Here is a 131,078-nt window from a genome sequence, read left to right on the forward strand (position 1 = left end):
AATCTAGCTAACAATTCCAAAACTACTACATTATAGACACAAGTGTAAGGGGATAAAGAATATGTACATAAAGATATATGAATGAGTGATGGTACAGAGCGGCATAGGCAAGATACAGTAGATGGTATTGAGTGCAGTATATACATATGAGATGAGTATGTAAACAAAGTGGCATAGTTAAAGTGGCTAGTGATACATGTATTACATAAAGATGCAGTAGATGATATAGAGTACAGTACATACATATACATATGAGATGAATAATGTAGGGTATGTAAACATTATATTTGGTAGCATTGTTTAATGTGGCTAGTGATATATTTTACATCATTTCCCATCAATTCCCATTATTAAAGTGGCTGGAGTTGAGTCAGTGTGTTGGCAGCAGCCACTCAATGTTAGTGGTGGCTGTTTAACAGTCTGATGGCCTTGAGATAGAAGCTGTTTTTCAGTCTCTCGGTCCCAGCTTTGATGCACCTGTACTGACCTCGCCTTCTGGATGATAGCGGGGTGAACAGGCAGTGGCTCGGGTGGTTGTTGTCCTTGATGATCTTTATGGCCTTCCTGTGACATCGGGTGGTGTAGGTGTCCTGGAGGGCAGGTAGTTTGCCCCCGGTGATGCGTTGTGCAGACCTCACTACCCTCTGGAGAGCCTTACGATTGTGGGCGGAGCAGTTGCCGTACCAGGCGGTGATACAGCCCGACAGGATGCTCTCGATTGTGCATCTGTAGAAGTTTGTGAGTGCTTTTGGTGACAAGCCAAACTTCTTCAGCCTCCTGAGGTTGAAGAGGCGCTGCTGCGCCTTCTTCACGATGCTGTCTGTGTGGGTGAACCAATTCAGTTTGTCTGTGATGTGTATGCCGAGGAACTTAAAACTTGCTACCCTCTCCACTACTGTTCCATCGATGTGGATAGGGGGGTGTTCCCTCTGCTGTTTCCTGAAGTCCACAATCATCTCCTTAGTTTTGTTGACGTTGAGTGTGAGGTTATTTTCCTGACACCACACTCCGAGGGCCCTCACCTCCTCCCTGTAGGCCGTCTCGTTGTTGGTAATCAAGCCTACCACTGTCGTGTTGTCCGCAAACTTGATGATTGAGTTGGAGGCGTGCGTGGCCACGCAGTCATGGGTGAACAGGGAGTACAGGAGAGGGCTCAGAACGCACCCTTGTGGGGCCCCAGTGTTGAGGATCAGCGGGGAGGAGATGTTGTTGCCTACCCTCACCACCTGGGGGCGGCCCGTCAGGAAGTCCAGTACCCAGTTGCATAGGGCGGGGTCGAGACCCAGGGTCTCGAGCTTGATGACAAGCTTGGAGGACACTATGGTGTTAAATGCCAAGCTGTAGTCGATGAACAGCATTCTCACGTAGGTATTCCTCTTGTCCAGATGGGTTAGGGCAGTGTGCAGTGTGGTTGAGATTGCATCGTCTGTGGACCTATTTGGGCGGTAAGCAAATTGGAGTGGGTCTAGGGTGTCAACCTCAACCTCATCTCATATGCATACGTTGATACTGTACTCTATATCATCGACTGCATCCTTATGTAATACATGTATCACTAGCCACTTTAACTATGCCACTTGGTTTACATACTTATCTCATATGTATATACTGTACTCGATATCATCTACTGTATCTTGCCTATGCTGCTCTGTACCATCACTCATTCATATATCCTTATGTACATATTCTTTATCCCCTTACACTGTGTATAAGACAGTAGTTTTTTTGGAATTGTTAGTTAGATTACTTGCTCGTTATTACTGCATTGTCGGAACTAGAAGCACAAGCATTTCGCTACACTCGCATTAACATCTGCTAACCATGTGTATGTGACAAATAAAATTTGATTTGATTTGGTGCACCTCAGCCATGCTCAAGGTCCTAAACGATATCATAACCGCCATTGATAAGAGACATTACTGTGCAGCCGTATTCATTGACCTGGCTAAGGCTTTCGACTCAGTCAATCACAACATTCTTATTGGCAGACTCAACAACCTTGGTTTCTCAAATGATTGCCTCGTTTGGTTCACCAACTACTTCTACGATAGTGTGTCAGTGTGTCAAATCGGAGGGCCTGTTGTCCGGACCTCTGGCAGTCTCTATGGGGGTGCCACAGTGTTCAATTCTCGGGCCGATGCTCTTCTCTGTATACATCAATGATGTCGCTCTCGCTGCTGGTGATTCTTTGATCCACCTCTACGTGGACGACACCATTCTGTATACCTCTGGCCCTTCGTTGGACACTGTGTTAACTAACATCCAGATGAGCTTCAATGCCATACAACTCTCTTTCTGTCACTACTCTGGACGGTTCTGACTTAGAATATGTGGACAACTACAAATACCTAGGTGTCTGGTTAGACTGTAAACTCTCCTTCCAGACTCACATTAAACATCTCCAATCCAAAATTAAATCTAGAATCGGCTTCCTATTTCGCAACAAAGCATCCTTCACTCATGCTGCCAAACATACCCTCGTAAAACTGACTATCCTACCGATCCTCGACTTAGGCGATGTCATTTACAAAATAGCCTCCAACACTCTACTCAACAAATTGGATGCAGTCTATCACAGTGCCATCCGTTTTAGTCACCAAAGCCCCATATACTACCCACCACTGCGACCTGTATGCTCTCGTTGCCGGCCCTCACTTCATACTTGTCGCCAAACACACCGGCTCCAGGTCATCTACAAGTCTCTGCTAGGTAAAGCCCCGCCTATCTCAGCTCACTGGTCACCATAGCAGCACCCACCAGTGCAGGTATATCTCACTGGTCACCCCCAAAGCCAATTCTTCCTCTGGCCACCTCTCCTTCTAGTTCTCTGCTGCCAATGACTGGAACGAACTGCAAAAATCTCTGAAGCTGGAGACTTACCTCCTTCACTAGCTTTGAGCACCAGCTGCCAGAGCAGCTCACAGATCACTGCACCTGTACATAGCTAATCTGTAAATAGCCCATCCAATCTACCTCATCCCCATACTGTATTTATTTATTTAGCATGTACATATTACCTCAATTACCTTGACTAACCGGTGCCCCGCACATTGACTCTGTACCGGTACCCTCTGTATATAGCCTTGCTATTGTTATTTTACTGCTGCTCTTTAATTATGTGTTACTTTTATTTGTTACTTTTTTTAGGTATTTTTCTTAAAACTGCATTGTTGGTTAAGGGCTTGTAAGTAAGCATTTCACTGTAAGGTCTGCACCTGTATAAGTCGCATAATTGACCAATAAGATTTGATTTGATTTGATGCTCGGCCCAGGTAGATCTTGTGTTCAAAGAATTTCGGATGGAGCCATTGCATAAACAAATGAATAAATAAATGAATAATGGATAAATAAAAACAGAGGACAATGGAAGATGATTGTCAGACTAAAAAAATCACAAACGGTCCGTCTTTTTATGTACAGTGTCTTCAGAAGGTATTCATACTCATTCCACATGCTATTATGTTACAGTCTGAATTCAAAATGGATTAAATAGATTTGTTTTTCTCACCCATCTACACCCAATACTCCATAATGACAAAGTGAAAATATGTTTGTAGAATCTTTAGCAAATTTATTGAAAAATGAAATACAGCAATATCTCATATACATAAGTATTAACACCCCTTTGGTAGCAATTACAACTATGAGTCTTTGGGTAAGTGTCTAATAGCTTTGCACACCTGGATTGTACGATTGTTTTTAATCTTCAAGCTCTGTCAACTTGGTTGTTGATCATAGCTAAAAATATATTTTCAAGTCTTGTCATATATTTTCATGCTGATTTAGGCCAAAACTGTAAGTAGGCCACTCTGGAACATTCAATGTTATCTTGGTAAGCCAGTGTATATTTGGCCTTGTGTTTTATGTTATTGTCCAGCTGAAAGGGGAATTTTTCTTCCTGTGTTTGTTGGAAAGCAGACAGAACCAGGTTTTTCTCCAGGATTTTACCTGTGCTTAGCTGTAATTCCCTTAAATGTTATCTTATAAACTCCCTAGTCCTTGCCAATGACAAGCATACCCATAACATTATGCAGCCACCACCATGCTTAAAAATATGAAGAGTGATACCCAGTGATGTGTTGGATTTCCCCAAACATAACGCTTTGTATTCCGGACATAGATGTAATTTCTTTGCCACATTATTTGCAGTTTTAGAATAGTTTTATTCTGTACAGGCTTCCTTCTTTTCACTCTGTCATTTAGGTTAGTATCATGAAGTAACTAAACTAAGCAAAAAAAGAAACGTCCTCTCACTGTCCACTGCGTTTAATTTCAGCAAACTTGACGTGTAAATATTTGTATGAACATAACGAGATTCAACAAATGAGCCATAAACTTAAAAGGTTCCACAGACATGTGACTAACAGAAATGTAATGTGTCCCAGAGCAAAGGCGGGGTCAAAATCAAAAGTAACAGTCAGTATCTGGTGTGTCCACCAAGTACTGCAGTGCATCTCCTCATCATGGACTGCACCAGATTTTCCAGTTCTTGCTGTGAACTGTTACCCCACTCTTCCAACAAGGCACAAGCAAGTTCCTGGACATTTCTGGGGGGAATGCCACTAGCCCTCACCCCCCGATCCAACAGGTCCCAGACGTGCTCAATGGGATTGAGATCCGGGCTCTTTGCTGGCCATGGCAGATCACTGACATTCCTGTCTTGCAGGAAATCATGCACAGAGCGAGCAGTATGGCTGGTGGCATTGTCATGCTGAAGGGTCATGTCAGGATGAGCCTGCAGGAAGTGTACCACATGAGGGAGGAGGATGTCTTCCAAAGCATTGAGATTGCCTGCAATGACAACAAGCTCAGTCCGAGGATGCTGTGACACACCGCCCCAGACCATGACGGACCCTCCACCTCCAAATCGGTCCCGCTCCGGAATACAGGCCACAGTGTAACGCTCATTCCTTCGACAATAAACGCGAATCCGACCATCACCCCTGATGAAACAAAACCACGACTCATCAGTGAAGAGCACTTTTTGCCAGTCCTGTCTGGTCCAGTGACGGTGGGTTTGTGCCCATAGGCGACTTTGTTGCTGGTGATGTCTGGTGAGGACCTGCCTTACAACAGGCCTACAAGCCCTCAGTCCAGCCTGTCTCAGCCTATTGTGAACAGTCTGAGCACTGATGGAGGGATTGTGTGTTCCTGGTGTAACTCGGGTAGTTGTTGTTGCCATCTTGTACCTGTCCCGCAGGTGTGATGTTCGGATGTACCAATCCTGTGCAAGTGTTGTTACACGTGGTCTGCCACTGCGGGGACGATCAGCTGTCCGTCCTGTCTCCCTGTAGCGCTGTCTTAGGCGTCTCACAGTACGGACATTGCAATTTATTGCCCTGGCCACATCTGCAGTCCTCATGCCTCCTTGCAGCATGCCTAAAGAATGTTCACACAGATGAGCAGGGACCCAGGGCATCTTTCTTTTGATGTATATCAGAGTCAGTCGAAAGGCCTCTTTAGTGTCCTAAGTTTTCATAACTGTGACCTTAATTGCCTACCGTCTGTAAGCTGTTAGTGCCTTTATGACCTTTCCACAGGTGCATGTTCATTAACTGTTTATGGTTCATTGAACAAGCATGGGAAACAGTGTTTAAACCCTTTACAATGAAGATGTGTGAAGTTATTTGGATATTTACAAATTATCTTTGAAAGACAGGGTCCTGAAAAAGGTTCTTTTTTTGCTGAGTTGACAATGTTGTTGATCCATCCTCAGTTTTCTCCAACCACAGCCATTAAACTCTGTCACTGTTTTAAAGTCACCATTGGCCTCATGGTGAAATCCCTGAGCTGTTTCCATCCTCTTCGTCAACTGAGTTGGCTCGCAAATAGGTGTCCCTCTTTATGAGGCATTGGAAAACCTCTCTGCTCAACTGAGTGACCTTACAGATAATTGTATATATGGGTTAAAGATGTGGAAAAAATCATGGTAAACACTAGTATTGCACAAAGAGTGAGTCAATGCAACGTATTGTGACTTGTTAAGCACATTTTTACTTCTCAAGGGGTTGAATACTTATTGACTCAAGACATTTCAGCTTTTCATTTTTTTACTATTTGTAAACAGTTCAAAAAACGTAACTGGACTTTGTCATTAGGCCAGTGATAAAAACAAATCTCAATTTAATCAATTTTACATTTGTCTGTAACACAACAACATTTTGAAAAAGTCTCTGTACAGGCTCTGTACACCCTTAAAATTGTAATACTTGGTTGCATTGTCAACCAAACTTAATTAAATATTTATTTTGTAATACAGTAAATAGACTAAAGTTCGGGCTATCTTAAAAACGAATGTAGGTTAACAGTATTTATTTAACCTTAAAATGAGTACACATCCATGGCCACAGTTTGAGGTTACTGTAACTATAGTTGTCTTCTTATGTAATCATAGAAAGCATGCATGTTCAAGATAGCATGTAAAGTCACAGATCTGTGGAGCTCTTTACAATTGCTATAATAATCTATGCAGAATCTCGAAAGGCATTAATCACTTGCACTATGTACTTTGAATGTAATCTCAACTGCTATCCAAGTCATTTGGTTGTGCTATTAGACGAAGCACAGTGATAAAACTTAGTTGCTATTATGTTTTTTCATCAGAAATGATTGTTTATAGGTACCTTCATGTGTGTCTAAACTATTACTGTGTTCAGATTTTTAATCTGAACATGTTATTTTTTGCAAAACGCTATATATCCATTGTTTAGCTGGAATGGAATGTTCGTATCCTGTATATTTGACTGTGATATGTGGTTGTCTCAACTAGCTATTTTACTGTAAGTCGCAAATTTAGCATTTGCTAAATTACTAAAATGTCAAATGTAAACATTTTACATACAGATCTCATATTACTGTATTGACTTTGTTTTTGATATATTCATGTCACAAATGTATCATTTGTACAGTTCTTTATTAAATGTTTTGTTATTTGTTACATTTGACTGTAAAACATAGCAGAACTCCTTATTTCTCTGAGACTGAGTCAGATATATAGCATTTAGCAAAAAAACAACATTATTTGTCTTTGAAATTAAATCATCAAGTGATTTTAAACAGAAACATTTCTGTCATTGAACGTTTTAATCATTTAGCAGACACTCTTATCCAGAGCAATTATGGTTAAGTGCCTTGCTCAAGGGCACATTGACCAATTTTTCACCTTGTCGGCTCTGAACCAGCAACCAGCAACTCAAAGCGCTAGGCTACCTGCCACCTACACATTGGGAATTCAACAAACTTTTGGCTGTCTTCTTGAGGGGCTGAGTATAGGTGGCAATCTCAATTATCACGACTCATCCAAATATGACTAAATTGTCCACATTGAAATGACGGGGTGTGCCCAGTGGGATCCATGTTCATGTGTTTGAGTGTGGCCGTAGCCAATGCAATGGATCTCTCCCTTCTTGTTTTTATATCTACTATGTGTCTCTGCGTATGCCCCTCTAATATGATGATGAACCTACTAGGCATGTAAACATTTAGCATGCAAAATGTCATACCCAAATCATCTCAAACTAAAAGTTCGTTCAAGCCACTGAGCTACACAATCCCTTTGCATATGTTAAAGGATATTGACATTAGTTTTTGCTTAGAAAATGCTGACATTATGCTGAAGTAACTAGATTAACAAAACCGAAGTGTGGGTTAAACAGTTTACCCTTGTCCATAGACTGCTTTCAAGGTAAGAAAACAAAATATATATTTGTAATTTACCTGAAATGTCCCTTTAAAGTGGCAATCAGCAGTTGCTACATCCATTTTAAATTCAATGAATGATGTACCCAGTGATTATTGTAGAATATAACTGATAAATGCCTCATGGGCTTAGTTCAACTTTCGTACCCCATCATAACCCAAAATGTAAGCTTATGTTTCTCCAATGTTTGTAAACAAAGTAAATGTAAACAGGTACTATATAGCCTCAAAACATGGTTAAAACTATACTTTTATAACATGGATGGTCAGTTCTTGCATCCATAGCTCTTTCTATACATTTGAGAGCGGTTACATTTCTCCAGCCACATCCCTCAAGCTTTTTACCACGTTGTTATTGTTTCTACTGCTGATTGCCGCTTTAAGGATATTATCAATGATTTGATTTGGTGGGAAACTTGTCTATCATCCCTGAGCTATTATCCGTGAGCTGTCACCTAAGAAAAGTGCCTATTGCTTTGTATAAATAATGTTTTGTTGTTGCATTTAACTGCCGAAAATGCTGTTAAATGCAACAACAAAACATTATTTACACAAAGCAATCTGTTATATGGTTTTTGCATGAAAGTTGTACTTTTAGTTTATGGTTGACAACAGCTTGTTTGCTGTTAACCAATCAGCGTTTTGTAGCGTTTTGTAGAGTTCAAAGCATGTGAATGCATCCAACTCGTATTTACGACTTCACAAATGATAAATAACACCTTCCCATTTGGTTGAACGCAGCATTAGCAAGACTTGAGTAGATTTTAAGGCAAGTAATTTGACAATCTTGTGGCTAGCCTTAACTGCAGGTAAACAACTATCAAAGGAGTGTGTTGGCATGGTGTCATGTTTTGATGAGATTACTCTTGGTTGACCAGACACAAATATTTGGTATCTGCTTTTTGGCTATTCCTCTCTCTCTCCTTTAGAAACATCTACTTAAAACAGAAAAACATTAGAAGAGACCAGCTAGCTACTTCCTTTAAAGAGTCCCTTTGTGTGCTTATATAATGTTTTAAATATTCATGCTCTCCCGTTAGTTCCCGGACACAGTTTTAATAATGGGCTCCAAGTCTGATTTATGACTCAAATTAATGAATCTGCTAGCAGTGGGGAAAACATAAACGCTAATGCCTGGTGTCCCTTTAAGGAAAAGGAACAGAAAATCTATGTGCTGTGACCCAGAGAAGGTTACTGCAGTACCTTGTAATTGGCCCACAGAGAATTGCCCTTTTCTAGTCAGGATGGAGGGACAGTTTTCAAGGCACAATCTGGGATATGTGGGATATATTTTTTTTAATGGTCATTTCCATTAATATCCATTGCTTCTTGAAGAATATAGGTTAATGCCTCATGAGTTTAGAACGGTCTCTTACCCTATCATACACCAAAATACAAGGTACTTCATCAATAGTTCCATTACTCCATTGATTAGCTCCATCTATGAATTTGAGAGTGGTTACAATTCCCCAACCCAATTCCTCAGCTTTATCCCAAACCAAGTGGTGGGGCTGTCATGTCTGGGCTGAAACACAAACTAAGAACTGTGTCTTTAAAACTACTGTGTTTGTTGATTCTGTGTCTTATCTCTCTGAATTAAGATTTATGCATGCATATTGTTGGCAGCTATTTTCATTGGTAGACACCCTACTGCTAAGTCTGCTGTATGACACATAGGAAATGTTCATCAGATCAATTTAACACTTGCAAGTATAAAGCATTACATTCATCTCCTGTGGTTGTTATCAAGGTTGAGCATTTCAGCTGACATCTGATGTAAGTTTCAGTCCAAGAAGGCAGGAAAATCATTGAGACACAGCTGAGAATGCCTATCAATGACAACAGTCACCCATGCGCTACGCTCAGTACAAGTGACTCTATAGTTACATCATCAATCTTCATCACAATTATCTCGAGTGTATTTCTGCAGCATCTATTAGACATGGTTGTGGTTACACACAATCATATACAGTTGCTGGAGAATGAAAATAAATCCCCATTAATCCATTTACAAGGCTGATTCAGCAGGACCACTGCCCATTTCCTACCTGGACAAGCCTCCTCTGCATCGTGATATTTCATTATGGGAAAAATGATTGGCTCACCTATTCCTCTCACACTGTCACCTTGTTTCAATAGTGTGATTGTGAACACTTGTAGTGTGACAAATCCCCCTGGCTTGGGTACATCAAAACTATGATGAATATCAAACACATGACCAGACAGATAGTTTCAGGACCGTTTTCCCTCCACAATTGATTGGACAGCTTTGAGCCAGGAATGCTCGTTGAGGTGGGTGATGGGAGCAATCTAATGTAGTCATACAGAGGATGACATATACAGGAGTCGCCATGTCATCTCATTTGTATCACATGCGATGGACAGAAATGAAATCCTCCCAGAGTAGTAGTTGTGGTGTAGCAAATCAAAGTTTATTGGTTGAGTGCACAGTTCAGCAGATGTTATTAGCGGGTGCAGCGAAATGCTTATGTTACTAGCTCCTAACAATGCAGTAAAATGTCAAACAGGTGCAAAAATAATCCATTTAAAAAATGAAAAACAAGAACGTATCCAATTAACAAGCCAAATAGCATTGTAACAGTAATCCAAATGCAATGTCATGTCATGATTAAATTATATGACATGCTATTTTGTCAAAACGATTACCTAACGTTTAATTGATTATGTTATTGAATTAAAACAGGCAACAATTAAACCATTAAGAACATGGGGCACCAAGCAAGCAATAATTGATATAGAGCGTTTATCTCCCGAACCCACTCTCTTAAAGATCTGAAGATCTTTTATATCAATAGCAGTCAATTGATTAATCGTCACCTCGATCAGTCACATTCTGATTGTCGTAGGTACTTGGTTATCTGCACAGACCCTAGCTAATAAGTTTAATCAGCAAAACACACATTGGCTTCATTATTTATTTACTAAATGCCTAAATAATCACACAGAATTACATATATAAAAACACACACCGGATAGATCACACATTGATTACTAATCATGTCATGAAAAGACCCCAGTGGGCTAACGCGATATGACGGCTGGTTACACAAAGGGGGTTGGGCTTGAATGAAAGAGCGGGAAGACTGAGGGACAAAGGGATTGGGTCTATCAGACCTTGAGAAGCTACTCTGCCATAAATACAGAATCTTATGCATTCTACTAACTGCCCAATCGGAAAAGGAAAATGCAAGATATATATATATTTACTCTGAGTTGCGCTTCGATAGATGGATGAGAGCTGGAAGACTGGTTTACCCAGCAGAGAACACCATTGTCCTTTGAAGAATCTTTCTGGTCGTAGTGTTGTAGATCGGATACGTTAAAGTACCCTGTCGTTCTTCTGAGATTGTCTGTCCTTTTCTAGGCCACGTACGTTTACAGCTGTAGCTGATAACTCGACGTCTAGGAGGTATCACTTCTTTAGTGAATAATTGTTCAAAGTTCATACCAAGTTGCTATAATCAACTCACACTTTATTCTGGATGGTCTAGTCGAAATTCATCTCAAAGTTGAAATTAGCCCTTTATGTTTCAAATAATTTTTATTAAACACACACAAGAATGGTGTATAGGTATACAAGACAGGTATACAATTCTTATCTAAAGAGCATAGAGGAAAACAAGACCCAGAGTTCTGGGTGCAAAACAAATAATACAAAACATGACATACAAAACAAGGACATGTAGAAAGAAAGAGGGTAGATGTCCCCCCCAACTGCTCGGGTGGCAGGGCCAGCACATGCTGCCCAAAGGTAGATGAAAATATTACAATTGAGAGTGCGTTAATAAGTACAAATTCACAGCGCCGACTCGTCCAAGTAGGAGAGGAAAGGCTGCCAGATTTGATCAAATGTTGATAATTTATTGTTCAGAATATATCTAATTCTTTCTAAGTGTACAGTGTTTGCCAATTCACTGAGCCATAATTTGGTAGAGGGCGCTTCCCTCCTTTTCCAAAACAACAAGATTAGTTTTTTTGCCGAAATGAGACTGTAAGAGATTAGTTGTTTTTGGGGGTTGGTTAATCCGTTTAGGGACTCAGATACTCCCAGGATTATCAGAAGCGGGTCTGGATCTATTGAAGTCTCCAAAACTTCAGAGAGGATCCCAAAAATTCCACACCAATAACCATGCAAGCTAGAGCATAGGGCAAAGCAGTGGAGTAGTGTACGCAGCCTGACATTTATCACATGTAGGGGATGTATCAGGAAATATCCTATGCAGTTTAGTTTTGGAATAGTGTAATCTGTGTAATACCTTGAATTGTATGAGACGATGTCTGGAATTAATGGAGCATGTGTGGATATACTCCAAGCTCTCTTCCCAGTCTGCCACCGAGATGTCAGTCCCTAGTTCTTCCTCCCATGTTGCCTTGATGGCATCTGTAGAAGCTGTGCTAACAGATTGAAAAGCATCATATAGACAGGATATCAGTTTATCTGAGGTGGGGCATATTTGTATGCATCCGTCAAACATGGAAGGTTTAGCATTCCCAAATGTCGGGAGGTGTTTTCTAACGTAGTCTCTAATTTGTAGGTATCTGAAAAAATTACTTCTGGGAAGATTATAAGTTTCCCTCAGCAACTCAAAGGAAGCAAAGGTCCCTTCTATGTATAAATCCCCTATGGTACTTATCCCCAACTCTCCCCATCGCTCAAAGGTGTTATCAAGGTTAGAGGGGGAAAAGGAGGGATTCCTGGCGACAGGGAGCATGAATGACATTGGTCTAAGCTCAAAGTGGACTTTGACTGGGCTTCCAGATTCGGACTGTGCTATGTATAATAGGATTGTTACAATAAAGTGACATCTCCAGATTGACAGGCGACAAAATTACAGCGCCAATGGAGAAGGGGTGACACTCCTCACGCTCCATATTAAGCCAGCTGGATGACGGAAGTGCGTCATCCAGCAGAAACGTAACAACGTGGAGGTTAGCAGCCCAGTAATAAAATATCAAATTTGGGAGAGACAATCCTCCTTCCATCTTGGATTTACAGAGGTGTTTTTTACCTATCCTGTGTGTTTTATAATCCCAGATGAAAGGATTGATAATTGAGTCCAGTTGTTTATGAAAGGATTTAGGTATGAATACTGGGATGTTCTGATATAGGTAGAGCAGTTGTGGGAGGAAGACCATTTTAATGGCATTAATTCTTCCGAGCAGAGAAATTGGGAGAGTTCTCCAAAATAGTATGTTTGCCTTGAGTTTTTGTATCAGAAGGGGAAATTCTCTTTAAATAGTAAGGAGTATTGTTTGGTAACTACAATTCCTAGGTAGATACATTTTTCTGAAGATGGAGATGTTCTAGCCAGGAGGTGTTTTGCGACCGTATGGGCATTAATTCACTCTTGTTCCAATTTATTCTGTATCCCGAGAAGGTACCAAACAAATTGATCACATCAAGAATAGCTGGGATACTAGCCTGGGGATCTGTTACATAGAGGAGGATGTCATCTGCGTATATAGGGAAATCTTATTTAGAGTATAATTAGTATTATAGCCGTGTATTGCTGCATGAGATCTAATTGTCTGAGCGAGCGGTTCGATAATTAGGGCGAAGAGCATAGGCGACAGCGCACAACCCTGCCTTGTCCCCATGTAAAGGTTAAATCGGGGCGACAATGATTGGTTAGTGAGTATTCTGGCACAGGGGTTCCTATATAAAAGCTGGATCCAATTTATGAACCCATCTCCAATATTACATTTCTGTAGGACCTTGAATAGATAGGGCCACTCAACTTGGTCAAAGGCCTTTTCGGCGTCAAGAGATATGACGGCAAGGTCCACGTTGGGTAACCTCTGAGAATACATAATATTGAAGAGGCGCCTGAGATTGAAGAATGAGTTTCTGTTAGGGATAAAGCCGGTCTGATCCGAATGGACCAATTTGCAAATTAAAGTGCTAAGCCTGTTAGCCAGAGTTTTTGCTAAAATCTTTTGGTCTGTATTAAGGAGAGATATTGGTCTGTATGACCCTACCTCTTCTGGATCTTTACCCTTCTTATGTTTAACTGTAATGAACGCTTCGTCCAACGTAGAAGGGAGAGCTCCATCCTCATTGGCCTGAACCAACATTTTGTGGAGGTAGGGAGAGAGCATGTTGCTGAATGTTTTATAGAATTCACCAGGGTATCCATCTGGGCCCGAGGTCTTGCCACTCTTTAGAGATTTAATTGTTTCTCGAATTTCATCAAGAGATATTTCCTTATTCAGGAAGTTAGAATCTTCCTGGTTCAGGGCAGGAAGATTACAGTCCTCCAAAAATGTTTGCATAATTAAGGGGTTAGGATCCGCTTTAGATGTATATAGAGTCTCATAAAACTGCCGGAATCTATCATTGATGTCTTTGGGGGAAGAGAGTAATTCCCCAGATGCAGATTTAACTTTGTGAATCATTTGGTCACTCACATTTTTTCGAATTTGTGTGGTTTGTCACCAAACTCAAAATATTTTTGCTTGGCATAGAGAAAAGATTTAGCAATGTTAGCTGAGAGAATCTGATTATATTCAAATTTTAAAGAGGTAATTGTTTTATGTTTCTCCATAGATGGATGGCTAGCATTCTCCCTATCCAGTAAGTGAATTTGTCCCTCCAGTTCTTCCAGTTTTCCTCTGTTTTGCCTACTCCTGGCAGCCTGAAAGGAGAACATACAGCCTCTCAGATAAGCCTTCAGTGTTTCCCACAATAATGCTGGGGAAGTCTCTGTGTTGTCGTTGGTATCAAAGAAAAATTTAATTTGGTCTTTAAGACATTCACAGAATGTTGGTTCTGTGAGGAGCTGAGGATTCAACCTCCAGACCCTCTCGTTTGGTACAATGTCACCCTATCTCAGGGAGAAGGTGAGTGGACTGTGGTCCGAGATTATAATATCATGATACCTCACATTACAGGTATAGGGGAGTAGTCTAGCATCCAACAAAAAGTAGTCAATTCGAGTGTAAACATTGTGAACATGAGAGTAAAAGGAGTATTCCCTACCCATAGGGTTAGCGATCCTCCATATATCAAATAAGTTAGAATTTCTTATGTAGGTATTCAAGAATTCGCTTGAATAGGAGGTAGGGGTTCGCCGGGTAGAGGATCTATCCAAATATTGGTCTAGCACACAGTTAAGGTCCCCTCCAATGACCAGGTTAGTATGGGAGATATCTGGAATCAGGGCAAGGACTTTTTTGAAAAAAGAGGGGTTATCAATGTTTGGCCCATAGATATTTAGTAGAGTTACTGAGGTAGAGTGGATTTCTCCTATTACGATCACATACCGACCCTCTTTATCCCCAATAGTGGTTTTATGTAGAAAGGGAATTCCTTTCCGTACCAGAATCGCTGTGCCTCTCGTTTTGGCAGAGAAGTTAGAGTGATACACTTGCCCCACCCACCTATACTTAAGTCTGTTATGAGAGTTATTCTTCAGATGGGTTTCTTGCAAAAATATAATATCAGACGAGAGTGCTTTCAAGTGGGCTAGGACCTTGCCTCTCTTAATTGGTTCGTTTAAACCCTTGACATTCCAGGAAGTGAATGTAAGCCCCGCACTCCTCTCGTTTGTAGTTCCTATGGTGGCCTGCATAACACGTAACTTGATAAAAAGGTAAGAAAGCGCACCAAGCCATCACGATCTGCATATGTAGCACCTACACCCGAGCAGTATCCAACCCACTCCTCCCCCCTGCAAGCACCTTTACTTCCCACCCTGTTCCCCTAATTTCCCCAACACTCACCCCCCCATCAACCCACATTTAACAGGTATGCACAAACAGGAGAGAAAATAATAATTTCTAATAATAAACACATTGTCTGGCCGATGCCAAAGAAGCACGGCGCGACCTCGAACAAGAGGTAAAATAAAATCCCAACTACACGTTCACCTCTCACTATCCTAGAACTTCTACTAACATATGAACTGAGGAGGCTCCCGCGAATAAAGTGTTCAGTTAACATCTAATAAACCTAAACAGAATAAGTTGCAACTTAAACATATTGCGCATTTAAGCGTCATCCTGGGTCTCAATCCCAGAGATAAGCAAGATATAGCCTCAAGATTATATTGCTAAGCACTGCCGGTCAAAAAATAAACCATCCGCAACCGACATAGTCAGATGTACCTTTACATACTGTGGGTCAGGAGATTGAAACAAGGATTTGCTAAATTAAACGTTCCCCCCAATAAAAATATATATATATTAAAAAATATATATATGTATATATATATATATAAATATATATATATATATACATATACACATACATACACATAAATATATACATACACATATACACATACATACATACATACATACATACATACATACCCACACAAACAAATCCTATATATATATATTTAAAAAATATGTATATACATCCATATGCACATATACACATACAAACATTCATACCCCAGAATAACAATCTACACTGATTTAAAATATACACATACATAATACTAAAATGCTAAGAGAAAATAGTAATAAAGTACAAATAGTAATTATATGTACCTACACAGACATAAGCACTACAGAGGGCTGGTGGGACTCTAGTCGGGAGAGCGGCATACGGCTAGACAAAGGCAGAACGGCACAAAACATCAACTTGCTAACCAGGTGTCTGCGTCTGCGTCTGCCCAACCACCACTCTCAGTCCCATGCAAGCAATAAATAAATGGTATGGTAGTAAGAATAATGTAAGGATTGTAAAATAAATAACGATACAAAACAAAAATGGGGGAATATAAGTACATCCATCCGAAGGTGTCAGTGATCAAACCTGGAAGTAAAAATATGCATCGCTCTGAGCACAGCCGGGATGAAAGTGAATTTAACGTTAAATGAGAGCTCTGACCGCCATCCATTGGTCGGCTCAGCGTCTTACATGTTCGGTAGCCCTTGTTGAGCCCATTTAATACGGTTTCACCCAATATGGTATAGTATGGATTCGAGTCCATGAGCAGACCCTAACACGCAATGACAAGGCACTCTAACCTGTACGGGGGTAGGTGTATATCCCCGGATAAACTTCTCTGCGTCCAAAACCGAGGAGAGACAAATCTTCTCACCGGAGGGCGGGGTAATTCTTAGTCTTGAAGGGAAGAGCAAGGCTGGGCGAAGATGGAGTTTGTAGAGTTTGGTCATGACATCTCTGTAGTCGGCGCGATGCTTTGCCACATCGGGCGCATAATCCTCATAGATACGGAATGGGTGCCCTTTATGTGACAGGTTGCCCCTCATTCGAGCTTCACGCAGGATAAGATCCTTGGTCTTGAAACTGTGACAACAAATGATTACTGGGCGAGGACGTTGGCCCGGTCCAGGCACTGGGACAAGGGAGCGATGTGCACGGTCCAGCTGGGGATCCGAATCCAAAACATTCGATCCCATTGCATCCTTCAATAGCTTGGCGAAGAAGTCGGTGGGGCGAGAGCCCGCCTCTACCCCCTCTGCCAGACCAACAACGCGAAGGTTATTACGTCTGGATCGGCCCTCCAGGTCCACCACTTTCACAGAAAGCCTCTGCACACTATCCTGCAATGACGTGCATAGCTTCTCTAACTCGTCGATCCTACCAGCGTTGAATTCAGAAGCTTTCTCAAGGTCCACAATACTCTGGCCATGCGAAGCGACCGTTCGAATGATGCTCTCGATTTTGGTGTCCAGTTCAGCAATAGTGGCCTTAAGATCCTCAGCTATTGCAACACGTAGCTCCCCCAAAGCCCGGGTAAGTTCTGTAAGTGTCACGTTGTTGCATGTGCCTCCCGCCATGTCTGTCTCGTTGTTTAGTGGGGAGAAGGCCTTCGCTGTGGATTTATTGTCCTTTGATCGCTTATTACTCGGCATTTTCATATAAAAAGTTACAATCTTGTATTAGAAAGAAACGTTTGTTGTAAAAAGTGCCATAAAGTAAGTTAAATTGGATTATTTCGCAAAAAAGTTGCAGGAGCCTCTCACGCACAGCCGTTCACTCCAACATGCTAGCTCCGCCCCGAAATTAGCTGTTTTAAACATATGGACACCAGTCCTCACGTCATCGGGAACTGAGTTTGACTTCCGTCAACGGGCTTTTGTACTGGGAGAGAAGGGTGTGATTCATAGTTCTCAACCAATGTCTGTTCACTTGGGCGTGGCCACTGAGTGGGCCCACATTTTACTATGAAACAATTATCTTATTTAGGAGATAATTTAATCTTTTCACAAATAGTTTCATAGTTAAACATTTAAATTTCACAACAATTCCATGTGAATCTGATAACTAGAATGTGTAGACTTTCCAACAAACAATTTATGGCCGGGGTAGGCCGTGATTGTAAAATAAGAATTTATTCTTAACTGACTTGGCTAGTTAAATAAAGGTTAAATAAAATTAAAAGGTATTGGGGCAATGACACATTTTTTTGTTGTTGTGGCTCTGTATTCCAGATTATAAATGATACAATAAATCAAATCAAGGCCTCCCGGGTGGCGCAGTGGTCTAAGGCACTGCATTGCAGTGCTAGCTGTGCCACCAGAGATTCTGTGCTCGAGCCCAGGCTCTGTCGCAGCCGTGGTGGTATCATGGTAGCATCCGTTATCATGGTAATATCCACATTAATGGAGAAGTAAATAAAAGTGACTCCGAAATGACACAATACATTACTTACCATACATTTCTATTGAGCACAAAATGATCAGAAACACAGCCAAAACAAACAGCAAATGCATCCATCAAATGTGTAGTCACAAGCTTGATGTAATCATTGCTTGCTATGAATATGGGTCCAAATACTTAACATTTTACTACTTTAAAACACATTTAGCTTGCAGAGAACACCGGAAAAAGAATTTTAATTTAATTACCACAGTGAATTATTGTAATGTTTGTTTAAATGTAAGGAATTTGTTGGGGATGAGTAAGGGATGTGTTGCCAATTGGCGATTTGACACGAAAATAACATTTCCTTCCTTCCTTCCTATTGTCCCAATAATTTTGGGTCCCTAAATGGAGAGACTATGTACAAAAAGTGCTGTAATTTCTAAACAGTTTACCCGATATGGATGAAAATACCCTCAAATTAAAGCTGACTGTCTGCACCTCATAGTCATTGTATACTTTTTAATCTTTAAGTGCTAGAGTACAGAGCCAAAACAACAACAAATGTCACTGTCCCAGTACATTTGGAGCTTGCTGTATAAGTAAATATGTGGTATGTATAAACAGTGTAACTAAAATGCAATGTTAAGTAGTAGAAATATTAGAAAGAGCTGTGTCGAGAATGTTATTGTAATGGTGAGAGGTTATTATGTCTTGGGGGTATGATATTTGTGGGTCTGTAACTTTCTCAATCATCATTATTCAAGTGCTGAAATGCTTTCTCTCTCCTTCCTTCACACTTTTATCTTTCCCTTCCCTTCCCCAGATAGGGTGCCATTTAATATGCAACCTATTCCATATATAGTGCATTACTTGACCATAGGGCTCTGGTCAAAAGTAATGCACTATGTAAGGAATAGGGTGCCATTTGGGAGGCATAAATAGGCTTTCAGCTTTGATAGGAATGTACATCTCTGCAGTGTCACCCTCAGGTCCATTTCGGGGTTAATTGGATGCGCTTGCTCCAAATCCGTAGCTTTAGTGTTTCAGTCAGAGGAAGTATTTGTTCTGCAGGTGCTGCTGTGCTTATGTCCTTCCCCCAGGCAGGGAGGCAGATATTCAGGCAGACAGGCTGTTCCCATGACCCCTCCCCTGGTCCCAGGGCTCCAGACAGAGCTAGGAGGATTCACCGTGCTGACCTCCTTCACACCACAGCCTGGCTCACTGGAAATCTCAGACACAGCACTCATCAGACCCAGAAGTGTTCTGTTCCTTTTTCATTTGGCTGTGTTTGAGAAGTGGATCATCTATTTGTCAACTAATTGTCACTTCCTCGATTGCTTCACCGATTGCTTTCAAAATAGAAACGGACAATATTCCATATAATTACCTGAGCTAACCACTTCCTCTCCTGGAATTTACTATTTGGAAAACGTGTGACACGATGTATCAAAAGGATGGGGGTGTCGTCGGGAAATCATAGACACTGGACAAAAAACATTTCACCCATATGTTTATGTGTTTTGGTACAAACCAACATTTGTGTTTAATATTCTAGAAAACGTCAATCATGAATAAGTAATGTCACCCATATTTTGGTAAAAGCCATGCTGGAAGTTGATAGGAGATTGTAAGGGGGGCAGTACAGTTTTTTTTATATTTGACATTCAATTAATTACATGAAGTCCCACCAAAACATTTGGATTCCATGGACTTTTGGTCTCTCATTATACAATTGTTTATGTGCCATAATACAGTCAATATTTGATGGATAGAATCAACACATGAAATGAGACTGAAATGCCGGGAAGTCTTTTGGATCCTTGTCAAGATTTATAACCAGGTCATCCAGGTTGTTTTTGAAGATGTTCATTATGGTAGATATTAGAAGAGTGGCACGTGTGTGCGCGTCCGTACATTACTTGTGAAAGAGACAAGGACAGAGATGGAGGGAGGGAGAGGAATGATATGTAGTGCAGATGAAAATACTCACCTTATGACTGTGTATATGCAGTTCTGCTGTGAGTTTGTTGGAATAGATTGGGAGATTTAGACTTACAGAGACGACCAAATCCAATTCCTCAACTTTTCAATGACGTTTGCTTGGCAGCAATATCTCCATGAATGTGAGGAGAACATGATGAACTTTTGATCAATTGACTCAGCTGTGATACCCTCAAGGTAAACTCATCTTGTGTGAGGGAAGTTATCAGTTTCAGAAATCTGAGTCACACCCCAGCTATCAGATAACGTTCTGAGAACCATATGCTTCTTTAAGCTTGGTTGTCCTATGGTTATTTGGCATACAACCTTCCCAAAACTTTCTGGGAATGGTGCAGGATAGTTGCTTGGCTTTGGAATGTTCTCAGCACATTTAAAGAACTTGACCAACATTTTTCTATTTTATTACAGAAAATTTCCAGGAAGTTCAAACACGATTACATTTAACTTCAATTTTGTTCATGTCCTAGGAATGTTCCCCCGACTGGTTTGACATTGGGAATATTCTCAAATAGTTCAGAGAAAGTTAAGAAACAACATGCTTCTCTCTGAATTTCAGTACTTCAGCATACAATGAGTGTACAAAGGTCACATGTTCTTTCCATGACGTAGACTAACCAGGTGAAAGCTATGATCTCTTATTGATGTCGCTTGTTAAATCCACTTCAATCAGTGTAGATGGCAGTGAGGAGATGACGGGGATGGCCAAGACAAAATATTTAAGTGCCTTTGAACGGTGTGTGATAGTAGGTGCCAGGCGCACCGGGTTGTGTCAAGAACTGCAACTCAATATTAGGATGGTGTCCTTAATGTTTTGAAAACTCAGTGTAGTTTCCTACAGGTTTCCTCATGGTTCTATTTAAAGTCATGTTCTCAAATTGCTCTGAGAATATTAAGAAAACTTTCCATAAAAACCCCAAGAAAACTTTAACTTCAGAGAATGTTGTTTAAAAACACAGTTTTCCGCATCAACCAGACTTGCTTTATCCTCTATCTTTTAAAGTGTGTTCAGGTGTGTTGGCCACGCCCACTAATTGGCCACACCTACTAATTGGCCACACCTGATCTTAATAATTGCTTGTTTCCTTTGAAATGGGCTCTGTTTGAATAGACTAAAATGAACAGCTTTGAATGCATAAAAAAACATGGGATGCTAGCGCCATGTTGATGGAGGCTGAAATGACATTTGAGATTTTTTGTACTTTTGTACTATTCGTTTTTTTTTTTTACTTGATGAAAATGTATATTTTCTTTAGTTTATCATACTACTATCTTCAACATTTTAATGAATTGTAATCACTTTAAAATTGACACATCAATAACTTCAAAGCTCACTACATTACACAATTCCAAAGCCCATTTCAAAGAGAATGTTACAAACTGGACTATATTTAGTAACTTACTTTGAAGAGATGGTGTTTGGGTCTAAATAGGTGTTTGGTAGTCTAAGTTCTGTGTATTTGCCTTTAACTGCCATTTCCCGAAAGTCAGACTCTTCCCACATGCCAACTATTTTTTCTCAGCTTCAGAAGCATCTGCATTCACCAAATGTTGTGTGGTTATCCTTAGATATATTTTCCAGACTTGCCCAGAGGGAATTGTTTATATGTTCTCCATTTTTTAAATTCTAGATAACATATTCTCTCTGTAAAAATTGGGCAAAAATGCATTTTACATACATGTCTTTGTGGTTTACAGATAGGAAGATGAAAAAAGTATTTATCCAGTATTTATTTTGGAGCTGCAGGTAGCCTAATAGTTATAGCTGACAAGGAACAACACTGTCGTTCTGCACCTGAACAAGGCAGTTAATCCACTGTTCGCTTTTAGGCTGTCATTGTAAATAAGAATTTGTTCTTGCCAAGTTAAATCAATAAAAAATACACTATCTAGTCTGGTCCTGGAATGTCTTAATTAAATGAAACCAAAATATTTTGACTGACTTCATCCAGGGTCCAGAAAAATGCATTTGCAAGATATGGAAATATGTACATGTTTTAATGAGATATTAAAGATCAGTCGAGCAGTGAATTTCAACCACAAAGACAGGAGGAAGGAAGATGTTTAATGACTCGCAAAGAAGGGCACCTATTGGTAGATGGGTAAAAAAAAAAATATCCCTTTGAGCATGGTGAAGTAATTAATTACACTTTGGATGGTGTATCAATTCACCCAGTCACTAAATGGATACATGCATCCTTCCGAACTCACTTGCTGTAGAGGAAGCAAACTGCTCAGGGATTTCACCATGAGGCCAACGGTGTCTTTAAAACAGTTAGAGTTTAAGGACAAAATTGAGAATGGATCAACTACATTGTAGTTAGGCCACAATACTAACCTAAATGACAGAGTAAAAATAAGGAAGCCTGAACACAATACAAATACTCTAAAACATGTATACAGTTTGCAAAAAGGCACTAATGTAAAACTGCAAAAAGAAAATGTAGCAAAGAAATATACTTTACATCCTGAATACAAAGCGTCATGTTTTGGGCAAATCTAATTTAACATCACTGAGTACCACTCTTCATATTTTCAAGCATAGTGGTGGCTGCATCATGTTATGGGTATTTTTTAACCTTTATTTAACTAGGCAAGTGAGTTAAGAACAAATTCATATTTTCAGTGACGGCCTAGGAACAGTGGGTTAACTGCCTTGTTCAGGGGCAGAACAACAGATTTTTACCTTGTCAGCTCGGGGATTCAATTTTGCAACCTTTCAGTTACTAGTCCAACACTCTAACCACCTCCCGCCCTGTATGCTTGGCATCGCGAAAGACTAGGGAGTGTTTTTTAGGATAAAAATAAATGGAATAAGCACAGGCAAAATCCTAGAGGATTGAAAATATATATCATAAATTATCAACCCTGCAAGCGATAAAAGACTATTATTATGGTGGGAGATTGTCACTTATAGCTCAAAAGCCCGAAAAGGACAGCATGTCACGGCTGTGCTTTATAACAGACTTCAATCATCGTTCAAACGAAATCAAAAGTGCAATCCTGAAATACTGGACTTTCACAAACAGTATCGAGGCTCTAGCCTCTGGTGGAAAATTCCGCTCTGTTTTCATACAGACAGGCGCACACAATCAGGGACACGCTGGTTCATTCTTTCCAAAAGCCTGACTGTTCGTTCAAACTGGTTATCATTACTAGGGAACTGTAAGTGTGGAAGAAGTGTTCAATATAACAACACTGGGAGCAGCCCTCCTACTACTGTAGGGTTTGAGCATTGCATGAAGGTAGGGAGCGGCAGTTCCTCTTGCTGCTCCTTAGGCAAGTACCAAGGTCTTGTAGTGGGTGCAAGCTTAGATATCATCTCGTTAACACAGGATAAACATACACACTTAATACATTAGAAAAAGGTCCCTAGTGGACTGACAACATACGGCAGCTTATTACAAAGGAGATTGAGAGGGAGATAGGGAGACACTTATCATTGATACATTTTAGGAACAACTCTCACAGTAAATCATATACTTTGCACACAAACAGCCGTCCGTTTGGAGTAAGAAATCATTCATTTATTTACGTTTTAATGCCTTTGTTCGCCGTTTAACACTGTTGGAACCAGGCCTTCTTAGGAAGGGTGTTGGGTCTTTCCGCGGCATGCTCGAAAGGCTCTGATTGTCCAAAAATGCCCGTCCCCGTCTCCTACTGTTGTCACTCTGGAAGATGCTCCTTGGAAGATGGGCTAAGCAGAGAGTAGTAGAATATGGTGACTTGAGAAGAGAAGTGGAATAGGATGGTTTGAAGAGTAGTAGAATAGTCCCACTTAAATTTGCTTTTCTAGATACTTTACTTAGGACCGCTAATCAGCCGTACCAGTGATTGTCCGGGAGGTGACGTTCTTGTCTCTACCTCGTGTTGAGATTCCAGAGTTCAAACTACTTTGTACGTGAGCTGCAGCTATACGCCTCTCTGGTCTAAATGTTAATTTCTTTACCAATCCTTTTATGCACTGTGGTCAAAAGGGACGGTTCCGTCAGGCTAACACGCTCTCTGTCCTCACTCGGGGCGTGGCTACTTACTGTGCAAAGTTTATAGAAAACAAATGATCTCTGATGGCTCCTAAAATCACATCCCTATCTTAACAAAAATATTTGCATCATTTTCCATATTTCATGCACAATGTAGAGGATGGCGATTTCATACATGTAGTGTATATACTTTTAATGTTACAATATTTATAACATTTTTAATGACATCTCAAAATAACAACCAATATGACAATATTATTCTCTAGATCGCCTCTAGACCATTTCCCACATTCTTATGTTAGAAATCTTGTTCCAGTATTCGATTTAGAACGTGTTAAGAGCTTCGGTGAACAAAGACACATTCCTGTGTGAATTTGGAGAGGGAGACCCTGGATCTCCTCTCCTTTAATTTACAACAGAGCATGAGGTGTCAACCCCCCACCAGCTCCCTCTGGTTACTGTCATCTATTGCCAAGCTGATCTGACCCATTCGGCTCCTCACAGGACAGTCATGACACCACCAGGGTGTCAGAAGGCGGGAAGGACAAAAGTAGTTGAGGGTCAGAACAACAGAACATTAATTTTACTGTGGTCCCTTGTTATTCGATCCGTGTCCTCTTCTTGAACTCATGCACAAACTCAAGCAACTGGTGAGCGAATTTCTCCCTGAGTTTTGGCAATAGTTCATCCATGAAATCAGCTATAAGGGGCAGGGCCCCATGGAGATGATGTGAATAAGTTCCATATTCTACATGTCAGACACTTGTTCTATAATATATTTAAATCTGAATGTTTTGTTCACATTATGCGTTACATCCTTATTCTAAAATAGATTAAACTGTTTTTAACTAAGAAAAAAGTTGTTTTTTATTTGGGAAATTTATTACAAATAAAGAACGTAAATATCACATTTACATAAGTATTTAGACCCTTTACTCAGTACTTTGTTGAAGCACCTTTGGCAGCGATTACAGCCTCGAGACTTCTTAGGTATGAAGCTACAAGCTTGGCACACCTATATTTGGGGAGTTTCTCCCATTCTTCCCTGCAGATACTCTTAAGCTCTGTCAGGTTGGATGTGGAGCGTCGCTGCAAAGCTATTTTCAGAGATGTTGGATTGGGTTCAAGTCCGGGCTCTGGCTGGGCCACTCAAGGGCATTCAGAGACTTGTCCCGAAGCCACTCCTGCGTTGGCTTGGCTGTGTGCTTAGGGTCGTTGTCCTGTTGGAAGGTGAACCTTCGCCCCGGTCTGAGGTCCTAAGCGCTCTGGAGCAGGTTTTCATCAAGGACCTCTCTGTACTTTGCTCTGTTCATCTTTCCCTCAATCCTGACTAGTCTCCCAGTCCCTGCCACTGAAAAACATCCCCACGGCATGAAGCTGCCACCACCATGCTTCACCGTAGAGATGGTGCCAGGTTTCTTACAAATGTGATGCTTGGCATTCAGGCCAAATAGTTCAATCTTGGATTCTTCAGACCAGAGAATCTTCTTTCTCAGAGTCCTTTAGGTGCCGCCTCTTGGCAAAATCCAAGCGGGCTGTCATGTGCCTTTTACTGAGGAGTGGTTTCCGTCTGGCCACTCTACCATAAAGGACTGATTGGTGGAGTGCTGCAAAGATGGTTGTCCTTCTGGAAGGTTCTCCCATATCCACAGAGGAACTCTGGAGCTCCACAGAGGAACTCCAAGGCCCTTCTCCGATTGCTCAGTTTGGCCGGGCGGCCAGCTCCAGGAAGAGTCTTGGTGGTTCCAATCTTCTTCAATTTAAGAATGATGGAAATCTTTGGATACCCTTCCCCAGTTCTGTGCCTCGACACAATCCTGTCTCGGAGCTCTATGGATAATTCCTGCTCTAACATGCACTGTCAACTGTGGGACCTTATATAGACAGGTGTGCCTTTCCAAATCATGTCCAATTAATTGAATTTACCACAGGTGGACTCCAATGAAGTTGTAGAAAAATCTCAAGGATGATCGATGGAAACAGGATGCACCTGAGCTCAATTTCGAGTCTCATAGCAAAGGGTCTGAATACTTATGTAAATAAGCTATGCTTTTTATTTTTAGTAAATTTGTTCAAATTTAAAAAAGAGAACTGTTAAACTGTCACTTTATTATTATGGGTTATTGTGTGTGGATTGATGAGGAACATTTATTATTTTAGAATAAGGCTAAAGTAACAAAATGTGGAAAAAGTCAAGCGGTCTGAATACTTTTTGAATGCACGGTATATGAGCACCAATATGGTTTTATTATGTATGCAAATCGGAGTGGGTCTAGGGTTTCTACGATAATAATGGTGTTGATGTGAGCCATGACCAGCCTATTCAAAGCATTTCATGGCTACAGATGTGAGTGCTATGGGTCGGTAGTATTTTAGGCTGGTTACCTTAGTGTTCTTGGGCACAGGGACTATGGTCGTCTGCTTGAAACATGTTGGTATTACAGACTCAGACAGGGAGAGGTTAAAGAAGTGAAGACACTTGTCGGTTGGTCAGCGCATGCTCGGAGTACACGTCCTGAATAATCCGTCTGGCCCAATGGCCTTGTGAACGCTGACCTGTTTAAAGGTTTTACTAACATCGGCTGTGAAGAGCGTGATCACAGTCGTCCGGAACAGCTGATGCTCTCATGCTTACTCACAATATTTCTTATTCTTAACAGTGATTACAATGAAGGTGAATATTTTTTTTTACATTTAAAGTTAACTTGTTTATCTGAACCATTCCGAACATTTTGCCATGCCTGAGTTGGCTTCATTGATTAGTGAATTGAAATTATTGTGTGATAAAACAAGTTGGTATCATCAGCAAAATGTATAGGAAGTACAGTAGAGGACACATCAGCAAGGTCATCCGTATAGATTTCGATTAACAAAGGTTCAAGAATTGTAATGTAAACATATTGTATGATTACTTAAGGAAAATAGTTAATTTCCAAGTTTTTTTACATTAGCTAGCATGCCCAATTTGAAAACGCTAGCTCGAACATCCCTGACCTAAGTATCGTAGCTGACTTGGCCTATTCAACATGCTACAGATCACTGAAATCAGGTTGGTTTAGACACCGAATAATTACCTAGCTAGTTAGTAATGTTGTCACACCCTGATCTCCTTCACCTGTCCTTGTTATTGTCTCCACCCCCTCCAGGTGTCGCTTGTTATCCCCAGTGTATTTATCCCTGTGTTTCCTGTCTCTTTGTGCCAGTTCGTCTTGTATGTTCCAAGTCAACCAGCCTTTTTTCCCGTACCTCTGCCTTTGCCATTCTCCTTTTTCTAGTCCTCCCAGTTTTGACCCTTGCCTGTTCTCGACTCTGTACCCGCCTGCCTGACCATTCTGCCTGCCTTGACCTCAAGCCTGTCTGCCACTCTGTACCTCCTGGACTTTGAACTGGTTTTGACCTTTTTTCCTGTCCACGACCATTCTCTTGCCTACTTCTTTTGGATTATTAAACAACTCCAACCATCTGCTTCCTGTGTCTGCATCTGGGTCTCGTCTTGTGCCATGATAAATGTCGTAGTATAAAGTTGTAATTTACAATCTACAAGTAGCCGTACACCAGAGCTAACGTTCATAAGAGGTTCACACTTTTCTTCCGATGTTGTTTGGATCAGTGAGTAAGCCTATCATCTGGCCAAAATGACATGAAAAGTGATCAAAATATATTAACAGTATTGCAGTAATTTCAGCAGTTAAGAATTATTTTGATTTTAGATAGCAAAGCAATCGACATCCCATCCTAAACTTGTTGGAAGCAAGAGGCATCCTGCTGTCATTCGTTAGCCATGTCATTTTGAGCTGCATCCCATTTATTGCTAGCTCTGGCCACTCACCTTAACTCATCTGAAAGATGTAAAAGAATTGGGTAGATGTATATTAATTGTCTACCAATACAGTTACAACAATCCACTACTTTTAATCTTTGAGGGGGGTGAACGAGTGCACAGGTGAGAAGGGGTGCATGCACATGCCCACTGTCTTCCCATTTTCTAATTAGTCAACAATCATTGAAGCTGACAGCTGACTGTCACTATATTGATTATTTTAAAATAATTTCATGCCTTTAATGCAAACAATACCAACAGATTCTACTCTAAAAAAAATATTCAATTTGGTGACAATCTTTTTTTTTTAAACAATCAAGCCGAGTGTTGTTTTTTTATTTTTTTTAATCTCATGCCCAAATGGAATTAGACAATTTACTCATCTAAAATACATTTGCAAGGCTAGCCATCCCCTCTAATTACTTGGCTCCATCTGCCCCTCTGTTTAAGAAACTCAATATCCAATTATGCACCTTCATTTACAAATACACATACCTCCCAGACATCCTACCCAAACCCTTCAATCGATTCTTCCAAATCCATGCATACAACACAAGACACTCCGATAACCTTCACCCTCCCCACTGCCGCACCACACATTATCACCTCTCTATCAGATACAGAGGTTCCATACTCTGGAATTGATATCTTCACATTACCAAAACATCCTCATCGTTGTACATCGTTTTTGGGGGGTGTGATTTTCATATAAAAACTCTTTTGGGTTTCCAAACTCACCTGCACACTGTTTTTATCTGTACTGTTTTGTCTTTCACTTATCTTCTTTGGTGCGAATAAATAAAAACTATAAAACAGGTGTAGACGATTAAAAGAGTCATTGTGATCTGATTGTGATCTTCGTGACCACCTCGGGAGGTAGTCAGGCACGCATTGTGTCTGGATATCTTACAAGTATAGACGGATCTGGACAGTGAAACCATTTCTATCGTTATCTCGCCTTCTAAAGTGATTGAGAGGTGGCACCATTGACTTACGGCATCAATATGCATCTTAAAATATTCTTTAAGAACACCTATCAAATTATTTGCATATAGGAAACCTGGTCACAATGCGAACACAGTGGATGGATATGAGACACATTTTAATCCCATGTGTAGACATATTTCTGAGAAGGTGGGCAAAATCAGAATGTGGACAAGATCAGGGCAAATGACGCATGTTAACGGCAGGTATAAACAAGTATTTTTTTTGTGCTCATTGGGTCAATTCAAAGTAGGCAACAATGTCACCTCGATGAACACTGTGATAGTAACCAATGGTGTAACCTTTACTAGGTACAGTACATGGAGGACCTGTCCCCCCCAAAATGTTTGAAAGACATTTGTCTATTGATATATTATCATGGAAAGACATGATTTTAGTACAACTATGTACGTGCATGATTATATTGGATAAAACAGCCATTGAAAAGCAATCACCACTGATATCAGTATTCATCCCTTATACTGTACATAAAACACATTTCACAAAGTGTGTGAAAATGTGTCTTAAAAATGTGCCTTCACACGACAGCTGGTCTCTGTAGTCTGCTCTCTCTCCCTCCCTCCCTCTATCTCAATCTCTCCTTCTGCCCCTCCCACCTCTCCCCCCATCTCACACCATTGTAGGTAAAGAAGTACCCTTGGGTCTCAGATCTAAACGTTCTCTCTTTCCTTCTCCATCTCTCTTCCCGTCTGTCTCTCTCTCCCTCCCCTTTTCTCTATCCCCCTTCTCTCTCCCCAGGCAGGTAAATAAATGCCATTGAGTCTTAGATCTAAACTACCATCACTGTCAGCGCACAGGCCTTGATGTTTGTTTCCCCGATGACTCTTCTTCTTCCCTCGCTCTTACAAGATTCCCATGGCTACAATTAAGGCTTGAATTTGCATATTGAAGTGGCACGCGAGCAGCAAGCGCCGCCCTCATAAGCAGAGATGGGGTTGTTGTTTTTTTAAATCTATGAGACCACAACGACTGAGATTACGTGAAGGGATCGTTTGCTGTGGCTCAGGAGACCACCACTTGAAGAGGCGTTGACACCTCAGCGGTGAAAGACATCAGCTGAAGACATTAGCAACTTTTTAATGTGACTGTAAGCTCCCCGATAGTCCACTACCTTATGTGTCCCCTGCTGTTTCCCGGCATGTACGCATTTTAGCGGCACTTCATTAAGGACCTGTCCTTTTAAAAAAAAGTCTGTTTCTTTGTGAAGATGATGTTTCTGGAATGAGATGAGTGGTGCTGATGAGACGTGTTTTGATTCATTCTTTATTAACTAATTAAAGGAAAATATAAAAATATAAAAGAGTGTGAAGGAAGCAGAGTGAAGCGGAATAGATCCAAATCTTGACAAAAAAACATTGGATTACTTTCCCCAATATTATTTTATGCTGATTTTCACTGATCTTCTTCCTTTGAGTGAATTCATACTTAGATGTTCTAGCATTGGCAGAGGCAGCTGTGGAGAGCCAATGAGGTGGAGTATGTGGGCTATTGCTGCAAATCAAAGAACAGCTATGTATCTTGTTCTCGGCACAGTTCTAAATCTCCCTTGGGAGGCTCACTGATGTTGGGTGTGTTGTTGTGTGAATCTCAAATGGTGGGTGTGTAATAGGACAAAAAAAAATGAAAACACCATAACACAAGATAATTATTTGGTGTTCTAGATAATGAATTACAGAGGATGCTATTGGTCCTAGGAAGGATGCAACATTTTCCCGATTGTATTTGTCGATGAGTGATGACATATCACAAGCCATTGCCAAGGACTGCTTCTGTCACCTAGAATTCCAATTTGCAACTTCATATACAGTCTGTGTTTGGACAGTTGTGATTTTATCACACCAACTAAGCTGTACATTACTGTCTAATAAATGTGAGTCCTACTTTAGATACCTCTCCCGAGGGCATTGTAAAGCTGTCAGTCTGCCATCTCCCTCCCTCAGGGATTTTCTACTGTCTTCCTCTGAGCTCTTAAGCCTAATGCCACACACACACACACACAAACTTTAACCAAACACACACACAAGTGTGCCTGCACATGCACAGATAGACACGTGTGCTCTCTCTCTCACATCCACCACCCACCCACTCCAATACAGAGAGCTTGATCTACAGTACTCCATGCCTTTGGCACCGCCCACATCACAGACCCAGGAGATACCGGAGTCCAAAAAAAACACTCCTCACCTGCAGACTAGAATAACTAAAAGACAGTATATATATATATATATATATATATATATATATTTATTCACAGAAAATGAGTTGTTTCTATGGCCACTCTGTAGGCCTACTTTTGAATACTATTATGCTATTATGGCTTCCGTCATCGTGTTGAGTAATGTGCACTGTCCCTGTCAACAACAAAAAAATATATATATTTAATGCAAAGCGTGGTGCACTATACAGCCGATAATGCGCCTTTTAAAGGCATTATCCCCGCATTTCCCCCATCGTACTATTGCATTCATGGTAAACACTGTGCATTTTGGCTCAACCATAATTTCCTTTAAAAGTATGTTAGTGCGCCGTGCACCAACATGCCTGGCATTAAATCCCAGTCTAAATAAACGTAAAAGCTAATGAAGGAAAGAGTTCCCCACAAGTTCAGAAATCTATTTGCATTCAAAGTGTGCAAAGATAATGAGAGTAAACATTCCATTATTTATGACAGTCAATATGAATGACAACAAACATTCAACAGATGAGTATAGTACAATGCATGATTCACATGACTATACAAATGAGTAAATAAACAGTAAATATGATATCATGAGGTATAGAGAGCAATAGTAATAGAGCAATGTGGCGTCTTTTTGTAGGCACTAACTCCGCCATGGCTCGTTGGGGAAATTAATGTTTTTTTTTTTAATTGATAAACTGCTAAAATAACATTGGTGGTAAACAGAGATCTTATAAGTTTTGTTCTGGAACACAATGTATATAAGATCTCCTAAGCCTGTGTTAACCTCAGACTTGTTTTCCCACTGTTTATCCCGAAACCCCATTCTTTCCCCATTCATTTCCGCCATAGCAATGGTTGAATGAACCAGAGGTTACTCATTTCAGTTTTTTTAGGACTACAAGCTGGCGAGCTCTATACTGTAAACTATGAGGACAGATTTTTGCATAGCAACCCAAACAGTTCAGTCACCACCCCTCAAACAAATACCACAATTTACATTTGAGTAATTTAGCAGATGCTCTTATCCAGAGCGACATACAGCTAGTGCATTCATCTTAAGCTAGATATATGTGATTTTCCCACCTCTCAGTCATACTAAGTACATTCTTTCTCAATAAAGTAGCTATCAGCAAAGTCAGTGCTATTTGGATGGAGGGGGGGGGAATCAAGTGTGAGGGTTATTTCATGAAAGGCAACCAATATTTGGGGTGAGGGGTGAGGTGGGGGTGTGAATGCTGTGGGATTATACCATACTAAAATACTATTTGAGGAGGTAGGGTTTCAGACATATTTGGAAGATGAGCAGAGAGTCTGCTCTCCTAGAAGAGTTTTGACCATGGAGTGTCTTTAAATCATTGAGTTCCTAAACTGAGTTTATCCTCTGGAAAGGCCACATTGTGAAAGAGAGAGATACAGTTTAAGACACACGTACATCTATGTTAATTAAAAAGTAGATAAAGTATGGGGATGATACATTCCAATATTATATTGATTTGCAACACCCCATGCTCTGCGCAATGCAATTTGAATTGTAGCACATAACATAATTATGGCATTAAAGGGATGGTTCACTTTGTTGAGGTTTTAGCTCATTTTCGATGTTGTCATTTCATCCTAACCGTTTTACATTAGTTGGTTATTTAGCTAGTTTTATTATTATTATTATTTTCTAATTTAACATCCAGAATCTCCCAGCAGGGATGTAGCAGTGCAAAAAAAATGAATTATCCCTTTAACCACCCAATACTACTGTAAAGGCAGGTTGTGTGTAGGTATGGATCAAAAAGAAGACTCTGTCTTGCTGTGCTCACCAAGACAGGTGTTGCTTCCCAGACTCTCCCTGCTGTCACCAGCCTTAGGGACATACCCCACGGGATCTGAACGGATGATATACCTGTAAAATAGGATGGAGAATTCCTCTCACTCGGAGTGGTTTGATATTTCCAAACATTTGTTTATCCACAAAATAAGACAGAAATGGGAGTAATATCGAGTAGGAGACATTCTTGATTTTTTTCGACCTGGTTTAAGCTCTGACACACCATTTGAACATTGAACTGAGTGTCGGCAGTCAAACTCCTTGCAAGACCTTGGAAGTCGTCAGCCACTCAGCCTTGTTAAAATAAACCAGAAGGTGGCAGTAGCATTGTTTAGCAATGCATATCCGTGCGTATTGCTTAATAATGTCTAGCTTCCAGGCTATCTGCGCTAATGTTTCTATTTTGTAGAAAGCCCTTATTCATACTAGCCAGATGGCCACAGCTAGATAGCAAGATGACAAAGAAACAATTTCATTCACTCTCTATGATCCCATACTGCCAGTACCAGCCCATAGCCAAATGTTCAGCTAGCACATCCATTGCTAGCTAGCTAAGGACACTGCACTAACTCGGCAGCTAACATTGGCAGCTATTTCATGGAAGTAGCTTATCCATTGTGATTGAATTATTATGTCAATACTAGCTACAGTGGTTAGCTAGCTTGGAGGAAGTATTTAGTGTTGTGCTACCATCGCATAGCCTACATTGCATATAAAGTGTGACTGGCTCATCCGTGGATGTACGGAGAAAATGCCCTCTTTTTCTTAATTGGTAGGTTCGTTACGCAGCAGGTACAACTTTTGTTCTAGCAAGAGAAGGAATTGCCTTCCACTGTGATTAAGTACCTATTGGCAGTGAGATTCTCTGTGTTTCATGCTTTCGTCCGCACATCGTCAACTGTTTGGGTGTGTCTTTAGCCCATACTTAACTACTTACTGCCATACTTACACTATGTCATTCAGTTCCAGTTTGGTGTCAGGAGGTGGGTTGATCAACACATATGTGTGGGAATGAGTGCTCTGGTTCTCGCTCATGTCATCTAGAATAGGAAAAAACAGCAATCATAGGTCCTGTTCATACTTGTGAACTCTTGATAAGGTTTAAACGTAAACTTTTTATCCATCTCAAAATTTGCATCAGCCAATTAGAATTGTCGACGTGGTTGAACATGATAGAACGCTACATGTTCGCTTTTCCCATGAGCTAGCCTGGCACACATAGCTATGCTATGCTACGTCCTATGCTAGCACGTCCAGCTGGTAGCCTAGTCAACAAAGGTAAACCTTGAATTTTGAGGTTTAAAATATCCATCTGTTGGCCAAGTTGACCTATTGTAAGCAGTGGTGTAAAGTATTTAAAGTACTACTTACTAAGTAGTCTGTACTTTACTATTTATATTTTTGACAACTTTTACTTCACGACATTCCTAAATAAAATAATGTACGTTTTACTCCATACGTTTTCCCTGACACTCAAAAGTACTTGTTACATTTCGAATACCTAGCAGGACAGGAAAAGGGTCCAATTCACACACTTCTCAAGAGAATATCCCTGGTCATCCCTACTGCCTCGGATCTTAAGGACTCACCAAACACAAATGCTTTGTTTGTCAATTATGTCTGAGTGATGGAGTGTGCCTCTGGCTATCTTCAAAACATTTTTTTTTAAATGGTGCCCTCTGGTTTGCTTATTATAAGGAATTTGAAATGATTTATACTTTTAATAATTAAGTATATTTTAGCAATGACATTTAATTTTGATACTTCAGTATATTTAAAATCAAATACTTGTAGACTTTTACTCAAATAGTATTTTACTGGATGACTTTCACTTGTCATTTTCTTTTACAGTATCTTTACTTTACTCAAATATGACAATTGAGTACTTTTTCCACCACATGCCATTGTTTGATGGATATAAAGTTTAAGATCTTTGATTGACTGATACGGAATTTGATACAGGAAATAATCGTGGCCAGCTGATATTGTGTTAGCATAGGGCTAAGTGTGCCAGGTAATGTTGTTATACACTGAACAAAAATATAAAAGCAACATGCAACAATTTCAAAGATTTTACTGAGCAACAGTTCATATAATGAAATCTGTCAATTTAAATACATGTATCTATGGATTTCACATGACTGGGAATACAGATATGTATCTGTTGGTCACAGACACCTTTAAAAAAAGGGCTGTGGATCAGGAGCATGGATCAGAATACCAGTCAGTATCTGGTGTGACCACCATTTGCCTCATGCAGCTCGACAATGGGCCTCGGGATCTCATCATGGTATCTCTGTGCATTCAAATTGCCATCAATAAAATGCAATTGTGTTCATTGTCTGTAGCTTATGCCTGCCCATACCTTAACCCCACAGCCACAATGGGGTACTCTGTTCACAATGTTCACTTAAGTAAACTGCTTGCCAACATGACGCCATACACGCTACGCTGTCTGCCATCTACAGTTAAAACAGAGATTATCTGTGAAGAGCACACTTCTCCAGCCTGCCAATAAGGTCAAGACCCTGGTGAGAATGACGAGCACACAGTGGACTTTCCTGCAGTCAGCATGCTAATTGCACATCTGTTGCATTGTGTTTTAGAGTGACCTTTTATTTTCCCCAGCACAAGGTGCACCTGTGTAATGATCATGCTGTTTAATCAGTTTATCGATACAGTATGCCACACCTGTCAGGTGGATGAATTATTTTGGCAAAGGAGAAATTGTCACTAACAGGGATGTAAAACTAATTTGTGCACAAAATGTGGGAGAAATATGTTTTTGTGCGTATGGAAAATTTCTGCTATCTTTTATTTCAGCTCATGAAACACAGGACAAACACTTTACATGTTGCATTTATATTTTTGTTCAGTGTATTTTGTGTTTTTATGTGCAATTACTGGGAGACTATTCAGCCTGAAGAACACCACGGGAGATTACTCGGGCTGGTTCAGAGCAGGGACTGGCGACTGAGGAGCTGCAGGGAGGTGACTTGACTCAGCGAGGATGGCGAAGCAGTGGAAATATTTGCAAGGCAAGGTGGAACCAGTCTACTTGCAAGTCGTCGCAGCCAACGTGGTTTGGACAGTGATGGTCGCTGGATGATTAGTTCTGAGAGCTATTCCCAAGGAGTGCAACCACTGCCATCTGGTGGACTATTTAAATCTGTTATTGTTTTGGTCTTTGCACAGTTGTTGAATTCTTTTGACCACGTGATGTTTACTACAGATCAGCATTTAACTATGAATGTGTAAAATGTTCAATGTGCTGAAGAGGACCACAATGTAAATATATTTTTTAAAACTTTTGTAGTGTTATGCTCAACACATTTTATTATGCATTTCTGGCTGCATTGTGTTTTGAAATGGTCAATTAAATCAATCAATCTCATGGGAAAAGCTCAAATGTAGCGTTCTATCACGTCATCGATTCTAATTGGCTGATTTTGAGAAGTTTAAATATGGACACCCAGTGATGGATGATGGACGGACGATGGACAATGGAGATGATTGTTCTTTCAAACCTCATAATGTCTGCCTTTCCCGCAAATGCAAATAGTTAACTAGAATGTAACTTTTGACAGACAAAAACGGACAATGATGAATGCGGCAAAACTGAGACGTGTGAATATGTGTTCAATTATATGCATTCATCATTGTCCGTTTTTGTCTGTGTGTTGACTGACAATCATCTCTGTCGTCCATCCATCCATTAATCAACTAAGCCTGAGTCTCATGTTTCAAACACATAACGTATTTTGCCTTCTTATTCCAGGTCTTGGAAATCCAACTAGCAATCCCCCAAAAACATCCCTCCCCAGGTGTGGTCTCTCACCGTAAGCCGTGGCAGAGAGTCCCAGGCTCTTCATTCGGTTGTTGACCAGCTCAGCCAGCTCCTGTCTCTCCGAGCGTCTGGCCCTCAGACCCTGTTGGGCCACCCTCTGAGCCCCCCTCTGGTTTCCCCGTGGGCCTCTCCAGCTCAGCTTTCGTGCCCACTGCATGCTCTTCCTCCTCAGCAGGGGGGCCTTCCCGTCCGATGGGTCGCTGGAGGTGGAGCTGCGGTGGAGCCCTCCGGCCACAGGGGGGAGCTCTATGTCGGTCTGCTCCTTGGCGTCGTCAAAGTCCTCGACACATATCGAGAGCTGTGACTGAGTACAATCGAAACACAATGCCATATCAATTAATGAAGTCCATAGTATGTCCATGGTGAAACAAGGTAGAATGAAATGACCAGAACAAAGCCAACTAAAACACACAGAAATATGGAGTTAAATTGATGCCCAAAAAGTTTCACAAATGATCAACAGCGAGGCCAGAGAATTTATAAGTGTTTTTGACGATGATTTGTTACTGACATTACCACCAGTGGCAAGTCTCACCGCGTTTGTCAAGCACAATTTAACCAAGACGTATTACAGCAGAGGAAATCCAACTTCATCTGCACTAAAATGAGATTTAGGGCTCTATTTTTGGCTGATGCTAAAGAGGCGCAAGAGTCAAATGCACGCAAGATTGCAATTTCTTCATGTAAGAACTGGCACGCTAGAATTTTACACCCCTTATACCAGGTTAGTCAATTGACCTGTCTAACATCAACTGCTCGCTTGCACTGAGGTGGGAGGGGTGGTTAATATTTGAGGTGTGTCCTTAAAATCAAGCGCAAAAGTTACAACTTCATGCAACACTAAAGGAAAATGTCAAGAGCAATGTCAAGAGCAAGACCCCCCAAAAGCAGGTCTTAACTGATTTTTTAGAGCGGCAGCACAGCCTATCCAGCCGGGATGCCCATGGAACGAGATGATTATTTGCTTCCTCCCATTTAATTTCATTAGACTAAAAAACAAGAACAACCTACCCTCCCCTTAATCAAGGGTGCTTTAGCAGCTTCACAGAAGTGCATATTTGTATCCTGGACAAATATTAGCCAAGTAGCCTATGAATAAAGGGGTTTTAAATTATCTACTCAGAGTGTCTTGAAATATTTGAGTCTTTTTTTTTTTTTTTGAAGAGTGGGACAAAATTCCTTCAAGAGCGTGGTGAGAATGATCAACAACTACAGGAAGTGTTTGGTTTGAGCAAGTGTAGCTAAAGGTGGCTCAACCAGTTATTGAGTGTACTTTTTCACACGGGGGCATTTGTTTATGAGTATGTAAATAAATGTCATTGTTGTGCTATTTGTTCACTCAGGTTCCCGTTATCTAATATTAGGTTTTGGTTAAACATCTGATAACATTCAGTATAAAACATGTGCAAAAGTAGAGAAAATTAAAAAGGGGGCAAATACTTTTTCACAGCACTGTATATGTTTTTTTTTTGCATGGGCTGTGTCTCAGTCCACCGCATCCACTGCTGTGCCGGCCTTCCGCATCTGCAGTGTGAGGTGCCCGTGCTGCAGCACTGTTTATCAGACCATGAGACATCCCGAAAATTGGTCTTCTCATGAAAACGGTTTGGCCTAAAAACAAATTTGACTACTCTATGGAAAGATGAGTCCCGTTTGTGAGAGTCGTCTGAAGATAACCGGTACCAGTTTAAAAAAAATAAATGGAAGTATAGAGGTTAGTTTTGTACCTACCAAAAACATTGGGTTAAAAATGTGTAAAAAAAAAAAAAAAACTATAACATTTCCTGAGCTTTCTTATACAGCTTAGCCAAATACATTTAAAATCGTTTTTTTTCACAATTCCTGAAATTTTATCCTAGTAAAAATTCCCTGTTTTAGGTGAGTTAGGATCACCACTTTATTTTAAGAATGTGAAATGTCAGAATTATAGTAGAGAGAATGATTTATTTCAGCTTTTATTTCTTTCATCACATTCCCAGTGGGTCAGAAGTTTACATACACTCAATTAGTATTTGGTAGCATTGCCTTTAAATTGTTTAACTTGGGTCAAACTTTTCGGGTAGTTGTCCACAAGTTGGGTGAACGAACTGTGGCCCATTCCTCCTGACAGAGCTGGTGTAACTGAGAGGTTTGTAAGGCCTCCCTGCTCACACACGCTTTTTCAGTTCTGCCCACAAATTTTCTAGAGGGTTGAGGTCAGGGCTTTGTGATGGCCACTCCAATACCCTGACTTTGTTGCATTAAGCCATTTTGCCACAACTTTGGAAGTATGCTTGGGGTCATTGTCCATTTGGAAGAGCCATTTGCGACCAAGCTTTAATTTCCTTGAGATGCTGCTTCAATATATCCACATAATTTTCCTGCCTCATGATGCCATCTATTTTGTGAAGTGCACCAGTCCCTCCTGCAGCAAAGCACCCCCACAACATGACGTTGCCACCTCCGTGCTTCACGGTTGGGGTGGTTTTCTTCGGCTTGCAAGTCTCCCCCTTTTTCCTCCAAACAAAACGATGGTCATTATGGCCAAACAGTTACATTTTTGTTTCATCAGACCAGAGTAAATTTCTTTCATTTCGATCTTTGTCCCCATGTGCAGTTGCAAGCCGTAGTCTGGCTTTTTTATGGCGGCTTTGGAGAAGTGGCTTCTTCCTTGCTGAGCGGCCTTTCAAGTTATGCCGACATAGGACTCGTTTTTACTGTGGATGTAGATACTTTTGTACCTGTTTCCTCCAGCATCTTCACATGGTCCTTTGCTGTTGTTCTAGGATTGATTTTCACACCAAAGTACGTTCATCTCTAGGAGACAGAAAGTGTCTCCTTCCTGAGCGGTATGACGGCTGCATGGTCCCATGGTGTTTATACTTCCGTACTATTGTTTGTACAGATGAACGTGGTACCTTCAGGCATTTGGAAATTGCTCCCAAGGATGATCCAGACTTGTGGAGGTCGACAATTTATTTTCTGAGTTCTTGGCTGATTTCTTTGGATTTTCCCATGATGTTAATCAAAGAGTCACTAAGTTTGAAGGTAGGCCTTGAAATACATAATTTTCTGGAATTTCCCAAGCTCTGTGAAAGGCACAGTCAACTTAGTGTATGTAAACTTCTGACCCACTGGAATTGTAATAGAGTGAATTATAAGTTAAATAATGTGTCTGCAAACAATTGTTGGAAAAATTACTTGTGTCATGCACAAGGTAGATGTTCTAACCGACTTGCCAAAAATATAGTTTGTTAACAAGACATTTGTGGAGCGGTTGAAAAATGAGTTTTAATGACTCCAACCTAAGTGTATGTAAACTTCCGACTTCAACTGTATCTCCTAGAGATATTTTTGCCATTTATGAATGTGTTATTCAATACGTTGCCATGGGATTTGGAACTAAAGGCCAAATTTAATATTTTTATCAAATACATTTATTTAAAAAAAAAAATGTAATCCCTGAAGGGGAACTAAAATAAACATCAAATACTTAAATGATCCATGGTATGACCATCTTAAAACAATTCCATATGTCAGCTTGAATATTAATTGGTTTTCACGGAACTTACTTGGGAGTATGGCTCGCATTGCTTATGGGGAAATAAAAAAAGGAAAGAGGAATAATATCAATGACTCTTACTGTGTTGTAATGTGCTTAAATAATCATGAAACCATGCAAACACTAAACATGTCACGTAACAAATGAAGAAAAACACACACTTCAATGAACCATAATGACACTATAACCAATGTCACTGTAATATGTCATTAACATTCAACCTAAACTGGCATTTTACGGGCCAAACAAATTATATAACATTATTAGAACATCTAGAGGGCACCTCGGAGGAATCAGCCATCTGGGATTCTGTCCTGTAGATGCCGATGGGAATGTCACCGACGGTGGAACACAGTTTCTGATAGAGCCTTCCATACGTCTGGATCCAAAGGTCATCCTCGGAGATCTGCATCTAAAAGGTGAGGAGGAGGTCATTTCTAATGCCATTTCTCTATACAGGAAAAACACATTCCTTGCAGCAGCAACATATTTGATCTAGATTCCAGAAACACTGTGCATTACACTATAACCATGAGAAGTACACCGACTGGAGTCACTTACCTGCCAATATAAGGATGCGGACAGACAAAGGAAGCATGCACTTAGGCAGTTTGCTGAGTATATTCTCAGATCTTAGCTGCTGTACTGTCACACATAGGACTACTGTACAACGGGTGCATCTTAAAATAGTCTACAGAAGCCTCCTTACTTCTTTCCTTTCATCTGACATAAGGAGAGGAAGTCGCATTATACTATTGGGATGAACCAAGAAAATCCTTGCCTTTTTGCCAATCATCTGGAATGAGAAGGAAGATACTTTAGACTATTGAGGTGCACCCCGACAGAGAGTAACTCACAGAGCAGAGGAAGCCAGAGCCCGGGGTGGTGTCCAGGCCAAGCAGCAGCCTGGTGATGGAGATAATATAGTCTTTGACAAACGACTGGAAAGCAGACCAGGACAAACAGAAGAAAAGTTAAGGAAATTATATCAAAGAGTGTTTTTGTGCACAGTCATTTAATAAACAGGGACATTTATGATCAATTCAACTAGCATTATAGCCTATGAACACTGGGATACATATGAACACATTGTATGTTCCATTAAGGGTTTTAAAAGTAAATATCTGGTTGGTACATTTTTGGACAATAAATAACTATAATCGCTCCAGTACATGCCCTTCAGCAAAACCAGTCTCTGCCACAGAGATAACCTTGTTTTAATTAGCCTCTGTAGGCTAATTAAAGAGATTAGCCTCTGTATACAGTACCATAAACCTCTAATTAGGTAGCTACCTCAACAGCGAGTATACATCCAATAGCATTCCTATGCTCTCTGCTGCAGTACAGTACAGGTTATTACCGCCTGGTTACCTGGTAGAGGAGAGTGTCCAGCATGCCGATACTGAAGACCCTCCCGGCAGCAAATGGCAGGCGGAACATGAAAGCCAGGTTGGAGCCTTTCTCCCGCTCTTTCTGATAAGTAATAAGTCATATTAATACATATTTGTAGAGTGATTTTCAATACATGATGGAATCACAAAGCTCTTTCTGCTCCCATAGACATACTGTATACCAGTCAGGGACACAGAAGACCAACAAACTAATGTTAGGACAGCATCACAGGGTGAAAAATCTGTAGCATCCATTCAGAACTTCTTCTCACCACCAAATATGGTGATGAGAGGAAGTCTAGTGGTGGGAAGTGGGAGAAGATGGAGCTAGATTAAACACACGGCCAACATTTTCTCATCAATGAAAATTTCGATCTCAATACAGTTTTTTGTTACCAAAACAAGAGTATATTATGAACAGAGTGCACTAAGCTTTGTAGACTTGACCCATTCAAAAAGTTTCCAAAAATGCCATTGTTTAGAAGCAGTGCAAGGGCAGATTGTTATCGCACATGCACACTTCACAGATTAGGCATTCCCTAATGGAAATATGGAAATACATGCCAATAGGATCTCATTAACTTGAATCTCGTTAGCCTATGCTTGGCTCTGCTCACATCTTTGTTTGTTCTGCCCACTATGCTTAATTTGCTCCCATTGGAAACGACACCGATCATAGTCATCTTCAAAATGATTGCCACCATTGATAAAGACAAAGACAGTATAAAAGAAACAATACAAATACTGAGCTATATTATATGTTCAAAAAAACTTTGAACATTAGATTATTTTATACTAATACAATTGCTCAGAGAAAAATATTTAGTTTAACAAGTAATTTCAAAATCAAATCAAATCAAATCAAATTGTATTTGTCACATACACATGGTTAGAAGATGTTAATGCGAGTGTAGCGAAATGCTTGTGCTTCTAGTTCCGACAATGCAGTAATAACGAACAAGTAATCTAACTAACAATTCCAAAAAACTACTGTCTTGTACACAGTGTAAGGGGATAAAGAATATGTACATAAGGATATGAATGAGTGATGGTACAGAGCAGCATAGGCAAGATACAGTAGATGGTATCGAGTACAGTATATACATATGAGATGAGTATGTAAACAAAGTGGCATAGTTAAAGTGGCTAGTGATACATGTATTACATAAGGATGCAGTCGATGATATAGAGTACAGTATATACGTATGCATATGAGATGAATAATGTAGGGTAAGTAACATTATATAAGGTAGCATTGTTTAAAGTGGCTAGTGATATATTTACATCATTTCCCATCAATTCCCATTATTAAAGTGGCTGGAGTTGAGTCAGTGTCATTGACAGTGTGTTGGCAGCAGCCACTCAATGTTAGTGGTGGCTGTTTAACAGTCTGATGGCCTTGAGACAGAAGCTGTTTTTCAGTCTCTCGGTCCCAGCTTTGATGCACCTGTACTGACCTCGCCTTCTGGATGACAGCGGGGTGAACAGGCAGTGGCTCGGGTGGTTGATGTCCTTGATGATCTTTATGGCCTTCCTGTAGCATCGGGTGGTGTAGGTGTCCTGGAGGGCAGGTAGTTTGCCCCCGGTGATGCGTTGTGCAGACCTCACTACCCTCTGGAGAGCCTTACGGTAGAGGGCGGAGCAGTTGCCATACCAGGCGGTGATACAGCCCGCCAGGATGCTCTCGATTGTGCATCTGTAGAAGTTTGTGAGTGCTTTTGGTGACAAGACGAATTTCTTCAGCCTCCTGAGGTTGAAGAGGCGCTGCTGCGCCTTCTTCACGATGCTGTCTGTGTGAGTGGACCAATTCAGTTTGTCTGTGATGTGTATGCCGAGGAACTTAAAACTTGCTACCCTCTCCACTACTGTTCCATCGATGTGGATAGGGGGGTGTTCCCTCTGCTGTTTCCTGAAGTCCACAATCATCTCCTTAGTTTTGTTGACGTTGAGTGTGAGGTTATTTTCCTGACACCACACTCCAAGGGCCCTCACCTCCTCCCTGTAGGCCGTCTCATCGTTGTTGGTAATCAAGCCTACCACTGTTGTGTCGTCCGCAAACTTGATGATTGAGTTGGAGGCGTGCGTGGCCACGCAGTCGTGGGTGAACAGGGAGTACAGGAGAGGGCTCAGAACGCACCCTTGTGGGGCCCCAGTGTTGAGGATCAGCGGGGAGGAGATGTTGTTGCCTATCCTCACCACCTGGGGGCGTCCCGTCAGGAAGTCCAGTACCCAGTTGCACAGGGCGGGGTCGAGACCCAGAGTCTCGAGCTTGATGACGAGCTTGGAGGGTACTAAGGTGTTGAATGCCGAGCTGTAGTCGATGAACAGCATTCTCACATAGGTATTCCTCTTGTCCAGATGGGTTAGGGCAGTGTGCAGTGTGGTTGAGATTGCATCGTCTGTGGACCTATTTGGGCGGTAAGCAAATTGGAGTGGGTCTAGGGTGTCAGGTAGGGTGGAGGTGATATGGTCCTTGACTAGTCTCTCAAAGCACTTCATGATGACGGATGTGAGTGCTACGGGGCGGTAGTTGTTTAGCTCAGTTACCTTAGCTTTCTTGGGAACAGGAACAATGGTGGCCCTCTTGAAGCATGTGGGAACAGCAGACTGGTATAGGGATTGATTGAATATGTCCGTAAACACACCGGCCAGCTGGTCTGCGCATGCTCTGAGGGCGCGGCTGGGGATGCCGTCTGGGCCTGCAGCCTTGCGAGGGTTAACACGTTTAAATGTCTTACTCACCTCGTCTGCAGTGAAGGAGAGACCGCATGTTTCCGTTGCAGGCCGTGTCAGTGGCACTGTATTGTCCTCAAAGCGGGCAAAAAGTTATTTAGTCTGCCTGGGAGCAAAACATCCTGGTCCGTGACTGGGCTGGATTTCTTCCTGTAGTCTGTGATTGACTGTAGACCCTGCCACATGCCTCTTGTGTCTGAGTTGTTGAATTGAGATTCTACTTTGTCTCTGTACTGGCGCTTAGCTTGTTTGATAGCCTTGCGGAGGGAATAGCTGCACTGTTTGTATTCGGTCATGTTACCAGACACCTTGCCCTGATTAAAAGCAGTGGTTCGCGCTTTCAGTTTCACACGAATGCTGCCATCAATCCACGGTTTCTGGTTAGGGAATGTTTTAATCGTTGCTATGGGAACGACATCTTCAACGCACGTTCTAATGAACTCGCACACCGAATCAGCGTATTCGTCAATGTTGTTATCTGACGCAATACGAAACATCTCCCAGTCCACGTGATGGAAGCAGTCTTGGAGTGTGGAGTCAGCTTGGTCAGACCAGCGTTGGACAGACCTCAGCGTGGGAGCTTCTTGTTTTAGTTTCTGTCTGTAGGCAGGGATCAACAAAATGGAGTCGTGGTCAGCTTTTCCGAAAGGGGGCGGGGCAGGGCCTTATATGCGTCGCGGAAGTTAGAGTAACAATGATCCAAGGTCTTTCCACCCCTGGTTGCGCAATCGATATGCTGATAAAATTTAGGGAGTCTTGTTTTCAGATTAGCCTTGTTAAAATCCCCAGCTACAATGAATGCAGCCTCCGGATAAATCGTTTCCAGTTTGCAGAGAGTTAAATAAAGTTCGTTCAGAGCCATCGATGTGTCTGCTTGGGGGGAATATATACGGCTGTGATTATAATCAAAGAGAATTCTCTTGGTAGATAATGCGGTCTACATTTGATTGTGAGGAATTCTAAATCAGGTGAACAGAAGGATTTGAGTTCCTGTATGTTTCTTTCATCACACCATAATTTAAAGCCAACAGAGAATTTTTGTCAGCTGGTAACTGTCTTGCAAATAACTGCCGGTGCCGCGGTAATTGACCATTAATTAATATAAACATGTGTAGGTAATTTACGTTAATTAACATAAACACATTTAGCATCTCTGGGCTTCCATGCATAGCCTGCAACCTACTGATGCAGACATTTGGAACATGTAGCCTATAAAAGTCACCTTGTCATTGAGAGATTTACATGGTTATCAAAACGTCACGCCGGGGTAAGCCTACATGAAACAGCCTTTAAGTGTTTCTAAAAACCCTCATGGGAAAAATGAATGGTGAAAAAACCCGATTAGAACCATTTCTCTGTTTGACCGCTAGGTTTTATGGGTATTATAACTCATACCCTGGTACTCTTTGACCATCAGCGGCATCAGAGCTCCGTTTTGGATAAGCATAGTTACTGTGACACGTGACTGCAGTCAGGACTCGTGACTTCTGGTGTGTTGGTAATATGGTCACTGTAACAGCTCTAGGTAAGACATATGTTGAATCCATTTGTCATCCATCACTATAGGAAAAAGGTGCAGAACTCACAAAGAAAATAAAAATGTTGTTGATCTTCATAATTCAGGCATTGGGTACAAAACTGCTAAAAAAACCACATACGAAATCAAATCAAATTTTTATTTGTCACATACACATGGTTAGCAGATGTTAATGCGAGTGTAGCGAAATGCTTGTGCTTCTAGTTCTGACAATGCAGTAATAACCAACAAGTAATCTAACTAACAATTCCAAAACTACTGTCTTATACACAGTGTAAGGGGATAAAGAATATGTACATAAGGATATATGAATGAGTGATGGTACAGAGCAGCATAGGCAAGATACAGTAGATGGTATCGAGTACAGTATATACATATGAGATGAGTATGTAAACAAAGTGGCATAGTTAAAGTGGCTAGTGATACATGTATTACATAAGGATGCAGTCGATGATATAGAGTACAGTATATACGTATGCATATGAGATGAATAATGTAGGGTAAGTAACATTATATAAGGTAGCATTGTTTAAAGTGGCTAGTGATATATTTACATCATTTCCCATCAATTCCCATTATTAAAGTGGCTGGAGTTGAGTCAGTGTCAGTGTGTTGGGCAGCAGCCACTCAATGTTAGTGGTGGCTGTTTAACAGTCTGATGGCCTTGAGATAGAAGCTGTTTTTCAGTCTCTCGGTCCCAGCTTTGATGCACCTGTACTGACCTCGCCTTCTGGATGATAGCGGGGTGAACAGGCAGTGGCTCGGGTGGTTGATGTCCTTGATGATCTTTATGGCCTTCCTGTAGCATCGGGCGGTGTAGGTGTCCTGGAGGGCAGGTAGTTGGCCCCGGTGATGCGTTGTGCAGACCTCACTACCCTCTGGAGAGCCTTACGGTTGTGGGCGGAGCAGTTGCCATACCAGGCGGTGATACAGCCCGCCAGGATGCTCTCGATTGTGCATCTGTAGAAGTTTGTGAGTGCTTTTGGTGACAAGCCGAATTTCTTCAGCCTCCTGAGGTTGAAGAGGCGCTGCTGCGCCTTCCTCACGATGCTGTCTGTGTGAGTGGACCAATTCAGTTTGTCTGTGATGTGTATGCCGAGGAACTTAAAACTTGCTACCCTCTCCACTACTGTTCCATCGATGTGGATAGGGGGTGTTCCCTCTGCTGTTTCCTGAAGTCCACAATCATCTCCTTAGTTTTGTTGACGTTGAGTGTGAGGTTATTTTCCTGACACCACACTCCGAGGGCCCTCACCTCTCCTCCCTGTAGGCCGTCTCGTCGTTGTTGGTAATCAAGCCTACCACTGTTGTGTCGTCCGCAAACTTGATGATTGAGTTGGAGGCGTGCGTCGTGGGTGAACAGGGAGTACAGGAGAGGGCTCAGAACGCACCCTTGTGGGGCCCCAGTGTTGAGGATCAGCGGGGTGGAGATGTTGTTGCCTACCCTCACCACCTGGGGGCGGCCCGTCAGGAAGTCCAGTACCCAGTTGCACAGGGCGGGGTCGAGACCCAGAGTCTCGAGCTTGATGACGAGCTTGGAGGGTACTATGGTGTTGAATGCCGAGCTGTAGTCGATGAACAGCATTCTCACATAGGTATTCCTCTTGTCCAGATGGGTTAGGGCAGTGTGCAGTGTGGTTGAGATTGCATCGTCTGTGGACCTATTTGGGCGGTAAGCAAATTGGAGTGGGTCTAGGGTGTCAGGTAGGGTGGAGGTGATATGGTCCTTGACTAGTCTCTCAAAGCACTTCATGATGACGGAAGTGAGTGCTACGGGGTAGTCGTTTAGCTCAGTTACCTTAGCTTTCTTGGGAACAGGAACAATGGTGGCCCTCTTGAAGCATGTGGGAACAGCAGACTGGTATAGGGATTGATTGAATATGTCCGTAAACACACCGGCCAGCTGGTCTGCGCATGCTCTGAGGGCGCGGCTGGGGATGCCGTCTGGGCCTGCAGCCTTGCGAGGGTTAACACGTTTAAATGTCTTACTCACCTCGGCTGCAGTGAAGGAGAGTCCGCATGTTTTCATTGCAGGCCGTGTCAGTGGCACTGTATTGTCCTCAAAGCGGGCAAAAAAGTTATTTAGTCTGCCTGGGAGCAAGACATCCTGGTCTGTGACTGGGCTGGATTTCTTCTTGTAGTCCGTGATTGACTGTAGACCCTGCCACATGCCTCTTGTGTCTGAGCCGTTGAACTTAATTGTTGCTCTATTAATTAGAGCAACAATTAAGACATGTATAACCACTGGAACATTGGTAAACTTGCCTGGTATTGGACACGAGTGTTTTTTGTCCCCACGCACAGTAAGGAAGATGGTTTGGGAGGCAAAGAAAAATCAATTAGACACCACCTCCATGCCAATAGGCTCATTGGAAGGGTTGCCAGAAAAAGCCTTTATTGAGAGCAACCAACCAGCCTGGAGTAGGCTAAATTACATTTGCACTTGGATTGTACCCGGTGCTATGGTCAGATGACACAATGTTTAACTCTTTGTCCATGCACACCAGTGAAGGATGGATATGCAGACAATAACCTCATACTGTAAAATATGGTCGCGAATCTTATGTTATGGGGCTGTTTTGCTTCCACTGGTCACGTGTAACTTGGCCGCAAGTGGATCTTCCAGAAAGACAATAACCCTAAGCACACATCAAAATAAAAAAATAAATGGTTATTGACCACAAAATCAATCTTTTGCAATGGCAATCTCAAACCCCATTGAAAACATGTGGTTTGAATTGAAGTGGAATCCATAAGCTCAGATGAAAGGATATCTAGGATATGGAAAGATTCTGTATCGGGGAATGGCCTAAGATCCCTCCCAATGTCTTTTCCAATCACATCAATTATTTTAGAAAAAGGCAGTTGTATTAGAATAAAATAATATAATTAACCAATTTTTTAGAATACAATATAGCTGAGTATTTGTATTATTTATTTTATACAGTATTTTTTGCTCATCTTTATCAATGGTGACAATAATTGGGAGGTGGCTGTATCTTGGGTTTATTACCAGTATCTTTGGAAATGGAAACGCAATATGTTTGTACTGTATGTAGGCTATTGTCCAATCTTTGCATAATTATGTATAACCATCTGTTCCTTTGCTTTGAAGACGACTCAATGTGAGTAGCCTTTGCTGCTGGAGACAACAAGACATTGGTGTAAACGTTGAATTTATAGAGCTATACACATCTGCACACAATAGTTTGAAGAAATAATTAGTAAAAATATCTATACAATCCAATGCGTGATATAGAGCAGCACACCGAACAGACGACAACGAGCTTCTACTTTACGGTTGGGCTGACATCTGCAGCATGAATGCGATCTCCACCAATGTCCAGAACATATCTTGTGTTCTAAACAACTGGGAAATGGGAACTTGAAAATATCTGAATTCAAACTTCAGTGCGCTCGAGACAACGAGCTCAGACTGGAAATTTTTTTTTTTGAACGGTCATCCAGCTCGGAATTCCAAGTAGGGAACTCTGGCCTCTTTCTAGTGTTCCGGCTTTCCGACCTGAAGATCACTGACGTCATTATTTCATCGTATGAAGGTAACCAAGTACAGGCCCGTAAAAATTGCAAAAAGTGCATAGGTGGTAAAATGTACAAAAAATAACGTGACCAAAAATGTGTCTACATTTTTTTTTTGACACTCCAAAACCTTGTTCCTTATAATACATTTTTGGCTGTCTGTTTTGCCATTAAAGAATGTGTTATTTAATGCGTTTATATGGATTAGCCTATAGCAGTAAAGGCCAAAATTCAATGTTTCATCAAATATTTTTTTTTTTTTAAATATATGCCTACAGGGGTTCTAAAATTCAAAATCAAATGGCTAAATTATACACTTTATTACCATCTTTAAACAATTTCAGGCAAAAGTTCAGTCACACCTACTCATTCAAGGGTTCTTCTTTATTTTTACTCTTTTCTATATTGTAGAATAATAATGAAGATGTCAAAACTATGAAATAACACATATGGAATCATGTAGTACCCCAAAAAGTGTTAAACAAATCAAAAAATATTTTATATTTGAGATTCTTCAAAGTAGCCACCCTTTGCCTTGATGATAGCTTTGCACACTCTTGACATTCTCTCCATTTAATGCATTTGAGCCAATCAGTTGTGTTGTGACAAGATATTGGTGGTATAGAGTAGATAGCCCTATTTGGTAAAAGACCAAGAAAATAAACGATAGTTTCTCTGTCCTTTGGTCTGATGAGTCCAAATTTGAGATTTTTGGTTCCAACCGCCGTGTCTTTGTGAGACTCAGAGTAGGTGAACGGATAATTTCCACATGTGTGGTTCCCACCATGAGGCATGGAGGAGGTGTGATGGTGCTTCGCTGGTGACACTGTCTGCGATTTATTTAGAATTCAAGGCCCACACAGAATTCTGCAGCGATACACCATCCCATCTGGTTTGCGCTTTGTGGGACTATCATTTGTTTTTCAACAGGACAATGACCCAACACACCTCCAGGCTGAGTAAGGGCTATTTGACCAAATAGGAGAGTGATGGAGTGCTGCATCAGATGACCTTGCCTCCAACAATCACCCGACCTCAACCCAATTGAGATGGTTTGTGACGAGTTGGACCACAGAATGAATGAAAAGCAGCCAACAAGTGCTCAACATACTGTATGTGGGATCTGTTCAAGACTGTTGGAAAAGCATTCCAGGTGAAGCTGGTTGAGAGACAGCCAAGAGTTTGCAAAGCTGTCATCAAGGCAAAGGATCGGTACTTTGAAGAATCTCAAATATAAAATAGAATTTAATTTGTTTAACACTTTTGGTTACTATATGATTCCATATATGTTATTACATAGTTTTGATGTCTTCACTATTATTCTACAATGTAGAAAATAGTGAAAATAAAGAAAAACCCTTAAATGAGTAGGTGTGTCCAAACATTTGACTGGTACTGTATGTTAGCATAGTATATATGGCAATCTAAGGGCTAAGACCTATAGGGGTTTTAAAATGTGCTTTGTCCAGTGTGTTGCTCTATATCCCGACCTTGAAGTACAGTTTGTGTACATTCAGTGACAATTTTACCTTCTCCAGTTTAGAGAGAGCCAGAGAGTACCAGTCCTTAGCTCTGAATTGCATAAACCTCATGTTGGCTGGGTGGGTTAGCTCCGTGATGATACTGAGACTAGAAAACAACCTGTGTGAGAAGAAACACAATATACAGTGCATTCGGAATGTATTCTGACCCCTTCCATTTTCCACATTTTACGTCACAACCTTATTTTAAAATGTATTAAATTAATGTTTTTCTTCATAAATCTACACACAACACCCAATAATGACAGAGAAAACAGGTTGTTAGACTCGAAATTGAGCTCAGCTGCATCCTGTTTCCATTAATCATCCTTGAGATATTTCTACAACTTCAATGGAGTCCATCTGTGGTAAATTCAACTGATTGGACATGATATGGAACACAGTTGACAGTGCATGTCAGAGCAAAACACATTGGCCTCCATTCTAAAATGGAAAAAGTTTGGAACCACCAGGACTTTTCCTAGAGCTGGTCATCTGGCCAAACTGAGCAATCGGGGGAGATGTTTTGTATTTATGTTTTGTATTTGTAATAAATCTTCACTTTGTCAGTATGGGGTATTGTGTGAAGATTGATGAGGGGAAAAAACTATTGAATCAATTTTAGAATAAGAATGTAACATAACAAAATGTCAAAAAAGGGAAGGGGTCTGAATACTTTCTGAATACACTGTATATTAATGACGTGATATAGTTTATATCATATCGCTAGAAAATAACAGTGGGTGCAATTCATGAAACATTAACCCCAATGTTTTTCAAAACATGTTTGTGCAAGTTTCTATGTTGTCTGGTGAAAATACTAAGGTGAGTTGAAATGTTTTGATTAACCTTTTGACAACATGAAACATGAGAACTACAATAGATCAGAAAACAAATTAATTCACTGATGCATTGTGGTAAGGTTGCCAAGGAAACTAGCTCTGCAGTGGGTACCTTTTCCTGTCTTTCATCTACAATCCCTCTCATCAAAATTGAATCTTGAAACACACCTCTAAAATGTTAAACTGTGTTTAAAGGTTTATCAAAATATTAGCCTGTATATGACACTTTTGATATCATATAAACGCCTGCATAAAATGCCTGAACATGTGGTCCGGTGTATTGGACTATAAAACAGTTTGACCAAAGATTAAAAACATAACAGTGATTTTGGTAACCCTGTCTGCATATTGATAATGGTTTTCTTTCAAATACTTGTTTCGATGTCTCACAATAGGGATACGCTGATAGGCGGATCACTACAAGAAGAACCAATCACACAGTGTCTGTCAGAGACAGACAGGTCGAGTGGCAAATGAGGTGAGCACATCCGTCCTTATAAGGCGCCACTTGCACCACCCTCTGGTTATTCTCAATCTCATCACTCTCATCACTCTGAAGCTCTCCTCAGCATGACTTGATCCACGGCTTCCTGCTTAACTGTTCTCAGGTCAACAGGTTAACGCTGCCAAACGTCGGACCTCAGCTCCTGTCGATAGTGTTATGTAGTGATAAAAAGGAAAGTTTTTGCTTCAAGTAGAATTTGTTTTGTACTTCTTAGTAGCTAGCGTCACACGGCTAGCTATCTAGACCTCGTTAGCTCATGCTGCAAAGCATAAGCTAACTTGTCTAGCTCGCTGGAAAGCAAGCTAACCACACTAGCATAGACGGCATACAGTAGGGCAAAAAAGTATTTAGTCAGTCACCAATTGTGCAAGTTCTCCCACTTAAAAAGATGAGAGAGGCCTGTAATTTTCATCATAGGTACACTTGAACTATGACAGACAAAATGAGAAAAATAAATCCAGAAAATCACATTGTAGGATTTTTAATGAATTTATTTGCAAATTATGGTGGAAAATAAGTATTTGGTCATCTACAAACAAGCAAGATTTCTGGCTCTCACAGACCTGTAACTTCTTCTTTAAGAGGTTTCTCTGTCCTCCACTCGTTACCTGTATTAATGGCACCTGTTTGAACTTGTTATCAGTATAAAAGACACCTGTCCACAACCTCAAACAGTCACACTCCACTATGGCCAAGACCAAAGAGCTGTCAAAGGACACCAGAAACAAAATTGTAGACCTGCAACAAGCTGGGAAGACTGAATCTGCAATAGGTAAGCAGCTTGGAAGAAATCAACTGTGGGAGCAATTATTAGGAAATGGAAGACATACAAGACCACTGATAATCTCCCTCGATCTGGGGCTCCACGCAAGATCTCACCCCGTGGGTTCAAAATGATCACAAGAACGGTGCAAAAATCCCAGAACCACACGGGGGGACCTAGTGAATGACCTGCAGAGAGCTGGGACCAAAGTAACAAAGCCTACCATCAGTAACACACTACGCCGCCACTTACTCAAATCCTGCAGTGCCAGACGTGTCCCCCTGCTTAAGCCAGTACATGTCCAGGCCCGTCTGAAGTTTGCTAGAGAGCACTTGGATGATCCAGAAGAAGATTGGGAGAATGTCATATGGTCAGATGAAACCAAAATATAACTTTTTGGTAAAAACTCAACTCGTCGTGTTTGGAGGACAAAGAATGCTGAGTTGCATCCAAAGAACACCATACCTACTGTGAAGCATGGGGGTGGAAACATCATGCTTTGGGGCTGTTTTTCTGCAAAGGGACCAGGACGACTGATCCGTGTAAAGGAAAGAATGAATGGGGCCATGTATCGTGAGATTTTGAGTGAAAACCTCCTTCCATCAGCAAGGGCATTGAAGATGAAACGTGGCTGGGTCTTTCAGCATGACAATGATCCCAAACACACCGCCCGGGCAACGAAGGAGTGGCTTCGTAAGAAGCATTTCAAGGTCCTGGAGTGGCCTAGCCAGTCTCCAGATCTCAACCCCATAGAAAATCTTTGGAGGGAGTTGAAAGTCCGTGTTGCCCAGCAACAGCCCCAAAACATCACTGCTCTAGAGGAGATCTGCATGGAGGAATGGGCCAAAATACCAGCAACAGTGTGTGAAAACCTTGTGAAGACCTACAGAAAACGTTTGACCTCTGTCATTGTCAACAAAGGGTATATAACAAAGTATTGAGATAAACTTTTGTTATTGACCAAATACTTGTTTTCCACCATAATTTGCAAATAAATTCATTAAAAATCCTACAATGTGATTTTCTGAATTTTTTTCTTCTCATTTTGTCTGTCATAGTTGAAGTGTACCTATAATGAAAATTACAGGCCTCTCTCATCTTTTTAAGTGGGAGAACTTGCACAATTGGTGGTTGACTAAATATTTTTTTTCTTCACTGTATCTCCCTTCTCTCGTTTTGTTTAATATACGTTCACTCGTTTGTGTCAACTAGACCGGCCGTTTTTAGCCTCACGGTTCTAAGGTCATAGGAGAATATCGGACCGAAGTTAAACACTGTGGTTCCCTTCGGCTAGCACTGTGCTAGCTACAGCACATCTTAACCACGCATGGTAGATGCTAGCTAACTAAACCCTTACTAGTCTCATGGCTATAGCGTTAATACTGTGCTTACCCTAGCTAGCCATTAGCCGGAAGGCTTTTAACAAGCTAGCTTACTCCTATTCAAAGCCTCCTTGCTGACACATTGTTTTTACAACAGGAGCCTTGGTATGAGCAAGCCTTGTTCTATACAATGTCCACTGCTACCCCATCCCAGAATAAGTCAAGCACTCAAACCACCACGTTCTTGCGCTTGGGGATCCATGATTCCAGGGAAAGATTTTCACCTTCTATTCATCAATTGCCTGGGAAGGGAACTTGCTCAAGCAGCACTTGACGACCCCGAATCCTTCGGTCACTACAAAGCACTGACTAGGGCGGGTTTGAGAAGGTGGCTAAAACAAACTTCTCTCTCTGCCGCCCCTCTAACATCAAAGCCACCGGCCGAGGCTGAGATTCAGCTCTCCGTGACCGGGCCCAGCTGGGGCGAAGTCACAGATAGCCTAGATTCCCTCCCCTCACTGTCTGACGACTTGGTGTTAGGGGAACGCCAGCTAGGGGATGACGAGGATGATGACGGGATTAATCTCGTGGTTCTCCTCGACTTTGCAACCGAAAGACCCTGTTCTTCCCCCTTCTTAAGTCCCAATGTCACCCTGCTACCGAAATGGGGGGGCTGCCCTCCCCAGCTTGGAGTTCGACATTTGCGAGCGAGCCGCGGCCAGACTTCGGGATCAAGTGGCCCACTCCCTTGGTGTCAGGATTCTGAAAGGGACCCGTACAATGGGAAAATACTCTGCTTTCCACGGTCCCAGCTTGCCTCAGGGAGGCAAGGGCTCATGGCCAAAAACCCTTACCAGAAAGCTCTCCTAGCCTGGACATGCAAAATGTTCCCCCGCTGGCTGACCACCTCGACCCCACTTGCCAGACAGAGCGCTTTTCTGCCTCCATTTTTCAGAAGACGTACAAAGCCCAGTCAATCAGAGCACACAACGTGATCTCTTTATTGATGGCTTATCAGGCTGAGATACTGAAGGACATCGTAAATCAAATCTAATTTGATTTGGCACATGCGCCGAATACAACAAACAGTAGAGCTTAGAGTGAAATGCTAACTTACAAGCCCTTAACCAACAATGCAGTTCTTCACTAGGGTAGAGGGCAGCATTCGGAATTTTGGATGAAAAGCGTGCCCAAATTAAACTGCCTGCTACTCAGTCCCAGAAGATAGGATATACATATAATTAGTAGATTTGGATAGAAAACACTCTAAAGTTTCCAAAACTGTTAAAATAATGTCTGTGTATAACATGGCAGGCGAAAATCAGAGGAAAGTCCAACCCGGAAGTACTATTATTTTGAAAGGCTGTTTTTCCATTGAAAGCCTATCCACCATACAAAGATTTAGGACCCAGTTCACAAGCTCTATGGCTTCCTCAACATGTGACCAGTCTTTAGGCATTGTTTCAGGCTTTTACTCTGAAAAATGAGGGAGATACAGCATTTTCAATCAGTGGTCAGTGGAAATTTCCATTCAACAGCCATGCGCCCTGATCGTGAACGTGCCTTTCTTGTTTCTCCTTTCCTATTGACGAAGCTTTTGTAGGTTGAAATATTATTGATTATTTATGACAAAAACAACCGAAGGCTTGATTTTAAACATCGTTTGGCATGTTTCTACTAACTTTTATTGTACTTTTTAAAAACTTTTCTTCTGGAATTAGTGCACGCACCTTCTGCATTCGGATTACTGAACAAAACGTGCAAACAAAAAATGAGATTTTTGCTCATAAAGAGGGACATTATCGAACAAAACAAACATTTATTGTCTAACATGGAGACCTGGGAGTGCCACCAGATGAAGATCAAAGGTAAGTGATTAATTTTAATGCTATTTCTGACTTTTGTGACACCTCTGCTTGTTTGGAAAATGGCTGTATGGGTTTCTGTGGCTAGGAGCTAACCTAACAATCGCAAAGTGTGCTTTCGCCGTAAAGCATTTTTGAAATCTGACTCAGCGGTTGAATTAAGAAGTTAATCTATATTTCCATGCTTAACACTTGTATCGAGTATTTCTGTTATTTATGTGGCTCTCTGCACTTTCACCGGATGTTTGTTTGAGACAATGCATTTCTGACCATAACGCACCAATGTAAACTGAGATTTTGGGATATAAATATGAACTTTATCGAACAAAACATACATGTATTGTGTAACATGATGTCCTATGAGTGCCAACTGATGAAGATCATCAATGGTTAGTGATTCATTTTATCTCTATATTTCTGCTTTTTATGACTCCTCGCTTTGGCTGGAAAAAATTGCTGTTTTTCTGTGACTAGGTACTGACCTAACATAATCATTTGGTGTGCTTTCGCAGTAAATTGGACACTGTGGTTGGATTTACAAGAAGTTTATCTTTAAAATGGTGGATAATACTTATATGTTTGAGGAATTTTAATTATAGGATTTCTGTTGTTTTGAATTTGGCGCCCTGCAATGTCACTGGTTGTTGTCGAGATGGGACGCTAGCACCTGTACCAGAGAGGTTAAGAAAAATAAGTGTTAGGTAAGTAAAAAATGTAAAATAAAAGTAACAAATAATTAAACAGCAGCAGTAAAATAACTATAGCGAGGCTATATACAGGGGTACTGGTACAGAGTCGATGTGCGGGGCCACTGGTTAGTCGAGGTAATTGAGGTTATATGTACAGGTAGGTAGAGTTAAAGTGACTATGCATAGATAATAAACAGAGTAGCAGCAGCGTAAAAGGGAGGGGGACAATGCAAATAGTCCGGGTAGCCCTTTGATTAGCTGTTCAGGAGTCTTATGGCTTAGGGGTAGAAGCTGTTCTTCAGGCTAGGGTCCTTTTTTCTCAATTTCCGCCTCATTGACATGCCCAAAGTAAAATGTATCTTGCTAGGATATGCATATAATTAGTACCATTGGAAAGAAGACACTTTGAAGTTTGTAGAAATGTTAACATAATGTAGGAGACTATAACACAATAGATATGGTAGGAGAAAATCCAAAGAAAAACCAACCAGATATTTTTTTTTGAGAGAGAGAGCCCATGATCTTACATTGGAAAGTATAGGGAAATAATTCAATCTTGCTCCCAGTATGCATTTCCTATGGCTTCCACTGGGAGTCAGCACTCAATGTTCAAGGTTTCAGGCTTGTTTCTTTCAAAACAAGTAAGAATAATGAGTTTAACTACAGGAACACAGACTTGGAAATGTGTGTATGCGCAAGCAATGAAGAGGACACGCACCTGCTAATATCATTTTCCTATTGAACATACTTCTTTTTGTATGAAATATTATGGTTTAAATACATTTTAGTGTATCTGAGGATTAAATAGAGACATATTTTGACTTGTTGAAAGAAAGTTTATGGGCAGATTTTTGGATTCCTATCTTGCCATGTTGAACGAGTGGATAACTCAAATCGATGGTGCCAACTAAACTGACTTTTTGGGATATAAAGAAGGATTTTATCTAACAAAACTACGCCTCATGTTATAGCTGGGACCCTTGGGATGACAAATCAGAGGAAGATATTGAAAAAGTGAATATTTTATCGCTATTTGTGAATTTATGAAATCTATGCCGGTGGAAAAGTATTTTGATGTGGGGCGCCGTCCTCAAACAATCGCATGTCATGCTTTCGCTGTAAAGCCTACTGGAAATCGGACAGTGCAGTTAGATAAACAATCATTTAAGCTTTCAACCGATTTAAGACACTTGTATGTACCTAAATGTTTAATATCTATCATTTTTATGATTATTTATTTGAATTGCGCGCCTTCCAGTTTCACCGGAAGATGTCCCGCTAGCGGGACACCTAGCGAAGCCTTTTGGACCTAAACTTTGCACTCCGGTAACGCTTGCCATGCGGTAGCAGAGAAAACAGTCTATGACTAGGGTGGCTTGAGTCTTTGACAATTTTTAGGGCCTTCCACTGACACTGCCTGGTATATAGGTCCTGGATGGCAGGAAGCTTAGCCCCAGTGATGCACTGGGCTGTACACACTACCCTTGCGTCACTGGGCAGCTCATGTCTGGGTTTCCCTTTGTATTCCGTATGTCCAAAGCTGACTCTCTCCTCTGTTCTCATCCTCCTAGATATCGGCTGCCTTCGACACAGTGAACCATCCGATCCTACTCTCCACCCCCTCAGGGCTGGGCGTCTCAGGCTCTGCACACTCTTGGATTGCATCCTACATGGCTGGTCGCTCCTACTAGGTGATGAAGAGAGGATCTACAGTGCATTCAGAAATTTCTACATTTTGTTACGTTGTAGCCTTATTCTAAAAAGGATTTTCCTCAATCTACAAACTATGCCCTATATTGAAAAGCTAAAATGTATTTAGAAATGTTTTCAAATGTATAAAACATGTTAATCAGATATCTTTTTACAAAAGTATTCATCCTGTTTCCATTAATCATCCTTGAGATGTTTCTACAAATTGATTGGAGTCCACCTGTAGTAAATTAGATTGATTGGACATGATTTGGAAAGGCACACACCTGTCTATATAAAGTCCCACATTTGACAGTGCATGTCAGAGCAAAAACCAGGTCATGATGTCGACGGAATTGTCCATAGAGGTCCGAGACGGGATTGTGTCTGGCACTCCACCAATCAGGCCTTAATGATCCTCAGTAAAAGGCACATGACAGCCCACTTGGAGTTTGCCAAAGGCACCTAAAGGACTCTGACCCTGAGAAACAAGATTCTCTGGTCTGATGAAACCAAGATTGAACTCTTTGGCCTGAAAGCCAAGATTCACGTCTGGAGGAAACCTGGCACCATCCCTATGGTGAAGCATGGTGGCAGCATCATGCTGTGTGGATGTTTATTAGGGGTAGGGACTGGGAGACTAGTCTGGATCGAGGGGAAAGATGAACGGAGCAAAGTACAGAGAGATCCTTGATGAAAACCTGCTCCAGAGCGCTCCGGACCTCAGACTGGGGTGAAGGTCCACCTTCCAACAGGACAACGACCTTAAGCACACAGTCAACACAATGCAGTGACTTCGGGACAAGTCTCTGAATGTCCTTGAGTGGCCCAGCCAGAGCCCGGACTTGAACCCGATCCAACATCTCTGGAGAGACCTGAAAATAGCTGTGCAGCAACACTCCCCATCCAACCTGACAGACCTTCAGAGGATCTGCAGAGAAGAATGGGAGAAACTCTCCAAATATAGGTGTGCCAAGCTTGTAGTGTCATACCCAAGAAGACTCAAGGCTGTAACTTCTGCCAAAGGTGCTTCAACAAAGTACTGAGTAAAGGCTCTGAATACTTATTTAAATCTGAAATTCCCGTTTTCTTTTTTATTCATTGATATACATTTGCAAAAACTTCTAAACCTGTTTTTGCTTCGTCATTTAAAAAAAATATATATTTTTTAATTTTATTTATTTATTTATATGATTTTTTTTACCTTTATTTAACTAGGCAAGTCAGTTAAGAACAAATTCTTATTTTCAATGATGGCCTAGGAACAGAGGGTTAACTGCCTGTTCAGGGGCAGAACAACAGATTTGTACCTTGTCAGCTCGGGGGTTTGAACTTGCAATCTTCTGGTTACTAGTCCATCACTCTAACCACTAGGCTACCCTGCCACCCCATTATGGAGTATTGTGTGTAGGTTGAGAAAAAAACAAACAATTTAATCAATTTTATAATAAGGCTGTAACGTAACAAAATGTGTAAAAAGTCAAGGGGTCTGAATACTTTCCCAACGCACTGTATGTCTGCACTACATACGCTCACTACTGCTGTCCCCAGGGCTTGGATCTTGGCCCTCTCTATACACCAAGTTCCTTGGCTCCGTCATATCCTCACATGGTCTCTCCTATCATTGCTTTGCGGATGACACTCAACCACTTTTCTCTTTCCCCCATTCTGACAGCCTGCGTGCCTGGCAGATATCGTATCGTTCTGCCCATTTGAGATATGTCTATGTCCTGGGAAATGTTCTTGTCACTTACAACCTCATGCTAATCGCATTAGTCTACATTAGCTCAAACATCCCACGGACGGGACACCGATCCCAAATAAGTTTTAAGATGGCTAGGTGGGACAACCACGTATCGCAGGTTTAGTAAGGGAGGGTCAAGCGCAATTTTGTTGGTTCAGGATTTCTTTTTGGGGGGTGGGGTGTCAAGGTGAGGAATGCTCTCCCTCCGGTCTCAGACTAACAGAGCAGGATGACGGATTGCCAGTTGCCATCTGTCATGGTCCTCCTCTTAAGCCCTGCACGTTCTGCCTAAAATCTGTCTTGTGTGTGCAAGCGAACACAGTTGAATAGGATCACGAATGCACCTCTTCAGAACGCCACAAGGGGGAACCATCACTCTAGGTAAGCGAGGCAGGGAATAAAACCTGGTAACACCTACCCATTCTCTCTGTGGATTCCTGTCATCCAGTTCATCTCTGGGTTTAATTTGTTTGGTTTCGCAGGGGAAGTCAGGGAAGTCCGGAACCAATACACGCAGTCAGTCAGGAAAGCTAAGGCCAGCTTCTTCAGGCAGAAGTTTGCATCATGTAGCTCCAACTCCAAAAAGTTCTGCGGGCGATTCCCTGATCCACCTCTACGCAGACGACACCATTCTATATACTTTCGGCCCGTCATTGGACACTGTGCTATCTAACCTCCAAACAAGCTTCAATGCCATACAACACTCCTTCCGTGGCCTCCAACTGCTCTTAAACGCTAGTAAAACCAAATGCATGCTTTTCAACCGATCGCTGCCTGCACCCGCATGCCCGACTAGCATCACCACCCTGGATGGTTCCGACCTTGAATATGTGGACATCTATAAGTACCTAGGTGTCTGGCTAGACTGCAAACTCTCCTTCCAGACTCATATCAAACATCTCCAATCGAAAATCAAATCAAGAGTCGGCTTTCTATTCCGCAACAAAGCCTCCTTCACTCACGCCGCCAAGCTTACCCTAGTAAAACTGACTATCCTTCCGATCCTCGACTTCGGCGATGTCATCTACAAAATGGCTTCCAACACTCTACTCAGCAAACTGGATGCAGTCTATCACAGTGCCATCCGTTTTGTCACTAAAGCACCTTATAGCACCCACCACTGCGACCTGTATGCTCTAGTCGGCTGGCCCTCATTACATATTCGTCGAAAGACCCACTGGCTCCAGGTCATCTACAAGTCCATGCTAGGTAAAGCTCCGCCTTATCTCAGTTCACTGGTCACGATGGCAACACCCATCCGTAGCACGCGCTCCAGCAGGTGTATCTCACTGATCATCCCTAAAGCCAACACCTCATTTGGCCGCCTTTCGTTCCAGTACTCTGCTGCCTGTGACTGGAACGAATTGCAAAAATCGCTGAAGTTGGAGACTTTTATCTCCCTCACCAACTTCAAACATCAGCTATCTGAGCAGCTAACCGATCGCTGCTGCTGTACATAGTCTATTGGTAAATAGCCCACCCATTTTCACCTACCTCATCCCCATACTGTTTTTATTTATTTACTTGCTCTTTTGCACACCAATATCTCTACCTGTACATGACCATCTGATCAGTTATCACTCCAGTGTTAATCTGCAAAATTGTAATTATTCGCCTACCTCCTCATGCCTTTTGCACACATTGTATATAGACTCCCCCCTTTGTTTTCTACTGTGTTATTGACTTGTTAATTGTTTATTCCATGTGTAACTCTGTGTTGTCTGCTCACACTGCTATGCTTTATCTTGGCCAGGTCGCAGTTGCAAATGAGAACTTGTTCTCAACTGGCCTACCTGGTTAAATAAAGGTGAAATAAAAATAAAATAAAATAAACAGGTTCTCTTGGCTCACCACAAAACTCCCTTAGCCCACTCCCTTAGGGCACCCTTATCAGGCGACAGAGCCCCATACAGCTATCTGTACCTCCCTTTACAGGAGTGAGCGGCTGAGTATACTTTTGCTGTTGTTAATCTTCATCTTCGGAGTAGGGACAAGAAAGACCAGACACATAGCTGCTCTACTGCTCAGGATTAGGACGTCTGGGTAACCAATATGTTTCCTTCTTCCTTTTAAGCTACACTGTTTGACGGCTTATGTTATTCCGTCGGCTGCTCTGTCTTGCTGATATCCCCGCTTGGTGACACCGTATAGCCAAACCTGTAGCTGCAAACATGTCATTGCTCACTAGGGGCACAGTCCAAGAGGGGAGAGCGCCAGCACACCCCCCTGGCAAGGGTGATGCCTTGTGCTTGTGCTTTCCTTCTCTATGCCTGACACTCCCCATTCTGGTAAACATAGTGAGGAAACAGGGCTCTTCCCTCATCTTAGAGTCCCTCTACAGCCAGGGAAGCTCTGGTTTACAGAGCTCACTCTCCTACTTTACAACCAGCCCTGGCAGCTACCATTTATGCAGGGATGTTTTGACCCAAGTGAACAAGGAGATTTTCTACTCTCACCCAGGAGCCATGGCCCTCTGGGCCTGGCCCGTGAGTGGATACATTTGAATGCGACAGGATTGCAACTCAAGGCCATTGAGACTATCCAGAGTGCTATCCAAAATGAAAGTTGGATGTGGGAATGTCAGAACACTGTTTCAAATGGGGCGCCGTGCTCCAGCGATACAACAGATGCACAAATACAAACTCTGTTAAGAGGTACAGAAGAAATATGGCCAGCTGAAGGAAAAAGGAGACTGGCAAGTGGGGAGTCTATTCTTAATTTGTCAAGCACAATTAGAAGTACCCAAGCATGATGTCCTACTCATAATAGGAGTTGGAGAAGACAATCATGCAAGAGAAAAGGACAATGGGGAAACATGGCATCGGTGCAGGAAATGAAAATGGTGAACATCTGTGCAGTTTGTGTGAAGAAAACCACTTGGTCATAGGTGGCATCCTGTTCGAGCATAAAAGGATACACAAGCTTGCATGTAAATCACCAGATGGCAAGACAGAAAGTCAGATCGACCACATTCTGATAAACAGCAAGTGAAGATCTCTGCAGGGTGTAGGAGTCAAAAGAATGGCAGACATCAGCAGCGACCACAATATGCTGATTGGAAAAATATTAATGAAGCTGAGGAGGGCAAAACTGGAAACATTGTTTTGATCTATCCAAGTTGGAACACCCAGATGTGAAAAAGGATTTCAACGTCAGCCTAAAAAACAGGTTTGCTGTCCTAGAAGATGATACTGAGTTAACCATAGAAAGCTTCAACAAAGCTATGGTGAAGGAGGGGAGAAAGTGCTTGGTCGCAAGAAAAAAAGAATGGAAACACATACGAAAAACGTCTGCTTGATGCCATATCTACTCTACTGAAGGAAAGGATAGAGAAATAATACTCAGCAAATGACAGAGGTCAAGAAAGGAGCAAGGAAAGAAGAGAATATAGCTGCGAGCAGCAATGAACAGGGTTCACGGGAAGACAGAAGGGTCACAAGGTCAGTTGGATAACAAAGCAAGCACTATCTTCCTTTATGTGCAATGATGAGTCTAAACACAAAATCTGGAGGGAATTTGGCGTATGGTTTATGTGGAGAAGATGACTTGCAGATCTTGAGCACAAACCGCAGCAGTTAAGATAAGCTCCTGCTAGAAATGTCTAGGCTAACAGAATGCATTCTTAATGTACTATATATTTTTTTAAATGTCCTTTTCAAAAGCTACGAATTTATATGTTTTCTTCAAAGGAAGTGCACTTTTTCCAGCAACAGGACCAAATACAGGATTTATCAGCTTCAGGAAAAGCTAGCAAACCACTGAAATCTTCCGAGAACAACTATATCGGAAAAACATATTTCAAGGTCCTCAGGACTAAAGTATTGACATACAAGTGCACAAAGAAATTACAAGAGTATTACATATCTGGAGCATAATAAAATAATCAGTCAATCTGTGAGGGAACTTGAGACACTTGAAGGGGAGGTAGGCCTACTCCTTTAATGATACTGAACTGAGCATAATTGTATCTTACTATAAGTCAGTATTAGTACTATTATATTTCAGAATATTTTATTATTTCAGTAATTGTATAAACCACAATTGAAATATTTCAAAAACAAACAAAACAACAAAAATCATCATCCCAGCACAGTTCAAGAGAAACATTGTCCAAGACGTTGTCATGGAGATTGTTTGTTTACCCAGAATAATTACAAAGCACAGATGCCAAGAATCACAAAGTATCTGTGCTTTAGGAGATTTGGTTTTTGATGATTTCATACCTCAAGTGCTGAATTTGGCTTGCCTCATATGTGCACTACAATTTGTTATTTGTATTGGGCAAAGTAAAGCTGAAAGTTAGATGCATTAAATGTCTCTTCAAATTGTTCCTTGTTGTGATCATCCTTGGCAGAAAATAGGACTCTTTTTCAACTTCAGCTTTCAATGTAGTAAAGAATTCCTTAAATGACTTAAGGTAATCCTCATTACTGTGGGACAGTTCCACTGTCATAAATGTCCATGGTTATTTTGGGAATATCAAGTTCTGCGTCCTTATTTATAATAATAATTATTAACCTGTTCTCTGATCTATCATTGTCGACAATAATATATTAGCCCATTTTGTTTTTTGTCTTGGTAAAATCTCCATAAATGGACACAAAGTGGTTTTAAGGATCTACGGTCTCAGATGAATGAATTACAACCAGACAATCTGTCTCTAAAAATACAAATTAAAAGAGACCCAGGACAATATGGTGCAGTGGAAGACTCTTTCTAGTGAGCTACAATTTGTAAGTCAGGCAATGGCCAGCCCAATGAACTCAGTCCTAAAGCAGCCAGTTACACAAAGCTGAAATAAGCCATGTCACTCTACATGATCACCAGAACTTATTGCAGAGCAAAAAAACGAAACCACTGTTGGACAAATCTGAAACCCTGTACTAACATGCTGACCACACCAATCGGGTCGTGTGTGCTGCAAAATAAATGTACACATACATGTTATTCAGTCATAGCACCCACACTGCTTGCAGGCATCAGCAAGCGTCTGCGTGGCCAGGGGCTAAAATATGAATTGGTTCTATTTGTGACACTCGACGCGCTGCAAGTCCGGCCTCTCCCATCTCCTCATTGGTTTTTAGGAGCATATACCCACGTGCCATCTCCTCATTAGTTTTACTAATGAGATTAACTTAGGTCCACACTTCAGTAGGTTGTAGTAAGGCTGTAAAGTTGGTTACCAACCACCATATGAAGTCCAATGAAGAAATAGAAGCCTTAAGGAAGGAGGAGAGATGGCCCGAAATGATTTCGGTTTATTGTTTTATCTATGCATTAATTGTCGGAGTTGAAGACCTTGTACATTTCAGGTAAAATAACAACTCAATGTTTATATACCAGGACAAATTAGCTAGCAGCAAGCTTTCTAGCTAAATTGCCATGAATGTTTAATGCTTTTTGATCTGTCCCCAAATTAATATAATTGGCTCAGAGTTTGTTTTGATATTTCAACCTACGTGTCCTGATTGCTTCTAGTGTGGATGAACAAAATCAATGTGCGCGTGTCCGGTTTGGTCAGCATGTAAGAGTCTATAGAAACAGGAAAGAAACCACTAAAACACCATCCTGATATCTAGCCCTCAGCTTCCATGCAGACAGGAGGTGGTGACAAAATACCTCTAATGGACCCCAATAGAAACTACAGAAGAAGATCAGTTCAAACCTTCCACACTCAGGTGTCACATCGACCCTTCCCCCATCATCTAGAGGAGCCACGTCGACCCTTCCCCCATCATCCAGAGTAGCCACGTCGACCCTTCCCCCATCATCCAGAGTAGCCACGTCGACCCTTCCCCCATCATCCAGAGTAGCCACGTCGACCCTTCCCCCATCATCCAGAGTAGCCACGTCGACCCTTCCCCCATCATCACTAGAGTAGCCACGTCGACCCTTCCCCCATCAACTAGAGTAGCCACGTCGACCCTTCCCCATCATCCAGAGTAGCCACGTCAACCCTTCCCCATCATCCAGAGTAGCCACGTCAACCCTTCCCCCATCATCCAGAGTAGCCACGTTCCCCCATCCCTTCCCCCCCCCATCAACCAGAGTAGCCACATCGACCCTTCCCCCATCATCCAGAGTAGCCACATCGACCCTTCCCCCATCATCCAGAGTAGCCACGTCAGCCCTTCCCCCATCATCCAGAGTAGCCACGTCAGCCCTTCCCCCATCATCCAGAGTAGCCACGTCAGCCCTTCCCCCATCATCCAGAGTAGCCACGTCGACCCTTCCCCCATCATCCAGAGTAGCCACGTCAGCCCTTCCCCCATCCCTTCCCCCCATCATCCAGAGTAGCCACGTCAACCCTTCCCCCATCATCCAGAGTAGCCACGTCAACCCTTCCCCCATCATCCAGAGTAGCCACGTCGACCCTTCCCCCATCATCCAGAGTAGCCACGTCAACCCTTCCCCCATCATCCAGAGTAGCCACGTCAAACCTTCCCCCATCATCCAGAGTAGCCACGTCAAACCTTCCCCCATCAACCAGAGTAGCCACGTCAACCCTTCCCCCCATCATCCAGAGTAGCCACGTCAACCCTTCCCCCATCATCCAGAGTAGCCACGTCAACCCTTCCCCCATCATCCAGAGTAGCCACGTCGACCCTTCCCCCATCATCCAGAGTAGCCACGTCGACCCTTCCCCAATCATCCAGAGCAGCCACGTCGACCCTTCCCCAATCATCCAGAGTAGCCACGTCGACCCTTCCCCAATCATCCAGAGTAGCCACGTCGACCCTTCCCCCGTCAACCAGAGGATCTACGAAAGGCAACTGAAAGACAGAACAAGGAAACTAGCTAACCCAACTGATTGAAGGCCGAATAGGATAACAAAATCCACAAAGACACAACTGGACTTCATAAGCCTGAATGAATTTTTTAAAAATCATACAACTTAATTTCTGGTTTATCTAACCACAATCTTACTTTGGTTGCAAGAAAACTCACCAAACAGAGGTTCAGATAGGACGACAGTAAGAGGACCAAAAGTAACATCAGTCGCATTCCTAAAAGAGATTTGGATCTTTAAGATGAAATAAGGGAAATCAAATGGTCTGAAATCATTTATGGTGTATAATGCCTTCAGAAAGTATTCCTACCCCTTGACTTATTCCACATTTTGTTGTTACAGTCTGAATTCAAAATGGATTAAATTGACTTGTTTCACCCATCTACACACTATACCCCATAATGACAAAGTGAAAACATGTTTTTAGAAAGTATTGCAAAAATATTTGGGAAAGATTCAGAAATATCTCATTTGCATACAGTACACTTCAAAAGTTGACATTTCTTTCCAGAGTTTCTTTTATTTATACAATTTTAGTGAAGACAGCAAAACTATGAAATAACACATATGGAATAGTGTAAAGGGTTAAAAAAAAAAGAAATATATTTACATTGATGACAGCTTTGCAAACTCTTGGAATTCGCTCAACCAGCTTCATGAGGTAGTCACCTGGAATGCATTAGAATTAACAGCCTTGTTAAAAGTTCATGTGTGGAATTTCCTTCCTTCTTAATGCATTTGAGCGAATCAGTTATGTTGTGACAAGGTAGGGGTTGGTATACAGAAGCCAGCCCTATTTGGTAAAATACCAAGTCCATATTAGGGCAGGAAAGGCTCAAATAATCAAAGAGAAACGACATCAAGTGCTATGATGAAACTGGCTCTCATGAGGACCGCCAAAGAAAAGGAAGACCCAGCGTAACCAATGGTGCAGAGGATTAGTTCATTAGAGTTAACAGCCTCAGAAATTGCAGCCCAAATAAATGCTTCACAGAGTTCAAGTAACAGACACATCTCAACATCAACTGTTCAGAGGAGACTGCGTGAATCAGGCCTTCATGGTTGAATTGCTGCAAAGAAACCACTACTAAAGGACACCAATAATAAGAAGAGACTTGCTTGGGCAAGAAATCCAAGCAAAGGACATTACACCGGTGGAAATCTGTTCTTTGGTTTGATGAGTCCAAATTTGATTTTTTTGGTTCCAATCGCCGTGTCTTTGAGACTCAGATTAGGTGAACGGATGATCTCCGTATGTGTGGTTCCCACTGTGAAGCATGGAGGAGGAGGTGTGATGGTGTGGGGATGCTTTGCTGGTGACACTGTTGGTGATTTATTTAGAATTCAAGGCACAGTTAACCTGCATGGCTACCACAGCATTCTGCAGTGATACACCATCCCATCTGGTTTGCGCTTAGTGGGACTATCATTTATTTTTCCACAGGACAATGACCCAACACACCTCCAGGCTGTGTAAGGGCTATTTGACTAAGTCATAGAATGATGGAGTGCTGTGTATCAGATGACCTGGCCTCCACAATCACCCGACCTCAACACAATTGAGATGGTTTGGGATGAGTTGGACCACAGAGTGAATGAAAAGCAGCCAAAGAGTGCTCAGCATATGTGGGAAGTCCTTCAATATTGTTTGAAAATCATTCCAGGTGAAGCTGGTTGAGAGAATGCCATGAGTGTGCAAAGCTGTCATCAAGGCAAAGGGTGGCTACTTTGAAGAATCTAAATATATTTTGATTTGTTTAACACATTTTTGTTTACTACATGATTCCATATGTGTAATTTCATAGTTTTGATGTCTTCACTATTATTGTACAATGTAGAAAATAGTTACAAAAATAAAATAAAAAACCTTGAATGAGTAGGTGTGTCCAAACTTTTGACTGGTACTGTAAGTATTCACACCCCTGAGTCAATACATGTTCAAATCCCTGTGAGTCTTTCTGTGTAAATCTCTATGAGCTTTGCACACCTGGATTGTACAATATTTGCCCATTATTATTTTCAAAATTCTTCAAGCTCTGCCAAATTGGTTGTTGATTATTGATAGATAACCATGTTCAAGCCTTGCCATACATTTTCAAGCATATTTAAGTCAAAACGAACTTACTGCGAAAAGCGTAGCAACTTTAGTGCCTTGTTGCAAAGCATGTTTTGGAATATTTTTTATTCTGTACAGGCTTCCTTCTTTTCACTCTGTCAATTAGGTTAGTATTGTGGAGTAACTACAATGTTGTTGATCCATCCTCAGTTTTCTCCTATCACAGCCATTAAACTCTGTATCTGTTTTAAAGTCACCATTGGACTCATGGTGAAATCCCTGAGCAGTTTCCTACCTCTCCGGCAACTGAGTTAGAAAGGACACCTGTATTTATGTAGTGACTGGGTGTATTGATACACCATCCAAAGTGTAATTAATAACTTTACCATGCTCAAAGGGATATTCAATTTATGCATTTGTTTTACCCATCAACCAATAGGTGTCCTTCTTTGCGAGGCATTGGAAAACCTGCAATGACTGCAATGAAATGGCAACAACAATTAATCAAATCCAAAGCAAATTCTCAAGGAAAGTCCCTCACAAAAAAAAAAAAAAACAGAACCTACCTTGGCTCAATGACATTCTTTGGCACCTGACTAATAAGAGAGATGCTGCTCTGAAGAAATCCCTCAAATCTGGCTTAGAGGTTGAACGCCTAGTTTACAAGGGACTGAGAAATTAAGTGACTAGGAGCTTCAGGAAAGCCAAAGCTGATTTCTTTCTTAAAATAAAACATGAGGCACAAAACACGAGGCTATCACAATAATTAAAACGAAATGTCAAACTGTAGGCTATTACATCACTATTTATCATTAGGCTACCGCATGTCAGAGGCTTGAAAAATGAGCAAGACTGGTAGTGTAGGCCTCCCGGGTGGCACAGTGGTTAAGGGCGCTGTACTGCAGCGCCAGCTGTGCCTCCAGAGACTCTGGGTTCGGGCCTAGGCTCTGTCGTAACCGGCCGCGACCTGGAGGTCTGTGGGGCGATGCACAATTGGTTGTCCGGGGACTCCGGTGGCAGGCCGGCAGCTTGGTTGGGTTGTGTATCGGAGGACGCATGACTTTCAACCTTCGAAACTCCCGAGCCCGTAAGGGAGTTGTAGCGATGAGACAAGATAGTAGTTACTAAACAATTGGATACCACGAAATTGGGGAGAAAATGGGGTAAAAATCTATTTAAAAAAACAAAGACTGGTGGTGTAGCCTACACTCCAAAATGCGATGTGGTTAGATTAGAAAACAGAAATTTTGCTAAGGCAGAGATGATTGGCAAACACCAAGACGTGTGTGGACAGCAGTGGATGCAGAAATTCTGGTCTAATGACAAATCGCCAAAATGACATTACAATTTGTGGTGTTTTGCGTAACAGATGTCTCTTTCCGTTCACCACTGTTTGGAGGCTGGAAATGTGTTGCGAGTGGATGAACGTAAGTGAGTAGCCTAGTAAAAGAGCCCTTCAAAGTTATTGACAAATCAGATGAAAACATCAAGACTGGTTTGGTTTATGCCACAATAAAAGGTAATACATTTAAAAAGTGAAATGACAAATCTTTACTATTGAATTAATAGGGGTTCTATATGTAAGCGTGTGCACAAATAGGAGGTCCCATAGCTGGAAGAAATTAAATCTACTTTCACAACTGGTATAAGGTCAACCACTCTACAGAAACAGCATGTTGCTATCTCCCAGATATGACCAAGGCCAAGCTTGACAAAGGGGGTGTTGTCGGTGCAGTTATCCTCGACCTCAGAAAAGCCTTCGACACGGTTAACCGCAATGTCATCACCAAGGGATTGCACTATGGCGAGTGACACAGGAGTCAAATCTGGGCCCTTTGTTATTCAGCCTCGACATTAATGACCGTCCATGTTTGCCAGAGCATGGAGATTTAAATGTATGCGGATGATACAGCTTTTTTTATACACATGGCAAAAATGAAGTGGCAAGCAAACTAACAGCAGCATTGGCAAAAGTGGCTGAATGGCCCAAATGTGGGAAAAACGGTAGCTATGTACTACTCCACAAAACTAAACAACTATGCTTACCTGGACATACTCATCCACGGACAAAAAATGTAAACAGTCCCTGAGTTTAAATACCTGGGCATTGTCCTAGACCCTACACTGAAGTTTAAAAAAATTGAAAAGATGTCCAGCAAAATCACATATAGTCTTTCGAATTTTTCAAAACATCAGGAACTCACTCTCTACAGTGGCAGCCAATATGTACTTTATTTACATGTAATGATCTTCTCTCACCTGTCCTGTTCCATTGCCGGCTGTTCTCAAACCAATGAAACCCCTTCGATCACTATATAAACAAGGACTGAAGACCGTGGACAGGAAATCACATCATTATCATCACTGTAATACTCTCCACAAGTACAGTCTGTTCAATGTGGACAACTTTTTTTTTTCTCAGATGACTGTCTAGTTTATAAGATTATCAACAATGTGGCACCGCCACCTCTGAAAGATTTTTTCATATTAACCTAACAGCAGAGTCACCTGGATCTCCACAAGAGGAGGCCGTGTCATTCCTAAAAGCAAAACCACCTTTGGGTAGTCAACATTCTCCAACTCAGGCACCAGGAAATAGAATTCCTTCACCTCTACCTTAAGAAGCACTAGCGACTTCAAATCCTCCATCCTCCATTAATTATGTGAAATGTATGTTTCTAACTGCACATGGTCCCTTTAAATGAACTAATATTACAACTACGACTACTACTACGATGTATGCAAATAATGAGTTAATCATTTCCTTGTTTTTTTATATATCAATACCAAATTCAGTGTAGTTCACCTTAGGGACATCCATGAAAGTGATGACCAGTTGATAGGCCACTGTGGAGTGGAAAGTCAAATCAGATTTTTGATTAGTCAATAACTCAATCTTCTTTTCACCAATCCCTTAGTTTTTCTCAAACTAAGTAAAGACATGTACCTTGGGCCAAAGTTGGTGTCCTTTGGTCCTATGGTTCATGAAAATAAAATGTTTGCATATTAACGTACGTGGTAATATGCATCTGCTGGTGTAGTGTGGCCATCTTTGAATGCATTATTTTCTCAAACTAAAGACCAAATCTGGAGTGAATCTGTCTTTTGGTCCATGAGACAAATATATTTGCATGATTATTATAAGCATTAGTGTTACAAAGTCAAAACAGTTCGTTGGTAATAGTTCCTTATTTTTTAAGATATAAATGCAAAACTCAGCCTCCGCACCTGGTTTCCTGCAACCCACCCGAGCTTCCCCTGGCCTGCACTCCATCTTCCCCCTGTGTTTCAATAAATAACTTGGTTACTTCATCCCAGTCCCCTCGTTGGAGTCTGCTCTTGGGTTCCTCTGTTCCACTCTGCCTGATACCATTGTGAAGTGGATTTACAAAGCATTTAAATGGACACTTACAATCTGATTTCCTGATTAATCAAGAACTCAGCCATCTCTTAACTTAGCTTGAGAAAAGGTATTGGTTAACAGATGTACGGTTGAAGTCGGAAGTTTACATACACCTTAGACAAATACATTTACACTCAGTTTTCACAATTCCTGACATTTAATCCTCGTAGAAAATTCCCTGTTTTAGGTCTGTTAGGATCACCACTATATTTTAAGAATGTGAAATGCCAGAATAATAGTAGAGAGAATTATTTATTTCAGCATTTATTTCTTTCATCACATTCCTAGTGGGTCAGAAGTTTACATAATCTCAATTAGTATTTGGTAGCATTGCCGTTAAATTGTTTAACTTGGGTCAAACGTTTTGGGTAGCCTTCCACAAGCTTCCCACAATAGGTTTTGTGAATTTTGGCCCATTCCTCCTTACAGAGCTGGTGTAACTGAGTCAGGTTTGTAGGCCTCCTTGCTCGCACACGCTTTTTCAGTTCTGCTCAAAAATGTTCTATAGGATTGAGGTCAGGGCTTTGTGATCGCCACTCCAATACCTTGACTTTGTTGTCCTTAAGCCATTTTGCCACATCTTTGGAAGTATGCGTGGGGTCATTGTCCATTTGGAAGACCCATTTGCAACCAAGCTTTAACTTCCTGACTGATGTCTTGAGATGTTGCTTCAATATATCCACATAATGCACCAGTCCCTCCTGCAGCAAAGCACCCCCACAACATGATGCTGCCACCCCTGTGCTTCACGGTTGGGATGGTGTTCTTCGGCTTGAATGCCTCCCCCTTTTTCCTCCAAACATAACAATGTTTATTATGGCCAAATAGCTCTATTTATGTTTCATCAGACCAGAGGACTTTTCTCAAAAAAGTAAGATCTTTGTCCCCATGTACAGTTGCAAACCATTGTCTGGCTTTTTTATGGCGGTTTTGGAGCAGTGGCTTCTTCCTTGCTGAGTGGCCTTTCAGGTTATGTCGATATAGGACTTGTTTTTACTGTGGATATAGATACTTTGTACCTGTTTCCTCCAGCATCTTCACAAGGTCCTTTGCTGTTGTTCTGGGATCAATTTGCACTTTTCGCACCAAAGTACATTGATCTCTAGGAGACCAAACGAGTCTCCTTCTTGAGCGGTATGACGGTTGCATGGCCCCATGGTGTTTTTACTTGTGTACGATTGTTTGTACAGATGGAAGTGGTACCTTCAGGAGTTTGGAAATTGCTCCTATGGATGAACCAGACTTGTGGAGGTCTACAATTGATGGAGTTCTTGGCTGATTTCTTTTGATTTTCCCATGATGTCAAGCAAAGAGGCACTGAGTTTGAAGGTAGGCCTTGTTATACTTCCAGAGGTACACCTCCAATTGACTCAAATGATGTCAATTAGCCCATTAGAAGCTTCTAAAGCCATGACATCCTTTTCTGGAATTTTCCAAGCTGTTTAAAGGCACAGTCAACTTAGTGTATGTAAACTTCTGACCCACTGGAATTGTGAAACAGTGAATTATAAGTGAAATAATCTGTCTGTAAACAATTGTTTGAAAAATTACTTGTGTCATGCACAAAGTAGATGTCCTAACCGACTTGCCAAAACTATAGTTTGCTTGCAAGAAATTTGTGGAGTGGTTGTAAAACGAGTTTTAATGACTCCAACCTAAGTGTATGTAAACTTCTGACTTCAACTGTACCATGGGCCTACATACAGAATTTCCAACATATGGTTTATGAGAGTACTGTACGATTTTTAAAGGTTGTTCAAAATATTCAAGATGGATAAAAATCTATCCTTATGGGTCCTTGAGGCAAATTTGTTCAGCATGAGGAACGACACGTACATATACTGAACAAAAGTATTAACGCAACAATTTCAAAGATTGTGCTGAATTACAGTTCATGTAAGGAAATCAGGCAATTGAAATAAATTCATTAGGCTCTAATCTATGGATTTCACGACTGGGCAGGAGCCCATCCATGCCCGGAAGGGCATTAGCCCACCCACTTGGGAGCCAGGCCGGCCCACTGGGGAGCCAGAATTCATTTTTCCCCACAAAAGGGCTTTATTACAGACAGAAATAGTCCTTTGCTGTGAACACCTAAATATGTAGAAAGACTTGCCTCTGAAGCAGAGATGGCAGTTAGAAGGAATGCCATGAGGTAAGTGTACAAAATCACAAAGAAGGGTATCGCTACCTAAACACTAACAATTGTTGCGGTACCGGAACAATGTTTACACATTGACAATGGTTGCGATACCCGAACAGTGTCTGCACAATGACGATGGTTCCGGTACCTGAACAGTGTCTGCACATTGACGATGTTTCCGGTACCTGAACAGTTTCTTCACATTGACGATGTTTACGGTACCTGAACAGTGTCTGCACATTGACGATGGTTTTGGCGTCAGCCATGTAGTCCTCCTCTGCACTCATGGTGCTCTCCTTGTCCACCACCACCATGTTGGCCGCAAAGGACACACCGCAGCGCAGGAGGTCATCCAGGCTATGCGAGACACACACACATTTGAATTGAATTTGACTTCTTGACATGAAAATGTCAGGAAAAATTCAAGACCGTAGTTATAGACTGTCAGGAAAACCTCTGGGCCCTGCACATGAGCTAGCTATATTCAGAAACATTCGCTGTGGAGAGAGAATCGTAACTAGTAGTTTCTCAGGGGCTGTCTAGAAAGGTGACTTTGGACACAGGACATATTTGAGAAATTGATATTTCGGTTCACTCAGTCCATTTCCTTTTAGATGTATTCTTGATAGGGAGACTAATAGCATACAAATGCAGTACATGCACTAAATTAGATGATTGATAAGGTCATGTTGTGCGTCACGTACTTATCAATGGAGCCGACCATGTAGAACACCATCGGGAACCAACAGATAGCCTCCAGGAACTGTGTGTCAGGCCTGGTGAAACAACATAACACATCACAACATAGAAAATAATAGAATAGAATGGAATATAATTCAATTGAATGGATCCTCATTGTCCATTCAAACAGCTATTGTTATTTTTGTTGTCACAGTACCCGACCCGACATATCCAAAAGAGACAGTCACTTTTATAAAATAGAGAAAATATGGTAGGAAGTGCTGATTTGCTTGCGGTTAAAGTACCAAAAAGGGCGCTCATTGGTATCTTGCTGAATTCAAGATAAACTACAGCCATTCAATCTCATTTGACATTCACTTTCCAGCTAGCACATAACGTCTTGAGAAACATATGTTACTTAGAGCTTGGTGAGCGCGTGGTTGTCCTATGGTTATTTTTTAATACAACCTTCCCACAACTTTCTGGGAATGGTGCCGGATAGTTGCTTGCCTTTGGAACATTCTCAGCACATTTAAGGAACTTGACAAAAAAATTACATTTTCTTGGTATTTCATTACTGTGTGTGTGTGTGTGGGGGGGGTTGGATGGTTGAGGAGCAGCTCTCGGGGGAACAGTTGGGGGATCTTGGATCGTTGGTGTCCTGGAAGTTGGGAACTTGGGTGGGTCCCCGATTTGGCTTGGTGGGAAATCTGTCAATGTGCCCTTGGGCGAGGCGCTTGTCCCTGGTTGCTCTTGTGTGTCACTCTGGATTGGAGTGTCTGTTAGACGACTGAATGTAATGTAAATGTTGAGCGGCTTCAGTGCAGTTAGAGTCGTTCAAGTTCAGCATAGCTAGCTAGCAAAGTGATTCACATTTCTTGCTAGCTAACCAAATGACACTTGCATCTCTAGCAGTAGCCACCGAAAAACAATATGAGGGGAAAAACTCAGTCACTCATCCACTCCTCCAATGACATGACATCCTCATAGTAGCTAGCCAGCTAACGTTAGGCTCTGTGTTTTTAGCTTACGAAATAAATAATGAATGCAGCATGGGTGTATGGTGCACTCAAAATGTTTTGTAGTAGAGTAGCAAGTCTAGGCTATGCCCCTCATCACCACAAACGACTAAAGTATGTCGCGAACAACAGAGCACCGGAATAATTTAGTGAGAGTCAACAGGCTAGACTAAAATAACACTGACATCATCTTTTAGGGAGCGTTAATGAGGTGACCAATAATGGTTGCAATTGAGATCAGCTGTGCGCGTATTGACGGTCTAACGAGATATCAACTGGCGATAATCTAGTGCCATCGATGGTCGCAATATGCCCTTTGTTATTTGATTATATTCCAATATATTATATTCCAATCCACTATCACATAATAAAAGGTGTGAAACCCGATAATAGCCTACTGTTTGTGTTTCTGTGGATGAGTTGATTTGCAATAGTGTAAAGTATGTAAGTAAAAATACTTTAAAGTAGTACTTAAGTAGTTAAGTTGTATTTATATTTTTGACAACTTTTACTTTACTACATTCCTTAAGAAAATATTGTACTTTTTACCTCATAATTTTCCATGAAACCAAAAGTACAAATTCCCACACTTATCAACAGAACATCCCTGGTAATCCCTACTGCCTCTGATCTGGCAGACTCACTAAACACATGCTTCGTTTGAAAATAATGTCTAAATGTTGTAATGTGCCCCTGGCTTTCCGTAAAAAAAAGGCATTGTTACTTTTACTCAAGTATGACAGTTTGGTACTTTTTCCATCACTGCTGATTTTGGCCATCAGTTGATTGGCAGATATAGGCTTACTGTAGAACAATACACTTACCTTCAGTGTGGATGCTCGCCCACGTTTTTATAGCTAGGCTATGTATAATTTGTCAGTATACAGTAGTTATGGTCTTTGGCGTGGATGGCCCTAACATTGCTAAACTGTTATACGCAGGCTACAGTAGCACAGGCCTACTGTATCCACTGGACCACACTGACGCCACCAATAATTTATTCTGCTTATTGCTTTCCTTGAACATGTAATAAAACTACATAGGCTACTAGAACTGGCGCCCAGTGGACCTGCAGTCGAAGGTACAACGTAGGTAGCTATGGTTCTGCATTGTATACAAACACTGCTTCCAGCTGCACCCTGGCGGCGATTCTAAACATTCCTTCAGATGTTCAAATCTTCCTGCTGCAGGATTGTCTTCATCCTGCGCCGAAAATCTGTAACGCTTTTACATTGGAGATCCGACCAAGAGGGCAGCACAATAAAAAGGGTAAGAAGATCAAATAAAACGCTGTTCTTACTGATTATCCAGGAGCAGCACAATCGGGTTCAGCTCTTTCTTTAGTCTGTAGGAAGCTCTAAGTGGGACGATGAAGTTGTATAGTCCATTCCCCGCCGTCTCAGCCGACACAATGATCAGCTTGTTCTTAAAGCTATACACTTTGGCGTCCTCAAAGTTGTTATGCTGACAACCCTATGGGGAAAATAACATACATTTTTATGTTGTTGTTTTTTATGTATTAATTCAAATACACAAACAAATATGTATTTGAATTAAAATACCATAAGCTATATTTTGTGGTCCGGTTTCCCTGGACACAGATTAAGCCTAGTCTTGGACTAAAAAGCAGATTCCCCATTGTGCATGCATTTTAGTTCAGGACTAGACTTAATCTGTGTCTGGAAACCAGCATCAATAGTGCCAATGGCTAACATGACTTAATACTACCTATATTGCTTGAACTGAATAAGTGACTTGCATCATTTACCCCTTCCAGTCTGAGGCAACAGTATGGTACTTTCTCCTTCAGTAGATGGCAAAGTGTTGGAGAACTCCCGATGTAAGGCAGGTTGGGAGAATAGCCTTTCACATAGCTTCAAATAAACAGACACACAATTCATATTTTATGAGTATGGATCTGCCATTCAAATTCATAGCCAAACAAATGTCATTACTGTATCACAAATCATCATCTACTGCTGTTGTTCTCCAATTCCAGTCTCGGCAAGAGCTAAATCAATCAGTCTCGGCGAGAGCTACCTGAATCAATCAACTATGCATGGTCTTCAGTCTAGAACATACAGGTGTAGGGTCGTAATTTGATCACTCTTTTGTTGCTGAGAATTTTCTTGCACCACAGGAAATGCAGATGAGCTTTCTGATTTACATAAATTCACTGAAAACCCACACTAACACACATTTATATTAACATTATTGGACATGTAACTTACTTTTGGCCAGCTAATAGCCTAACCACTGATCAAGAGACATTATGGACTAAACCAGTGGAGGCTGGTGAGGGGAGGATGGCTCATAGTAATGGCTGGAAGGGAGTAGATGTTATGGAATTAAACACCGTACATTCCATAAAGTCCATTCCAGCCATTACTATGAGCCGTTCTCCCCTCACCAGCCTCCACTGGACTAAACGTTCAAATCGTCTTGCTGCAGGATTGTTTTGCTGTGACAAAATAGGTCAAATTAAGATCCTATATCTGTAGTTAATTGAATCAAGTGCACATAGTATCACTCCAGGACCAAAGTTGGAGACCCCTAACTGAAATAACCAAAAGGCTTACATACTCTTTTTTTTTATCCCATTTTTTTTTTAAATTGGAGAATAAAAAGTAAGACATATTGCATGGTATCAATGTTTCCCAAAATATATTTTTTATTTTTTTGTGGAAAGCTTGGCTTACATCCTCTTATAGAAATGATATAAAACATACTCCTCAGTTGATACGTCCTCGTCGGAGGGCAGGTTCTCGTCCTCTGATTGGTCGCTATAGAGGTCACCTGTGTGCAGAGAGGAAGTGTCTGGCACCTCTAGCACGGGGCTGATGCTGGGCCTCCTGCTGTTACCCTTAAAGTCCTCTGGGGGGAGACAGAGAGTGGGCCCACAGTGGGGCTTGCAGCCTGCGTCCTGGAGGTCTATGGCCACAGTGCCTGAACAAGGATACAAGTAGAACAACATTTACAACATACTATTAACTGTTGGCATTTTTCTTACAAGTGAATTCATTCACAATATTTCAGAAAAATACCAATTGTAGTTCAATAATGCAGAATAATCCATGTTAATATATACCAATATCCACACTAGCACACTATACTTGTCCAATACATTACTCACTTGTTAGTGTACATCACTTCATACTACGTAGTACATACATTTTGATATTGAAATAGAGCTCATATTACTGACCCATGCTAGCAATGACACTGGGTACTGGCAGGCGAGGCCGGCTGACCATCCTCTCTCTCTGGGTCTTAAAGGTAGAATACTCCTCCTTGGTGATGTTGATGTAGAAGCAGGTATCATTGGGGCTCATTCGGAACTGGGGCCCGGGGTTCAGCAGGATGCTCTTACTGTCCTCCCGGCACACCCCGATCAGACACACACCATACCTGAGGACAGAGATGGAGATATAGGGCAAGTGTTAGATTATGCAGAGTGGAGATACAGAGGAAAACAACAGAGGGAGAGAAAGCCTATTCAAAGCCCATTTGACTGGGCGCCCGAGGTTTTCCTGATCACATGACGAGACCAGAGTGTTTGCTAAGGCCCTAGGTTTTTCCAGGTATGGTTATGAGGAGTCGCTTGAAGCGTAAGAGGAGTTGGAGATGGAGGAATACACTGCAGAGGCAGAGGGCTCGTAGAGAGGATGAAAAGCTACTATTCTGAACATTGTGGTGAGCTTTCTATTGCCCAGAGCTGCCGACGCATCACCCAAATGGGTGCTTCACAGAGTGGACGAGGAGAAGTCCAGTGGCTATAAGATTAATGCTGGTTCCCAGACTTGCCCTCTATAAGATCATCAGCAGACTCCATCACCATCCTTTACCATCCTCTGAACAGCCATGAACAGCTCAAGCCATGAACTGACTCTCTCCTTCTTCGTAGGATGCAGCTTTCAAAGACTTGGCATCTATTGGTTGACCTGTCATGATATATTGCTTGTTTGTTTGTTTTGTGCTTATGAACTGCTTTGAGATTTCTGTTATGAAAAGTTCTATAGAAGTTTAATCCATTATTATTATTAATTATTATTATTATTGTGGTCAAGGCCCTACTCTTGTTCTTTGACCTACATTTTGTCACCTGTATTAGAATACTCATAAATAGGGCTGGTTTTAAGTATGTAGGATCAGTCCTAATTTCAGTTTAGAAAAACTTGCTGATGTTTATTTATCTGCATTCACCCTTTTTGCGCAAACCTTTTGACTCATCACCTACGCCACTGCTACTGTTTATTATCTATCCTGTTGCCCAGTCATTTTACTCCTGGTTATAAACTCAGCAAAAAAAGAAACGTTCTCTCACTGTCAACTGCGTTCACTTAACATGTGCAAATATTTGTATGAACATAACAAGATTCAACAACTGAGACATAAACTGAACAAGTTCCAGACATGTGACTAACCAAAATTTAATAATGTGGCCATGAACAAAGGCGGGGGGGGGGAGTCAAAATCAAAAGTAACAGTCAGTATCTGGTGTCACCACCAGCTGCATTAAGTACTGCAGTGCATCTCCTCCTCATGGACTGAACCAGATTTGACAGTTCTTGCTGTGAGATGTTACTCCACTCTTCCACCAAGGCTCCTGCAAGTTCCCGGACATTTCTAGAGGAATGACCCTAGCCCTCACCCTCCGATCACACAGGTCCCAGACGTGCTCAAACCCTCAGTCCAGTCTCCCTCGGCCTATTGCAGACAGTCTGAGCACTGATGGGAGGGATTGTGCGTTCCTGGTGTAACTCGGGCAGTAGTTGTTGCTATCCTGTACCAGTCCCACAGGTGTGATGTTAGGATGTACCGATCCTGTGCAGGTGTTGTTACACATGGTCTGCCACTGCGAGGACGATCAGCTGTCCATCCTGTTTCCCTGTAACCCTGTCTTAGGTGTCTCACAGTACGGACATTGCAAATTATTGCCCTGGCCACATCTGCCGTCCTTATGCCTCCTTGCAGCATGCAGCATGCCTAAGGCACGTTCACGCAGATGAGCAGGGACCCTGGGCATCTCTATTTTGGTGTTTTTCAGAGTCAGTAGAAAGCCTCTTTAGTGTCCTAAGTTTTCATAACTGTGACCTTAATTGCCTACCGTCTGGAAGCTGTTAGTGTCTTAACGACCATTCCACATGTGCATGTTCATAAATTGTTTATGGTTCGTTGAACAAGCATGGGAAACAGTGTTTAAAGCCTTTATAATTAAGATCTGTGAAGATATTTGGATTTTTATGAATTATATTTGAAAGACAGGGTCCTGAAAAAGGGAAGTTAATTTTTTTGCTGAGTTTATATGTACATAAAGTTGAAATCGGAAGTTTAAATGCACTTAGGTTGGAGTCATTAAAACTCATTTTTCAACCACTCCACATATTTATTGTTAATTAACAAACTATAGTTTTGGCAAGTCAGTTCGAACATCTAAGTTAACTGCGCCTTTAAACAGCTTGGAAAATTCCAGAAAATGATGGCTTTACAAGCTTCTGATAGGTTAATTGAAATAATTTGAGTCAATTGGAGGTGTACCTGAATATGTGGACAACTACAAATACCTAGGTGTCTGGTTAGACTGTAAACACTCCTTCCAGACTCACATTAAACATCTCCGATCCAAAATTAAATCTAAAATTGGCTTCCTATTTCGCAACAAAGCATCCTTCACTTATGCTGCCAAACATACCCTCGTAAAACTGACCATCCTACCGAACCTCGACCTCGGTCATTTACAAAATAGCCTCCAACACTCCACCCCACAAATTGGATGCAGTCTATCACAGTGCCATCCGTTTTGTCACCAAAGCCCCATATAACTACTCACCACTGCGACCTGTTCACTCTTATTGGCTGGCCCTCGCTTCATACTCGTTGCCAAACCCATTGGCTCCAGGTCATCTACAAGTCTCTGCTAGGTAAAGCCCCACCTTATCTCAGCTCACTGGTCACCATAGCAGCACCCACCCGTAGCACGCGCTCCAGCAGGTATATCTCACTGGTCACCCCCAAAGCCAATTCCTCCTTTGGCCGCCTTTCCTTCCAGTTCTCTGCTGCCAATGACTGGAAAGAACTGCAAACCTCACTGAAGCTGGAGACACATATCTCCCTCACTAGCTTTAAGCACCAGCTGTCAGAGCAGTTCACAGATCACTGCACCTGTATATAGCCCATCTGTAAATAGCCCATCCAACTACCTCATCCCCATACTGTATTTATTTATCTTGCTCCTTTGCACCCCAGTATCTCTACTTGCACGTTCATCTTCTGCACATCTACCATTCCATTGTTTAATTGCTACATTGTAATTACTTCACCACCATGGCCTATTTATTGCCTTACCTCCTTTACACACAATGTATATATACTTTTTTCCTACTGTATTATTGACTATGTTTGTTTATTATGTGTAACTCTGTGTTGTTGTATGTGTCGAACTGCTTTGCTTTATCAGTTGTAAATGAGAACTTGTTCTCAGCTGGCCTACCTGGTTAAATAAAGGTGAAATAAAATTTTTAAATAAAATAAACCTGTGGATGTATTTCAAGGCTTATACCTTCAAACTCAGTATCTCTTTGCTTGACACCATCGGAAAATCAGAAGAAATCAGCCAAGACCTCAGAAATCAAATTGTAGACTTCCACAAGTCTGATTCATCCTTGGGAGCATACGCCTGAAGGTACTATGCTCATCTGTACAAACAATAGTACGCAAGTATAAACACCATGGGACCATGCAGACGTCATACAGCTCAGGAAGGAGATGCGTTCTGTCTCCTTGAGATGAACGTACATTGGTGCGAAAAGTGCAAATCAATCCCAGAACAACAGCAAAGGCCCTTGTGAAAATGCTGGAGGAAACAGGTACAAAAGTATCTATATCCACAGTAAAACGAGTCCTATATCAACATAACCTTAAAGGCCGCTCAGCAAGGAATAAGCCACTGCTCCAAAACCGCCATAAAAAAGTCAGACTACGGTTTGCAACTGCACATGGGGACAAAGATCATACTTTTGGGAGAAATGTCCTCTGGTCTGATGAAACAAAAATAGAACTGTTTGGCCATAATGACCATCGTTATGTTTGGAGGAAAAAGGGGGAGGCTTGCAAGCTGAAGAACACTGTCCCAACAGTGAAGCCCGGGGGTGGCCGCATCATGTTGTGGGGATGCTTTGCTGCAGGAGGGACTGGTGCACTTCACAAAATAGATGGCACCATGAGGAAGTAGAATTATGTGGATATATTGAAGCAACATCCCAAGTCATCAGTCAGTCAGTTAAAGCTTGGTTGCAAATGGTTCTTCCAAATGGACAATGACCCCAAGCATACTTCCAAAGTTGTGGCAAAATGGCTTAAGGACAACAAAGTCAAGGTGTTGGAGTGGCCATCACAAAGCCCTGACCTCAATCCCATAGAACATTTGTGGGAAGAACTGAAAAAGCGTGTGCGAGCAAGGAGGCCTACAAACCTGACTCAGTTACACCAGCTCTGTCAGGAGGAATGGGCCAAAATTCACCCAACTTATTGTGGGATGCTTGTGGAAGGCTACCCATAACGTTTGACCCAAGTTAAACTATTTAAAGGCAATGCTACCAAATACTAATTGAATGTATGTAAACTTCTGACCCACTGGGAATGTGATGAAAGAAATAAAAGCTGAAAAAAAAAATTCTCTCTACTATTATTCTGACATTTCACATTCTTAAAATAAAGTGGTGACCTTAACTGACCTAAGACAGGAAAACTTTACTAGGATTAAATTTCAGGAATTGTGTATGTAAACTTCCGACTTCAACTGTATCTACCTTAATTACCTCGTTCCCCTGCACATCGATTCGGTATTGGTACCCCATGTATATAGCCAAGTTATCATTACTCATTATGTATTTATTATTACTTTTATTATTGCGTGTTATTACTTTTCTATTATTTATCTATTTTCTTTCTCTCTGCATTGTTGGGAAGGGCCCATAAGTAAGCATTTCACTGTTAGTCTACACCTTGTTGTTTAAGAAGCATGTGATAAATAAAATAACATGTGTTGGTGAAAAGTGTGTCTTGAGCATTTAAAACTTGTTAGGGACTAGGTCCCTGTGGCGGGATCAAATCATCAGAAATTTTAGAGCGCCACCTATAGTTTTCGATAAAACTCAAACTTTCATTAAAACACACATACAAGGTACTGAATTAAAGCTACACTCGTTGTGAATCTAGCCACCAAGTCAGATTTGTAAAATGCTTTTCGGCGAAAGCATGAGAAGCTATTATCTGATAGCATGCACCCCCAGAATACCAGACCGTCAACAAAACAACAGATTTTGCGGTAGCCGGCGCGACCCAAAACGCAGAAATAAAATATAAAACATTCATTACCTTTGACGAGGCAACCGAGTGGAGGAGCATGAGAGAGAAGAAAGCGAGGGAGGAGTGGTGGAGAAGGAGACGGTGGAAGAGCAAGTGGAGTGGGGGAAAAGTGCCCTGGTGGAAGAGATGAGGGGTATGGTGGAGGAGCTGGCGGGGGGGTGGTATCTCTCCACTGCCGCCATCACCAAAGAAGAGAATGAAGAGGAGGGTGCGATTGGCCGACAGTGAGAGGGAGGGGATGGTCAAGAGAGTGATGGGGGTGGGAGAAACCTCTGGGTTGCTGCTGGTTTCCCCAGGCCCTCAACTTCTGTTGGGTGGGGACACACCTAACAAGACTCAGGACTGGGTACAGGAGGAGGTGGGGGTAGACCCAGGGTGCAGGGCACCCCGGAGCCAAACACTATTCCTGCATCCTGGGTTGGTGAGATGGAGGAAGAGGGGGGGATGTCGGGAGTACGGATGGTGTTTTCACTGGTAGATATGGAGCAGGGGAGCATCGGGTGAGTCTCCTGTTTTTTTTTTCTGTCTGGGTTTAGAATTTGAGTGTATTACATGTTTTTATTTTATTCTTTCATGGGGTCTAATTTTACTTTTGTTAGTTTAAATGTAAGGGGTTTAAGGGATTTTGTTAAGAGGAGGGCGGTTTTTAGTTATTTGGAGGGTGTGGGGTTTGATTTTTGTTTTTTACAGGAGGTTCACCTGAGGGATGGAGGGGATGTTAGTAGGTTTAAGAGGGAGTGGGACAAGGGGAGTCGGTTTGGGGTATTGGGGGGGTGCACTCATCGGGGGTAGGGATTTTGTGTGGGCACAGGGAGGTAAAAGTGGAGGATTCTTTTGTGGTAATGCAGGGGAGGGTTATAGGGGTGGATGTCACGATAAGGGATTGTAAATTTAGATTAGTGGTGGTGTATGGGACACAGGTGGTGGCAGACAGGAGGGAGATGGTGGACTGTCTGACGCCCCTGTGTGTCACAAATAGGAAATTAGTGATAGGGGGGGATTTTAATTACCGGGCTAATGGCTTGCCATGGTCTGGTTGATTGTGGTCTGCACACTACTCCGAAAATGGCCGGTCCTACATGGCGCAACTCAAGGGGGGTTGAGCGGAGGCTCGACTATATTTTTGTACCCAGGTCTTTGGGTAAGTTGTCTTGGCGGCTGTTGCCTGTTTTCTTTTCGGATCACGACGGGGTGCTCCTGCAGGTGGGGTCGCCAGTCTGCCTCTTTGGTAGGGGGTACTGGAAGTTAGATCGGGATGTGCTGGAGGAGCAGGCTTTTGTTGACGGGTTTTATGGTTTCTTTTGGAGGCTTGAAGGCCTCTGGTCCATGTGCGAGGGGGTGTTAGAGTGGTGGGAATTAGTTAAGGTGAGGATTAGGGCTTTTATAATAGGGTATTGCAAGAGGGAAAAAAGGGAGGAGAGGAGGGAGGTGGATCGTATCCAAAGGTTAATTGAACTCGAGTACGAGGCAGGCAACCTCGGCGGGTCGTTTGACTGGGAGAGATCCGCAACCCTAAAGGCGCAGCTCAGGGAGTTGCAGGAGCGGAAGGCTCGAGCTTTCCTGGAGCGTGCGCATAGTGGCTTTCTAGAACACAATGAGACTTGTTCTGCTATGTTCTTTAAGTCGGTTAGGAACAGACAGAGTAGGAAGGTAATGCATGGCGTTAGGGAAGAAAATGGTAGTATAGTTAGAGAACCAGAGGATATGGTCAGGGTGACAACTGATCATTTCCAAGGTTTATTTAAGGAAAGGGAAATAGATGTAGAGCAGGGAAATGTGTTTTTAGAACACTTGTCCAGGCGGTTGCCGGAGGACATTAGAGAAGTGATGGAGGCCCAGATTTCACTAGAAGAGGTTGAGAGCGCTCTTAGGAGGATGGGAAAAGGGAAGGTGCCTGGGATGGATGGGCTGCCGGCTGAGTTTTATCTCAAGTTTTGGGGTATACTTGGACCAGTGGTCCTCGAAGTCTTGAAGGCCATTCTTGAGACGGGGGTCCCGGGGGGATCAATGGCTGTTGGTGTGCTGTCACTTTTATATAAGAAGGGGGAAGTAACAGACCTTGGCAACTGGCGGCCGTTGACCATGCTGTGTGTAGATTACAAGCTACTTGCAAAGGTTTTAGCAGACCGGTTGCGCACAGCCCTTCCCTACGTCGTCCATGAGGATCAGACGTGCGGGGTAGAGGGCCGCTCTATTAGATGGAACCTACAGTTAATCAGGGACTTCATCGCTTGGGTTGAAGATAGAGGACTGCCTTTAATGGTAGCAGCGCTAGATCAGGCGAAAGCCTTTGATCGCATGAATAGATCCTTTTTATTCAGAGTGTTAGGTCGATTAGGATTTGGAGAGAAGTTCATAGGATGGATTCGTACATTATATGTCGGAGCGGGGTGCCGAGTTAGTGTAAATAGTCACTTGGGTGACGTTTTTGACCTCTCGTCTGGGGTCAGGCAGGGTGCCCACTCTCGGCTCTCCTCTTCGTTCTGTACATGGAGCCTCTGGGGGCTGCCATTAGGGCAGACACAGGGGTGGAAGGCTTGTTGATCCCTGGAAGTGGTGGGCTGCGTGTTAAGATGACGCAGTACGCCGACGACACTTCCTTGCTGCTGTGCAAGGACTCGTGCCTGACAAGGTCCCTTGCCATCTTTGGGGATTTCACCCGAGCGTCGGGAGCGGTTCTGAACCATGCAAAGTCTTCCGTCAAGTTTTTCGGAAGATGGCGCGGTAGAACGGATGTGCCCGGGGGGTTATCTCTCTGTGAGGGGGCCCTGAGGATTCTCGCGGTCCATTTTGAGACCTCCGGCTCAGCGACGCTAAACTGGAACATGCGTATCGCAGTGGTACAGAGGAAGCTAGCAATGTGGAAGGCTAGGTATTTGTCTTTTATGGGCAAAGTCCTGGTCCTAAAGGTGGATGTGTTGCCGTCTCTTTTGTATTTGGCGTACATCTACCCATTGCCGGCTTGTCTGAGGAGGCCTCTAGTGAGTCTTGTGTTTCAGTTCATGTGGAGTGGCAGGTGCGAGTGGGTCGCCAGGGCACGCATGCTCTGTCCCATCGGGGAGGGAGGTAGGGGGGGGTACCACATTTCCCCCTCAAGCTGGACGCAATTTTTGTTTCTTTCTTGTTAACGGAGCTTGCTCATCCAGTGATACACCCGTCCGGTTACCTCCTGCGGGTGTTCTTCTCGTATCAGGCGAGAAGCGTAATGGTGTGGTCTAACACGGGTCCTCGGGCGGAACAGCTGCCGTGGCACTTTGGTCATGCGGCCAAGTGGCTGCGTGTGCACCCTGAGGTTGAAGTTGCCCGAGTAGGTTTAGATCACAGGCACCTGTACGAGGAGGTCAGAAAGGCAGGGAGTCCGGCGCCTGTAGTGGGCATCTCGGAAGTGGTCTGGGAGGGAGTGCAGGTGCGGGGTCTGGACAACAGGCTCAAGGACCTGAATTGGTTGAGCCTCCATAACTGCTTGCCGGTACGTTCCATCATGTACCGGTATAGTTTGGTGCAATCCCCCACCTGTCCAAGATCCTCTTGTGGCAGGGAGGAGACTGTGCGCCATGTCTTTTGGGACTGTGCCTTTGCCGGAGTAGTATGGGCTAGGGCACGGGTGTTGTTAGGTTTGGTAAGGGGGGATTTTGTATTGATGTGGGCCAGGTTAGAGAGAGTTGTAGGGAGAGCGAGAGGGACGGATAGGGACAGGTTTCTGCTCTGGCTTCTTATGAGTCTCTTTAAACGGGGGCTGTGGGAAGCCAGGCAGAACATGGTGAAGACAGGGAGAGATTGGGGGTGGAAGGGATAGTGAGGAGGGTGGAAGGAGATTTGAGGGGAGGATGAAGAGGGAGGAGAGGAAGTGGGGGCAGCATGCTGCTCGGGAGAGGTGGAAGGGGGGTTTAGGGCTGGGTGTCATTTAGATTTGTAAGGGGATGGATTAGGGACGGGGAGATAGGGATAGGTAGTTTGTAGGGTGACGGGGAGGGAAGATGCTCCCCTGAGGTTTTGTTTGGGGTTTTTGTTTAGTTAAATTAGTTAAATTAAAATACCATTATTTGAGTATGTATGAAAATTATGAGTTGTAAAGAGTGAATGGTATTGAAGATAATAAATTATTTTTTATTTAAAAAAAAGATAGGCTGTATAGGTTTTTCACGTTCCGTTTGTTGTTTTTGTATTGTTAATTTTTCCTTCATTGAAGATGTATCGTATTAACCACGCTGCATTTCAGTCCGACTCTCTTTCGACGGAAGAAAACCGTAACAGAATCACCCACCACACCAGGACCAAGCGGCGTGGTGACAGGCAGCGGCAGCAGGAGCTACGAAGTTTGGAATATACGACTTGGGAGGAAATAGACAGGTGGGCGGTCGACCCAAAGAGAGTGCCGGAGCCCGCCTGGGATTCGCTGGAGCAGTGCGAAGAGGGTTATAGAAGAATGGAGTTGAAGAGACAAGCACGGCGGTGCAGAAGGAAGCCCGAGAGTCAGCCCCAAAAATTATTGGGGGGGGCTCAGGGAGAGTGTGGCAGAGTCAGGGTTCAGACCTGAGACAACTCCCCCTGTTTATCGTGAGGAGCAGCGATCACAGGACTTCTGGACTTGGGAGGAGATATTGGACGGAAAAGGACCCTGGGCACAGCCTGGAGAATATCGCCGCCCCAAAGAAGAACTGGAGGTGGCGAAAGCGGAGAGGCGCTGGTATGAAGAGGCAGCACGGCGACGTGGATGGAAGCCCGAGAGTCAGCCCCAAAAATGTATTGGGGGGGGGGGCTCACAGGGAGTATGGCTACGCCAGGTAGGAGACCTGCGCAAACTTCTTGTGCTTACCGGGGGGCTAAAAAGACCGACCGTGTTATGCTGTGGAGCGCACGGTGTCTCCAGTGCGGGTGCATAGCCCGGTGCGGTACTTACCAGCTCCTCCTATTGGCCGGGCTAGAGTGGGCATCGAGCCAGGTAAGGTTGGGCAGGCTCGGTGCTCAAGAGCTCCAGTGCGCCTGCACGGTCCGGTCTATCCAGTGCCACCTCCACACACCAGTCCTCCGGTGGCAGGTCCCCGCACCAAGCTTCCTGTGCGTGTTCTCGGCCCAGTACCACCAGTGCCAGCACCACGCATCCTGTCTAGCGCTGTCAAAGCCTTCCTCCTCTCCAGCGCTGCCGGAGTCTCCCGCCTGTTTAGCGCTGTCAGAGCCTTCCTCCTCTCCAGCGCTGCCGGAGTCTCCCGCCTGTTTAGCGCTGCCAGAGCCTTCCTGCTCTCCAGCGCTGCCGGAGTCTCCTGCCTGTTCAGCGCAGCCAGAACTGCCAGTCTGCATGGAGCAGCCAGAGCTGCCAGTCTGCATGGAGCAGCCAGAGCTGCCAGTCTGCATGGAGCAGCCAGAGCTGCCAGTCTGCATGGTGCAGCTAGAGCCGCCAGTCAGCCAGGATCTTCCAGATCCGCCAGTCAGTCCGCCAGTCAGCAGGATCTTCCAGATCCGCCAGTCAGCCAGGATCTTCTTCAGATCCGCCAGTCAGCCAGGATCCGCCAGTCAGCCAGGATCTGCCAGAACCACCAGCTAGCCAGGATCTGCCAGAGCCAACTACCTGCCTGAGCTTCCTCTCAGTACTGGGCTTCCTCTCAGTACTGGGCTTCCTCTCAGGGCTGAGCTTCCCCTCAGGGCTGAGCTTCCCCTCAGTGCTGAGCTTCTACCTCAGTCCCGAGCTGCCCCTCAGTCCCGAGCGGTCCATCAGTCCAGTGGGGTCCTTGGTGAGGTTTATTAGGACAAGGTCGGCGGCGAGGGTCGCCAATCTAAGGACGCGTTACAGGGGGACTAAGACTTGGTTGGAGTGGGGTCCATGTCCCGAGCCGCCACCATGGACAGACGCCCACCCGGACCCTCCCCTATGGGTTCAGGTGTGTGGCCGGGAGTCCGCACCATGGGGGGGGGGTTCTGTCACGCCCTGGTCTTATTTTTGTGTTTTCTTTATTTATTTGGTCAGGCCAGGGTGTGACATGGGTTTATTTTTCGTAGGTTTTGGGATTGTGGCTTAGTGGGGTTTTCTAGCATAGTCTATGGTTGCCTGAGGTGGTTCTCAATCAGAGGCAGGTGATTCTCGTTGTCTCTGATTGGGAACCATATTTAGGCAGCCATATTCTTTGAGTGTTTCGTGGGTGATTGTTCCTGTCTCAGTGTTTGTTTTCACCAGATAGGCTGTATAGGTTTTTCACGTTCCGTTTGTTGTTTTTGTATTGTTCATTTTTCCTTCATTAAAGATGTATCGTATTAACCACGCTGCATTTTGGTCCGACTCTCTTTCGACGGAAGAAAACCGTAACAACAGTAAATCTAACCATTAGAACTGGGATCACAAGAAAATATGTTCATTGGTCAGTAGGTTTGTTTATTGGCAAGTCTGTGACCCTTGACCCTAGCCCCCCCCCCAAAACGTATTGGTGTTTTCTACCTACTTCTTATGGGATTTGAAGGAGGTGTAGGTGAAGCTTTTCCCCATGTATTCCGAGAAGAAGACGCTGTCTCTCATGGCGATGTTGTAAACCTCGTTCCCGGAACACTTGCCATAGGTCCTGTGCCAATGCTCTGGAGACTGCTGCCCCTCCCTGAAGCACATAGAGTCATGAAGAGGGTATTCATATGAAGTGTAACCATTTAGCTGGGTTTAGTTTAGGCTTTCGCTGCAGACAATTGAACAGGTATCACATGAGGGTCTGTAGCATTTGTTCCTTTTCGACAACTTGATGGGTAGTGTAAAGAATTGGGTAGAGACTCGTGGGTTGGCACGTTGCCTACTGTACTTTTCAGATCTTATGGAGTGTACACCATTGAAGTGTTGACTAGATATGAGGGTGGAGGGTGGTTGTGTACTTACAGGCCCTGTGAAGTGTGGACCAGTAGGGTTATGAGGGTGGAGGTCGCTGGACAGATGCAGTTCAGGGCCAACATGGCATACTTGAATTCTTCCTCACACACAACATGATCTAAGGCAAAGGAGAATAATAACATTTGACTACATTTTAAAAAGAGTATTACTGAGATGAGACTCAATGAGAGGAACCGGAATACATAGAGAAAATATAAATGCTAAACTAGAGAAGGAAGGGTTAACCCATTATTGGGGCCACAATTCAGGATATTCCCAAAGAATCTATGCCAAGGTCCCACATCATCTAAACAAATGTTTCTTAACAGTACATTCATCTGTCTTTACCTGCAAATTTCACATGGAATTTATTCTCTGGCTTCAGAATCTGGACATAAATGGGGCACTTTGGAGCAAAATCCTTCACAGCCCAAGCTCGCAGAATTGTCTGATGGTCCTTAGAGGCAAACAAGACAACAGAGACACATCAGAGGTACATTTGTTAGAGCTGTTTAAAGCGACATTGCTTTATGCACTGCAGTGTGGTTATAACATTGGCGCCTAAAAACAATGGGTGACCGAGCACTCTGGGGTCTCGGGCCCTTGCTCTGGAACAAGCTCACGCTCCACCTCCGCAAGCCCCAGACCACCACTCCCTTTAAGTCTGAGCTCGTATATGAGCTCGCTAGTATTATAGCTAATCTCATTCGATTTTACACATTTTGACAGGCTGAGAGGAAATGTTGCTTTTCACAAGCGGGATCGTCTGAGACCAGCCACCTGGACGGCTGATGAAACTGTGGGTTTGCTCAACTGAAGAACTGAAGAACTGAAGAATTTCTGCACAAACTGTCAGAAACTGTCTCAGGGAAGCTCATCTGCCTGCTCATTGTCCTCACCAGGGTCTTGACCTGAATGCAGTTCGGCGTCGTAACCAAATTCAGTGGTGAAATGCTCCCTTTCGATGGCCACTGACACGCTGGAGAAGTGTGCTCTTCACATATGAATCCTGGTTTCAACTGTACGGTGCAGATGGCAGACAGCGTGTATGGCGTTGTGTGGGAGAGTGGTTTGCTGATGTCAACATTGTGAACAGAGTGCCCCATGATGACAGTGGGGTTATGGTACGGGCAGGCATAAGCTACGGACAATGAACATAATTGCATTTTGAATGCACAGACATACCGTGACAAGATCCTGAGGCCCATTGTCATGCCATTCATTCGCTGCCATCACCTCTTGTTTCAGCACGTTTCAACTTGTAGACTTGTTTACGTGCTGCTGTGCAGTTTGTTGCTAACCTTACTTTGCCACCTGCCAACTTTACATTTTTAATTTTTTAATTACCGTTTTATTTTATTTTATTTATTCCCTCGCTCGACTTCTTTCATTCAACTTTTTCACCCCGGGATGCTTTATCTGGACGTGGTTCGTCAGGACCTCCACCAGCCAAAGCTAAGCAGTAACAAACATTACGTCTTCTAATTGCAGTCGATGTAAATACTAATTTACAGGGGAACGATTGCCTTATGGCGAGGATAGCTGTGCTGCAAGCCCAGATTCAGACGCAATCGTGAGGGGGTAATTTAAGTGTAGGAAAGGATGAAACCGTGTCTGTGCCACCAATAAGTACAGATAGTAGTATAAATCCCCACGCACAGTCCCCGGACAATTTTCTCATGACTTCTGGTAGGAATGCTCAACCAGTGTTGCTCATTCAGCCGACAGAAACTTTCCACAACATACAGTGATCGCTACATAAATAGTCATATTAAGCAACGGGTCGGAGTCAGAGGGCGAGCCTTCTCTGGTCTCTCCTCCTCCCGTTATGGGGTCTGAGACACCGAAGCCTCCCACCATTAGCTCTGACAAAGTGAAAACCCTGGTCATTAGCGACTCCATTACACGCAGTATTAGACTTAAAATGAATCATCCAGCAATTATACACTGTTTACCAGAGGGCAGGGCTACCGACGTTAAGGCTAATCTAAAGATGGTGCTGGCTAAGGCTAAAACTGGTGAGTGTAGAGAGTATAGGGATATTGTTATCCACGTCGGCATCAACGATGTTAAGATGAAACAGCCAGAGGTCACCAAGCTCAACATAGCTTCAGCGTGTAAATCAGCTACAAATATGTGTCGGCATTGAGTAATTGTCTCTGGCCCCCTCCCAGTTAGGGGGAGTGATGAGCAGAGTCTCACAACTCAATCGCTGGTTGAAAACTGTTTTCTACCCCTCCCAAAAGAGAAAATCTACAGATAATTGGCCCTCTTTCTGGGACTCACCAACAAACAGGACCAAGCCTGGCCTGCTGAGGAGTGACAGACTCCATCCTAGCTGGAGGGGTGCTCTCATCTTTTCCACAAACATAGACAGGGCTCTAACTCCTCAAGCTCCACAATGAGATAGGGTGCAGGCCAGGCAGCAGGCTGTTAGCCAGCCTGTCAGCTTAGTGGAGTCTGCCACGAGCACAGTCAGTGTAGTCAGCTCAGCTATTCCCATTGAGACCGTGTCCGTGCCTCGACCTAGGTTGGGTAAAACTAAACATGGCAGTGTTCGCCTTAGCAATCTCACTGGAATAAAGACCTCCTCTGTTCCTGTCATTATTGAAAGAGATTGTGATATCTCACATCTCAAAATAGGGATACTTAATAATATTAGATCCCTCACTTCCAAGGCAGCCATAGTCAATGAACTAATCACTGATCCTAATCTTGATGTGATTGGCCTGACTGAAACATTGAACACATGAATTTATTGTGTTAAATGAGGCCTCACCTCCTGGTTACACTAGTGACCATATCCCCTGCACATCCCGCAAAGCCGGAGGTGTTGCTAACATTTATGATAGCAAATTTCAATTTACAAAAAAAAGACTGCATTTTCGTGTTTTGAGCTTCTAGTCATGAAATCTATGCAGCCTACTCAATCACTTTTTATAGCTACTGTGTACAGGCCTCCTGGGCCATAAACAGCATTCCTCACTGAGTTTCCTGAATTCCTATCAGACCTTGTAGTCATGGCAGATCATTTAAAAAAAAATTTAAACTTTAATATTCACATGGAAGAGAATGTGTAGATATTACTATGCTAACTAGTAGTAACCTTTAGCATATGGTTTGCTAGTGCCCATTCAGGTCTGTATTGACCTAATGACCACATGTTGTTTATTCACATTATGCTAATGCTCCCGAGTGGTGCAGGGGTCTAAGGCACTACATCTTTGAGCTAGAGGAGTCACTACAGACCTTGGTTTGAGCCCGGGCTGTATCACAACCGGCCGTGATCGGGAGTCCCATAGGGCGGCGCACAATTGACCCAGCGCCTTCCAGGTTAGTGGAGGGTTTGGCTGGGGTAGGCCGTCATTGTAAATTAAGAATTTGTTCATAACTGACTTGCCTCGTTAAATAAAGGTTAAATAAATTTTAAAAATGCAAATGCTACATAAGCCACTAATGTTAGTGTGCTTAGTATGCTTAGGACACCCCCTGAATGTCACAGTATAATTTGACCTATGACTTTGTCTTTACTTTCAGTAGTACAATACAACTCCACTCTAGCCTGGTCTTACAAGCCACTTCATGTATTTCTTTCAGTTTATATACCCTACACTCACTAGAAGTACAGTTCAGACTGAACTCTGCCAGAGATAACAACAGACAAATGGTGTACTGGTGAGGGCAAATAGAGGAAAAATCTGTACATTTAATAATCAGACTAGCTGAAACTAAAATGATCTAATAATATTACTGTTCACTGGCTAAAATGCCTTGGGTATCAGCAAGTTTTTTTAACGAATATTCAGCAATGAACAAAATATGAATTTAACCTCAATCTAACACAAAAAGTCTGTGTCACACCCTGATCTGTGTCATCTGTCTTTGTGCTTGTCTCCAACCCCCTCCAGGTGTCACCCATCTTCCTCATTATTCCCGGTGTATTTATACCTGTGTTCTCTGTCTGTTGCCAGTTCATCTTGTCAGGGCCTACCAGTATGTTTTCCCATCTCCCTGCTTGCTCAGGTTCTGTTCCCAAGTTTCCACAGTTCTGACCATTCTGCCTGCCCTGACCCCGAGCCTACCTGCCATTCTGTACCTGCCTGACTCTGACCTGTTTATGAACCTTTGCCTGTCCTCACCCCGAGCCTGCCTGCTGTTCTGTACCTTATTGACTCTGCCCTGGATTACGGACCTCTTTGACCTGTCTTTTGCCTGCCCCCTGTTTTAGGTCAATAGACATCTGTGACTCTAGCTGTTGTATCTGGGTCTTATCCTGAGTTCTGATAGTTTGGACAAATGCCTTGTGGGCTGGTCTCTCCTTAGGCCAGTGGGCTGGTCTCTTGGTCCCAGTCTGCCACTGATTTAACACTTGTTGTAGCGGTAATAGTAGCAAATGTACGTACTGCGGCAGTGCGGTCCACCTCACAACGACTGCTTAGGATGAAACAAGCCTCGGCATTGTCCAGTCTGGAAAAGAAGGACAGCCATTCAATACCAAGTGGTAACATCTCAATACTCTACAGTGGCTTCCTCTCATCTCCTCTCCAACTGTATAACTACCCACACTCATCTTAAACATAGGAGAGGTGAAAGGAAAGCAATATGGTGGATGCCTATTGCCTATTCACTATTGTTTTTTTTTACCAGTCCAGCTCTTCCACATCAGTGCAGTTGAAGGAAAGGAGACCAAAGATCCAAAGAGAGGAAACTATTTTAGCGGAATGAGACACAGTCCTTAGTGTTGGTGACTCACTTGGCCCGTATGAGGTCCTGGTCTTTGAGGGCTGACCCCTGGAGGTAGATGACACGCTGGGACCACAGGGGGATCTGGAGGACCCGACGAACCTGGGGGTCCATCTCTGTCGGACACAGGATGATGACGTAGTAGTCCTGAATGGGGAGGAACACAGAGGAACAGCCTGGGTCGTGTTCATTCGACACTAAATAGACGAAAACGGACTTAAACAGGGAGGGACTACCTGGAATTGTCCAATAAGTAATGCACATTTCTGTTGCCAAGTGTTTTAAACCCTTTCCTATTACGTGCATGAATGAACAAACCCAAGCATACACGCACGCACACACAAACTCAATCACCCACCCACACGCATGCATGCACGCACATACAAATACACACACCTGCAGCCCGGGGTGGGCATAGAACTCATTGAGGAAGTCCATCAGGAGGTCTATCTTGAGGGAGCTGACACACAGCACCACATGTTTCTCCGTCTGGGCCCGGTGACGGCTGTAGTTCCCCCCTGACTTCTGTCTCTCCATCCACAGGTAGGCCAGCTGCTCAAACTGACCAATAGCGCCCAGCACAGGCACACCTTACTAATACTGCTCATGTTGTGCAAAACAAATGCTCAAGTCAACCAAATAGGCTAAATGCATGGCTAAATGCATACAGTTCACCCAATCCGACACATTTCGTAATATAGATTAAAGCGTTTATCTTTTATCGCTGTGTTCTTCCATCCTGGTCCTATTGAGCTATTATTTTCTCCAACCCAGTACCAACACGCCTGATTCATACAGTCAACTAATCATCCAGTCAGGTGTGTTATTACAGCTAGACGGTACAAAAGCCTGCATATCCTTCAGGTCTCCAGGACTAGTACTAGAAAAAAGCTGCTTCAACAGAACATTGAAATTGTGTCCATAAAAAAGGCCACAGTAAATTGCCTGTTTTTGTCTTCATTTTATGGCAATATGTTTACAGGGAGAATGGCAGAACAGCAGCAGTAGGGATACTTTTGGCCTACCAATGCCTCTACAATGCCTCGAGCATGATTATGCACCGTCTAGTTCAGCTGGCTCCCTACTTGCATGTGTTCTATCGATTTGGCATTTCCTAGATGTCCAAACATTAGCCCAATTGATTTCCCTTTAGCAAACAGTGTGGTCATTTTGTGTGTGTCTGTCTGTATGTGCGGTGCAATGTGTGTGTGTGTGTTTGTGTGTGTGTGTGTGTGTGTGTGTGTGTGTGTTTTTGGCCAACTCTCACCTGAATGGGCAGCACCACAAGGGCCACTGAGATCATGATGATCACTAGCAGTTTGGAGGGCCACACGTTGGGCGTGACGTCGCCGTAACCCACTGTGGAGAACGTGACAACACAGAAGTACCAGGAGTCGAACAACGTCAGGTTCTTGCCCGCCCGCTCCAGGTGCTGGATTCCACAGATACTACCAGGGATACAGGAAGCAGTAACACAGAGGTTGTGAAGGGAGTGGTGTCATTGCATCATTTGGGGACAGTTTACCAGACACAGATTAAGCAAAGTCTTTGATTTTTAAGGATTTTCATTTGAGGTTCTACATTGAGTTTGTGTTTTAGTCCAGGACTAGACTTAGTCTGTGTTGGGGAAATTGGCCCTTGGTGTCTACACTGAAACATATAAAGTAGGGCCAAGACTTTTTCCAGACCACATGACCAAACCAGGAAAAACACTGTGTACTTTAACCTTTAACTCAGGCAGATGGTCAAGAAAAACTATTGGTACTGCACATAGGGACAGTTTTCTGGACAGTTGTTACTGTTACTCCTTGAATGTTACTCCTTGACTAAAAAGCACTTTCAACTGAAATTCTCAGTGAGCATTTTGGACCGGGACTAAACTTAATCCGTCTCCGGGAAACCGGCCCATAAGGTTTTAGCAGAGAAGAAACATCAACCTACAAGACTTTCAACTGAACTCCCCAAAGCCAGGCATATATCCTGAAATCTCTTTGTAACATATATCGCTCATCGATATATTTTTATATGTACATATTCTTATGTATGTACGTATCATTTACTAGATTGGTGTGTATTAGGGAGTTGTTGTGGAATTGTTAAGATTACTTGTTAGATATTACTGCACTGTTGGAACTAGAAGCACAAGCATTTCGCTACACTCGCATTAACATCTGCTAACCATGTGTACGTTAATGATGATCGATATACTGTATACTGTATACGATATACTGTATGCCCTCAAATATATCTGAGGATGTATTTATTAACAAAAATGCTCTGCATATTATGGAAACTTATTTTTCTCAATTCTTGAATGAATACATAGTATCCATCCCATCAGTTTTTTGTTGTTGAATGTTGTGGTCAGTCATGTACTGACATTGGAAGTAGCTTAACCTGTGATCCCACTGGTCCAATACATTGATTAGTAAAACTTGGCCAACTGAAAGAGTGTGTTCTATTCTTATTTTTTAGAGGAACGTTTACATGGAGCAATGTCGTCATTCCAGTAAACCTAAATTTACCAGCCAGGACAAACAGACCTTAAGAGGAATATTTTGTCTACACAGACATAAGTGTGTCTCAACATGATTTAATTTAATATCCATTTTTACATATTGTTTTTACATCGTATACATCTAAATATCATCTATAACGTATATGTTGTTTTGAGAACTGATAACTGACAGGCTACCAGACAAGGGTGTGTACGCACGTGCGTGTGTGTGTGACCATCATCATGAGTATCACTTTATGACCATACAGGGACAGAGAAAAAAACACTACCTTCGCACACGCACACACGTACGCGCACACACACACACATACATTATGGGCAGGGCGGCAAAAGGCAGAACTGAGATCACTTAGCGGCCATTACCCCAAGGCCATTACCTACTCATTCCAGGGATTTTCTTTATTTTACTATTTTCTACATTGTAGAATAATAGTGAAGACATCAAAACTATGAAATAACACATATGGAATCTTATAGTAACCTAAAAAGTGTTTAACAAATCAACATATATTTTTAGATTCTTCAAAGTAGCCACCCTTTGCCTTGATGACAACTTTGCACACTCTTGGCATTCTCTCAACCAGCTTCACCTGGAATGCTTTTCCAATAGTCTTGAAGAAGTTCCCAAGTATGCTGAGCACTTGTTGGCTGCTTTTCCTTCACTCTACGGTCCAACTCATCCCAAACCATCTCAATTAGGTTGAGGTCGAGTGATTATGGAGGCCAGGTCATCTGATTCAGCACTCCATCACTCTCCTTGGTGAACTAGCCCTTACACAGCCTGGAGGTGATAGTCCCACTAAGCACAAACCAGATGGGATGGCATATCACTGCAGAATGCTGTGGTAGCCATGCTGGTTAAGTGTGCCTTGAATTCTAAATAAATCAGCGAGTGTCACCAGTAAAGCACCCCCACACCATCACACCATCACACCACCTCCTCCATGCTTCACGGTGGGAACCACACATGCGGAGAACATCCGTTCACCTACTCTGTGTCTCACAAAGACAAAGTGCTTGGAACTAAACATGTAAAATTTGGACTCATCAGACCAAAGGACAGATTTCCACCGGTCTAATGTCCTTTGCTTATGTTTCTGAGCACAAGCAAGTCTCTTATTATTAGTGTCCTTTAGTAGTGGTTTCTTTGCAGCAATTCAACCATGAAGGCCAGATTCACAGTTTCCTCTGAACAGTTGATGTTGAAATGTGTCTGTTACTTGAACTCTGTGATGTATTTATTTGGTAGGCAACCTGAGGTGCAGTTAAATATAGGTTTTTAAAAAGTTAATTAGCGTTAACTAGGCAAGTCAGTTAAGAACAAATTCTTATTTACAATGACAGCCTAGGAACAGTGGGTTAACTGCCTTGTTCAGGGGCAGAACGACAGATATTTATTTACATTGTCACCTCGGGGATTCAATCCATCAACCTTTCGGTTACTGGCCCAACACTCTAATCACTAGGCTACCTGTCTCCCCTTATCCTCTGCAGCAGAGGTAACTCTGGGTCTTCCTTTCCTGTGGCCAGATTCAGCCAGATTCAACATAGCCCTTGATGGTTTTTGCGACGGCACTTGATGAAACTTGAGATTTTCCGAATTGACTGAACTTCACGTCTTAAAGTAATGATGGACTGTCGTTTCTCTTTGATTATTTGAGCTGATCTTGCATTAATATGGACTTGGCCTTTTACCAAATAGGGCTATCATCTGTATACTTCCCCTACCATGTCACGACATAACTGATTTCTTCAAACACATTAAAAATGAAAGAAATTCCTCAAATTAACTTTAACATGGCACACCTGTTAATTGAAATGCATTCCAGGTGACTACCTCATGCTGATTGAGAGAACGCCATGAGTGTGAAAAGTTGTCATCAAGGCAAAGCGTGGCTCCTTTGAAGAATCTTAAATATAACATATATTTTGATTTGTTTAACACTTTTTTGGTTACTACATGATATAATAGATTTTGATTTGATCATTTTGATCCCTTCACTATTATTCTACAATGTAGAAAATAGAAAAAATAAAGAAAAACCATTCAATGAGAAGGTGTCCAAACTTTTGACAGGTACTGTATATTTAATAGATTTGAAATACTTTCCGAAATATATTATGGAATATATTTAAAGCATATATATATATATACAGTGCATTCGGAAAGTATTTATACCCCTTGACTTTCCCCACGTTGTTACGTTACAGACTTATATTAAAATTGATAATACATTTTTTTACTCATCAAACTACACACAATACCCCATAATGACAAAGCGAAAACAGGGTTTTAGACATTTTTGCAAAAGGTATTACAAATAAAAAACACATACCTTATTTACATAACTATTCAGATGCTTTGCAATGAGACTCGAAATTGAGCCAGGTGAATCCTGTTTCCATTGATCATCCTTGAGCTGTTTCTACAACTTGATTAGAGTCCATCTGTGGTAGATTCAATTGATTGGACATGATTTGGAAAGGCACAGACCTGTTTATATAAGGTCCCACAGTTGACAGTTGTGGTAGAAACAGTACGTACAGTTGAAGTCGGAAGTTTACATACACCTTAGCCAAATACATTTAAACTCAGTTTTTCACAATTCCTGACATTTAATCCTAATGCAAAGTCCCTGTTTAGGTCAGTTAGGATCCCCACTTTATTTTAAGAATGTGAAATGTCAGAATAATAGTAGAGAGAATGATTTATTTCAGCTTTTATTTCTTTCATCACATACCCTGTGGGTCAGAAGTTTACATGCACTCAATTAGTATTTGGAAGCATTGGCTTTAAATTGTTTAACTTTAACTTCCCTACGGCCCTACAGACTGTGGAGGCTCTGTTTACACACGTTTTCCGGCACGGGGTGCCTGAGAATATAGTGTCTGATCGGGGTCCCCAGTTCACATCGAGGGTCTGGAGGGCATTCATGGAATGTCTGGGGGTCTCGGTCAGCCTTACCTCAGGTTTTCACCCCAAGAGTAATGGGCAGGTGGAGAGAGTTAACCAGGATGTGGTTAGGTTTCTGAGGTCTTACTGCCAGGACCGGCCAGGGGAGTGGGCAGCGTTCATGCCCTGGGCAGAGATGGCCGAGAACTCGCACCGCCACTCCTCCACTAACCTCTCTCCCTTCCAGTGTGTATTTGGGTATCAGCCGGTTCTGGCTCCTTGGCATCAGAGTCAGACCGAGGCTCCTGTGGTGGACGACTGGTTCCGGCGCGAGGAGGAAACATGGGACGCCGCCCATGTCCATCTTCAGCACGCCGTGCTGCGCCAGAAAGTTGGCGCAGACCGTCATTGCAGTGAAGCCCCGGTGTTCGCACCGGAGAACCGGGTCTGGCTCTCGACCTGCACCTCCACCTGCCCTGTCGGAAGCTGGGTCCGCGGTTTGTGGGGCAATAAACCCTTCGTTCCATGTGTCTCTCCTCAGGCCGGTGGTGGTTGGCCCGCTCCAGGAGTCTGAGGTGGGGGAGGTTCCTCCAGGTTCCTTATATCCACATAATTTTACCTCCTCGTGATGCCATCTATTTTGTGAAGTGCACCAGTCCCTCCTGCAGCAAACCACCCCTACAACATGATGGTGCCACCCCCTTGCTTCACAGTTGGGATGGTGTTCTTCGGCTTGCAAGCCTCCCACTTTTTCCTCCAAACATAACAATGGTCATTATGGCCAAACAGTTCTATTTCTGTTTCATCAGACCAGAGGACATTTCTACAGTTACAAACTGTAGTCTGGCTTTTTTATGGCGGTTTTGGAGCAGTGGCTTCTTCCTTGCTGAGCGGCCTTTCAGTTTATTTCGATATAGGACTCGTTTTACTATGGATATAGATACTTTTGTACCTGTTTCCTCCAGCATCTTCACAAGGACCTTTGCTGTTGTTCTGGGATTGATTTGCACTTTTCACACCAAAGTACGTTCATCTCTCAGAGACAGAACGCATCTCCTTCCTGAGCGGTATGATGGCTGCGTGGTCCCATGGTGTTTATACTTGCGTACGATTGTTTGTACAGATGAACGAGGTGCCTTCAGGCATTTGGAAATTGCTCCCAAGGATGAACTAGACTTGTGGAGGTCTACAATTTTTTTCTGAGGTCTTGGCTGATTTCTTTTGATTTTCCCATGATGTCAAGCAAAGAATCACTGAGTTTGAAGGTAGGCCTTGAAATACATCCACAGATACACCCCCAATTGACTAAAAGTATGTAAATTAGCCTATTAGAAGCTTCTAACGCCATGACATAATTTTCTGGAATTTTCCAAGCTGTTTAAAGGCACAGTCAACTTAATGTATGTAAACTTCTGACCCACTGGAATTGTGGTACAGTGAATTTTAAGTGAAATAATCTGTCTGTAAACAATCGTTGGAAAAATTACTTCTGTCATGCACAAAGTAGATGTGCTAACCGACTTGCCAAAACTATAGTTTGTTAACAAAAAATGTGTGGAGTGGTTGAAAAACAAGTTTTAATGACTCCAACCTAAGTGTATGTAAACTTCCGACTTCAACTGTATTTAACTGATCCATTTGATATTAATGGTTAACAATTCGTATTTAACTAATAGTAAGAGATTTCTGTCCTACTAGTGTCTGTGTTTTCATGGGCTCCACTCTCGTTCCCTGCAGCTAATTTTGGTGTACAGTATGGTCCCTGGAGAAGACTTATCCCGAAGCCACTCCAGCATTGTCTTGGCTGTGGTCTTAGGGTCATTGTCCTGTTGGACTTTTTCCATTTAAGAATGATGGAGGCCACTGTGTTCTTGGGGACCTTCAATGCTGCAGACATTTTTTGGTACCCTTCCTCAGATCTGTATCTCGACACAATCCTGCCTCAGAGATTCAAGGACAATTCCTTTGACCTCGTGGCTTCGTTTTTGCTCTGACATGCACTGTCAACTGTGGGACCTTATATAGACAGGTGTGTGCCTTTCCAAATCATGTCCAATCATTTGAATTTACCACAGGTGGACTCCGATCAAGTTGTAGAACCATCTCAAGGATGAGCAATGGAAACAGAATGCACTTGAGCTCAATTTCAAGTCTCATAGCAAAGGGTCTGAATACTTATGTAAATAAGGTATTTCTGTTTATTTTTAATAAATGTGCAAACATGTCTGAACCTGTTTTCACTTCGTCATTGTGGGGTATTGTGTATAGATTGCTGAGGAATTGTTTTTTATTGAATCCATTTTAGTATAAGGCTGTAATGTAACAAAATGTGGAAAAAGTCGAGGGGTCTGAAAACTTTCCGAAGGTACTGTAAATACAAAATGCAAGCAGAAAAAAAACACGTCCATCATAAACAGACACATTCATGACTAATAAAGCCCTCGGAATACGGCATTACATGCATTTGACCAAAGATGCAAATGTGCTACATATGACAGTTTTTTTTCATATGGGATGACATTGGAAAGATCAAATCATAGTGACAGATTCACACATTGTATAAGATTACTTCCCAAGCAAAGTCCAATTTGTTTGACATCTCAACTTTAGGTTGTAGCTCAGCTTCTGAATGCCATAGAGACAAACCAAAGATATTCCCATGTGCGTCAGAGTCGAGTCGTCCTCGGGCATTTTACCACTTGTTTCTAGCCTAAAGCATAGCAGATGAGTGTTTTAGGTATAAACATTTGCAAATTGTAAAAAATATATATCCCTCAAATCAAGGAAGGTCCCACCACGCCCCTACACAAAATGTTGCCCCTAGATTGGGGACCCCTACCTTAGATAACATAGCTAATCACGGTCGTTCCATTTCACTTCCATCTGGTCATTCGACTAACTGTCTACTGACTAGCTGTCTATTGACCAATAACAAACCAATTCAGTATTGTGACATTCTATTACCATCACGAAAAGCAACGGCAACATCGTGCTAGCATTTTACCTTAAAAACAAGGCACACTAGTTCAGCCAACGTTTTTTAACGTAATTTCAGCAAAATTACGCTGAACCAATGTGGATAGACGTTGAATTGACATCTGTGCCCAGTGGAATATTTAATGTTCTAGGCAATGTGAATAAACACAGTGAAATACTGTCTGTTGAGTGCAGGGTTGGTTCTTTGGAATATGTGCCTTCAACCTTCCTTAAAAATACATTTTCCAGGATCTAGTAGTAATTGCTGCCACTACCTTGCTTTTGTGGCATCGCACACATTACATTAATGGTCTTGTGGCAGTCAACAGGAAGCCAGATATTGAGGGAATTGTTCCGAGGTAATTGACCTTGTAATGCCATTTACACAGAGTGCACTGGAGAAAATAGGTCCCAGAGCTGTACACTTGGTAACCCAGAAATATGATGTCAGACGTGGTGCATTAGTGGCAAATGACTGTAAGTGCTTGAAGCTCTGAGGTGGAAAACCACAGATAATGGCCAGCAATTCAATCTGGGCTGACCCTGTAAAATCCTATTGGATGTGGGAGAGGGAAAGATGGTCCAAAGCAGGGTGCTTTGCCTCCTCCATCCACTTATTGAGTTAGCAATTTAGCATGTCCTCTCAGTCTAAGTGCCAACATCTTTTTTGTTGTTGTTTATCGTTGTTTCTGAAACTAATTGTTTGCTTAATTTAAAATTGGTTTTCGAAGTGCCCATGTTTGGGATGCAGACTGCAATCTACCAGTGCACACACATTCACGCACGCACGCACCCACACACTCACCAAGTGAATATGAGGCAGAAGAGGGTGGAGATGAGGATGAGCACCTGGTTGAAGATGGCAGACTGTGTTCGCTGTATGGCACGATGCAGGTCATTCTAGGGGAGAGAGGATACGGATGGTTGGTAAACCTCTTACCTCTATTTTTGTAAAGGATGTTTTTTAATATTTCATTGCTAAATAAGGTAGGTACACATAGTTGAGATGGGGAGACAGAACAGAGGGATAGAGCAGTGGCAGGACCAGGGATCGAACCACTGCCTCCAGATGTAATGTGTGGTCCAGAGGCAGCAGCACTATCGCGACATGCTGATTCAGCCGTATCGGAGTTGATGCAGGTTAACACTCACAATCATATTCTCCAAGGCATGCTTGGCCAACCAGCAGTTCAGGAACACTGGGATGAAAAGGTTCCGCAGAGGGAGCCACATGACCTGAAAGAGCACAGAGATTGTTGTAGGCTATCCCATCTATAGAAGCCCAAAACATTCCTGACAATGTTGCCAGATACAAAGAGTTAGGTTATCACAATGTTTCAGCAATGTAGCTGTGTTACCTGGGAAGACTCTGGTCATGATACTCTCTGAGACAAAATATACTACTAGGAGTTTGTAGGTACATACAGTATATGATGTAACTTAAAACATCTTAAAATCCCAGTTAAAACCACATACAATTTAGAATTCAGCCGTGTTCATCATTAGCTGTGACTATGGGATGAGACCATAATAGCCCTGCCATAGCATTGTGTTTTGCTAGAGTCCAGGGCCCATATTCACGTCTCAGAGTGGGAGTGCTGATCTAGGATCAGGTCACCCCCCTCTTAATTATTATTTAAATGGAAAATCTGATCCTAGGCCCTGTTAGAGTGTGTTAACTCTTACGGTGAGCAGGAAAGGCACTGTGTTCACCATCTCCAGGATAAACGTCAACCGAATTATCTGCTCCCAAATGTTGCCCTGAGGACAAAGTAGAGAGCAGTCATGTTTCTTCTTTCTTTGTATCTCTTTTAGCCCTTTTGGGGGTTTATCTTCTGCTTCCTTTTGGGCCTAATGGTTAGAGTGTTGGGCCAGTAACCAAAAGGTTGCCGGATCGAATCCCCGAGCTGACAAGGTAAAAATCTGTCGTTCTGCCCCTGAACAAGGCACTGTTCCCCAGTAGGCTGTCATTGTAAATAAGAATTTGTTCTTAACTGACTTGCCTAGTTAAATAAAGGTTACTTTTTTTTTTTTTTAAATCACAGTTAATCTGTTTCACAATCTATTGACTTTGTATATAGATATACATATTGACATGACTGTAGAGTGGACATTACAATGAACGTTTTCTTAGACTGAGTGACACCCTATGGAGTGGGATGGTACTTACCTTGTAACTCAGGTAAGTCAATAGAACAGTTTCAAAAAGACAGATAACTGCCACAGACACCTGTTGAAGAAATAGAAGACTCTTTGTTTTCATCGAGGCTCATAAAGAATGACTGAGAAGCAGGTTAACTGAGAAAATAAACGACAAACAACAGTAACTGCATAGTGCCCATGTATACAGTAGTTAGCAAACAACTACAATTGAATAAATTATGATGAAAATTTGTTGGCAGAAATTTCACCTGTAACGGCCATATTAGAAGACTTCGTTCGACCCACATTATGGGAGACCTGGCGGGGGGAAAAGCTGTGTGTTAGTTTACACCTGGAGATTGAGATGAAGAGAGAGATTTGAATCATGTCCAGAGAATAACTAGCCATCAGTGGTGTGTAGAGAATAACTCATTGGTTGTGCTTGATGTTGGATTAAAGAGTCCCTGAAAACAATACATTGTCCAGGAGTTTTCCCAAACTTAGACTAAGTAGGACAATGTTTCTGTTCAGGATGGTACCCTAGTATGAGAGTGGATTTAGGGACACTGGTGTAGGGTTGAGACATGAAACCACTACAAACATCTGACAAGGCTTTAGAAAAGGCGAACAGCTTAAAGCAGTGGATGGCTGTCCTATTGCTTGCAGTCATCGTGGTGTGTTCTAGCGACCACCTGTTTGTGCCAATTCAACATGTAGAATTGTTGGGAAAATGGCGGCCGATATTTTGGTCAGAACCACGTTGTTCTGCTATGTTTCCTCTCTAAGTGAGTGTGTGTCTCGATGCATTGTTACCGGGTAATATTGATATTATTAGGTCTGGATATGCTTCTGTTTTATTTAACACTATTAGATAAGAGTAGAGAGAGTAAACACTCACCAGTCAATCTTTAAAAAGATGTATGTTTGATTAGGGCATCCCCAGCTGTAGAGAAAAAATGTCAAAATATTTAACATGCACCATGTACAATAATATTGAAGAAAATGAAATTCTACAGTCATTTCAAAACAAGGACAACGGCAAGGAAACTGACTGTATTGCTATTTTGATACATGAGACTTATTTGATCTAATAGAAGTTTCTTAATGCTTAGGTTGTTACGAGTGTACTGATATACGGTGCACTTGGAAAGTATTCAGACCCCTTCCCCTTTCCCACGTTTTGTTGCGTAAACAACCTTGTTGTAAAATTGATTCAATTCTATTTTTTCTTAATCAATCTACACACAAAACCCAATAATGAAGTGAAAACAGGTTTTTAGACATTTTTACAAATGTATTAAAAAAATTAAACTGAAACACATTTTTGTTGTAGTCCCAGACATGAATCACAAAAATGTGTTTCAGTTTTTTACATTTTTACTGCTGTTTTGACTGGAGTTGTGAAACACTGAGCTAGTGTCTAGAAAGAATGATAGACAGTGAATTGAATGATTCCGTACATGTTCAGTGCATTCACTTCCTCTGTTTCCAGGCATAGAAATGAAAGTATTAAAATCATTGTCGTTAGCTAGGTTTCCCTACAATTGGCGACAGATTTTCATGTGAATATTAATCAAATCTGCATAAAACAATACGGACATTTCCCCACCAGAAATGCGTTTCCATCAAACTGACTTATTGCGGATAAAAGGCTGTGCATGATGACATAGTGCACATAAAAATAACTGTGGTTAAATTCCCATGTACCGAATAAAAAGTACAAGTTAAATGGGTTTCCATAGAATCTTCAACTCTACTGATCCCATTGGGCACAAACTGGTTGAATCAACGTTGGTTCAACATCATTTGTCAACATATTGTGGCGTGGAATCTAAGTGGAGAATACATTGGATTTGAAAAAAGTAATCAATGTAAACTGTTGTTTTGATGGTGACATTTCAGCCACAGGATTACATCATCATGATAACCAAATTTCAACATAGACAAACCTTGTATGAAATATGTTGACTTTGTACCTTTAAAACAATGTCAGATTTTCAACATTATATCCACTATCAGAAAAAAAATACACCAGACAGAACGTCCTACTGGAGAGTTGATCTACTGTATCTACACCTACCATTTGGTCTCCTATCCAGGGTTTTAACCAAGTTCAGCCCTTCTTAGCTATGTATGATATTTGTCACTGACTATTACCGGTGAGCTACTGTGAGAATGATTGTTGAGAGATCGCAATGTAAAAACTAAATAGATTCCCTGTTGCTATTGAAATCATTCCGAAGGGTAGATTTAAGAGCAAATGAAATGTAACCATACTTTATCCCTCATAAATCAATGATGCTATTTAGGCCTATATAGCATTTGCAAAGTCATCAACGGCTATTGTTTAATTTCATCCCAGAATTCATCAGAAAATATACAATACAATAGGCCTTGGGTTTCCAACATGAATCCAGCATATCAATTATTCATTTGTAGAAAAAATGGAATTAAAGCCAAGTCAGTGGCACAGATGGAACTATCCAAGCAGAATATAAATCCCCTTTAAATGTTTATATTTGGTTGCATTGACAGCTAAACACAATTAAATATCTCTTTTGAAATACAATACATAGCCTATTAACTTGGCAACAAGTTAACAAATGATATGCTGAATTCACCACTTAAACTCAAAAAATAAAAGTTAAAGAATGGGATTATGCCAGTGGCTCAGATGGAACAATTCAAGCTGTGGATACAACACCTTTAAATGTTGATATTTGGTTGCATTGCGTTGCCAACCGAACACAATTCAATATGACCTTTGTAATACAGCAAATAGCCTAAAGTTAAGGTTATCTTACAAACTAATGTAACATTTACCCTTAAAAATGTTTAACACATACATGGCCACATTGAGGTTACTGTAACTATTAATTTGTTTTTATGTAATCATGTTCAAGATAGCATGCGTAGGTTGTCACAGATCTGTGGAGATTTCCACAATTGCTATAATAATCTGAGCAGAACCTCGAACGGCATTGATCACTTGCACCATGTATTTTAATGTAATCTCAACTGCAATCCAGGTCATTTGGTTCTGCTAGTCGATGATGCACAGTGATAACACATTCAGTTGTATAAATAAACAAAATACCTGACATTGTATTCCTACTGTATTTGAACTTTGCATAATTAATTATACCGACACAAACAGATCCCACCATGCCGAATGAACTAATTCTCTGTCGACATTATAAAGGTGAACTGGCATTTTCTGTTTCCATCAGCCCGATTGCGATTTTTTTTCATGCAACAGGTAATTCATCCGCATGAAATGGCTGGATGGAAACCTGGTTAGGAAGACTTTTTCCACGGCATGAAAATAGCTAATAGTCCACATTCTCTACTAATTATCCCTGGTTTCTTCTCTGAGAATTACTATACCTTGAGGGCCATCGTTAGAGGCTGTTGTCAAATTGTAGTCATAAAAATGCAACATTTCTGTGACAATTCAGTGAAGACCAGGTGGTATCTACATGTACCTACGAGACATTAAATTACGATCCTTACCAGCCATGTCCTTTGGATGGGTCATCTGTCAATACGCGACACATGTATAAGATACAGCTCAGGACCTTTAGGGAGAAGTCAAACACTTGTATTCTCAGGCCTGGGAGACAAAGACAGAGGTTATATGTCATACTTAGGGTCAGTACTTCCTCACCATGTGACCTGACCAGGAACATCTCCGGGCCCCTTTGATATAACTGGTTCAACAGTTTGCTATTTGTTACCGATGCAACGGGTGTATTTTTACTATGTCTTTAAAACAAAGTACAAATAAGATTTATTAGATGGATAGTAACAGCATATAGTGTAGTTCAACTGTGACTACACAGTTAAAAAACATGACTTACTTGATCTTTGGTTTTTGATGAAGAACAGTTTAAGTGTCTCTTTGAAAGTACTTTCATTGGCATAAAATTCGACTTGCACCCTTAAAAAAAGAGTAATATTAGTTTCTATAAATAAAATGAATAATGTCATATTTACTAAGCATTTTCACATGGGTAAGGCTGGATGTTAAACAAGTGCAAGGATTCCACAGGTGCAAACCCTTAAATAATATACAACAATGTTAAACCACATGATTTAAACCACTTTTCTTTTTAAATTGAAGCTAACATGTCAAACAAACTCAACCTACCTGTCATCATTTAGTAAATTCTGGTCCCCGAGGAGTAAGTCCCTGAATCTATAACTCGGGGGAAGACGGGGTACTTCGCTCTCCAAATCAACCATAGTTCTCCTTAGCTGTAGCTACATCAGTTGAAACAAAAGCTCAATCCAGATCTCAAAATGTACACTTTTATAACAATGTTTCAAATCAATTGTTGCACTCAGTCGTGCATCCTTATTCCAAGCGCCCGAAAAGACTGCATCCATCACAAAAATATGGTTTAATTATTTGGAAAACAAGGAAGCAGCTATATAGGCTAATTATTCAAAGTCATCCCATTGTTGAGCATCCTTGAGTGCATGTGTGCGACTAGACACCCAAGAGCATCATTATGCTCTTGAGACATTGTGCATGTGTCATCTCACTGCAAGCATCATCCAAAGCGCACATCTCAGTCATTGGAGTCGTCGGTTTATTGGTGATAATGATTAAGCTAATAATGATGATGTGAATATACACTATATATAAAAAAGTATGTGGATATCCCTTCAAAGTAGTAGATTTGGCTATTTCAGCCACACCCGTTGCTGACAGGTGTATAAAATTGAGCACACAGCCATGCAATCGCCATAGACAAATATTGGCAGGACAATGGCCTTACTGAAGAGCTCAGTGACTTTCAACGTGGCACCATCATAGGATACCACTTTTCTAACAAGTGAGTTCGTCAAATTTTGGCCATGCTAGAGCTGCCCGGTCAACTGTAAGGGCTGTTATTGTGAAGTGTAAACGTCCAGGAGCAACAATGGCTCAGCCGCGAAGTGGTAGGCCATACAAACCCACAGAACCGTCGAGTGCTGAAGCGCGTAGCTCGTTACACTCGCCTGTCCTCATCTTGCAAAACTCACTGAGTTCCAAACTGCCTCTGAAAGCAACATCAGCACAAGAACTGTTCCATGGCCGAGCAGCCGCACACATGTCTTAGATCACCAAGCGCAATGCCAAGTGTCGGCTGGACTAGTGTAAAGCTCGCCGCCATTGGACTCTGAAGTGGTGGAAACGCATTTTCTGGAGTGATGAATCACGATTGAAGTTAGCTACATCCTTTACTACTCAAAACAATACTGTTTTGTTTGAAATACATTCATATGCTCAAAAATGTAGGCTACATAGCCAGAGAAGAAGAGATGAAGCAAGAGGATTTACTAATCTGTCTGTGTGAGATAAGCACTTTTCACTCCGAGTACAACAGTCTGATTCATAATATCCATTAAACCTAGCGGTCAAACAGGGAAATAGTTCCAATCATTTTTCCACCGTAATTTTTTTTTCCCATAGGGATTTTGGAAATAATTCAAATAAGGGCTGTGTTTCGTGTAGGCTTACCTTGGTGTGACATTTTGATAACTGTGTAAATCTCTCTAGGACAATGTGACTTTTATGCAAAAATCACCCAATTATCCAAGTTGAAATGACATGGTGTGCCCAGTGGATAATGACCCATGTCCCAACAGGTTCATTTTCACATATCTACTGTAACTTTCTCCAACAAGAGATGAGGCCCCACTGCCAGACCACAACCTAGTGGCTTTGGTCTATTTTTACCTGGTAATGCAAAACTTTTTGTTTCCCACTTTTCACCAGACTATTTTATCATATTTAGTGACTCAAATAGAAGCTAGTCCAGTAACACTTACACAGTAACACATCCAAATATAATGATGACATGATTACAAGGCATATAAAAGGTTATGTTATACCTCGATTCTCAAAGTTACGTGTTACTGTCAAACAGTCGAGGCTAGAATCTAGCCGTACTACACCACTAAGTGTGATATGAGCCCTAGGAACTCAATTGAATAACTTTAAAGTAACAGGCTCTTGGTTTGGAGAGGGAGCAGTGTAACAGTGACCCAGAACCAAACCAATAACCTATTACATTCAGTTTCTTGGGCTCATATCACACCTAGGTGGCGAAGTATGGCTACATTCCACCCTTGGCTGTCTGACATTTGGCATAGTCATCAGATTTGGGTTTTTGGGAGCAGTGTGCAGTTGACCAATGGACAGCTTTAAGCTAAACAAACATGATGCTAATATACCCCAGTGCACCCTGGGTACCCATATTTTTATTTTACCTTCATTTAACTAGGCAAGTAAGTTAAGAACAAATTCTTATTTTCAATGACAGCCTAGGAACAGTGGGCTAACTGCCTTGCTCAGGGGCAGAACAACAGATTTGTATCTTGTTAGCTCAGGGATTTGAACTTGCAACCTTTCTGTTACTAGTCTAACACTTTAACCACTAGACCACCCCATCATTTGAGTCAATTGGAGGTGTACCTGTGGATGTATTTCAAGGCCTACCTTCAAACTCAGTGCCTCTTTGCTTGACATCATGGGAAAATCAAAAGAAATCAGGCAAGACCTCAGAAAAGAAATTGTAGACCTCCACAAGTCTGGTTCATCCTTGGGAGCAATTTCCAAATACGTGAAGGTACCACATTCATCTGTACAAACAATAGTACGCAAGTATAAACACCATGGGACCAAGCAGACGTCATACCGCTCAGGAAGGAGACGTGCTCTGTCTCCTAGAGATGAACGTACTTTGGTGCAAATCAATCCCAGAACAGCAGCAAAGGACCTTGTGAAGATGCTGGAGGAAACAGGTACAAAAGGATCTATATCCACCGTAAAACGAGTCCTATACCAACATAACCTGAAAGGCCGCTCAGCAAGGGAGAAGCCACTGCTACAAAACTGCCGTAAAAAAGCCAGACTACGGTTTGCAACTGCACATGGGGACAAAGATTGTACTTTTTGGAGAAATGTCCTCTGGTCTGATGAAACAGTAATAGAACTGTTTGGCCATAATGACCATCATTGTGTTTGGAGGAAAGAGGGGGAGGCTTGCAAGCCGAAGAACACCATCCCAACCGTGAAGCACGGGGGGAAATTATGTGGATATATTGAAGCAACATCTCAAAACATCAGTCAGGAAGTTAAAGCTTGGTCACAAATGGTTCTTCCAAATGGACAATGACCCCAAGCAAACTCCCAAAGTTGTGGCAAAATGGCTTAAGGACAACAAAGTCAAGGTATTGGAGTGGCCATCACAAAGCCCTGACCTCAATCCTATAGAAAATGTGTGGGCAGAACTGAAAAAGTGTGTGCGAGCAAGGAGGCCTACAAACCTGACTCAGTTACACCAGCTTTGTTCTCCCAACTTATTGTGGGAAACTTGTGGAAGGCTACCTGAAACTTTTGACCCAAGATAAACAATTTACAGTGCCTTGCGAAAGTATTCGGCCCCCTTGAACTTTGCGACCTTTTGCCACATTTCAGGCTTCAAACATAAAGATATAAAACTGTATTTTTTTGTGAAGAATCAACCACAAGTGGGACACAATCATGAAGTGGAACGACATTTATTGGATATTTCAAACTTTTTTAACAAATCAAAAACTGAAAAATTGGGCGTGCAAAATTATTCAGCCCCCTTAAGTTAATACTTTGTAGCGCCACCTTTTGCTGCGATTACAGCTGTAAGTCACTTGGGGTATGTCTCTATCAGTTTTGCACATTGAGAGACTGAAATTTTTTCCCAATCCTCCTTGCAAAACAGCTCGAGCTCAGTGAGGTTGGATAGAGAGCATTTGTGAACAGCAGTTTTCAGTTCTTTCCACAGATTCTCGATTGGATTCAGGTCTGGACTTTGACTTGGCCATTCTAACACCTGGATATGTTTATTTTTGAACCATTCCATTGTAGATTTTGCTTTATGTTTTGGATCATTGTCTTGTTGGAAGACAAATCTCCGTCCCAGTCTCAGGTCTTTTGCAGACTCCATCAGGTTTTCTTCCAGAATGGTCCTGTATTTGGCTCCATCCATCTTCCCATCAATTTTAACCATCTTCCCTGTCCCTGCTGAAGAAAAGCAGGCCCAAACCATGATGCTGCCACCACCATGTTTGACAGTGGGGATGGTGTGTTCAGGGTGATGAGCTGTGTTGCTTTTACGCCAAACATAACGTTTTGCATTGTTGCCAAAAAGTTCAATTTTGGTTTCATCTGACCAGAGCACCTTCTTCCACATGTTTGGTGTGTCTCCCAGGTGGCTTGTGGCAAACTTTAAACAACACTTTTTATGGATATCTTTAAGAAATGGCTTTCTTCTTGCCACTCTTCCATAAAGGCCAGATTTGTGCAATATACGACTGATTGTTGTCCTATGGACAGAGTCTCCCACCTCAGCTGTAGATCTCTGCAGTTCATCCAGAGTGATCATGCGCCTCTTGGCTGCATCTCTGATCAGTCTTCTCCTTGTATGAGCTGAAAGTTTAGAGGGACGGCCAGGTCTTGGTAGATTTGCAGTGGTCTGATACTCCTTCCATTTCAATATTATCGCTTGCACAGTGCTCCTTGGAATGTTTAAAGCTTGGGAAATCTTTTTGTATCCAAATCCGGCTTTAAACTTCTTCACAACAGTATCTCGGACCTGCCTGGTGTGTTCCTTGTTCTTCATGATGCTCTCTACGCTTTTAACGGACCTCTGAGACCATCACAGTGCAGGTGCATTTATACGGAGACTTGATTACACACAGGTGGATTGTATTTATCGTCATTAGTAATTTAGGTCAACATTGGATCATTCAGAGATCCTCACTGAACTTCTGGAGAGAGTTTGCTGCACTGAAAGTAAAGGGGCTGAATAATTTTGCACGCCCAATTTTTCAGTTTTTGATTTGTTAAAAAAGTTTGAAATATCCAATAAATGTCGTTCCACTTCATGATTGTGTCCCACTTGTTGTTGATTCTTCACAAAAAAATACAGTTTTATATCTTTATGTTTGAAGCCTGAAATGTGGCAAAAGGTCGCAAAGTTCAAGGGGGCCGAATACTTTCGCAAGGCACTGTAAATGCAATGCTACCAAATACTAATTGAGTGTATGTAAACTTCTGACCCACTGGGAATATGATGAAAGAAATAAAAGCTGAAATAAATAATTCTCTACTATTAATCTGACATTTCACATTCTTAAAATAAAGTGGTGATCCAAACTGACCTAAGACAGGGAATTTTTACAAGGATTAAATGAAAACCGAGTTTAAATGTATTTGGCTAAGGTGTATGTAAACTTCTGACTTCAACTGTATATATGTTCTCCTCTAATTGGCAATTGGCACCATATCAATCAAGTCAAAGCATCAGCAATTTTTTGGTTTACAGTAATATCATATGGCGTAAAGTAAACAACATTACACTTACAGCCTTGCTTTCTAACTAGTTGTTTCATGGGTGGAATCCTCAGTGCTTGGGGCTAGAAACAAGTGGGAAAATGGTTGCAATAGTGGGCTCAGTCCCTAGGCAGTTCCTGTAGGTCTGAAAGGATCACTAAATGTATGTGTAAATGTACAGTATGTGTTTGTTTGCCATATTGCTTACACCCTTAAAATACTTTGCAATGTTGTTGCTATATATTTATAAATCAGAGCTTATTCATATTTATTTTTTAAATATATATTTTCAGGGTGTAGATCACTTTAATATGGCAGAGAGATTGTGGCGTCTTTCAATGTAATTGTCTGCATCTTTTCCAACACCCCATATATATATTTTTTGTAAATTGTTTGGACACTCATTCCAGGGTTGTTCTTTATATGTACTATTTTCTACTTTGTAGAATAATAGTGAAGACATAAAACTATAAAATAACACATATGGAATCATGTCGTAACCAAAAAAAGTTATAGAATTCTGTCCTTTACACGGAAATGTCTGACTCGCTCCTTCCTTCACAAACATATATTTTGTAAGATCCAGGAGGTCAAAAGTCCTTTGGTAGACTGTACAGGGATCTGGTATATAGGAAGTTGATATAAAAGACAATGATAGTTGATATATCATGAGACAAGATTATCATCATTTTAGCTAGTGATTCATTTAATTACCTATACAAGTGGATTTGCTTGACCATTTGTGACCAACCGGCTCGATTCGGTCTTATGTAGCAAAATTTGAGTGTTCTTTACAATTAATAAAAGTAGAGACTCAGAGCTTAGAAAATGGTATATCATACACTTACAGTTGAGGAACAATGGGAAAGTAATTATGCTTTGAATGTTGATAATCTTGTAACCTCAATTTTGAGAAAATGGTCTTTGAATGTTTTGTTACACCTACTGGAGAGCTCTTCTTTGTCTGCACCCATTCAGCATTGTTCACACCCTCTTAATCTTTGGCCCCACCCATATATTTAAGGATTCGCATGTGAGGCCATATACTAAACAACCAAAGAATTCAAGATTTAATGTAAGGATCGACGCAGGAGATGAGAAACAGGTACAGGGTGTGAAGGTTTAATAGCTGACGGACATGAAACAGAACAGCAACACATAACAATTAATGTGGACACAGGGAACACCACCGAGGAATAGACAGATATACAGGGGGTAATTATCAACGTGAAGGAGTCCAGGTGAGTCCAATCAGCGCTGCTGTGCGTAATGATGGTGACAGGTACGTGTAGAAAAGGGTAGCCTGGCGCCCTTGAGCGACAGGGAGGGGGAGCAGGGGTAGACGTGACACTTAAGGCTGGTTTATACTACGGGTGGGTTCGTAAATTTAACCTATGGTGCCAGAGTGTCCTCTGGGCGTTCATAAACTCAGCGTTATCAGATTGTCAGAATGTAAATTCAGAGCGTTTCGTTCTCGGAGCTTTCAGAGCGCACACTAGAAGCTCTGGCCAAGGAGTAGGGTTGATTTGAGCGTTCTGTCCTAACAACAGCAGTAAGCACCCAAGCTAACTGGCTAGCGTTGACTAGCTACTTCCAGACACAAATGAGAGAACAGCTCACTCTGGTTAGGCTGTTTACATGTTATATACAGTAGATCGTTGGTGACTGTAACTGTGCTGCTTGCAACAATTTAATGAAGCTTTTTTATTGACACCGGCCATATTCAATGTTGTTGAGCGTTTGTAAATTCATCAACTAGATAGCCAGAGCGAATTGACCAAATACGTCTATCAACAGTTGTCGCAGTGACATCATTAACATTCTATTGAAATGGTTAATTGCATAGTGGAGTCTTTTGTTAAGACATGTAGCTAGCTAGCTAAACAATGAACCATAATCCCAACTCATGACGTTACTACCCTGCATGAATCTGCAGGTAGCTAACCAACCAGGGTCAATTTATTTATTTAAATTTTATTTGACCTTTATTTAACCAGGTAGGCTAGTTGAGAACATGTTCTCATTTACAACTGCGATCTGGCCAAGATAAAGTAAAGCAGTGTGACACAAACAGCAACACAGAGTTACACATGGAATAAACAAGCGTACAGTCAATAACACAATAGAAAAAAAGAAAGTCTATATACAGTGTGTGCAAATGGCGTGAGGTGGTAAGGCAATAAATAGGCCATAGTAGCGAAGTAATTACAATTTAGCAAATTAACACTAGAGTGATAGATGTACAGATTATAATGTGCAAGTAGAAATACTGGTGTGCAAAAGAGCAGAAAAGTAAATAAAAAACAATATGGGGATATTAGCTAGCTAACATTAGGCTATAACTAGTGAAGCAAATGGCTCTGAGATATGAATAATATTACTACACAGATCAATGTTAGCTAGCTAGATAACAGTACACTTTTACTTGAAATGAAAACAACTTTCTGACAACTTTAGAGACGTGTAATATCTGACAATGCATCTTACCAGTCAGTATACATGGATGGACACTTCTCCCTCTGACACGGATGCCATGGTTGCCCTTAGTTTGAAGTTGTAATCTGGAGACAGGTGTTTTCTCCATCCCTTAGCTATCATACTCTAATTCCACTGATTTCATAACACAGTCCTCCGGAAAGTGGAGAGCAACATTTATGCACTTCTACTATGTGATATCTTTAAAAAAAAAGCTTTGCTAGAAAGGATTACCTACACATACTGACCAGCTCAAATAGACAGAAGCGTGCTACATGGCAGACCAAACCAAAATCATCTCTCGGCAAGTCCAGCCTGTTCATTATTTCAGCCAATCGTGTGTAGTGGCAAGGTTGCTGTCTTTTTCTGTGGCTAAACCAATTTAACAATTTTATGGGTATTTACAAATGGCTTACAAGTTTGTTATCAAGGCACAAGAAAGTTCACATGTTCCAGAAGGCACTTCTGCCAAAAAACGCAGTTTACGTTTGAATGGCTCTCCTGTGAAGAAGTGATGCGAAACTAGTCACATTTTCCATCACTATGACACATCACATCCCTCAAGTTTATAAAAGTTACTACATGTGTAAGTCAATGCATTTTGATTGTTGTTACTGATAAAATCCCCATTAAACAACTGTTGGCTTCTCTCCACATCTAGCAACTGAAAAACAAGTACAACTCTTAAGGATAATAAGGATATGCACATATTGTTCTGAGACATTTCAGCTCATCAAGCAGGCCACTGCCAGATGAAAGGAATCGGGGTAATGTCAGGCAGCCGAGGGTAGAATGTAGCCGTACTACGCAACCTAGGTGTAATATATAAGCACAGTAGGAAGTAAATGGAATAATTACAAAATAACAAGATCTTGGTTTAGGAGAGGAGCAGTGTAACAATTACACAAACGGAGGAGGCTGAAGTAGTGTACACAATTATAATTTTGATTATATTGTTTTGTATGATGAATTATAAAAATAATGTCTACAGAAAAGTATTCAGCCAAAAATGCCAAAAATATTATGCTAATTTGATGTCCGCTAGAAAAAGTAACTTTCAAAAGACAGTCTTATTCCAACATGGCACCAACGTCATCCTCAGTTCAGTCCATATTCACAGGTTCACCAACAGTAGTATAGATTCACTCACAGCAGCTCCTCAATTTCCCACACGGTGAAGCCAGATCAGCGAATCACCTTAAGGTACACAATACTGCTGTATTTCAGGCGTTCAGAAGGCTGGCTTGGTCTAGTAGTTGCGGCTCCAGAAGTATACACAGGTTGGCCTTCCTGCTACACTATAAATCTATCATGCTTTCCACAGCCGTCTGACGTTTGTCCAAAGGTCACACATTAGGAGCGTCAGGATAAAACTGCTTTGTCCTGCCCAGTTGGCTCAACTGCAGGAGCAGTATAAAAAACATCTACTCCAGTCACTGTGCTGCCTTCCCCTACCACACCGGCTTACCTAGGACCTGGGAGGAAGTCTGGGTATTGTGGACATGGTTCTGCCTATGCTTCTTATTAACTGCTTCTACCTCCCTACTTACAACAGTGGGGCTTAAGGGGACTCTAGTCTCCACGGTCTGCAGGCTACAGATAGTCCCCCAAGAGTGAAAACCCCATACCTCTTCTACCATGCGTGGCCAGAAGAAGTGCTGACGAATTTGAGACACGGTCCTCCTCACCCCCACATGGCCAGCACTTTCAATGTACTTTGTCCACACGTCCTGGTACATGGATGTTGGACAATCTGTAAGCGTTGCTCGTGGATGTTAGGGTCTGTAAATCTCCTACACAACACACCAACATGCCCCTGGCATCAACTCCATCTCCACATACCGTTTGACAGCTTGGATGTCTGGATCACTCAGCAGACCAGTCTGCCACTCAATAACCTGTGTACCAGAGTCCCCCTGCTGATCAGGTACCACCACCACATTGGTCACACTCCGGTCTTGGGCTCCATGGGCACCCACATCCACATTGTCTGGATCGGGCGAGGAATACGGGTCTCATGACGGCCAATAGGCCCAACATATCCAAGAGACCCCTCCTTCCAATTGGCAGTATCTGTCCACCGGCAGGTGGTAGAGGCTCCTCTTTTGACCGGCTGAGGATGGGGGATCTGGCAAGGCAAAGTCACTGCGTTCCCATGGCTTTTGAATAACAGTGTCTGTCCAGCCATGCAATTATAACATTCATACCAATAATGAGGGGGTCAGTTGAAGGTTCATCCTTTACAATTACAAATCCTTGATTTGGTATTTTGACATCTCCAACTTCAAAGTCCATAACTTACCCTAATGTAAGGAATCTCAATGCCACTAGCAGCCTTGAGTGTCAAAACCGCAGGGTTTCCCCCCCACCCTCATACTACAATGAAGGAAGCATTGGTTCAGTAAGTGTTGTTGCATCAGAGTTACTTGCGAGCCTGTGTCTGGCTCCCCTGGAAGTTTAACTCCATCTACATGAACGTCCACTGTTGGACAATCTGCAATACAAGTTGCGGTGGCCCGTTTAAACAACCATTACCAGGTGACCCTACTGCTCGGACCTCATCGACAGGGCTATAGTTTAAAGTTGGGCCAGATTCTGAGAATTGCCTACAAATCTCTTGCTATGTTTTTGGCCTGGCAATGGTGGCAAAATGAGTTACCTTCAGCCCATATGTTAGAGTAGGATGATGGCCTCCTCCGTTCGGCCACAGTGGGTCAGCTCTTTGAAAGGGTTTCAGCTACTGGATGATGTCCCTTGTTAGCGCCTTCATCTGGTCCTTAACCTCTTCCATGATTTCTCTTTTTAAAGCCTGCTTCCAGTCAGTTTCCTGTGGACGAGATCGCAGAACATTATACTCTCCTAAAGCAGAACACATTACCTCAGCCAACCTTTTGCCATGATGTTCCTCAGCACAGGCTCCTGGCATATCCGCAAATCCCTTTCCTGGGTTACAAAGGGCATACAGTTGAAGTCGGAAGTTTACATACACCATAGCCAAATACATTTAAACTCAGTGTTTCACAATCCTGACAATTCATTCTAGTAAAAATTCTTAGGTCAGTTAGGATCACCACTTTATTTTAAGAATGTGAAATGTTAGAATAATTTTGGGTCCCCTTCCACAAGCTTCCCATAATAAGTTGGGGGTATTTTGGCCCATTCCCCCTGACTGAGCTGGTGTAACTGAGTCAGGTTTGTAGGTCTCCTTGCTCGCACACACGTTTTTTTCTGCTTACAAATGTTCTATAGGATTGAGATCAGGGCTTGACTTTGTTGTCTTTAAGCCATTTTGCAACAGGTTTGGAAGTATGCTTGGGGTCATTGTCCATTTGGAAGACCCATTTGTGACCAAGCTTTAACTTCCTGACTGATGTTTTGAGATGTTGCTTCAATATATCCACATAATTTTACTTCCTCATGATGCCATCTATTTTGTGAAATGTACCAGTCTCTCCTGTATTAAGGCACCCCCACAACATGATGCTGCCAGCCTCTTGCTTCACAGTTGGGATGGTGTTCTTCGGCTTGCAATCCTCCCCCTTTTTCCTCCAAACGATGGTCATTATGGCCAAACAATTGTATTTTTGTTTCATCAGACCAGAGGACATTTCTCCAAAAAGTACAATCTTTGTCCCATGTGTTGTTGCAAATCATAGTTTGCCTTTTTTGGCGGTTTTGGAGCAGTGGCTTCTTCCTTGCTGAGTGGCCTTTCAGGTTATGTCGATGTAGGATTCGTTTTACTGTGGATATAGATACTTTTGTACCTGTTTCCTCCAGCATCTTCACAAGGTCCTTTGCTGTTGTTCTGGGATTGATTTTGCACTTTTCTCACCAAATTACGTTCATCTCTAGGAGCGGCATGACGTCTGCATGGTCTCATGGTGTTTATGCTTGAGTACAATTGTACAGATGAGCGTGGTACCTTCAGGCATTTGGAAATTGCTCCCAAGGATGAACCAGACTTGTGGAGGTCTACAGTTTTTTTCTGAGGTCTTGGTTGATTTCCTTTGATTTTCCCATGATGTCAAGGAAAGAGGCACTGAGTGTGAAGGTAGGCCTTGAAATACATCCACAGGTACACCTCCAATTGTCTCAAATGATGTCAATTAGCCTTTCAGAAGCTTCTAAAGCCCTGACATCATTTTCTGGAATCTTCCAAGCTGTTTAAAGGCACAGTCAACTTAGTGTATGTACACTTCTGACCCATTGGAATTGTGATACAGTGAATGATAAGTGAAATAATCTGTTTGTAAACAATTGTTGGAAAAATGACTTGTGTCATGCAGAAAGTAGATGTCCTAACCAACTTGCCAAAACTATAGTTTGTTAACAAGACATTTGTGGAGTGGTTGAGAAATTAGTTTTAATGACTCCAACCTAAGTGTATGTAAACTTCCGACTTCAACTGTGTATATATAAAAAAATATATATTTTATTTAATTTTTTATCCCAGCCCCAGTCCCCGCAGGAGGCCTTTTGCCTTTTGGTCATAGTGTCCCACCGGGCCAAAAGCCAGGATAAATGCAGAGCGCCAAATTCAAATAAATTACTAAATTACTATAAAAATCTAACTTTCATTAAATCACACATGCAAGATAGCAAATTAAAGCAACACTTGTTGTGAATCCAGCCAACATGTCAGATTTCAAAATGGCTTTTCGGCAAAAGCAAACAATGCTATTTTCTGAGGATAGCACCTCCGTAAACAAAGAGAGAAACCATATTTCAACCCTGCAGGCGCGACACAAAACACAGAAATAAAAATATAATTCATGCCTTACCTTTGATGAGCTTCTTTTGTTGGCACTCCAATATGTCCCATAAACATCATAAATGGTTCTTTTGTTCGATTAGTTCCGTCGATATATATCCAAAATGTCCATTTATTTGGTGCGTTTGATCCAGAAAAACTCCGGTTCCAACTTGCGCAACGTGACTACAAAATATCTCCAAGGTTTTCTGTAAACTTTGCCAAAACATTTCAAACTACTTTTGTAATACAACTTTAGGTATTTTTAAACATAAATAATCCATAAAATTGAAGATGGGATGATCTGTGTTCAATACAGGAAGAAAACAAACAGTAGTTAGCTTTCTGGTCACACGCCTCTATCTAACAGTACACTTCAAGTGACCCTCGTTCAAGATGGCCGTACTTCTTCATTACACAAAGGAATAACCTCAACCAATTTCTGAAGACTGCTGACATCCAGTGGAAACGATAGGAACTGCAAGAAGGTCCCTTAGAAATATGGATTCCTAATGAAAACCCATTGAAAAGAGAGTGAAAGGAGAGTCAAAAAAATATTTATCTGAATGGTTTGTCCTCTGTGTTTCGCCTGCTAAATAAGTTATGTTATACTCACAGACATGATTCAAACAGTTTTAGAAATTTCAGTGTTTTCTATCCAAATCTACTAATAATATGCATATCTTATCTTCTGGGGATGAGTAGCAGGCAGTTGAATTTGGGCATGCATTTCATCCGGACGTGAAAATACTGCCCCCTGTCACCAAGAAGTGAACAAGAAATTTGTGGAGTGGTTGAAAAATGACTCCAACCTAAGTGTATGTAAACTTCCAACGTCTACTGTAGGTCCAGTGGTGTAAAGTTCTTAAGTAAAAATACATTCATGTACTACTTAAGTCATTTTTTGGGGTGTCTGTACTTGTCACGGATCCCTCCAGGACTGCGGCTCATTCCGTGCACCAAATCCGAAGTTCTAGGTCATTTGGCTTTTAGGTGTCACTGAACTGGTTAATTACCACCAATCCAAGACTGTCTTGTCTAATTATGCACACCTGGTGTGTACTATCGGCCTATATCGAATCTTCCATTCCTCTCAAAAATCTTAGAGAAGGCTGTTGCTCAGCAACTCACTGCCTTCCTGAAGACAAACAATGTATACGAAATGCTTCAGTCTGGTTTTAGACCCCATCATAGCACTGAGACGGCACTTGTGAAGGTGATAAATGACATTTTAATGGCATCGGACCGAGGCTCTGCATCTGTCCTCGTGCTCCTAGACCTTAGTGCTGCTTTTGATACCATCGATCACCACATTCTTTTGGAGAGATTGGAAACCCAAATTGGTCTACACGGACATGTTCTGGCCTGGTTTAGATCTTATCTGTCGGAAAGATATCAGTTTGTCTCTGTGAATGGTTTGTCCTCTGACAAATCAACTGTAAATTTCGGTGTTCCTCAAGGTTCCGTTTTAGGACCACTATTGTTTTCACTATATATTTTACCTCTTGGGGATGTTATTCGAAAACATAATGTAAACTTTCACTGCTATGCGGATGACACACAGCTGTACATTTCAATGAAACATGGTGAAGCCCCAAAATTGCCCTCGCTAGAAGCATGTGTTTCAGACATAAGGAAGTGGATGGCTGCAAACTTTCTACTATTAAACTCGGACAAAACAGAGATGCTTGTTCTAGGTCCCAAGAAACAAAGAGATCTTCTGTTGAATCTGACAATTAATCTTAATGGTTGTACAGTCGTCTCAAATAAAACTGTGAAGGACCTCGGCGTTACTCTGGACCCTGATCTCTCTTTTGAAGAACATATCAAGACCATTTCGAGGACAGCTTTTTTTCCATCTACGTAACATTGCAAAAATCAGAAACTTTCTGTCCAAAAATGATGCAGAAAAATTAATCCATGCTTTTGTCACTTCTAGGTTAGACTACTGCAATGCTCTATTTTCCGGCTACCCGGATAAAGCACTAAATAAACTTCAGTTAGTGCTAAATACGGCTGCTAGAATCCTGACTAGAACCAAAAATTTGATCATATTACTCCAGTGCTAGCCTCTCTACACTGGCTTCCTGTCAAAGCAAGGGCTGATTTCAAGGTTTTACTGCTAACCTACAAAGCATTACATGGGCTTGCTCCTACCTATCTCTCTGATTTGGTCCTGCCGTACATACCTACACGTACGCTACGGTCACAAGACGCAGGCCTCCTAATTGTCCCTAGAATTTCTAAGCAAACAGCTGGAGGCAGGGCTTTCTCCTATAGAGCTCCATTTTTATGGAACGGTCTGCCTACCCATGTCAGAGACGCAAACTCGGTCTCAACCTTTAAGTCTTTACTGAAGACTCATCTCTTCAGTAGGTCATATGATTGAGTGTAGTCTGGCCCAGGAGTGGGAAGGTGAACGGAAAGGCTCTGGAGCAACGAACCGCCCTTGCTGTCTCTGCCTGGCCGGTTCCCCTCTTTCCACTGGGATTCTCTGCCTCTAACCCTATTACAGGGGCTGAGTCACTGGCTTGCTGGGGCTCTCTCATGCCGTCCCTGGAGGGGGTGCGTCACCTGAGTGGGTTGATTCACTGTTGTGGTCATCCTGTCTGGGTTGGCGCCCCCCCCCCTTGGCTTGTGCCGTGGCGGAGATCTTTGTGGGCTATACTCAGCCTTGTCTCAGGATGGTAAGTTGGTGGTTGAAGATATCCCTCTAGTGGTGTGGGGGCTGTGCTTTGGCAAAGTGGGTGGGGTTATATCCTTCCTGTTTGTCCCTGTCCGGGGGTGTCCTCGGATGGGGCCACAGTGTCTCCTGACCCCTCCTGTCTCAGCCTCCAGTATTTATGCTGCAGTAGTTTATGTGTCGGGGGGCTGGGGTCAGTTTGTTATATCTGGAGTACTTCTCCTGTCCTATTCGGTGTCCTGTGTGAATCTAAGTGTGCGTTCTCTAATTCTCTCCTTCTCTCTTTCTTTCTCTCTCTCGGAGGACCTGAGCCCTAGGACCATGCCCCAGGACTACCTGACATGATGACTCCTTGCTGTCCCAGTCCACCTGGCCGTGCTGCTGTTCCAGTTTCAACTGACCTGAGCCCTAGGACCATGCCCCAGGACTACCTGACATGATGACTCCTTGCTGTCCCCAGTCCACCTGGCCATGCTGCTGCTCCAGTTTCAACTTCCACCTGACTGTGCTGCTGCTCCAGTTTCAACTGTTCTGCATTATTATTATTCGACCATGCTGGTCATTTATGAACATTTGAACATCTTGGCCATGTTCTGTTATAATCTCCACCCGGCACAGACAGAAGAGGACTGGCCACCCCACATAGCCTGGTTCCTCTCTAGGTTTCTTCCTAGGTTTTGGCCTTTCTAGGGAGTTTTTCCTAGCCACCGTGCTTCTACACCTGCATTGCTTGCTGTTTGGGGTTTTAGGCTGGGTTTCTGTACAGCACTTTGAGATATCAGCTGATGTACGAAGGGCTATATAAATAAATTTGATTTGATTTGATTTGGTTCCTATTTCCCACTGATTATTAATTGTATATTATCACATTTCAGTTAAGACCCAAGTGCAGACTGTGTTGAAGTAACAATGTTTATTGCAACAACAGGGGCAGGAAAATGACAAGTCAAGGCAGGCAGGGGTTGGTAATCCAGAATAGTGGGCCAAGGCAGGCAGACTCAGAGTCAGGACAGGCAGGAAAGGTCAAAACCGGGAAACTAGAAAACAGGGACTATAGGAAAGACAGGCTCAAGGGAAACCACTGGTAGGTTTGAACGAATAAAACAAACTGGCACAGACAGGCAGAAAACACAGTTATAAGTACCCAGGGGATAATGGGCGACACCTGGAGGGGGGTAGAGACAAGCACAAGTGAAAGATCAGGACGTGACAGTATATATGTGCCCTCTGTTCACCATTGTGTTGTTCGGTTTTTCTTACTATATCCGTTGGTCCTGTGAGTACATATGGTGTTGGTTTGACTTTTGTGCTGCGTGCTTTGTGCTCTGAATGTTTGGCTATGAAAAGCCAACTGGCATTTACTCCCGAGGTGCTGACCTGTTGCACCCTCTACCACCACTGTGTTTATTATCTGACCCTGCTGGTCATCTAGGAACGTTTGACTGTCTTGGCCATGGTCCTTTATAATCTCCACCTGGCACAGCCAGAGGAGGACTGGCCACCCCTTAGAGCCTGGTTCCTCTCTAGGTTTCTTCCTAAATTCTGGCCTTTCTAGGGAGTTTTTCCTAGCCACTGTGCTTCTACATCTGCATTGCTTGCTGTTTGGCGTTTTAGATCTGGGTTTCTGTACAGCACTTTGACATCCGCTGACGTAAAAGGGCTTTATAAATACATTTGTGCAATTGTTATTACGGGTCTCATCCTGTGCAATTATTAGAGATTTAATCTCACTCTTTTGTTTGGGTTACATCCCTGTGTGTTTTGTATACGTGTTTGTTTTGGGCTTCGTCCCCGTGCCTTTCATGGCATGTTGTGTAGTTTGAGTATTAAAACCCCTATTACGATTTCCTACGCCTGTCTCCAACCATTTATACAACGTGACAGTACTTTACTATTTATATTTGACAATTTTTACTTCAATACATTCCTAAAGAACATATTGTACTTTTTACTCCATACATTTTTCCTGACAACCCAAGGTACTCGTTACATTTTGAATGCTTAGCAGGATAGGAAAATTGTGAAATTCAGACTCATCAAGAGAACATGTGGTCATCCCTACTGCCTATGGTCTGGTGAACTAACTAAACACATGCATCTTTTGTAAATGTTGGAGTGTGCACCTGGCTGTCCGTACATTTTAAAAACAAGAAAATGGTGTCTGCTTTGCTTAATATAAGGAATTTGAAATTATTTTTACTTCTATTTTTAATAATTATATTTGAGCAATTACATATACTTTTGAAAAAACCAAATACTTTTAGACTTTTACTCAAGTGCTATTTTACTGGGTGACTTTTACTTGACTGACTTTCTATTAAGTTGTCTATACTTTTACTCAAGTATGAAAATTGGGTACTTTTTCTACCACTGAATAGGTCTAAAAGGCCTAGCCCAGGGTGCCATCTTCAAGTCCAAGGAACTCGTCCAATAGGTTTTGATCGGTTGACGCATTCTCTGGGCTGTGCTGCTGTAGCCTGCAATTTAGTTCCCTTAAACGCAATACGTATGCTTTTAGTCTCATCAGGCTTTTGCTTGCAACTATAAAACTGATCTTACTATAAAGGGAATCTAAAAACATAAATATCTTGGTGGCTCTGTCGCTCCCCCTCTTACAGTACCTGTTGCTTAGCTTCCCTAATTAAGGTCCTCATTCAGATTTTTGTTCCTGTAAATTCTTGAATGCCTAAAAGCGCCTGAATCGGCTCTTTCCGTTCACCATACTTCAAATTACCATTAGGGCCTTTTAATTTTTCTTGGCCGCCTTTCCTTCCAGTTCTCTGCTGCCAATGATTGGAACGAATTGCAAAAATCACTGAAGCTGGACACTCATATCTCCCTCACTAACTTTAAGCACCAGCTGTCAGAGCAGCTCACATATCACTGCGCCTGTACATAGCCCATCTGTAAATAGCCCATCCAACTACCTCATCCCCATACTGTTTTTTTCTCCTTTGCACCCCAGAATCTCTACTTGAACATTCATCTTCTGCACGTCTATCATCTCCAGTGTTTAATTGCTAAATTGTAATTATGTCACCACTATGGCCTATATATTGCCTTACCTCCTTAGTTTCTCATTTGCACACACTGTATATGGACTTTTTTTCTATTGTTATTTGGGGTGGCAGGGTAGCCTAGTGTTTAGAGCGTTGGACTAGTAACCAAAAATTTCCTCAGTTCAAATCAACAGGCAGTTAACCCACTTTTCCTAGTCCCTGAAAATAAGAATTTGTTCAAGGTACAAATCTGTTGTTCTGCCCTATCTAAAAATGGTAATATATAGTTATTTTTTTTTTTAAATTATGTCAATTAGCCTTTCAGAAGCTTCTAAAGCCATGACCATAATTTTCTGGAATTTTCCAAGCTGTTTAAAGGCACAGTCAACTTAATCTATGTGAACTTCTTACCCACTGGAATTGTGATACAGTGAATTATAAGTGAAATAATATGCATCTAAACAAATGTTGAAAAATGACTTGTGTCATGCACAAAGTCGATGTCCTAACCGACTTGGCATAACTATAGTTTGTTAACAAGAAATGTGTGAAGTGGTTGAAAAACAACTTTCAATGACTCTAACCTAAGTGTATGTAAACGTCCGACTTCAACTGTAGATTATTTTGGGGGGATACAGGAGCCCTTCCTAACTCAGTTGCCGAAAAGGAAGGGATTTCACCATGATGCCATTGGTGACTTTAAAACAGTTAGTGTTTAATGGTTGTGATAGGAGAAAACTGATGATGATTCAACAACATTATAATTACTCACAACAAATTGTATGTTTTATCCTGAATACAAAGCATTATGTTTAGGGCAAATACAACACATCACTGAGAATCACTCTTCATATTTTCAAGCATGGGGGTAGCTGCATCTTGTTATGAGTATGCGTGTCATCTGCAAGGCCTAGGGAGTTGTTTTTATAAAAATGAACAGAATACAGCTATAAGCACAGGCAGAATACTAGCTGAAAACCTGGTTCAGTCTCTTTCCAACAGACAATGGGAAACTAATTCACCTTTCAGCAGGACAATATCCTAAAACACAAGGCCAAATCTACACTGGAGTTGTCTAGCAATGATCAACAATCAAATTGATGGAGCTTGAAGAATTTTTTTTAAATAATGGGCAAATGTTGTACAATCCAGGTCTTAGGCTGTAAACGCCGCCTAAGGTGCTTCTACAAAGTATTTACTCAGGGGTGTGAATATTTATGTAAATTAGATATTTCTGTATTTCATTTTCAATACATTTGCAAACATTTCTTAAAACATGTTTTCACTTGGTCTTTTGAGGGTATTGTGGGTAGATGTGTGAGACAGATCTATTTAATATATTTTGAATTTAGGCTGTAACACAACAAAATGTGAAATAAGTCAAAGGGTATAAATACTTTCTGAATGTACTGTACATACTGTATAATGTGTGTGAAACAGTATGTATACATTATTAAAGTGACCCGTGTTCAATGACTGATAGGGCAGCAGTCTTTAAGGTGCAGGGTAGAGTGCCGGGTGGTAGCCGGTTAGTGACAGTGTCTAAGATTCAGGGCAGGGTACTGAGCTCAACACTCAGATGGCCTGGAGATAAAGCTGTTTATCAGTCTCTCAGTC

General features: G+C 42.1%; 1 protein-coding gene across 1 annotated transcript; it reads right to left on the reverse strand.

The window, feature by feature from the left end:
- Positions 1-22,988: 22,988 nt before the first annotated feature.
- Positions 22,989-111,452, reverse strand: LOC112260210 (potassium channel subfamily T member 2-like). The gene is made up of 29 exons (XM_024435141.2): positions 111,341-111,452; positions 111,051-111,130; positions 110,704-110,803; positions 107,460-107,508; positions 107,219-107,278; positions 106,735-106,809; positions 106,201-106,284; positions 105,854-105,948; positions 97,929-98,109; positions 97,058-97,222; positions 96,672-96,808; positions 96,322-96,385; positions 92,267-92,375; positions 91,928-92,036; positions 91,509-91,658; positions 79,916-80,118; positions 79,440-79,656; positions 78,479-78,584; positions 78,011-78,183; positions 75,715-75,786; positions 75,233-75,367; positions 51,209-51,320; positions 41,850-41,951; positions 41,336-41,419; positions 40,762-40,890; positions 36,929-37,241; positions 34,040-34,130; positions 33,083-33,165; positions 22,989-23,978 (listed from the first exon to the last, which is right to left on the reverse strand). Exons 1-29 carry the CDS (start codon positions 111,433-111,435, stop codon positions 23,809-23,811), a joined length of 3,543 nt encoding a protein of 1,180 aa, XP_024290909.2. The 5' UTR covers positions 111,436-111,452; the 3' UTR covers positions 22,989-23,808.
- Positions 111,453-131,078: the final 19,626 nt, after the last annotated feature.

The sequence above is a fragment of the Oncorhynchus tshawytscha genome, linkage group LG10 (assembly GCF_018296145.1).
Source record: "Oncorhynchus tshawytscha isolate Ot180627B linkage group LG10, Otsh_v2.0, whole genome shotgun sequence".
NCBI lineage: Eukaryota > Metazoa > Chordata > Actinopteri > Salmoniformes > Salmonidae > Oncorhynchus > Oncorhynchus tshawytscha.

Bases quoted from the DNA above. Each gene is read 5' to 3' on its own strand.
- LOC112260210 (XM_024435141.2), bottom strand. From the start codon at position 111,435: ATGGTTGATTTGGAGAGCGAAGTACCCCGTCTTCCCCCGAGTTATAGA. The intron at 96,386-96,671 runs GTGAGTCACCAA...CTTCTTTTCCAG, and splicing joins CAGGACCTCATACGGGCCAA to ACTGGACAATGCCGAGGCTT. The intron at 75,368-75,714 runs GTACGTGACGCA...TGTCTCGCATAG, and splicing joins ATGGTCGGCTCCATTGATAA to CCTGGATGACCTCCTGCGCT.